The 144,179-nt window shown below is 37.9% G+C and overlaps 1 protein-coding gene across 5 annotated transcripts; it reads left to right on the top strand.

Moving 5' to 3' along the window:
- Positions 1 to 26,476: 26,476 nt before the first annotated feature.
- Positions 26,477 to 115,387, top strand: TMEM200A (transmembrane protein 200A). Of its 5 annotated transcripts, none has more exons than XR_013339720.1 (4): positions 26,477 to 26,732; positions 76,556 to 78,376; positions 110,422 to 110,486; positions 115,374 to 115,387. XR_013339720.1 is itself a non-coding variant. In XM_021540724.2 (4 exons), the coding sequence occupies exon 4, from the start codon at positions 76,572 to 76,574 to the stop codon at positions 78,045 to 78,047; it is 1,476 nt and encodes a 491-aa protein (XP_021396399.2). In that variant the 5' UTR covers positions 26,477 to 26,732; positions 36,696 to 36,816; positions 37,536 to 37,630; positions 76,556 to 76,571; the 3' UTR covers positions 78,048 to 79,731. The 5 variants fall into 5 exon arrangements, 4 of the variants coding, with proteins under 4 accessions (XP_021396399.2, XP_021396402.2, XP_021396398.2 ...); XM_021540724.2 differs by lacking the exons at positions 110,422 to 110,486; positions 115,374 to 115,387 and adding exons at positions 36,696 to 36,816; positions 37,536 to 37,630 and having other exon boundaries at positions 76,556 to 79,731; XM_021540725.2 differs by lacking the exons at positions 26,477 to 26,732; positions 110,422 to 110,486; positions 115,374 to 115,387 and adding exons at positions 32,226 to 32,247; positions 36,696 to 36,816; positions 37,536 to 37,630 and having other exon boundaries at positions 76,556 to 79,731.
- The last annotated feature ends 28,792 nt before the right edge of the window (positions 115,388 to 144,179 follow it).

The following is a 144,179-nucleotide window of genomic DNA, read 5'->3' as shown; positions in this document are numbered from 1 at the left end:
CTCTGCGGCCCACCTGCTACCAAAAACCAGGTCCTGCAAAACAAATAAGATTTAATAAAACTGTATCAAATAAAAATACAATGTTACAGTGAGAAAAGGGGGGAAAATGAAGTAAATGTTAAAAATTTATGAATCACAAAAATTAGATTTCATGTGTCAAAAAGAAAGCAATCAGACATGGACATGGTATGGTATGGCATGGACACTGCTCCAGAAGACTAGAGAAATAAATAATTTAATCTTGCTGATATTTCTTTTCTCCCCAGAGTACAATTTTCTCACCAGGTCCATGTGTTGTGTTGATCATGTCACTGCTTGCTGGCTTACCAGAGGACTGCAGCTCTTGTCACTGGCCCATACAGAGACCATGGGTGCTGTTGCCCTGGTCTGCAATTCCCCACTAGCCTGAACTGGCAGCCCTAATCCAGCCCTCTTCTTTGCAACCAGTCATGTGGTCATGCAATCAACAGTGCAGGCTAAACTGAAAACGTCGTGTTTTGGTGGGTTGGCCAATTGTGTGAAAATAGATGGTGGAGTCATATCTGTAGATTTATCATAGTGTACATTGATCCCTGTTTCAATGCATTGGAAATTGGAAAGATTTCTATCTTAATTGGTTTGTAAAGTTAGGCCAAAAACCCAAACTGTGAGTAACTAGTTTACCTCCAAAAAAAAAGAAAAAAAAAAAAAATTGAGACATGTACCTATCTCCTTTCCTTCAAATTGTTTTACTTGAATGATACTGGCTCTTCTGCTTGAAACTTTCTCTTTCAAGTGCCTCTTGAAATGTTACTCTTCAAGCTTTTCTAGTAAATAATACTAGTAAGATGCAGAATACTCAACCAACTGAGGCTGATCCTCTAATTGCTGAGAAAAATGGATACAATCTTCTATTATTTGCTTGCTTGACTCTTGGTGTAGAGCCACAAACCAGTTCAGAGAGCTGAACCAGCAGCCAGTGGTAGTGACCTTGCAAAAAATGTTTAATGCTAACTGAAAATAACAACTTACAATGTCTATTCTGATGGAAAATGCTTAGTGACATTTTATAAGTGGTTCAACTGGCAGATCCTCAAAGGTGCTAATGTTCAACAAAGATGCTTTCTGTTGTTCCCAAGGGATGGATACAGAAACCTTTCTGGCCCGGGCAACATCTAGAAAGTGATGCATATCCTTAACTGAGTCTGTATTACTGAACTATGACATAAGTTGGGGCTCCCATGTGTATACATGGCATTTACATGTTTTTCCCTTGAGTAAGTGATCTACACAGCTCTTACACCTTCAGTACACAAAAGAAGCTATAAAATATCACTTGAATTTTGTTCACACACTTTAATTGCTCTTATTATATATTGCAACTTGTACTCAAAGTTAGATTTTTCAGCCGTGTTTTGTCAATGTAAGATTTTGTCAAGCAGTGACTCAATCATGCCCAAAGTCAGGACTGTGCCTCTTGCTGAGAAGGGTCTTGGCTAGTCTCTGAGAAATATACCATCATCAGGTACAGCCAAATGTCTGAGACAGCCCAACCTCAAGAAGAGCTACAAGCCAAATCCAGAAATGTTTATTGGGCAGGAAAGAAACAAGAAACTCACCAGAATTTTTTAATTCTCCTGCCATTCAATTAGTAGGATGAATCAGCTAGGTAGAGGAGTGAGAGTTACTAGGAAGACGTACAAGTAAATCCTGAAATGAGCAAAGTGCCCTTCTTGGTAAACACAGATGCCTGTGTACAATCAGTTTTGGCCCAGAGGTCACTTCTCAGATGGCTGCAGCGAGATTGAGGAATGAGGAATGAGGTCTGACCTGCCCAAGCAAAGACATCTCTGGGTTTTGTTTGGCTTGTCCTAGAGACAAACAGTTGTGGGCTGACAGCTGGGGGCACAGCTGTCTCTTTTACACTCGCCTTCCCTCCTCCTGCAGCAAACTGGGCAAGACACTCCTGAGCAGGACGTGTACTGCAGCTCCTGGTAAGAGATACTGAATTCTTTTAGGAATCACTGAGTCGTTGAGTGGAGCACCACTGCTAAGCAGTGCCTCATGTTACCCAGCACTTCTGGATTGCTGGATTAGCAGACTGAGAATTGCTGAACAATATGTTACTAACCACTGAGAGTACTCCTCCAGTTTAATCACATAAATATGAATAGGATGATTAATAATTACGTTTTAACACATTTCACAATGCACATTTTTTGGTTTGTATGATTAATTAAATAATGACAACTCCAGTGACAGATTTTTTGTGTTAAGGCATTATGTTGGCATATGAAGCCAGGTGAGGTGAGTGTAATTGAGCTAGATGGTAAAACCAAAACAGGCTGTCTTATAGGTCTATTTTATACACTAGTTTAAATACTAGTTGTTGGATTTTATACAACAGTTTAACTAATTTGGCATCCATTGTTTCAGACTCTTTTTGTTTAAGGTGTTCTCAAGGATTAACTAAGTAATTTAGTATTAATTCAAAAAAGATGTCCTCACATGGTAAATGCATTTATTTAGTTCATTGATATTTAGGTTATGCACAAACTATTTCTCACAACATACCACATTAAACCAGTGATTTCTGCCCACTGCCTCAGACTCCTCATCATATCCAGATGAAGTCATGTCCACATCTGATACAGGATTTTATCTCTATGTTACTTAGTGCTTTTACTCACATGGTAAGAATTTGGCTTAAAATATCTACTGGACTAGTGACCAACTTAAATAATGACATAGACAAAGAGCCCTTTTGGAAAGAGCTGCCCTGATGTACCCAGTTTGGGTACTCCTGCAGACCAGTGTAGCTAAGCAGGAGGCAATCATGGGCACCGCAGGCAGGATACCTTCAATCACCATTGACTGTTTTTCACAATGAACCTGACTGAAACTTCAGATGCTGAGTGAGTGAATCTTTGTCATCATTAGAGATGTGCTGATCTCTGTTTGGCAAATCTCTGATTTGCAGCAGTTCTTACAAATCATATTGGTAGGAATGTCTGGTAAGGCCTGAATGAGGGAAAGTAGGTTTTCCTGTAGGTTATACTTGCCTTTGAGATTCTCCAGATATTTAATTTCATTAATGTCTTGTTGATCCCAGAGTCCTTGGCAATGGCTAAAACTATGGTTTCTCTGTCTTCTGAGGGTATTATTGCTGCTGTTCACTCATGCTTAGTCTTCTGAAAACTGGGTGTTCACTCTTCTGAAAACTGGCTGTTCATCAGATCCAAATTCAGTGCAGAAGAGATACAGTCTATAGGTTTGATATAAGTTTCATGGGGCTCCATGTACAGTGGAAATGGCTGGGGCAGTCACTTAGGCCATCAGTGCTTCAGCCACATCTTCCTGCTGCTTGGCAACTTGTTACTCCCTGGTCTCAAACAGTCAGTGGAAGAGAATGTATTAATGGACACTAAAATATAAAGTCATGGTTTAAATCCTCCTACAGCATTTACCTTGGACTCCAGCGAGCAGACAGGTTTCATTACCATTTTGATGTGGATGAGATAGTCTTCAGCAATAGGTAAGGGGTGAAGGAGGAAATCAGCATTACTAGGCAACTTGAATTATTTCAGTCTCTGGCATTTGGAATTTCTCACATTACTCTTGAAAATCTTGTCTTGCTTATAAGTGCAGCCAGAGGTTTCCTTTTCATATCTTCTTGCCTAAGTGTAGTTGGGAGTTTAGAATCTCTAATAACACACTCAGATGTCCCATCAGAGCCCATGCCGATTAACAGTTTTTCACCAATACCTTAATAATGCATGTCCCTGCTAGGATAGAGAATTAGGAAAGAAGCCACAGCTAATTCTGCAGTACTTTAAAATACTGAGCTATACACTGGGTTAGTTTAAGAACTATTTCACAACCACATCATCCTTCTTTGCTGTACAGACAGCAAATTTCAGAAAACAGACCTCCAGCTGCCTATGTTTGTGTGTATATGTGCAATGTTGCTATAGCGTCTTATTTACAGTAGGAGTTTTTGGAAATAACTGGCTATTGTTCCCCATTTGGAAGGATAAAGTAAAAATAATTATAGTCTTGGTTTTGATTAAATCAAAGAGTGACTAAACTTTATAGAATTTTGGCACAGTAAAAAGTATCATAGAACACTGTTGGAGCTAACAGCCTTATTTGACATAAGCAAGTGGTAACAAAACAGGGATTTTACTGCAGTTTTTATTGACAATGGATTCTTCCTAGTTATTTTCCTCCAGTTCTGATATTGTATGGTTGAAGAGTGCCCTTTTGTCTTTTGAAAGAGTCAACAATAATAAACTGTTGGGTTTCATGGACTTCCAGGTAAAAAAATAAACTATGTTCTTGTGCTTGTCTGTTGTATCCTCTCCCACAGAAAACCAGGCCTTATTTCATAAATATTGTTCAAAATACAATGCGTTATTGTTCTGCTGACATTTCCCACATCACTGACTCTGACAATTAGCAAAAATATTTCATATTCAGCTCTTGTTGAAGCAAGGGACCAAAGATCTGGAAGCATCTTGCTAGCCCCTGTACTGCATGTAATTGATGGTTTGTACTTAATGAAGTGCTACAATCAGAAGCCACTTTGGATTACAGCTGAGACTTTGGACTCTAGTGTTGCAACAGTGAATAAACCTGTGTAGTCTCCATGGTACAGATAAAAACTTTTTCCAAGTTGCTGTGTTCAGCAAATCCCTGTGACTGTCAGTTCAGTGTGTAACACCTTCAAGAGGTGGTGAATTGATTTGCCTTGGCGAAAAATCATGACAGTTGATAACAGCATTTCAGTGGGGATAGATTTTTCTCCCATACTTCTATTGAAAAGTTCAGCTCACACTAAAATAATCTGCATTGGGACAAATCAAATATTTCAGTGGCATAAACAGCATTTGATGCCCTGATAATTACAGTACTGGTAAAGTAAAGAAAGATCTAACTTCTCAAGTACAAATGCTTTAAATATTCCCAGAGTAGATCTTTCTTTTAAGTTATGCTTTTCCAATAAAAAGAACATGAGCTATTGCTTGAAAGAATGGATATGAGTTCTAAAGTTTTATCAGCAGTGATAGCTAAAGGCATTGTTTTACTTACACTTACTCTTAACATATATGGGGGTCATGGAAGGTGGTCCAGTAGACTGGTAGAACTAAATGTTAACTAAGCCCTGTGTTAACTGCTAAAGCTCTGATGCAGGACATTTGCCAGTTATTGTTGTGATGACTGGCATTTTCCTAATTACATGCAAAATGATGTATTAATTTGTTTCACTATAATCTCAGTGGGATCTCTTATTAATTAATTTATTTATATGCATACTAAGACATCAACTTCAGTCAAAACAATTTATTATTAGAACAGACTTCCTAATGCTCCTGGTGTTCAAGTTACTAGTTTTATTAAAAAACATGATTCAACTCTAGCCCAAGGATATAATGTTTAATTAACTTTGCACAAAAAATTTCCAGCAATTTTATGTCTGGAAAAAATGTACATGTATGATGTCTCTCTCCAAATATTCTGTATGTTAATGTCAGCTGTGGGATTATATTTATTTCAGGCTAAAAAGAAAAAAACAACATAACTTTATAGAAACCTGAAGTCTATTTCAGAAAATAGACTTGGATCTCAGAGTCACAGAGCATTCTGGATTGGAAGGGACACATGAGAGTCATCAAGTCCAAATACAGACTCCAAACAAAGCAACCTAAATGTTAAACCAATGCTGCACAAATGAGTTTTGGAGACCAAAATCTTGAGGCCAAAATAATTTCTCTAGAGGCTTGTTACAGTGCTTACAAAGAAGACATTAAAATAAGATGATCTTAAATTTGACAGGGTGGTAGTCTTGGTATTTAAGACAGCCTTTTCTGTCTCAATAACAAAATGCCTTAAAAGTTATAAACTGCCTAAACTGCTTCTTAAAAAAAAATAAAATTCATTTGGAACTAATTACTACATTTAAAGGAAAAATAACCAGATAATAAGTCTTGACACTTCAGTTTGCATGTAGTGTACTCTTTCAATTCAAATACAGCTGATTTTTACCTATTTCAAGGGTAGGCATATGAAAAGCACCTACCTTCTTTCCTTTATCTTTGTAAAAGCCTTTATTTTGCTGGTGGCAACAATAGCTATGGTTTTTTTTTTTCATCACTTGATTATAAAGAGTTTTCTGAATTTACCTCTAATCTTCTACTCTTTATGATCAAGTTTTTCTGTCCGCATTTATTACAAAACTCTTGTTCCAATTTTTAATAATTATTACAAAATATTAAGCAGTGCAGATATCCTCCAGTCTTTCATCATGGAAGAAATTTCTATAATTTCTATAGCTTTAATGTCTATTTTTGAAAAATAGATGAGGAAAGGTCATTAGAGTCTAAGGATTTGTTTGTTTTTCTTTTTAAAAATCAGTTTTCATGGTTTAAATGTGTTTTAACTTGTAAAGTTAAATTGGCAGAGCAGAAGTTAGTTAGTACTTTTGATTAGTTGGAAGTTAGTCAGTACTTACAAGTTAGTAATTCAAATCATAGAATAATTTGGGTTGAAAGAGACCTTAAAGATGATCTAGTTTCAAGCCCCTGACATTTGCAGGGACAACTTCCACTAGGCCAGACTGCTCACCTTCAAAATGTGTTTTACACAGAGCAATAAGCCACTTGCACCCTTGTCTTTTGAGAAGAGGTGACAATTTGTTCTTTTGAAAAATCTTCATAGCAATGGTCTTCACAAAGCTCTGGAAACAGTATTTGCCTTGCAAAGTCATGTCTGCCCTGAAATGTGGAACCACTGGAAAAAAATTTAGTACAGTGTCCCAAGAACAAAAAGAGACAAAGTAGCACCTAGTTCTTTGTTTATTATTATGTGGGGCTGGAAAAGGATTTATTTGTGTGACGCTCTGCCTGTGGTTTGCAGTGCGGAGATGATCCCAGGATCAGAATGAAGCCTGGTAACAGTCACCTAAAAACCAGTCTCCTTGTCATACAAAACTCTCTAAGAAGAATCTTCATCTGTCAGATTTATGGATGATACTTCTATTTTGGGATAGGAATCTGGTCAGATTTGGGTTTTGTTTTAAAAACTTTGTTTAACTTTCTCAATAGACATTGAGTTTTTTTCACTCTTATCTAGAATATTGCTTATGTCATGGAGGAATCATTAATGCCCATGCATTTAAAGATTTTCTGTACCTAACCAGGCCGCTAGACAGAATCCATTTCCTTCTTGTTCTGCACTATGTCTTGCTTATGGGAAGCTGGATATATGCTTGCTCTGCATTCACAAGAGTGGCCTCTTTTTCCTGTCTGCCCTGTGTACAGTGCAGACTTTAAATTATGATCATTATTATATTTAGAAAAATATAAAAACTTGATCCATGCTCTTTTAAAAGTGCATAGATATTTATATAATATCTTGTAAAGCTCTGTGGAGCAGTATGGTGAGGGGTCCTTTGGGCTTCATAGCACAAAAGTTTTGTGCTTCAGCTGGATGGCTTTCTGTATGTGTGTGGGGTGTCTCTCTCATACAAAACCCAGCCATTCCAGCTGGTGTTCTGCTTATTGAATGCCTAAGCATGCACAAATAACAAGGCACTGAAAAGGTGACAGGCTTAGGTCAGCACATCTTCTAATTTCAAGAGTTGGTGTAACTCTTCATGTTGATGTCAATGTTGTGCATGCCTGCAACTTTTGCACATGAAAGCACTCTGTTGTAGTTCCAGCATTAGAATCACTATGTTTCTCATTTCAGAATTGGTAGTTCTGGCCTTTCAAACATGAAGAATGCAAAATTGGGCGCATTCTAGTGAATGATGTCAGTATCTACCTTGCTCCATTTAGAACTTCCAAAATAGGCATTTTTCATCAGTGATGTCTCTTCTCACAAAAGGTATAAAACTGTGGCTGCCAAATGCTTCTCCCTCCCACCTTGCTGCCTGTCTTGTGGTGATAACCACTCTTACTGGGCATTCAGCATCTGGCAAATAACAGGAGCAGAGTTTAAAAAGAGGACTATTTAGTGAGCTATAAAACTTGCATAGCACAGAAGTATCTGTGGATTTACATGTTTGAGGAGAAGAGCATCAGGACCATGTTGCTGGCATTCCGCAGTGTTCAAGGAGACTGGACAGAAAAGTTCACAGCTAAGGAATGAAGAAGTTTGATGTTGTGGAAAGTGTGAATAGTCTGAGAAAATGCTGGAAAGCATATAATTCTCCCCCATCCTTTTCCTCTGAAACTGTTCCCCTGCCTCATGTGGCTTCATCTGATGTGGCACTGAACATCTCTTACTCATGTAAGTTTTGGTAACCACAAATCCTCCTACCCAGAATTTTTACTTATATAATGCCACATTGTGAGCTGATGCACCAACACTGATTTCTGCCATGTCTTTCCAGCTCTCAAGTGTAACCAGGAAAAAACTGGCAATAACACCTCCCTGAGCAGTATGGCACAAAGACCTTGTCCATCTTTTCCTCTCAGAATAGTAACACTGGGCATTACCAGTAGCATTACCAGGCAGTCCTGGAAAAGGCAGCTTTTAGGGGCCCTGGCAGAATTAGTAGTAATAGTAAAATGGCTTGGATTCACTAGCAAAGCAGTAGCCTTCTTTCTGCCTCAGTTTACCTTACTTTCAGCATCCTCTGTGCATGGCTCTGTGAGGTCTGACTGGTTCTATGTTCTCACATGATTGGCCATCCTATCTTTCCATTCCTTTAGAAGAATCTGCAGAAGTATCACCCAAATGCAACCATTTGGTAATTATAGGACTGGAATCTTCAGGGTGGCAAGCATATCACTGTATTGCACAAGAATCTACACCAAATCCTCACTGAAAATTTACCACTGCCAATCCAAACATCTCACCCAGGAAAGACTCAGACATCCCACTGACACAAGAATCACCTGCTCCTGCCAAATGTTGCCCAAATGTTGTTGATTCTGGAAGTGCTCCTGATCCTATATTTGGAAGGCTAGAAATGACACCAGCTGTAAGCAGCAGTGTTTATGGGTACTGTTAGAACAAAATCAATATATGTAACATTGTATTTCAGGGAAACACTAGTAATGTAGCCAAGTGCACACCATCCTTAGAAGATAAACACCTGCAGAACTGCCACTCAGGGATAATATCTGTGTAAGACATTATCGTTAATAAAATTACCATGGATGTATTATAAAGTAAATAATAGTCAGCTGAGATATTGGTGAATGTTGTGTATCTTGCTTGGCTACTGCTGCTAATTAGTAGCTTTTCAAAGGGGGGAAAAATAGTAGTTATAAAGTCTCTCTCTAAAGTGAGAAATTAATGTCATACTGTATTAAATTATTATAAACCATGTCTTTGGTTCACAGGATGTCACATAATCTTGCATTTAGTATTGCATCCTGCATTCTGTACTGATTTACCAGAAATAAAAGCAGATAATTGCCTATTGGAAAGTGGCAGGTCTAGAAGTGCTAAAACTAGAAGAGCATTATGTAATTGAAGGTTCCCAAGTGTTGGACAAACTGCACAAGAATTCTTCATTCTTCTATTTCTATTTTTAGCTATCTTGAATAGAAAAAAGCAGCCTTTGCTCACAAGATCTTTCTTCAATATTTCTTAATATCACAGTTTTTAATGTGGATCAGATAAAAAATAACTGTGTGTGTATGTCATGCTGTGTGTGCTGCAGGCTGTGGGGTGTTTGTTTAAGGGGATCCCAGGTGCCAGCAGCTGGGGAGACTGAGAATCCAAGGCTGTATACTCGGTGGAATGTGTTTGAGTCCAGCAACCTGAGGATTCCCACTGCATATATACATACACATTTCCCACTAGGAGAACTATTTAGAGTTGATCCAGAGAGGGGAACAGGATTCTGTGTTGCTCTGTGTATGTGCATCTGTGTTGTGTATGTGTGTGCTCACCTACTGGGTCACATGTGCTCCTGTCACTACTGCAGACGTGCTGCTGGCCAGCCCTGGGGACATGGACTTGGACTTGTAGCAGCCTTGCTGCTGTCAGGCTGCTGGGTTTGGGAACTGTGAACACATACTTTTGCAGCTGATGACACTTTTCACTGGGCTGCACAACTGCTAAGATCAGCCCAAAGCAAGGCTGAGCATATAGGTTAATTCCTTCTGTGACTGCTGCCAGCCAAATAATCCAGAGACTTCAACACTCAAAATTGTCTGTTTCCCTAAAATCTGTCCCTAGAGAAAGTGTTAAGCACTCACAGTTGGGTCCATTAGGATCCATATAAAGCAGCCCTAAGACTAAACAAACTTCTCTGGTTGAATAGAAGCATGTACATTAGCATGAAGATAACTCACTTAGGAAATAAAACACAAAGGTTGAAAAGTATGGGTAATCTAAATTTCACATGAACTCCAATCTTACTCAAGATTCATACTGTTAAATCTCATGCTGACTTGCACTCCCAGATTTCTAAATGCTAACTTACTGTAGACATGTTTAAAATCAGCCTTAAAATAATTATAGGTGATAAATTTATCTCCAATATGAAATGGTTTTATTGTGAGCCACAGATGTGTCTGATATACACTTTAATGAAACTTAAAGCTCTGGGGAGCTACAGAAGTATTATACATATTTATATCCTCCATAGAGAAGAGGATTATGAAATGAATTTATGATATCCAAATTTGGATTGACCTCCTAGCATTCTAAAATGTTAAAACTCCCAACATTCTAAATCTGTTCAGCCTACTCCTTAATTATTCTGATTGTCCTTTATTGAATGAAAACCACAGACTGACAGTGCACAATGACTCATCTAGGAAAGAAATTACTTGGATTTAGATCATCTTTAACTTGAGGGTGGTGGGACTACCCTCACATCAGGCAGAACAGACTGATGTGAGACTCAGGACACATCACCTCCAGCTTCAGCAGCCAGAGCAGATTTGATAAAATAGAACACAATTTTATGGAGACAAGGAACAAACAAGAGGCAGCCCTAACAGGCTGCAAACAAGAAAATTTGCCCTGAAAGAAATATGTATTACACAGTGCCATGACCAATCATCTTTATTTTTCTAGGCTTATTTTTATATATTATAGGTATAATAAATGTATAGGATGAGGATTTTCAGGAAATATTTCTAGGATCTGAATAGAGCACTAAGATTGCATAGACATTATATAACATTCACTTATATGAAAATACTCTAAATGTTAGATGACAGGGATTATGTCATGGTTGGTTGCTCTTACAGAATGCTAACTACTGTTAGCAAAATTTTAGTTAATTGTGGATCATCTATTGTTGTTTCCCAGAAATAATAATCTTACTCAAGATTTTCTTGCACTAAGATGTACAACAGACAAAAAAAAAAAATCAAGTCCACCGAGTTTGTGATTTTCTTAGATAAAATCCAAGCATTCCTTAAAACTGTTTTCAAACAGGGACTGATATACTTTTTGAGCAGGTGACTTCTAGATAAACAGTTTAGCAAACATATGGATTCACTCTTGCAGCTACAGCAGCACTCATATTGATTAAGAAAATGGCAAGTACCTTGATTTTATTTGAAAAGGAACAAACCCAGGATGTCTGGTAAAATGATGATGTTTTAACCACCAGAGAGAACACAAAGATTAGAAACAGATATTTACACATACAGTGGCTTTAGGATTATGTTTTTTTTTTCATTTCTGTAGGACAGTCCTATAGGAAAAAGGTATTTAATGATAATGATTAATTACAGTGCCCAAGCACAATGCACTAGCATTTTACAATAGTTGTACCTGGCTATTTCAAACAAAATTTTAAACAAAATTGTAATGCATTTTATACATTTCTAGACTGTTATTTTATTGAAAACATTCTTCAAAAATTAAGATTTTTCTGCCTTCAAGAAAAAGGAGCTAAATCTCTTCCTGAACAGAAGTATCTTCAGAGATGGTACGGATTCACTAGGTGGCAGCATAGCTAGCAATTTTCTGAAAAATCTCTCATAGTTTATGTATGTTTTAGATTATTTTTGGCCAAGTTGGATATAAAAACAGACAGAAAAAAAGCCTACTAGGAAGCCAATATTAATTTAATTAGCTTATTATAATAAGTCATTATTTCAGAACATGTATTAATTTAAGGCTATGCTGTGTATCTGATAAACAACATGCATATATTATGGTGTGGAAGAAATCTAGAATAAAACATGAAAAAAAGAAATTCCTAAAAAGGGTTCAACCATAGCTTATAGTCAAGTCTACAGCAGATTAACTATGAGTTGCAGCTTCAAAATGATAAAAAGAAAAGAAAATGTAATATGCAGCTGTTAAAAGGTATTAGAAGTAATTTGATTTAGTCCTAAGTAAGGGAAAAATATAATAAAAAATTGCAGAGGTATAACCATGGTATAAGCAGTGCCTGTGTTCTCCAGAACCAATTGGTATAGGGCAAACAGTGTGCTGCCAAATGGGACAACAAAGTAAGCAGAGAAAGAAAATTGCCTCTGAGTTTGACCATTTTCAAAACTTTAATGATGCTGTGGACTCAAAACCAAAGTCTCCTGGTTTTGTATGAGACTGAAAATTGATCTTACCAGTTTGCAAGATTATCTCCAATTTCATGGTTAGATTGTAAATGACAGCTTCCCCTGTTCTTTTTAGAGGGAAAAAAATGGCTTAAAACATTCTCAGAAGGGAAAATTAATATCAAAATGTATTTTCAATGGGACAGAAATAATTCAGTCCTGTCAACTTCAAAGATTCAGATGAACCAATTGATCCTTCTTACCTCTGTACACACCTTACAGGCAACATTTATAACATCAGAATGGATAATGATGATTTACTAAAATACTCTGTAAGGAAGCTCTTTCCTGATACAGATCACCATAACTGTCCAATAATCTCAGGTGTGCAATGCACTCTCAGACACCTAACATATGACTGTGGTACTGCTGCTGCTGTGAGCTCGTGGTCAAGCCAGCCGTGCAGTACTTAGGAAACCTTTTCTTTGTCTAATTTTCTTTGTCTAATTTTCTTTGTCTAAATTATGACTGTGAGATTAATTACTTTATATCCCAAACTTTAGGACTAATCCTTGCCCTGCTAAGTCAAACATCTTTTCTTACTCCCTTCTCCAAAGTACCTTTGCAGTGTAGTTTGAGGCTGTTTTATGTGCTTTGGCAATTTACTTTCTTCTAGGGAAGGGACAAGACTGGTGGATGACAGATAGTGACACAGTTCTGAGCTAAATCCCATTTCTGGTATTTAATCAAAAGGATTGGTTTCCATTCACAAACTGCTTGAGCTGTGCACTTGTTGTTTAGAGTCCCAGCATCATCCCCTGATGGAATTACAGTTGTGGTCAGTCTGGATTGAAGCTTGCTTTCAGACTCGCAAGCAGAAGACCTACATCTCTAAAATTACATATAATATGTTTGAGATATGCCGGAGATGTTGCTGTTCATGATTAAATGGAACAGATTTCGCATTTTTATAGTGCTTGCATATATTTTAGAAGAAAGGAATAACAGAAAAAAAAAAGTATATTTAGAAAAGCTCTGTAACTTTAATTAAAATTAAGCATAACACAGCCAACTAACTAAAATCATTATTTCTGAGGACCAGTAGAACAAAGATAAAATAAAACCCTTAAATATATTTATCTATTTTTAGAAACTGTACATACTGGTGTGTAAAACATAAACCTCTATTTATTTGTTCAAATCCATTTTCTTGAGGAAAATTGATACTATCATCAAACTTTCTTTTTCTGAGTTTGGGCTAGAGGACCAGCTGTAAAAATGTCAAGCCTTGATGATAATCTCACTGAAGAGCATGAGAATCTTGCCATGCTGCATGAAGCATGAAGTTTCTCCAGTTTCTTTGAGTTTCTTCAATGTCATCAGGACTTAGACACGGCCTTGCCTTCTGTATCTCACAAGCCATTAGCTGGATCTTTGGCTTTGGAGAATGGAAAGGCAAGGAAACAAGATTCCTCTACCAGCTGTTATGAAAGCAGATAAACCCCACCTTGCAAAAGGCTTGAAAAAAGGAACAGCTCTAAAGCTGTATAAACAATTTGGATTAAGCGACATTAAACACATTCACACCTGCTCTCAGGTTCTGAATATGTAGCTCTGAAAAATGTCATTCATTTGAAGAAAAGTAAATTTTTTTTCTTTCAGTAAACATCTGCTAGGAAATGATAAACTTATTGTTGTGCTCTTAATTTTCCTGTTGCCTTTGCCCATTTATCACCCTGTTATTTGAAATATACATAATCTATTACCACTGGAAAACAGCCACAAATAATATTAAATTCTTCCCTTCTTTGCCTTCTCTTTTTGGCCTATAAGCTTAGGGTTTTTCAAATAATTCTACATACAATCATTGAGCTTTAAAATACAAACTGGAAATCAGGAACAATCTGCTTCCAAGTATTGACAGCTGGAAAATGTATTATTTTGTTTTATTGTTAAATGCATGAAACCCTGAATTTAATTGGAAAGCAGTCAAACTTAAAATGTGAATGACAGACAAATCCTTGTTTAAATTACTTACATGATTTAGACACCAATGAAAAACAATCACTGAATAAGAGTATTTGAAGTGAGATTTGATTTTACAAGACACTAAATTGCAGGTAAAGTATTGCAGGCTTGATTTGAATCAATCTGTAATTTAAAAGTCCCAAAGATTAGGAAAAACAGAGTAATGAATTCAGAAATTCAGATGAGGAAACTATCAGGTGTATCTAGAAAACAATGAACAGGGTAGAAAATCAATGAGCCATTTAACTGTATAAACACATGTTAGTATTTGCTGTGTACTTCAAACGCAGTATTATGATCCTGGCAACATGACCCAATTCCAGTAATATTTCTGAAGTCAAGGGAATTACCTTCATAAATAAAGGTCCTTGATCATGGGTAAGGTTCTCTGTTGTTATATGCAAAGCCAATGGGATTGTGTGTTGTACTTACATCTTTGAAAGGGATATTTAAAGGTATATTTAAATGTAGAATTTTCCTGAAGAAGTTTCTGCAAAATTATCAGTGGTATGGAAGGCATTGAACACTATTTCAGTAAGCCTGGCTACCACACAGTGGTACCACCGTAGTGACAGTGGTGTTTGGGCTTTGAAAGAACTTGAGAAAACAATAAGGGCAGAGATAATAGGAGTATGATATTTAAGTTTACAACCCAATGAGAAGGCAAATAGGTGTATTAATAAGGTGGCTTCAGCTTTATTGTTGTAATTGCATTATATATTGATAAATTTCACTTAGGGAACATGGTGGATCCATGCTGAGCAAATGCAATTAACTTCAATTGGCATAAAAATGTGTGTTTGAGAACAGATCAAGATTAGATTCAATTTACCATTTTTTTTTTTTTTGGTAGTTATTGCAAAGGATAAACCCTGGCCTGGAATGAGTAAACTTAAATTTTCTAAAAGTCATAGCTGTAAAGTCACAGAATAGTTGAGGTTTGAAGTGACCTCCAGAGATAATTTGCTCCTTGCTTAAGCAGGGCTACCTGAAACCATTTGCCCAAGGCAATGGCTTTTGAGCTTCTCCAAGGATGGAGACTCCACAACCTCCCTGGGCAACCTGTGCCAGAACTCACAGCAAAACAGTTTCCTTATGTCCAGACGGACTCTACTGGGTTTCACTTTGTGCTCATTGCCTCTGTCCTGTCACAGAGCACCACTGAGCTCAATATATGGCACACTGTCAAGATGTGATAAAATCAGTAAGGGACACTGCTATAAATATATATTTTGCAGTAGCTCTGCATGTTGACACACTCCAGTAACGTCAGAACATCCTTCCTTTAGAAGAAGAGGACTAAGCTGAATGCTGTAGAGGACTTAAATTCAAGTGAATTATCTATGTGGAGACTGTACAAAACAGCAAATAAAGTTTAAATTTATGCCCTACCTTGCCTCACAACAACCTCTCTATGCACATGTGACCTGAGACTGGATTCTTGGTGACTTACATTCATGTTATGAAATAAGATTCCAGATTTCTCCACAGATCAACAAACTAGAACGATTTGAATGGAGTCCAGTATTTTAAAAGTATTTCTGAATGTTTTTCACTGCAAGGCTTTCCTATTTCCAGAATTCACATCTCTGTGGACTTCATAGGCATCATCACCAAACTAAAGATAGGTACTTTGCCAATATTTCTAACATTCCCTTTTGACTCACCATGACCTGATAAAGCCATCTGTAAAGAATAGTTCTGTTATTTTCTCTACTTTTTTTTTTGTCAGAAATGTCCTATAAGAGCAGGGTCAAATCAGAAAGGCACAGGTGTTAGGGAATAAGGGTTGTGGCACATCAAACTTCTATTGCCTGTGACAGTCATTATTTTTATTCCAGAAAGCTAATTTTCAACCCAAAGTCCTCTATTTAATAGTATGTGTGAAGAATTTATACTTGGATTAACAGCTCCCAGTCTTTGATAATGAAAGCTCATTACTCCACATGATCCTGAGCCAGCACTCTTGAACTCTTCCTCTGTCATGAGTCTGTGTCATGAGTCTGCATATGCTAAGGTAGGGAAACAAAGGCTCTGGCATTAAACATGAAAGAACACTCATGAAATTATACTCTATCATGTTCTTCCATCCATGACAATCTCTGACTCCAGAGGGAAAAACACTGTAGTAGGAAAAAATATGAGATCTTCCTGGCATTAATCTCAGCTTGTGAAGTGTTTTTAAAGGCATCAACATCCCAGATAAATCACAGGATTTTAGCTGAATTAAACTGGTTAGCAGCAAACTTCAAGTGTTACAAATCAGAAGTATTTTTTCCCCCTAAAGATATGGATTTAAGATTCCCTCTCTAGGAATATTAAGATGCTTCAAGTCCCATGGTAAATAAACAGTAGAGTTGAAACACAGCTGATGACTAAATTAAAAATGGAAGAGCTCATGTTTCAGTCAGTCAGTGTACAGACCTGCTATCTAATGGCCCTGGTGAGAACAGGAGTGCTGTGACAATTGAAAACTGTAGAGGGAAATTTACTTAAATTAAAAAAAAAAAGGTAAATATCCACGTTGGAATATCACCATGAGACCAAGGTTAACATCATTACCCTGCCATCTACGTGATGGGTTTCATTAACAGATAAAATGGTAGTAAGAATTAAGCAGTACCTTCCTCTGTCATATCCAGGTCACTAATTTCACATTAAAGTCAATGACATTTTGAGAGCAGATGGGTACATAAAAAACTGTCTGCTTATGTATAAATAACTGTACCAGAACTGCTCTCCTGAGGAAGACATGATCCAGCTTTGGTCAAGCTGTGAAGAAAAAAGATATTTTCAGACAAACTAGACTCTGACAAAATTTCATGTGCTTAATTTCAACACAAAGAATGAATTTTGGAAAACTTCATTAACAGAGGCTCCATCCAGCCTGCTATGTGCTCATCAGCAGATGTGCTGAAACAATTAGCAATATGCTCAGGTAGTCAAATATAGCTTTTTGTTCCAGAGTATCTCCTTTAATTTAAATACAGTTGGAAAATTGCTTCAAAACATCTTAAAAACTAAGATCTTCTGTTATCAGGTTAATATGTTTTGACATGATCCCTTTCCATCTTTTGCACTTCAGTAAAGGTATCACTATTTCTCTGAAGAAAATAGTGCTGTACTTAGGATTTTGATATAATAAATCCCGGGAGATGTATGGAAATAATGAATAACAGACTTTCCTTTCTCAAGATCCTTTGTTAATTGCCATTTAAACAGATCTCATTTTCACAAATAACTATTCAGTTATAACCCATTCATAAATGAGATTTGAGACAGTATTATGATAAAACAGGCTGAATGGTAGATTGATATGATTGTAGTAGAATTATTAATAATGGAAATTTAACACGATAATGAATGGGTGAATGGCTCCACTGTTAATTTTCTTGTTCTCCTAAGCATTTTATGTCAATAATTTACTGGAAATAGGCAGCAGATTACATGTTCATATCTAAATCATCCCTTACAGTAATTTAGAATCCTTTAAGCAGTACAGAGAACATTAAAAACATAAATAAAAGCCTTCAATGGTATCTTTGCACAGTGATTTTCCCTATCCCCCAATTTTCGCTTTTACATTTTAACATAGTAGCTACCTCCACATCTCTTCTAAAACAATTTCCTGACATAACCTATGCTGAGAATCTGTTGTATTCTGGGTTACTGGCTCATAAATAAAAATGTTGTTTACAGGTTTCTGACTCATGTCTACATAAATGACAGACAGCAGAATGCCCTTTTAAACTGGGTTGAAAATGTCAAAGATTTCTTTCTGGGTTTTTTTTTTTTTTGTTTGTTTTTTTAAATTTTTTGTAGCTGGGACATATCTTTCAGTTTGATTGCTTCAGTATACAATCCTCTAAAAGCAATGTACCTTCCTGTATAACTTGCTTGATTCTTGTGGGAACACTTAAATCCCTATGAAGTGCGATATTTCTGAGGAAGGAGGGAAATATGTATTTTTTTCAAGTAGCAATTATAATTTTTTTTGTATGTATGTATTAATAATCCACTATTTTTAAGCGGAAGTTCCGTGCCAGAAAAAAACACCCAAAATATTTTCTAAGGTGATAGGAAAAAATGTTAATTATTGCAATAGATTATGTTGATGGGGCATATGACTACAGAAATAGCTCTCATGCAGACCCAAACCAAAAAGGCATGGAGTCACTGTCTTCTTTCCCTCAGGGCTTAGAACATTTCTGCACTGTTTCTGAACACCTCCTGAGGAGGACAAGCAGAGTATCTGAAGACCTTACTGCTGGGCTAAACCACACTCTGAAAACTACAAAATGGTAAATTTTATTAAATAGTCATATTTTAGAAAAATTCTAATAAGAATTAAGACTCCAATCTTATTATTTTTATAGCACAAAGACCCCAAGTCATCTCTGATTCATTTTAGCAGAATACTCAGAACACTGTCCAAACCCACATGGTTTTCAGTTGTTTAAACATGTTTATTCATGTTTAAAGTTAATTGTGTCTTGAAATGTTTATTTTATGGTGTCTGCATCTTGAGTAGGCTCTAGCCACACTTCATCAAGCGAAATATTTTGGGTACTGAATTTAAAGGAATTCATGTTAGCAAAAATTGGATATTTCCCTTATTGATTCTACTGTATTTACATTTAGTTTTACTCTCTTCTGTCATTTTAAGTCAGACAACACTGCTCCCTGAGTCCATACTCTAGCATCTAACACCACTGAAATGTGAAAAAAACCAGAACCAGGGCAATCCTTCTCCAAAACTCTACCTGATAATTTAAGTAATAAACTGTCTGTCCCTGCTGAAATCTTCGCCAGATAAAAAAAAAAAAAAAAAAAAAAAAAAAAAAAAAAAAAAAAAAAAAAAAAAGTAGTGACTAAAACCAGATGTTGAGAGGGTTGGTGAGAAAAAAAAAATATCACAGGGACTAATCTTTTACACAGGGTAAAGTCCCTGAAATATCAAGTAGCATAGACTATAGATTTGTGTTTTGTTGGAACCAAAATGTTGGATTGGACATAAACACCATTTTCATAATTATCCTCATAGGAAATGTTAATTTCCTGGTGTCATTAAGTAGTCTGCTTTAATTGCCATATTTGGTTATCTTTGTTACAGAATTATTTAGCATTTGTCTCTTAGAAATAAGTATTAAAAGTATCAGAACAACAAACTACCATCTCTTTTTCATAAAGCTTGGAAATGATGACTGATATTTTACAGTACATTTCCAAGAAGACTTGATGTTTAGGCTTTGTGCACCTTCTCAAACTTTCAAAAAAAAAAGCCAACTTCTGTCTAGACTCTCAATGGAACTAATTTTTTGGGGGAGACTTGCATAATTGCATCACACAGGAAGACCCTCACGACAGAAAGGACCCTCATGCTTTCTTAACAAAGTAAGCTGTTGTTCAGTTCCAGTTTCTATTTTGTCTAGAAACAATAATATTTAGGAACTGCACAGGTAGCAATTGTAGATAATTATTTACACATTTTACATAAAAAGACCGAACTTATTACATAGATACAGCTTTTTCGCTATGGATGTATGTGACAGAGAAATAATGGATACTTCCCCTAAGGATGCATTTGGTAGGGATATGTTTTCAAATGAGTCATCTATTCACCTCTCCTAGTGCTTCATAGTATTCTCCACCCCAACAATAGTGAGAAAAATTTGGAATGGCATGGAATGGCATGAAAACCAAACTCACTATCACCACAACTGAAATGATCACAAATAATTACTATATGACATATAAAATACTTCAGTGACACCATTCAAAATTGTGAAGCAATTATACTTTCTCCATTACTTAGATTTTCATTCAGAAGAGCAACAATACTTTTCTCAAAGATGGTCCTGCTTCACTTGCTTCTAACTTCACTAAGTTCCCAGTGGAATTTTATCTGGAGATAGTATGACTGATGCTCATGACAGCACTTGCATGGGAAGTTTCTTATGAAATTAGTAAGTTAAGTCACACAGTATGTTGCTTTTTGCTATCTTCCCAGAAATAAATGATCAAAAGACAGCAATCCTGTAAGCCATCTTCTGTTTTGCTGGCACTATTTCTGGCATTTCAAATGCAGAGAAAATCCTTATGCCAACAAAGGAATATTCTACCGGCTGTCCCAGCATCCCACCGTCTTGCCTTGACTTGAAAGCTCCAACAGAAGAACTGTGTTTTTTGATTCAGTATCAGGAAAACTTACATGCAGGGAAGAAAAAGTGTCTGCGTATTTTTTCTTTAAAAACACTATTCCACTAGTACTTTATTTATCAAGTGTTTCTGGTGTGATGGACATGAAAGCTTCATGTTACTTTTCAACTTTCTTTCAAGATGGTGCTGCTGATTAAGGAAGCCAAGTAAAGAAAGTCTCCCAGACATAGGCCAATCTTACGCTACATGAACTTTAATAATAAACTGACAAGAAAGAAACAACTTTTGTGGAAAAAAAAAAAATCCTCACCATCCTATGCATCAGAGTTCCACTTCACAAGTATTTTACTTCCTTTATTCTGTGTATAGTTCAGAGCCTGTTCACTTACATGTGCGTAATAAATAATGGTTCTATTTTTGTGATTTTTGTTAGACACCAACACTGTGCCTTCTAACATATTCAGGTATTCATAAAATATAATAACGCATTCTTCAGATGAACATTTCAAATAAAGCCAAAATAAATTTTTGTTATGCCAGTGGAACATGTTTAAGAAAATCTGATTTCTTAAACCACTTCAAGACAGATTAAAACCCACTCAATTCAAGCACTTGTTTAATACTTCATCTGTTAATAAGAGAATAGATATACCAGAAAATTCCTTTTTATATACAAATAAGGCATATATACTCTCAATGCTAGCATGGACAAAACTTTGAGTTTCTACTTAAAGAAATTACCAACATGATTTCCAAAGCTTTATTTTTTATAGATATAGGCTTTCATCATACTTGGAGTGCTGAGTTTCTATCCTTTTTAAAGAAGTTAGACTGTTGGAAAGTATGAAAGGATTAAGTTAAATCAGTATTTTAAGTGCTGTTGACAGCTCACAAATCATTTGGAAGTAGACACTTCTGTCTGTATTCTCACTGGTTTCAGAAAATGGTTGAGGTAAAGCTCAAGCCAATAAATGGCAAATTGCATAGTATTGCATGCTGTGTAGCTATTGTTAAGATAAACAGTGACACATGCCAAGATTCTCTGTATGATTCTGACATTTTCTTGGCCCTGTGTTTCTTGGCTTTCTTTGCTGTTATCAAATATCTGCACCATAGTTCTGCTAAACAGGATCTCACTGATTTTCCTCGGTGGCATACAGCTGCAAATGGAGAAGATGCTATCTACCCAGAAAAGCTTCCAGCTGAGTAAAGACAGTGTGCCACAGACAAGAACAAGGAACTAAACTGGTCAGCTTGAGAAACAGTGGCATTGGCATTGCAGCAGCCAAGTCATGCTCAGGATTTTTCTAGGCAATACAAAATGAGTTTCACACTGGTGTTACATGGACACCACTGAAGTAGCTCTGCTGGTATTGATAATGAAGTCCTGGTATACCTAGTGGCACCAGAGGAAAAAAAAAAACCCAAACAAAACCTGTTAACCATCTTGTTGTTTGGTAATAGACACTGGCCCCAAGGGTAAGGAGCTAACCTGTCAGTACAGTGTACAACCCAATGTATAGCATGTATATGGCCAGTATAGCAGTAAGGACACATCTTCTAGACTTCTCATGGTGAGGAAAGGTGGGTTTTGTCTGAAGAGAGACAGTGGGATTATTCAGATAATTTACGACTGAATTTTGGTTACTAGCTTGTATGTCCTGAGTACATGGAACAGCCTTGATATTTTAATACTTAAGAAACTATTTCAGTCTTTGATTGGTAAGCATTTTCTCTCATACAGATTAAAGAATTTAGATTTTGTACTTTTAGAGGCAGAAATAAGTCATTAAGGCAGAGTTGTCTTTGCAGTTATTATTTATTGATTAACACATAATTATCACAAATAAATTCTTGACACTCATTCACTCCTTAGAAAGTCCATATTCTTGTCAATTACACTAAAAATTTGAGTATAAACAAATCTATTAGAAAAATGATGGTTTGAAGATTTGTTTTATGTCTTAAAAAATAAAGAGATAACAGATGATAACCGACTTTCTTTTCATATATAATATGGACAAAAAGGTATGTAAGATAACAGAATCACAGTACAATCCGCAGTAAGTCTCAGCAAAAATAAAATCTTATGGTCTGGACTATCATGGTCTGGATCTGACCACAGCTCTTTATTGCTAGTGGGGATCCTTTAAATGTTCAGTTTAATTCATGTTCCCAATTCAGGATATTTTACATTTAACTTATTATTACACAAGACAGTCAAGTGTCACAATTTCTTAAAAATTTGAAGTAGAAATGGATCTGGATCTTAAAAAATATCCTGTCCCAAGCTAAAAGAATGCCAGCTTTCTCTTTAATTGGATTAAATTTATGGAACACACAGTTTAATCCACCCACTGCCTTGCTTATTACAGTAAATAAATGGCTTTTCATAGCATAAACTGAAAGGTGTAGGCTGGAAGGGAAATTAGTATAATACTGTTGACATCCCAACTTTCAAATAAAAACATTCCATGCCTTTCAAAGGTAGAATTTCACTTATGAGGCTAAAATTACTGATTCTTGCTATAATCTCAGAAGTAACCACTTTCATAATTAATGTACTAAAATGTTTGTTTTACTGAGTGTTAGCAATATCAGTGTTGACATTTAATGCCTGAAATATTGGTCTTAACATTGTTTGACTCTCCAGAGATGTGCAGATGACTGAGAGCTGAAGAGCCTCGGGGCCTTATTCTTTTCTTTCCTTTTTACTGCAGATCGGGTGCAAATTCCTTAAATCAATAACTTTAAAGTCAGTATAAAACTATTGTATTTAGGATAAGGAGCAGATACTACCCATCTTTAAGAATGCATTGGTAGAATTTTAGAAAGTTCCAGGCAACAGAGGCAAGTAGCAAATCTGAACTTCATCCGCTTGCAAAAGACATCTTCCAAATGTCTGTCACTAGGGTGGGCAGCTCTTGCACTATAATCCACAGATATCTCCCACAAAATGTGTTGTTCACACTAATATAAATTATTACATATTATTACCATTATTACATTTTCTACATATAACTTATAGATCATGTAAAAACCCAAAAATTATGTGGTTCACCGTCAGTGAGTTTTGCACATACAGCAAATGCAAGGGGAAGTCTATCCTAGAGATGCTTCTCACCTAGTAACAGTACTGAAATTAGTCCTCCAACCTATTCACTCTGTCCCCAAAAAACACATTCTGTCACTTGACATGGGTTTTTTTTCAGGATGGGCACTGAGGATTTATGAGGATGATTTTTTCATTGCAGCTAGTATGGGGCTAGCTGTTGGGAATTGTGCTGTTGATAAAATGGGGATGGATTAATTACTGCCAAGCAGTACTTATCTAAGAGCCAAGGCCTTTTCTCCTTCTCACTCTAATCCACCAGTGGCGAGGTTAGGGGTGCACAAAGAGTTGGGAGGGGACTGGATAGCTGGGGTAGCTGACCCCAACTGATCACATGGACATTCCTTAGTGTACGGTATCATGCTCCGCATACAGAACTGGAGGAAAGAGGAAGAGGGGCATGTTTGGATACTATTTGTCTTCCCAAGTCACTGCTATGTGTGATGGAGCCCTGCTCCCCTGGAGATGGAACACCTGGCTGCCCATGGGAAGTGGTAAATGAATTCCTTGCTTTGCTTCACTTCTCTCTGCCATCCCACCAGGGGAGAGCTGTGTTGTGTTTAGTTGCCATCTGGGGTTAAATCACAACAAAGGTTTGGCAATACTCTACCAAGTGCACTGTTGGAGGGAAAAGAAAGGTCAGTAGCAAGAACTGAAGAATTGTTTTGCCTTTTAGATTTGAAAGCCCCAGCCGTCCAGAGACAGTACAAGAGCAGTGATGAAACCAGCAGTGGCTCTTGTTACATCCCTGGTCAACATTTCATCATCTACTGACAGCACAGGAGTCTGAAGTTTCCTTATCTATTCCATATTGACATTTTCCATAAATTCTAAATAAAATTTCTGGTTTTTTACTAGTAGAGGTATTACATCTACTTGGGATTTGGTGGGCATGTATCATCTGTTCATCCATTGCTTCTGTGATACACAGCTGGGTTTTCAAAATTTGACATCTCTGAAGCACACAACCGCCTGCACACCTGTCCTCTCAGCAGTTGACATGACATACATCTTACATCACACACAAACCAAATTACAGATCCATCCAGCAATAGTTGAATGAACAGACAGAAATCTGACACTTGAAAATGATTCTTCACTTGTTGAAACAAAACATGCCAAACAGCTGAAATGCAATGTTTCAAACTTCTGAGGAATAGTACTTGTCTCTGCTAGATTTGCTGGCATGTGTGTCTCCTTGCCACAATAAGGCGACAATGAAGGATGTATTTAATGCAGAAGCCACTGCAGCCACCAGGATTATAATCTTTATAAAGCACACACTGAGAATTGACAACACACTGTACAACCACATACCAATTGTAGTCACTTATGATTGGAAGAATTATTGCAGGATGGATGGCAGCTCCTAAGTAATTGTCTTGGGGGAAGTACTTCCCCAGAAAAATTTAGATATGATTATACCAAGTTCACTATTTTTCTTTTTTTTGGGAGATGTATTAGGTAGAATTGTGGCAAATTGAATAAAAGGGAACAGCAACATTTAAGTCCAATCAACTTTAAGAAATGAAATAAAACCTGCTATCAAATGCAAACCAAGAACAGAGTTGTTTTTATTTTCCCCCGAAAAGCCATGTTTGGCTTCTAAATGTGGAGTCCTCCCCGCTCCCAAGAGCATCTGCTGGATTACCTCACCCGACTGGAAGGTGCGAGCACCAGGTACATCACCTTTGCAGTCCCTGGCCGTACACGAGGGGTGGGCGGGCAGCCTCAGAAGAAACTCCCCAAAATAAGCGTAAAAATGAAAAGCTGAATCATAAAATGTAATTGCACCCGAGGTAAAGAGCCCCCACACTGCGGTGAATCACTGCGCTCCCACGGTTTCCGTCCTGCTCTCGCACCGGGTCAGGAAGGGCGAGTACCCGTCTCTACACCCGGAGGGGCCCCGCTCCCCTCCGCACCGTCAGGGAGGACCGACCCCCGCCGGGAAAGGCCGATTCCGACCGGCACCGCCGCGCTCCCCGCCGCGGCCGCCCCGCCGGTGACTCCTCCCTCGCGGCCGCGGCCGCGGCGCCCGGCGGGGCGGAACCGGGCGCGCTACAAATGCGCCGCTCCGGCGGGGCTGCCGGCACGGCGGCGCGGGGAGGTCCCGGCGGGAGCGGGGCGCGGCTGCCGCGCTCTCCCTCGGGGAGCCGGCGAGCTTCCCCGGGGACGGGAGGTAGAGAAGGAGCTGCGTCCCGGTCCCGCGGCTCAGGCCGCCCCTTTCCCCGGCTGCCGTCCCGTCCCGGACGCTGCCTGCGGCCAGACTTGCTTAGCCCGCTGCTAGGCGTGCTCCCATCGCCGCGACTGGCGTGCGAGCTGCCCGCCTCCGCCTCGTCCCGTGGGAGCGGAGGGAAACCAGGGGGTCGTTTCCATAGAGATGAGGCCGGAGTGAAACTTTGCTGCGGGCGGGCGGCGAGGGCCGAGCCCAGGCGGCGCCGAGCGGAGCGGTCGGGCCGGCTGTGAGAGCGGGGTCCGTCTCCTCCCACCTCCGCGGCAGCGCCGCCGGGGGCGAGCGCCGCCCGGGCACCCTGCTGCGGAGCGGGGAAAGTTTTGCTCCGCGGAGCCGCCAGCCACCCACGCCCCCCGGGCGGCTGCTTGGCGGCCGTTCCCCCGCGGCGGCTCCCGCGGAGCGCTGCTATGGCACCCGCCCGTCGCCGCGGGGCGAGCCGGGGGAGGCCGCCTCCGGCTGGCCGTGCGCTGGCGGCGGGGGGGCGCGCAGCCCCCGGGCGGCGGGCGTCCTCCTCCGGCCGGCAGTGACCGCCCCGGCCCCGCTCTTGCCGGCTCGCCATGCCTGCCCCCGCCCGCCTCTCGCCGAGCACGGTGCCGGGGAAGGGCGAGGGGAGCCACCGCCCTGTCACTCCCTGAGCCAGCCGCTGCCTCACCGGAGAAGCCCCGTGTCTGACGGGCACGGCGCAGCTCCGCTGCTCGCTGCGCCGGGAGGGCTGCGGGCACCTGGCACCTCCCCACAGGTAAGCGGCGAGGCGAGCGGGGGTGAGTCTGGCTGGGGACTACCCCTCGCTCCCGAACTTCATCGCGCCCGCAGCCGTCACCTCTCCTCGAGTGGAGGGGCTGCGCCCTGCGCGTCCCTGCGGCGGTGGCTCGGGCACAGGGAGATGCGCCCCTGCCCTCGGCGGCGAGGGGCAGAGAGGGGGCGGCTCGGGTGCGTGGGTGGCTTTTTCCCTGCCAGAAATGCACTTTCTGCCCCCCGAACGGAGCGGGCTGGCTTGCCGGCGGCTGCCGCGCTCCGCGCAGCTGCTACACACCCTCTTTTGTCTGCGCTCGGTCCGAAATACTTCAGTGCTGCCGTCCGCCTGCCCCGCCGCTCGGGACCCCGGCTCGGCCCTGCTCCCCCGGGGGCTGCCCCGGGCTGCGACCCCCGTGCCGCTCCCCACCCGGCGAGTTGTCCCATTGCCTTTATTTTCACGGGAGCTGGGCTTTCCTTAACCTTTGTTTGCGGGGAAAATGGTGGTGTGCTGGTTATCTGAAAGGATGAGAGATGAGGATGACAAGGGGGGCTTGCCTTATTCCCTTGCGTGCGAATGTAAGTCGGTGCTAAATAAATCGCTCACCGGGTAGACATAATCTTTCTGGTGAGGCAGACTTTGAAACAAAAGTACTGCGAACAGCTCGGGTGCGTGGCAGATACTCCTGATACCCTACTAACATAAACATTGTTAGTGTTTGCGCTTGAATTCAATACATGTGCAGCTGTTGTGCCGATCTGGAATTGCGGTAGCTCTGTCAACTTCACACTTAATAGTCTTTTGTATGCAGTAGTTATGAAAAATAATACGGGTTTTATTGTTCAAAGGCAAAAGTACCCAGACAAAAGTATTCTTTTAGTGCAGCGTTCTGTGTAACGTGAACTACAAAATAACTTGTAGTGATGTAGTGGACTTGCACTTCATAATGCTCTTAGGACGTTAAGGCAATACTGCTCAATAAAATTCTGTCAGCAAAGGTTTCTCTGGTTTATCTTGATGCTAGATCAATACACTAGCAACTATTCTGTTATTTTTGCTCTAAGTAGATGGTGTATACAATCCATGTGATAGAAACTAAGTGTCCAGATAGGAAGACGAAGTGCTTTTTTCTTCCCCCCTCCTTTTAGTGGTTTTGGTGCTGCTTTGTAGAAAGTGTGAAAAATACTCCAACACTTAAACCAGAAAATTATTTTTCCATTGTATGTAACTGAAGTTCCTTAATAATTAAGCTAAAGGGTCATTCAAGTTTGGAATGGCTTAGTGTACTTTTGTTGCCAGGAAATGTACTTCTAGCTAAATACTTGTTAGAAGATAATTGTAAGATAATTTTTAGTAATTCAAAACATGAGTTGCAATTAGGTGTTTTGTCCCGAAAATAGAAAACCCACTCATGGATAAAGATATGAGGTACTTAACTAGTAATTTGGGAAATAAAATCATATATAATTTATATTTTGTTGGCATAGAAACATTTTATTTGTTGCTCCTTGGTTGGATTACAACAGTGATCTAAATGAAAATTGGACTACTGATGCAGTCGTTCAGCACACTAGAATGATTTTATTCTATGTACAGAAATAATTTTGCTCAATATAACCTCATTGGAACTAATTTTTATTGAAGCTTTGTAAAGATTATAAAATGTGTGCTGTTGGAATCTAATCCTGTGAAGTATGGACTAAGCAAGCCCTGCTCTGACAAAGGGCTGAAAAGTTTGCTCACTCTCAAGCAGGTACACAATTTCAGCTTCATCCCTAATGATCACCCAAGGTCTGAGTTCATTGCACATGGCAGTAGGTCCTGGTAACTTCAGTGAAACTCATCATTGTCTTAACTGCACTGCTGGACCTTTCCTGGACCAAGCCCTCTCTCAGTGTGTTCTGCCTCTACTTCCCTCAATGCTGGATCTATGACACAAAATACCTGTGCTATGTGCAGGTGCTCACCTCAGCCATATCTCATGGCTTATATATTCTCTGTTTGTCATCACCTCTCAGGGGTGAAAGGGGAAAATGCAAAGTGAAAATTGGTTAAGGAGTGAAATACATAAATGCAGCAGCAGGAGGAGACTGCTGCTTGTTGTGTTTTGTTCAGTAGATTTTATGAGCCAGAAATCTGAAATGCTGAAAAATTAGTGAAAACTCCCACTAGAATTACTGAAACCAGACAAAGTTGTGATATAAACTATATTAAACCTATTGTCATGAACAGTAACCCATTGTTTTAAAATTAACAGTAGAATCATCAGTCTTGTCTGTAATAGTGGTAGAGGCTGTAGTAGAAGGGGAACTTCGTGTCCTAGCTAATGTTGATACCTCAATTTGATTTGGTGCCACTGTGTTTTATAAACAGATCAGTTACTTGTAGTCTACATGTTTGATCTCATGATACTGGATCAAAGGGGCAGTTGCAAATAATTTTCTAGTTGCTAGATAGGAGGGTAATGTAGGAAGACGTGAAACATAAAGACATAGGTGTCCTATGCCAGTTTAGACATCTTAAGATGTTTCAGACATCTGTATGAGGCTGGTAAACAGAGTCTAAGGGGAACACTTCTGGAAAGGCAGCTGAAAATGAGGTAGAATGCTATTGTTTGTATTACAGTTTTATGTAAAAGCATTTAAGAAAACCAATCTATTCTCTGAAACCTTGTTAAAAAATCTGATGCTGTGTTATGATGGATACGGGAAGAAATCCCTTACTGTCAGGATTTAGGGAGGTCCATTGTTGGATGCCCATTTATCAGCAGAATCCTTGTATTGCTTCCTGTGCTTCTAACTGCCTTTGGCAGTATTAGTAGTATAGTGCCTTTGCTCAAAGGCACTAATACATAGTTGAGGAGTAAAAAAATCTTTTTAGAGGAGTTGCATATCTTCTCCAAGCCTAGAAGTAAATGGAAATTGCAAGTAGTGCTTGAGTTTATGCTCTAGTTTTGGTTAGCACGTTATTTGTACAGCAAAAACACTAAGGAAAAGTTTCTGGTTTTCTTCTTCACTAGGTAAAACATAAGAACCTACTTACCCAGAAATTGTGTGGGTTAAGTGGACTGTTGATTGCATGAAGAATGAAATGCTGACAACACAACTGAATTAAACTACTGATGAGATGTTTTACACTGCTGTTGTTCTACCCACTAGTTTTACTAGCTCCTCAGTGTCCACTGTTTGTGGAGTGTGAGAATAAGCACTGTTCTAAACTTTCATGCCAAAGCTTCAGTCTAGCTCTAAAGCAAGGTGTTGTTACTCTATTCCATCATTAACTATTTCCACATCAGTCCGTTCAGTAAGTATATGTATATATATGTAACTGCTCTTCAAATAGGGGTATCTTGACAGAGGGAGCCCAAGTGACCTGATGACAGAATTTAGTCCTGAAATTCAGACATTATATTGATCTCTTTGTGTAAATTAAATTACATTTTCCTTCCCGAACTTTTTTACATGATCAGTGATTTTAAACTGTATGATTCATAGATGCCTTTTAAAAATCAAGTTTTTCTTTTTTTTGCATAGCTAGCCAAATTGGATGGATAAGCTGTAGTACAAAGCTACTCGAAGCCTTTTATCTGCAGCAGGATCAGAACATGCTTGTGATTGTTTTAAAATTATTCTATGTCCAGAAGACCTGAGAAAGAAGGATGTTTATCCTCAGTCATTTCCTTTATCCATCAGTGTTTCTAGTTGGGGAAAGTTATTATTCCTTTTTTCTGCATGTTTTAGTACCTAAAAAAATGTGACAGGGTGGTGCAAAGCCACCTAACCAAAACTAGGCATCTGAGGAGCATTGCAAATGAGATGTAATGATACAGCAGCCTTTCAGGAAAAACAGACTTGTGGAAAATAAGGCAATAAACTACCTTTTTGTATATAAAGATTCTGAAAGGTCTTTCACTTTATTCTCTTGTCTGTCTACATCAACATCTTATCATTTATATACCTCTGGAATTGTTCCTTCTGTTGGAAGTGTGACCATTTTTCTCCAACTGAAATAAGTAGAAATAAAGGAGATATTTGTCTCAATAGTATTTTAGTTTTTTCTCACTAAACTGAATGATGAAGCTCTTACTTCATCTCCTAATCAGGAGAAACAATATTTTGTGACTTTAATGAAGAATGCTTTAGATACACTCAATAATAATCTCAAGAGATGTAAAATATAGCATAGGTTACATTTCATAGGAACTAATTTAAAAACAAAGAAGCAAAGAGGAAAAATCCTTTTTTATATTAATTTGTTTTTTCTAGTTGCTGTTTCACAGATACAGTTGTGCTGTATCTGTTGCGCAGTGTTGTGGTTTTAAAACCCATTGATAAAAAGTGCTGAAATTTTAGTCAGTTGAAAACTACATTCATGCTGGCTGTGAAATGGGAAAGACATTTTCAACAAAGCAGTGATGCAGTTGGATGCTAATAGCCTACCACTTCTGACAATTGGTTAGTTTCACTAAATTCTTTAAGTAGTAGAGGTTTGTGCTTGATACCTATAAATCTGTAGCATTAGCTCAGAGAGTGAATGTGATATCAAACCAAGTTTTTTAAGAGCTTTTCAATAGTAGTCATACTTTTTTTTCTACTAAAGGGGAAATTCCAAAAGTAATTTTCTGTCAATTTAAACCACCATAAAAGCACATTAATTGGAAGCCTTTTATAAATGTCACTTAGTATGTTTAATTTGGTGTCATAGTGGTAACAGTAATATAGGGTTTTTTTCACATTCTCCATCTGAATGTGTCTGAATAAATCACTCTGCTTATCTGTAATCAGTTGCACATTGTTGAAGAATGTGTTTGTATCTAGTTAATTTTATCACTTCCATTTTGCTGTGTATTAAATGAGGAAAAAGTGCTATTATTTGTCCATCCATCTGGTTTAAAATTGTTGCTCAAAATACTGGTGTTTTCTTTCCTTTGGGTAATTCAAAATAACAAAGGCATAGCACATCCTATGTGATGTACATGTGGGCTGTGCAACTTTATTCCTTCATAAAGAGGGATGAAAGCAGCCTTGTTTGTTGGGGCATCATTTTACTACAGCAAACAAACTTTCCCAAGGGCTATTCCTTGGAGCACACAGGGTGTACATAATAGCTGCTTTAGCTGCTGTCTTTTGCATGATCTTCTGCTAGACAAACTTGGTGCATAAGTTCTGAGGCAGCCCTGTGCTTGGAAAAAGGGACATGCTCTGCAAATGTGCTTTCTTGACATGGATGTCATGATGGGGTCAACTGAATAAACCTGATACAGTTCAAGATTTGTCAGAGGTGTGCTTCTTGCTATAAATTATTGTGTATTTAACAGTTGGCTTGTTTCATCTGAAGTGTGACTATTATTTTTTTAGGAAGAAGTTAGATTACAGAAAATGGACCAAAAAAAAAAAAAAAAAAAACCAACCGAAGGAAGAAAGCAGGAGAGAGAGAAGGGAAGGAAGAAGAAAGAGCAAAACACAAAATGGAAATATTGACGATAGAAAAAATAATGAAGGCAGAAAAAGGATGAGATATAGTAAGTTGCATTTCTAAAGAGAAATTATGCCACATCCATTGTTATAAATGGAAAGAATCTTGAATAATGGAGATAAGAATAAAAGTAAGAATAAAAGATGTGGCAGTATTTCTTTTTTGAAGTATCTCATGGAAAATCAGACCAGAAAATTAAAAGATTAATTCCTGTCTCACTGAGATGCATCTTAAATTGTCTTTGTTGTGTAAGTAAAATGTTCTGCAAAAATGATGTTAAACACTTCCTCCAGAAGATACACTATAAGTAAATCAGTTCAGACAGACATTAGAAAGGAAAGGGAGCTAAGAAGGATAGTTTGCTTAGAGAGATAGAAACTGCATTTTGAAGTACTTGAAAGTTAGGTGAACTGTTGTTTTCATTTTCAAGCAGACTAATGCTCTAAATCCAGAAGTTATCATCATGTTGATCTATGAAATTTGTTATTGTCTCACAGAAGACCAATGAGCGCAATAAGCACAATGAGAACATCCTTCAAACACTGGATAATTAACTGGTATTTATTGTGAATACTTAGCTACCCTACTTGCACAGATTTTTCTTTGTGATATGTTTTTGCTATATCTGTGTAAAGAAACTAATTAAACCAAGACATGTTTTATGGCCATGAGGTCAGCCAGAGTGGTCTGGCTCTGTGTGGCCTTTCAGATGGTTATATCCAAATGGACTGTTTCGAAAGAGCTTCTGGATTGAACCAGCTAAGTGCCTGAGAGGGGGCTGGCTGACCTTGACCACAAATGTCCCTGGCATCCTTGTGATAGTGTGAAAGAGACACCACCAGAGCCCGTGCCTAAGGACATCATGAGCACGAGATCCATGACTTTTTAGAATGTTTTTCCATCTCAGCTGAAACTATCTTGCTACAGTGATCCAAATATACACAGATTTTAAATAGAAGTAGTGTATTGAAAGCTGTATTTAGAAGACAATGTCTGCTTTAATTATGTTGAAAGAAATCTGATGCCAGTTTGCTATCACACTAGTAACTTCAGTAATATGGAAAATGGAATTTTGAGCATTGTTTGATACACAGAATTTGTGGACATGGTGGAACAACATTCTGGGCCACCAAGAGAGTGGCCACCTTGTGGCAAAGAAGGCCGACAGAATCCTGAGGTGCATTAGGAAGAGCACTGCCAGTAGGACAAGGGAGGGGATCCTGCCCCTCTACTCAGCTGTGGTGGGGCCTCGTGGGGAGTTCTGGGCTCCTCAGGAGAGACATGGAGCCCCTGGAGCAGGTCCAGCGGAGGGCTGTGAGGATGACTGGGAGGGGACTTAGGAGAAAGGCTGAGGGGGCTGGGCCTGTTCAGCCTTGAGAAGAGATGACTGGGAGGGGACTTCATCAGTGTGTGTAAATATCTAAAGGGTGGTGCCAAGAGGATGGAACCAGGATCTGCTTGGTGGAGCAAACCGCTAGAATGAGAGGCAATGGACAGAAACTGACGTTCCAGCTGAATATGAGGAAGAATATCTTTACTGTGCTGTGACTGAGATGGAACAGATTGCCCAGAGGGGGTGTGGAGTCTCCCTCACTGGAGATACTGAAGAGCTGTCTGGACACAATCCTATGCCATGTTCTCCTGCTTGAGAAAGGAGATTGGACCAGATGTGGTCACTTCCAGCTTGACTGATACTGCGGTCATAGTCCCAAATGGATTACAAGAGATTTGCCAAACAAGCACAAAACTTACACATAAAATAAATGTCTAGCTGACAGCTTCTTAATGTCACATTTATTTGCCTGGTAATAATAGCCTGTACAAAAATGGCTAGCAGATATTAATAATAAACATCCAGAGGCCTAACAGACTCTTCTTGGGAAGCCCTGTCTTGCCTGTTAATACAGTTTATAGACTTTAGAGCAGTAGAGTCACTTTGTATTAATTCAGTGCCAAAGTGCTTTCCCCAAACCCCTCTATGAACCCTACAAAGTATTTGCTTTGCTCTTTGCCAGGAAGACATTTCTTCTCAAATTACTTTTCAGACGCCTCTTCTGAATTTATTGCCATTCTTTTTCTAATTCAATATTGTTCTCCTAGGACGTGGCCTCATTAACTGGTGCCCACGGTGGATTATCTGCATATATTGCTGGAACATAGTTCAGTAGACTATATTAGAAAGACACGGGTCCAGTCCAAGCCTGCAACCAGTATGTATGCCAATTAAATTACACACAGAAGCGTTTACTGATTAAGGACAAGTAATGCTGCATTTTGTAGAATGCCAGTTTGTAATTTTTTTGATTGTCATACTGGCTGTACAGTTGAAATGGTAATGAAAAGAGGTTATAGCTGAGGCCATAGTTCTTTTTTATTTATGTTTTTAATCTTGTGAACTTTTAAATTCAGTTAGATTAGTGTTTGGTTGGTTGATTTTTCCCTATGAAATTTGGAGGTTATGACTAGATGGTATTACATATATTATAAAATTCCTGCAAAAAATTTACAATTATCACAGAATCAAATTTAGACTATGAGGGGCTGGGCCCGGATGAAGTAGTATAACTTTCTGTTAATGTTTTGTTGTGCAGATTTTGTAGCATGCTGTGTGATTATAGGTTAGGAAAAAATTCTCCACTGAAAGGGTTGTCAAGCATTGTAACAGGCTGCCAGGGGAAGTGGTTGTTGAGTCACCATCCCTGGAGGTACTTAAAAAGCATGTTGATGTGGCATGTAGAGACATGGTCTAGTGGTGGACTTGGAAATCAGCACTAAGGTAATTGTTGGGCTCACAATCTCTGTGGTCTTCTCCAATCTAAATGATACTATGACTTCATGATATGTGACCATTGTGGGTTTTTCCTACTTTCTCCAAAGAATATTAAGAGTAGCTAATCTTTACTTTTACAACCATTTTTATCAGTGTGCATGTTGACAGGTATTTACCCTGTGTTAAGGAAGGCAAACTCCAAAGGAGAAATGTGGAGCTGAAAGTAGTCTGTGTTAGCTTTAGTTGCTGCAGTCCTTCCTTCCAGAGTTTAGACTTGGACTCAAGCAAAACTCTATCTCTTTTATAGAATATTCTAATTGTTACTGATATAACAATATAACCAATATGCTATTTGTTACTAGGCAAAATTTGATTCTGAGTAGGTTTGTTATCTTTGTTTTCAGGTTTGTGCTTAGGATGTAATTTTAAACTGAGACTGTTGAGTGCTTGGGAAATGGGCCTAACCCGTTGCTTAAAACTCATTAAAAAGCCAAGATCAGCATCATCCTCAGGTTAAATATGGCTTTGTTAAACCTTGTGACTGAAGAGATGGGCTTCAGAATTAAATTTGGAGCTTTTCCCCCCTAATCTGGCTGTTCTCACAGTTGAAGAAGCATTTCCTAGGGAAATGGGGAGGAAAAAAGAAATTACAAAAGGTCTGCTACAGCAGACTATGAATTCAGATGGGAATGGTGAGAATGTCTGGTTAAACTAGTCTGAAATTCAGAAGGCCCTTGTAGAGGGTGCTGATGTTATGGAAATTTGGATTGGAAGATTTTTCTGATGAGTCATGTGCTCTGAAATTAGTTGAAAATGTTGCCCTTCCAACAGTAAGACTGTGCTTGGGAATTCCCGTGTTTGCAAAATTATGTGTCTGAAAGTCTTCTAGGACTCAGAGGCTATGGCTTCTCAGGTTAGACCTGAAGTTTGGAGGTCTGGGTAATGTTTATTATGTGGGTTCTTTGATTAGCTTTATATTAGTAATCTCGTTGTTGTGCTTGATCACCTACATTTGATTCAGTTACAGGCATTCAGTAGCTGTATGCTGTAGCAGAAAACTCACACAAACTGACACAGTGTATTATACTTTAGCAAAAAATTGTAGGTTAACAACTGTAGGTAAATTTTCATTCCTTGACTATTGCAGACCTGTGAATATAATGGTATTAGGAAGGCAGAATGTAGATAAGTGGATAGGTCAGTAGTACAGCAGCAACCACAAACATCAATTATTCTATAGCAACAAGGCTATAATTTTTGCAAATAATATATTTAGTCAAGTAGTAGGGAGGCTCTTATCTGAGTGACTGGATGAAGTGGGTCTTATGTAGTGTGGCTAGATACGTGGCAGTAATATCATAACACTGCTTTCCTTCATATCTTTCAGTTAATCCACAAGGAATGATGAGGCCAGGTGTTTGCATTTGCCAAGGTTAGCAATTAAGAAGAGACAAAACATGGTTAGGAATAGTGCTTAGGTCATCAGCAGTGACAGCAGAGGCTGTGTCAGAGCAGTTAAAGTGCCTTAGAAAGGGGTCTGATCTGCTGTGCCTGCTGTTCTCCAGAAGTTAGTAGCTTTAGAACTCTTTGCAAACACTCAACTTAAAAGCTTCTCTTCAACAACTGCATTGCTCTGAAAGATTGTCCTTAGCATGGTCATGTGTGGTCATATGCATGTTTGTATTGCTTCTTGTCTTCCTTTTCACCTTGATTCTTCTTTTTAGACTGTGATTACTGGCTGATGTGCTGTGGGTAGTGCATCCTAGGAGGCTGTTCCAGCCAGGCTCCAGACTACATAAAGCTGATTCACAACATGGAAGGTAGACAGAGGCTCTGCACGATCAGGTATTCACCGAGCTTGCTAAGCAAAGCATGGGGTTTCAAGATTTTTTAATCTAGATCTTGAGGCAGTTAGTTTTTTCAAAAGCTGAGATTTTGGGCATTTAATCACATAGACCTTGAAGTTAAGGTACTGGGCAGGTTTCTACAATTCCTGTGCCTAAAATCTCATCTTGATAAGAAATTACCTTCTCAGGCAGCAACATCAATGAGAGGATGAGACAGAAAATGTCTACAGATCCTTACTGTATACATTTCTTACTGTTTTAGATACTGTGACTTTTTCCTTAAAAATTGAGGTTAAAACAATATAAATGATCGAAAAACTGTTTAAAATCACTTTCACGTGCATCACATGTAAAACCATGTGGCTGTGATTAACCAAGCTCATTGTGTGTAAAAGCTAGGGGATGACTGTTGCTGAGCATAACTTTCTTTAAACAGATTTTTCAGAAGGATTATCAGTCATCATGATCACTGTAAAAACAGAAAATATGAGCCGTGGCAGAGATCTGGAAAACAGACAGAGGAATGATCCTGGATTCCATCAAAACCCAAAAGAATATACAACTTCATGTTACAGCTTGGGAGAATGATAAAATTGAAGTTGAGGAATGGCTTCTGTTAATAATTTTGTATTTGGCTTGTGTTTTAGTTTTCAGGATACTTTATTGTAAAACTTTTTTATTGCTCATTCTTGGTATGGATTTTGTTTGTTTTTACAGAGACAGACTGCATATTTATAGTGCAGTAACTCTCCACATTCTGTCTGGATAGCTGTTGAAGAAGGAGCATGGAAAAAGCATGGCTATGTAGACAGGCTAGTATTGCATTATTTGAATGTTTGTCCGAATCTAATGTGGCTCCTCTGGCTGATATGACAGTAATTTCTGTTTTCCTCCAGCAAACCTGCCTTTTCCATATATGAGTGTGTATGTATGTTTGTATATGGGTGTCTGTATCTATCTATATCTATATATCTATATATCTATATCTGCATTTATATATAATCTATATCTATATATATCTATATTTATATATTGGGACAAGACTGGGGAATTTCTGCAACTATTGCTCCTCTCTTCATGAAAAAAAATAAAACCAGGTAGTGGATTTGCTTTATATGGAGCCCTGTAGGCCCTACTTTTTTTGTTGTGCATTTTTTTGTTTGCTTCAAAGAATAATTGCAGAAGCACCTTAATGCTGTAGCCATACTTTATAATGGGAATCCAAGCCACTCCTGTATTGTATAGATGTAGACAAGATACCAGAGTTTAGTAAAACATATAAAAAGCTCATGGACATTGTGTTATATATAAGGTGTGGTAATTGCTGACCTACTCTGTTCCTCTGTGAAACAGTCCTTTAAATCCTTCAGGTTTTTTGTGCCCATGCAATGCTCTCTTCTCTCTTTGTAGTTCAGGAGATGCATCCTATCCTCCTTTGCTTCACATCTCCTGTTTTGCTTTTTCCTACATCAGAGCACAGATGATTCAGGAATCAAATGTTAATTCAGCTTTGCTTGTATCTAGGGTGCATACAGCTAGGAGCTGCATACTGGACCACTGAATTACTCCTTCAAAGCTAATTTTTAGAGTTGTATAAATTAAACAGATCAGCAAAGATGTAAGAATTTGGTTTCTCTGCTATTGTTGTATTTTGCATCAGTATAAATCCTTGATTTTAATGAAGTTTTTAATATATGTCATAAAACTGGTGGAGGGTTAGATATTACAGACTGAGTATTGGAAGACGACAGTCAAAAATTGTCTTTTCCTGCTGTGAGCTCAGGAACACTGTAAAAAGATTGAATTATTCTTGTTTGGTTACTGTTGCTCTGGTAATGTCTTGAGATCCTGGCTGTGTGAAGTCACAGGCAGATTTCTTACATATTTCAACAAGGTTAGGATGTCATGCAGTATCTTAGGTAGTCTTGGGCCTAGTGCTCGTTCCTACATGGCCCAAAAATGTCAAAAATGTTTTCTATGAATTATGCCTTTATTATGAGCTGGCCAAAACAGCTCTCAGCAGCTAGAAGCGCTTTAGTTCAAAGCCATGACAATCAGTTTTTGCTAATAAGCTGCCATCCTGGGAAACCCCTAAGGCCTTCCAATATATGCTTTCTGCAAAGATGACACTCTTGTTTATCTAAGCCATGTTAAGGTGGTGTTTTTTTGTTGTCATTGTCTTAATGTCCCTGAATATATGCTTTTATCAGCTGTATTTTAAAATGTATGTGTTCTAAATTTCTAAATTATATGAGTAACATGCCTGAAGTAGAATGAACTTTGGAAGTTCAGATATGGAAGGAGAGATTTTTTTCCTTCTTATTTCTTTTATTATAATATAATATTATGAACCATATGATAGGTTAATTAAGTTAATCAAGATATTGAGAAGATGTGTAGTTTTCTTATTAGTGATATTCAAACTCTTAATGGCAACATAATGGGGAAGATGTCTCTTATAGTCCTGGAGAAACAATTTTTAGAGGACTTTTAGAAATGCCTTAACACAGGCATTGGCATGAATACTTTGTGGGGCCAGTAAATTTCAGGAGGTGACATGTTCATTCTGAAAAAAAAAAAAAAAAGACCATTCATGAAAGCCCATACACCTCATTTCAAAAATAGTAGTAAAATTTCAGTAACTTTACATCTCCATATGCTTGAGCTGTTAAAACTGGAGTTATAGAACGGGTTATGTAGATGTGTTGAGAACTTGCTTTCTTCCTTAGGGTTCTGCAACCCTGTTTCCTGGGGTTGGAAACACTAATTTTCTGTGATCTGACCTGCTGCTTTGTATGACATAAGGCTGTGAGAGTAAGAGGTCTATGCCTAGTAAAGCTCCTCTCAGAATACACTCTGATAGCTATTGGCTGCATTTTGAGGAAAACCTATTAAGTTCTTCCATCTACTCAGCAGTATTCATTGATCCAGAAAAAAAACCTTCCTCCCAGGTTCAGATGTGAAAAGAAGCAACTGAGTGTGCACGCTTCCATTGACACACAGTCACTGGGGACTGAACTGCCAGACTGAGGTCTTCATTTTCTCAGCCACAGGTCAGAGTTTCAGCAGCTGCCAAGGCAAATTTGGGCTTGCTGTGAATATTGGTGTTTGTGATTCATTAGGCTTAAAGTGTCTTTTATGGAAAGGCATAAGAGCAGCCAGTTGTTAAAGTGGTGTAAAAGCTGTTGCATTCCCGTGCTGGACAGTTTGTACCGTTGCTGCAACTGAAGTATTGATGTTAAATCTGTCGTGTATTTCTGAGCTGTTTCACACAGAGTTTTACACATGGAATTTATACAACAGTATCTACAAATGATGTATTCAGATTGCAATTGTACTGTTGTAGAAGCACAAGCATAAGAATCTTGTCAGTGAGGGGTTTGTTCCTGGTTTTGCTGGAGTTGGTCTGTGACTTTGGACAGCTTGTCTGACCCTGCCTTCCCAGAAATGCATAGAAACCTTGTTCCCATATTATTTTCATCCCTTTGGATGATTTTTAGTGCCTTCCACTTCAGTTTGCCTGGCTGCAAAATAGGGATATTTCTGTAGGAAGTATGCCATTCTTACACACCCATGAGGATTTTTTGTGACATTTGAATGACAAGTGCTATGCAAAATCAAATCAGTATTATATATCATGAGTGGAAAGGGCCCTGTGAATGTTGGTACTTGAGCAGAGCCATTAACCTAGAAGACATCATGCACCAAAATGTATTGCAAGTCAAAATATTGAAACTGCAAATAAAATAACAATTGAAATTGGAAACATTTCTAACAGTGAAAAGAATGAATTTAAGTATATTCTAAGAGCCAAGTAATCTCTGTTAAAATCAAGACTATCTTTCAGAAATAAGTAATTCATGGAGGAGTTTTAGACTTGATACAGAAATCAGAACTGAATTTCCTGCTTATGTATGCAGAAGAAAATGATCTTTTCTGGCCTAAAATATCCATGCATATACATATTTTTTTTGGCTGAACAGTCAGTGGTAAGTTTGTGGCTAAACAGTGCTGTTCTCTAGAGGGATTTAAATTCCATCAAACATATTATTATGAACTGTTTAGTGTAAGCTTGTTATATAGACAGACATAATGGCTCAGCTGTTTACTTTAGGCAGCTCCCTCCAACTGTACGGATAAACACATGGAGATACTGCAGTTCTCCAGCATGCACCTCCTTGGATAAAGTTTATTTTGTACATGGTCAATGTAGTGAATGAAACAAATGTGTTTAAGTAGAAGCAAAATTCTGCAGACACTTCATGCCTCTGATGCACTGTTTGTGTTTGGCAGAAGTAGGATTGGTGTTGGTAAGCCTGGTAAACATTCAGTACCTTTGGTGATGCCTGAGCTAATATGGCAGGGGACATAATGTCTATTGGATGTATGATTCAGATATTTCCATATAAGATGGGATAATTGACACAAACCCTGTAGGTACAGGGGCAGCTGTCATGCCACGACTTGTAAGGAGCAAGGCTTATTGTACAATGTGGCATACAAGCAGTTTGGTAATATTCTTCATCATTTGAACAAAGACTTGAATTGTGTGTCTTACATGACATACATGGCTAAATCATTCCATCATTTTCAAAACTGTTTCTTAGTTGAAATAACAGTCTTTATTTTGTCTTCCTTTGCAGTTTATAGGAAAACCAATGTGAATTGCATATGTGATCTAACTTTGGAGCTAGTGGTGGAGGGTTTTTCAGCCTACATTATTCCATAGTTCTGTGATTTAAGAATATGTGATTTTGGTTTATGTGCATGTAAGAACGTGTTTGAACACTTTGGGGGCAGGTAGTTGGACAGAGATAGATAGATAGATAGATAGATCGAGTTTGAGCCATTCTAGATGTGAAGCAGTCTGTAGACACCTTTACTGACTGTGGAGGTGAGGTTCACTGTCTGTTTTAACTCTTCTGTGAAGGTTGTGGCTTCTGTTGAATTCCCTTCCTGAATTCCTGGTTGTGCATTAGCTCAGCAGTTTGTCAGGAAAGCCTAAGCCTTACTTCTGGGAATTGAAGGAAAAATAGCTGAAAGTTTGACATTCCTTTTTTTTTTTTTTTTTTTGTCTTAAAACATCTTGTTTGTGGAATATAATTTTTTTCATTACCAGTATTGTCTAATATTGCAAGAAGTTCATCAGTGTTACCTTTCCAGTATATTTTTGACAGATGGAGCATTATGTGTGACTTTGGTATTAATTCTGTGCCCTGGCATGACTTCTGACTATCTGGAGACATCTGCCAGTAAGAGGCAATAATTAACTGCTTGTGTTGTTTAGAAAATGGTACTGGTCAGAAAAATAGTTGGTTGCTAGTGCTGGAGCCCTTGTATGACTAATTGCCAGGCTAACTTTGAACAAAATAAATCTGTGATTAAATATTCAAGGATATATTTTATCATCATGATATTTAGTGACAGAGCTTTTGGGTGGCAAGGTCCTGCATTTCCATGAGGTTCTGGGGACAAGTCTGACTGGAAGACAGGGAGACACCTTCTCTACTATGGGGCTAAATGTGAAGTTTGCCTGGAGGGGAGGGTGGCACATACAGGACAGTCAGCAAGGATGCTCTTTCTTTCCCTGGGAAAATTGCCCTTTTTGCTGGCTAGCACCTTTGATATCTCTGTTGCTGGAAGGAGACCCAAAAGGAGGAAGTGTCACTGTAAAACTGCCTTTTCTCTTTCTTTCAGGCAACTCCTGTTGGTTGAGTCTCAGTTACTCTTGTCCACTCTTAAGCTTAAGTGTCGGATTTGGAGATTCTAGCCAAGGAACTGATGAGGATAGATCATTATGACATTTGTGTTCTTGGTGAGGTGGTGGAAAGCCCCACTGGTAGACCTGAGAGAAGGAAGGTTAGACATGCCAGTTTTTCCCAAACAGAAATAAAATAGATGACAATGTGGTCTGGCTTACTGTGAATGAAATACGATTTTTAAACATACTTAATCTCTCTAGTATCTCATGCAAATGCTATCTCAAATAAACAGGATAAGGAGGGAATCCATATTTCATAAGCAGAATAATGCTTTGGCTATTTTAACAAAGTAAAAATTACCAAACACACTGTTGGTGAAGAAATTGGTTTGACTTGTTTATGGGATAACTAACAAATTGAAAAAGTTTGTACTAGCACCTACTGAGAATACTATGGTGAATTACTGTGTTGCTTGTGGATTTGCAAGGTTAGATCAAAATGTGGGTAAGATTTCTCACTTTGTTACATGTCAAAGCAACCCATGATGTGGTCTCAAAGAATCATCGAGAGTTTGACTGTTAATTTCAGTGGAACCAGAATTTCATTTACATAATTTAATAACATAAATATCTTGTTTGTTCTAAAATTCTCATTTGCTAGGCAAAATTCTTGGACTTCAACAAATCTCTTGTATTTGCAGAGTCTAGAACTGGGCTCAAAGTCTGATTTTCATGATTTAAGATGAGAAAACTTTGTTATTGCCCAGATTCATAACTTTATGTGATTGTGCAGTTCTTTCTTACTCTTTTTTAAAAGAAAAATAATTTCTATGAGAAGGATTGACAGAATATTATGCAAAACATTCAGAATTATCCCCATTCTTAAATATGGTGTCTTGGTTAATAATGGAGGACTGATGTGTTAGTCAGCAAAATCTATGTTACATAAAGAAAGGTTTTGTGATATATATATTTTTTTAAATGGTATTTTACAATTTTGCACAGAATAGATCATTATTTGTGTGTGTGTGAGATCCCCTGTGATGTGGCCTGGGGCTCGGGGGTCCGTCCGACCCCCGGCTGCCGCTGCCGTAGGTGTCCGGACAGCGCTGGGCTGTCAGGCTCAGCCTGTCTGGGTCCCTCAGCTGAGCTCCCAGCCACAGCCAAACTTAGCGAGCACCTCTGGAGTGATTTCAGCTCTGGTAGATTCAGCTCTTAGTGATTTCTGCTCGGTGCTTGCAAATGCTTCACAGACACATAGGGGTAGAGAGAGGAGAAGGCTGTATGCGGTCCACAACAGTGTCTTTTAATTTTAGCTCCTGTGAAGGGGGCAGTGACAGCTCTTTGCAGAACTGGGCAGAGAAGGGGGTTTATATAGGGTACAGGGGGTTGGAAGTTGTCCAATGGCCAGGGTTGAGGAGAATATGACCTACAGCTTTACACAGAGATAACAAGGGTCTGAATGCGAGAGAGGGGCTTCTTGCGTCCAGTCACCGTGACTAGGCATTTCTTATCTTAGGAGAGTGACTTGCAGGGCCTCTGCCTGCTACACTCCTGTTTTTTCATGTTACTGTAGAGCCTGAACAGATCACAGAACTCATGTCCTAGTTATACCAACAATCAGCCTAGAATTTATATGTATGCAAGAAGTTTCAGATTTTCAAATAAGCAGTTAAAAATACAAATGTCACTGTTGCTATATATTTCCCCCCAATCTCATTTAGCAGTCAAGCAACCAGTTTTTGGTGAAATTTTCACAAAAACATCAGATGCAATTTCATAAAAGATCTAAGCTATTGAATTCTGGCAAAATTACAAAGAAAAATTTACAAAAAAAATAACCAAGTAACTGGGTAACTTGGCATTTTAAATGGACTTTGGAAGAGGAAACTATTTCCTTGCAATGTTACAGAATACAGTGTATCACAGGAAAGAAGAGAGGCAGGGCCATTTTGAATAGTCCTTTTAACAATTCTTGCAGTAGGTGACAGAATCAGCTGGAACTGCTGGACCAGGTTCTGTCAAGCCATCATGATTCATTCTTGTATCCAGTTTTATGCATTATAAATCACAGACTCAGATAATCTTTTAGAGTAAAATATTTGGAAATAATTTAGATCTACAGCTATCTAGTTAGTTCTAAATTTCATCTTTCCTGCAGACCAAAAGTGTCAGTGCAGAGCGAGGCACAATCAAAATACTGAAGAAGCTCAGTATCTTTGGTGGATTATCTTGAAAAGTATTAGTAGGGAAAACACAAGAATTACCAAAGAATGACATATTTTCATAAACATTTCTTCATTATAATTCTTATAGAAAGAGAGGTGAGTCATACTCTGAATCAATTTTTTTTTTCAGTGAGCTATGGGAGGTTTCATTATGCTCAGTTTGATTTTAACTGCGAAAGCCCTTCATCTGGAGTATATCTGACTGTAGTGGTCATTAGCAGTGATTATATTTTAAATTGAGATGCTGCTGGCAGAGGAAGTGGGAGATTTTACAGAAAAGACATCCAGCAGCCTTAATAAAAGTTTTTAATAAAAGCAGACATAAAAGTTTTTAATAGTGATTAAAAATACGCATTCATGGTCTACTTCTATGCAGGTTTCCTGAAAATCTAAAGATTTATTTTATAGCATATTATTTAAATATTTTCACAGTTGTATACTCTAGTCCATCGTTTGTGTGTTAGCGAATGACAAGTCTTTGCAATCAGAAATATTTTGACTCAATATGCTTCCCCAAAATCTAATGGAAATTATTTATTGTCAAATCATTACAAAATAGTAAGTGGTCTGCAGTGGACCTTTCATAAAGATCTTCCCCTAGAACTGTGCATCTCATATTCCAGTTAATCATGTGTTCATTAGAAACTGGGCTCTGTCAGCTGCACATGTAGAGTTATGCTAAAAGACAACTCTGCTTGAATGAATGTGGAGAAAAAGAAGTGGCTCTCAAAATGTGAGGACAGACATGAGGACTAATTTTCTCTTGTACTTTCCCTAGGATTCAAGTTCCTCAGACAAACAGCAATCCTTGGTACTAGTGCCTGATGGGCAGGGCTATTAGTTTTCATGAGAGCCCTTCAGCTAATAATGAACTGTTCTACACAAAGCTGATTGTATCTGCACATTGCAGTGTCAGAGATTTTGTTAGCTGCTTAACCAGCACCATGCTATCTGGGGAATACAGCACCTCTGCAAAAAGAAACAGAAAAGTTTTTGCATCCAAGGCAGCAGGATGTGCTTCTCTGCTTTCACGGCCCAAGCACGCACCATTGCATGCTGCTTTGTTTTGGATTTTGTTGTCTGTAGCTCAGAGTTCAGTTTACTGCACTTGTTTGCCTGGTGTTAGTATGTCCAGTGGCTGCAATTCGGGCTGATTATAAAAAGGGGAGACACTCTTTATGGTCTGCACAGAAGTTCCTGAGTGTCTGTTCAAAGGCTCGACAGCAGAGAGTATCCAATGACTTGCAAAAGTGCTGTTAATGTTGTAAAATCAAATACTTAATGATACATGCTGGATTTATCTGTAAACTCCCTTGTTTTATCTGAAAGTAATAATTTGGTCACTTTTTATTTGCTGAAAGCTCCACATGCACTGAATATCAGTACATCTGTACTAATATACAGGTAGTCCATTAGTACACGTATTCATTACTTTACATTAGTACAGCTATCTATTAGTCCACATATACTGAACAAAAAATACATTTTATTTCTTTCTACTTCTGTAAAACCTATACACGGTGCACTTATACATTAATGAACTTAACAAGAAACAGCTTCTTGACCAAAAATCTGTCCAGTGCTGTACTGAGTAAAACTCCTAAGGCCTTGGAACAAATGAGTGACTTATGAAATAAAAGACAAAGAGAAGTATAGAGTGCTAAGGAAATCAGTGAGAATCTAAAGTGAGTTAGTATTCTCATACAATCCTTATTCTCCCTGTAATGTAGTCTTATTTTACTTGGTTGAATATTATTTTTCATGCGGTCTACTTTATGCTGAACACACGTAGTGGACTTCAGTCCTTGCTGTGTCAAAAGGTTTTGCTTTGGATAAAGCCTTTATTGTCACTCTGAAAGAGTTTTTGAAGGAAGATGAGGCATTATCTATAAATGTCTGAATATCGTTCTGATAGTCAACATCTTACAGTGACTTTGATAAAACATGAGTTTTCCTGGGTCGTCAGCAGAGCTGAGGAAGTAACCAACCCTGTTTCTTGGATGTGAACATGTATGGTAACATACAGACAAGTTATCTGCCACAGAGAGACCAGGCTTTATTTCAAGAGAACACTGGGAGCAAGCCAAAATAAGGCTTTTAGAGTTCAGAAGCATATGACAGGCCTAGATTAAAAAGATATTCAGAGAAAATATTTTTCTCTGGTCATACCATACTTAACCGCAGTCAGCTTGCTGAGCATGAAAATACACTGCTGAATGCACCTTTCAATTAATTTTAATATGAACAGCTCCTCAGGATAATTGATGCACTGTAATAGAAAATTAAAATCTAGGGGAAGTTCAGGGGAGTGAAGGTAGTATTACATTTGCTGGGAGCATGTACACAGATGTGCCTGCAGGAAAGAAGAGGCAACATCTGCGTTCTACAGTCACCAGTTAGGTGAGGCAAAGGCTATTTTTAAATTGCATTTACTAGGAAAATAGGAAGGATATACAGGCAAGGAAATTCAGTACATTAAAGGTATAACAGGGGAAGCACTGATCTCTTCTCTCTGGTGCCCAGAGACAAGTCCTGAGGGAATGGCCTGAAGTTGTGTCAGGGGAGGTTTAGGTTGGATATCAGGAAAAGGTTCTTCATCCAGAGGATGATTGGGGATGATTACAGGCTGCCTGGGGAAGTTATCACAACACCAGCTTGACAGAGTTCAATAAGTGTTTGGACAATGCTTGCAGGCACATGGTGTGACTGTTGGGGAGGGTGCTGCGCAGGGCTGGGAGTTGGACTCAATGATCCTTGTGGGTCACTTCCAGCTCAGAGCATTCTATGATTTTGTGGTTTTCTTTTGAGATGTGTTTTATTTTTATAGTCTGTGATACTGAAAGGAGCTCATAGGTGCTGATTTTACTGTGTATGTTACTGCTGCTAAAAGCTTAAGAGCTGAACTATTTTCATAAAGTAAAAATGGAAGAAATTTTACACAGCAGGACTACTTACAAAAATAATTTTCCCCCTTTTTGGCCATGTGTCTCCTATTAATTCCTTATGATTGGTCAAAGTATCAATTCTACAAAATAAACTAAAATACAAGCTTAGAAAATCATACAGCTTATGTGTTTCTTTGATAAGCAAAACTATATGAAATTACACATATGATTAGATCTGCCAGTTTCTGTGGAATGACAATTTTTCCCTAACTGCCAAGCAGCAAAATGAAAAGATATAGTATTCTGGCCTCAGCTCTGCAAATTTTTGCCAGTTTTAGCAGACATTTGTCACATGAAAAGTCATACTGATTTTAATGGAGGGAATTCCAAGATTTAGGTGCATTAAAGGCATTTTATTTATGAACAAATTCTTCATTTAGCTTGTAAGATTATAATGTTATTTTGCACACAAGATGCAATAACTCTGATGAATTTGCTGTAAAATTGTTGTGATTCTAAAATAAAGAAGAAAGTGCAGATAAGCAGACGTTCACAAATCAGGCTGTCTGTAGAAGTGTATGCTAAATTTATAAACATAAAACATACTTCTATCACTATAGAAAAAACAATTTAAGTTCCCATAATTCCTGTGGGTAAATTAAAATGGAACTTTTTACTTTTTAAGGTTATAAAAAGATCAGTGTTTTCAAGTTCCACAATAATGATGATCATATTGTTTAATAAGCCAATTTAATGCTGAAGCCTGAACGGTTAAGAATAAAAAACAAGATCTGACCTCTTAAGATTTAAGAGCACCTCCAAATACTCCTAAGCATATAAATAATAAATTGTAGCAGCAATCATCTTGAAAAGCAGCAAGGCACACATCAAGAATTACTGAGAATAAAAAAAAATAATTCTGAATTCCATATAACATTTTGATCCCATTTAAACTGACAGCAACCTCCTGTTGCTTGAACTTAAGATTTAACCTTTTGTCATTTTGTGTGCTTTCGAAGCACATACAGGCATTCAGATGTCTAGCTGATAAAACAAATTATTTGAAAATTATGCAGAGCATGGGGAAATGAAGGTGAAGCATCGGCAGAAATCCTGGAGAAGAAAGTTAACACTATAATTTGATGGCTTCCATACCTCTTCCTTTTCAACCTTTTTTCTCAACTAAAGATTAGTACATGAAACACTCCTGTAACTAGGTAACTAAACAAAGTATAGGCTTATCTAATTTTTAGGGCTCACTTTTACTTATAAAAACTTTACCACTATATTTACTTTACTACTCTCTTTCGCTGGGGGGGATAAGATGGATTGCTTTTGTGTTTTATTTCAAAATTCTCAGCTGTCTTCCAGGACCAGTGAGCTAAGACCATGAATGTGAAGTAATTTTTTTTTAAATGGGAAGCTGGTAGTATGGGTCATGTAAAGAAGGGCTGTTACTTAGGAAGTGTTCATTTGACTGTAGTATTGCAGGCCATCCACACATCAGCTTTAAGCAAATAGTTATGGGATGTTATGAGTAGCCATTCCATCCAGCAGCTCCAGAGCCTGACAGTTTTTCCTGGCTGCTGGAGCCCTGCCTGAGGTGCCCTAAAACCCAGAGGTCTCCTTCCCAGATGATGGACACAGCAGCTGCTTTCCTGTTTAGAGGTTCAACCAGTAGCAAGGCTAAACAGGTAGCCCATGGAGCTAAACAGCCCCATGGCTGCTCAGGCTGCCAGAGACAGGGTACTGTCTTCAACAGCATCCACACACAATGCTTTCAGGAGTGATGTTACAGCCAGGTTCCCTTCCTCCTCTTCGACTGGTAAGGGTTGACATTCAGTAGTGAAAGTACACGCGCTTTTGTGGATCTCCCAAGCGTTGGTGTGGCGTCTCTGCCCGTCCACCCTTCTGCCTGGATCCCCTTACCCACCCCATGGTTCTCTGCTCACCAGCAGGCCCTGCTAGGTGCTTGTTGCAAACAGTCCCACAGATACTCCACACTTGTGGATCCCCAAAAATACCAACATGAGCTGTGCTCACCTCATACTCCTGCGACTTCCCAGAGCTACTCACTGGCTAGTTCAGCTTGAGAATTGTGAGTGAATGCACAAGCATACCTCATGTACACCCCTCAGTTTCTTAATGGCCCATCAATTAGCATCTGGAGGTTTTTGGCATTGTCTCTGTTTATCCCTTGTCTAACAGTTTGTGTCCCTGTGCTTTTGTTTATCACTTCCCCTCTCAGATTACTATCCTTGTGAAGAGGTCCTTGATTGGATAAAGTTAATGAAGTTGATACTTTACACATGCCCTACACAAATAGGCTGTGGTGTTGGTGACAGCGACAGCTTGAGCTCTGTAACCTGTTCTCAACCTACCCAAAGGCTGGGCAGGCATCTGGCTAGTTAGACAGTGTTCCTGGTCTCTGACCCCAGTTCAGTGGCAGGTTTTGCAGTGATGGTGTAAGATGTTGGTCCTGCGGCTGTCCATCCCCATGCATCCCCAGGCTTCCCTCCATTTCAGAGCAGCAGGTGTGAGCACATGACAACTCCTCGGTTGCTACAGGTCATATTTTAGCATATAAACAAATGACTAATGAAGATTTACAAAGTGTTTGCATGTTCCATTGCAACTTGCAGTAACTTTGGCCCTGGCACATCTGATTCTGCTGTTCCACAAGGGCACTGCAAGACTGAACTGAGAAGTTTTGGTTGCAGCAGAGCAAAGTGCACTTCCCCTGGTGGTAGTACTCAACCCTGCTGAGCTGGAGCTGGAACGTCTTAATTGCTATGAGCTCCAGTCACTTGTTTTAATAGCTTTGTAAACGTAACTTATCTGTGTGTTTCTTAATCTTCATTAGCATTGTATCTTGCTAAATTTTGGTGTGTTTTTATAAATGTTTTTGTTCTGTTTCCTGGATTTTCAGTTGCCTATTGTACGGAGTTCAGTGTGAGAAACATTGCACTAGATTGAAGAGCTGGTTGGTGCCAGCTCCTAGAATTTTTGGCATAACAGATCTCTGTCTCAGATCTTACAGCCCTTCCAGTAAAACTGAAATCCAGAATTGTTTCCTAAATAGGGAAAAAAGTGAGAAAGATTGAGGAAAGTGTACGAAGAAAGCACGTAGTGCAGATAGGATGCAGAAGAGCTAGAGGCACAAAGACCCAAGTGCACAAAGAGTTAGTGGGACTTGCAGTAGTCTATGACTTCTCAAACCTCCTCAAGGATTTTATAATCTGCAGTGTACTATGTGTTGGAAATTGCATTTTTTTAAAGAGATGCTAAGACCCAATTCTTTCATGTGTACCAACAGTAAATAAAATCTTACTCAAATGAGTAGCTCTGGTCTATTCCACTTGAACTGTTTGTAATAGAAGTAATGCATCTTGGCATGTGTAAGTGCCCCAGAACACTTTCTGTGAGCTACTGTAATACTCCTACATTGAACAGACTGTAGTTCACAGCAAGATTTCTCCTGCAGTGTGGTGATATCCCTGATGAGTCACAGCAACAGCATCTAGTCCAGCCAGCAAAATACTGATTATGGCAAGAATGGCTGCAGCTCTAGGCAGCAAATCTCTGTTCAAGAACATGGCTGTATTTCAGCTCAAGGTTGATGCCATGTCTGTTTTAATTCCTTTATTACAGGGGGAAGATTTTTTAGCCTGTCTTCCTTTGTTGGGCTGGGGTTCTTTTTCCCCAGCTCAGCAGATATCCTGAGAGAATGTAGACCACAGGTCTGTAATGCAGCTGTGAATTTTTATGACAGCATGGCAACAGATGTTCTGTATTTGAATTCATTTTCGGATGCTACTGTTTTGATAAACAGCATTCAGGGACTTTTTACTTTGTTGCCTAAGTGTTTTCTAATTTGGCATTATGGAGTGGAATGTTGAATTCTGAGACTAGAGAAAATGATAAGTTATGAACTGTGTTATCACCAACACAGATGAACTGAATAAGTGAACAATATGAACATTTGTGGGAAAGTAACTGTATATTTCAAAAATGCAATGAGCACCAGGAAAACAAATGTTTTCAGAGGCAGACATCTCATTCATTTCTAGATTTTAGGGCTAATCCAAGGTTATTGTATGGATGCTTTCTTCCTGTGAGTAAAAGCTTCATACTGAGATTTTTGTTTCTTCTGATTACTTTTTATTTTTTTTTCTCATCAGGTATACTTACTGTTGCACTGCAGAGATCTTACTTAATTTCTCATAGCACTTCCCACAGTTACATGTGAATGAAACCATTTCTAGGTGAAGGAAATCAACTATCTTGGGAACTGCTAAAGGTTTCCTAGCAGGGAGTGTAGGGAGTGCAGGATTCAGACAGTCATCATGGAGGATCTGGACCCATCTGTGGAAGATCTGCTTCATAGCTTAAGTGTGCCTGTTTAAGACATCTGTCTGTTAAAGTAACAGTTAGACATGGAGATTTAAGGAATTACTTGATGGAGACATAATGGTGATGAGAGAGATATTTGATCTCCAGATCTGCCTTCTGGAGCTGACATGAGACTTGCCATTGACTTTCTGTGCCAATCCATTACAGCCGTATGGAGTTTGGAGATCTGATCTTACTGTGGGATGAGAACAATTGGATTTGGCCTTGAGAAGTTAAGAAGTTTGCTGCAATGTCTGGGCATCTCTATGAAATTGTTATGACATACAGTAAAGAAATTTCAATTATGTATTTTTTTATTTTGGTTTCTTTCCCCACTCCTGCCATAATTTTTCCTCACAACTTTGTCTTCTAAAATTAATTACTTTCAGCTTTAAAAGATGGTTCATTTGGCTGCTGAATTTCTAATTGTGGCTTTCGGCATGTGAACTTTGGAATTAATTGAAATTTAATGAGGCTGGGTATGTGAATGACTTCTAAGATGCTTATGGAAGATGAGGAAAAGGTTTGTATAAATTGGACAGGAGGTTGCATTGAAAATGTTTAGGTGTCTACAAACATCAGAAGTTGGAAAATCTGTGATCTGGGATATGAATATTGGACTAGGTAAACTATGGCTGCTAAGACTTGCTTTTAGTCTTTTTTAGACATTTTGACTGGAAACTGGAATTTGGCATTTGCCTTTTGGCAGGTGGCATCATGCAGTAATCATAAAGTCTTTTCCCAGGAGACAAACATTTTATTTTTCTTTGTCAGTTTTAAGGCTGGCTGTTAGGACAGTGCAAATAGTTCTGAAGTGCTTTTAACTTCAATATGTATTATTCATGTATTAAAGAGTAGTAGGGGAGATAATGGACAGTGGAAATCAGTGCTTAATGTGAATTTCAAATGCTAGACTTCTGAGTGCTCCCGAATATGTTAACACATTTATTTCTATTTTCTATATTGCTGTATAATAAATCTCTATTAAAAAACAGTCTAAATTACCACATTAAAAAGAGAACCTGCTGTACAAAAATATTGGCAGATACACAAAGTTAAGAAAAAATAAAATGTGTCCTTTGTCTCGTTGCTCTCATTTGTTCCTGCAGCAAGTAAAACAAGGAGTAGAAAAATACTTGAAAGTTTGTTTTATTTTAATTAGCTATATTTGAATTCTAAGCATGGTTTCAAAACTTCATCAAGGTGTTGGCCTTGCTGTGAGCTGGAAGATTCATGTGTAGGCCTGAGGATGCAGAGTAACCAACATCCTCTCTTGATGATGTATTTGAAACAATATGTGAGGTGGGGGGACTGAGGGAAACATGGGAGTTGTGGGATCACGAGTTTAGCCATGGCCTTTCACCTGTGATGAGCAATGGCATCTGTTGCCACCATCTGTTCTGTTTCTCTGCTTATCTTCCTATGTGTAATACCAGGCAGGGAGCCCTAAAAGGGGGGAATAGGGGTCACTTCAATGAAAGTAAAATGCTGTTCAGAAGTCCCCAGGCAACAGTTGGAAGGATATGTGTGGTCTATTGCCTGGCAGAGAGGAAGATGCTAAAAATGTGATTAATATCCTGTAAGGAAGTTTTCCTAACTGAGCTTCTATTCAGGAGAAGTACTATGTTGTCTGACAAAATACTGTAGTGAAAATAAAGTTCAGAAACTCCATCACCCATAGAGAATATCCATTTGGTGGAGCTTCCTGATTTAAAATAGCTTTGCGGCTACTGTTTAAAAATCCATTCTTCATAGAACCGGCAAGCAGGAATATGTAAAAGTTTTGGCAACCAAGAGTAGATTTCAGTGAGAGAAAATGGGATACATTAAGGGAAAATAACTGGTTGCGGCAATAAACATCTTAAACTTTTCTAATAAATATACTTGATTTGGGCAGCAGCTTTTTAGCTCTTGGCAGGCTTGTAGGATGTTGTGTAGCAAAGACAAGAATTTGGAAAACCTCAGGGGGCAAGCCTGGCTGCAGTCTGTGACAGCTGGTAATGTATGAATCTAAAAATGGTGTGAGTATTGTTTAAAAGTTTCTTACGAACAACATAATTTGTGAAGATCAGAATCACATTTTATAAATAGATTTTTTAAAAATCAGATGAATTTCAGTTCTAGATGAAGTGTATCTTTCTTTTGACAGAAGTGTGATTTATGACTCATTCTGTACCTGAAATATTTTGGTTAAAGAAATCACTTTTATATGTGAAACATTTCATTCCAACTCATATTATTGACAATAACATGAAAGAAGAGTTGTTGCAAAGTTTCTTTTCATCATGTTTTTATTTAATCATTATTGGAAATTAGAAATAGGATGGAGCCAAAATACAGGATATACTACATGTATATTAGAACAGCACTTTTACTAATTAAAACTGTTTGCGGAAGATGCAGTAGAGATTAAAAAACTCTCTTTCTGTGGGCATCCATGCCACATTCAGCTGACAGGTTTGGCTAAAGTAATAAAAATTGAAAACAAAAGTTGAAGCAACCAAAATATTTTTTGAGTGTTTGGAAAGTGAAACTTTTTTTTTCCCCTCACAAAAGTATATTTAATTAAAATTTGATCTGAAAATTAACTTTTTAAACTGGTAATGACACACAGAATAAAATGTTGTTTGACCCAGAACTAGCTTTGCTTGCTTAAGATTTTGCTGAGAAAGTGAAAAGCTATTTATATTCAAATCTAAACAATTCTCTGTATTGTTCCATTTTTTGCAATCACTCCTGGGGTACCAGGCCTGGGCAACTAAAAATTCAGGATGCTGAGTTGGTGCATAAGTTGCTGGATATCCTCTAGAAATAATAATATTTTATTTTAGAAAGCTAGCACTGTTCGAAAAATTTTCTTCTTGCATGCTACATTTTCTCATTTTCCATGTAGTGTTCGTTTATAGCTTGCAAAATATGGTAGTGTGTGTGAAAGGAGTGTGTCAGAATATCCACACAATAATCTTTTAATTGACAAGTGAAGGTCTCTCCTTGTATAAGTTAGTGCAAATTTTGCAATTCATGTCAGTAATTAGGATTTCATGCAGTGCTGTCACAGCCATCTTGATTTTTGTGACTCAGCCATCATACCTGATTTATTGTTTTTCAGTCATGTATCAGAATTTGAGATTACATTCCATAATTGTGGAATGAAAAAATGTTTTGGCATTAATGTGAGAAGTCTCGGAAAGATGAAACAATTAGAAATTGAATGAAAAGACCTATCTTTGCTGCATACTGAGAGGACACATCTGTAAATTTGTGTTCTCAAAATTTGAGATCTCCTCACTGTTATGGACAAATTCAACTAGGGAGGCTAATTATAGATAAATAAATTAACAAGAATTTTTTAAGCAAGAGGTATTAAGCAAAAGAACAGCGCTGGGCGGCCAGGGAGCCTCTGCTCTGCCACGGCGCACCTTCCCCCTTTGACCTTTTTGTTTTTATAGTCCCTTTTTTTTTCCAGTTGATGTATTTTCTCTCGATGCACTCTGCGCCAGTGCAACTGGTTGTTAGGGGGTCTTTTTTTCTGCCCTTGGTGGTCACAGGAATGAAGGCTCCTCATCTTCCTTGCACATTGTCCTTGGCCTAAAAGTTAACTTGTATATAATTAGTTACACAGTCTTCTATGCTAGTTGCATTCCCTACTCAGTTCAAATTCTTATCTCCTTTAACACTCATTTTGATGAACAAAGACCTTTTTATTTATTACACTCACCAGTCTAGTAATTTGGCATTCATAATACTATTTCTTGTGAGAGGAGCAACTTAATATCACAGATTCACAAAGTCACAGAATATTCTAAGTTGGAATGGACCGACAAGGATCATTGAGTCAAACTTTTTAAGTATATGGCCCTTATCCTTTAATATAATTTTGTATTCCTTGCACATCTAAAACTTATACAGAAGCCAATCATAGTTTCATATGCAGTTTAAAAAATTAAGACCTGAGCTATAAATGTAGGTGATTTTTTTCTAATTTAGTTTAAATAAATTACGCTAAATGTAATCCCAAAAGACATTTCCAGAACAAATTTTACTTGCCCTACAAATGCAAAGTTTTTGTTGAGAATTGGGCACCAATAAGAGTAGCATTTGCTTAGCCAAAATCTTTGAAAAAATCTTCTGATACACAGCAGGTAATTTCAGAGCTAAAGTAAAGAGAAAAGGAGAGAGAAAAATTGTTTCCAATTCTCTGCCTTCTATTTGGAGATAATTAAGTTCAGAGGTTCTGAAGGAACATTGACTGTGTTCCAGGATAGCCTCCACACCAGAAAATGAAATTAATCAGTCATTGCCATATTAAGTGAAAATGAATTAGTTGCAGACAAAACACTGTACTTTCATTAGTCATGTCAGATGCAAATGTGAAGATATATATCTTTGCATAAATGTTCACAGATAAACAACATAATTAAATTCACTATTGAAACAAACTAATTAAATTCATTGATGTTACGCAACAGATATTCTCTTAAGTATATGATATTTGGCTTACAAGAGTAAGCAGTGCGTTCTTTATCTGTGTTTTGTCTTTGATGATAGAATTTAATTTTTGTTAATTTGGGGTGCCTGGATGCAGGCAGTGACTCAGGAAGACATCTGTGTTTATGCTTAGCACACACAGATTATCTAAATCTCACTGGCTGAAAGTTTTTCTTTTGTTTTAATAATGTATCCCTGAGGAGTACAGTATGCTATCTGATCTCACAGTTTTAGAACTGTCCCTCAAGATGGTTCCAATAAAACCGCTTTTGTCCAATTACTGGAAGTAAAACAAAACTTACACTTTACATATTTTCAAGGAATTTTACTAATTAGTGTCAAAAAGCAACCTTCACTGAGCATTTGCTTTAATTTCTGAACTAGTAACTAGTAACAGAAAACACTTAAAAATCACCTGTTTACTAAAAATTTTTCAGAATTGAGAATAATTGAATTGAGAGAATGCAAAGTATGTGAGTGGTGGTGATGTACACAACCTGTTGGGCACCAGTTGTGCACTCCTGCACAGCTTGGAAAAGAACAGTGAATTACAGCATGTCTGCCCCACAGAGAGCACAGTCTAACATACACATCTTCAGATACCCTTCAGTCATAGAATTGTTTAGGTTAGAAAAGACCTTTAAGATCATCCAACCAAGAGTCCAGCTATCTGCCAAGTCCACTACTAAACCATGACCTTAACTGCTACGTCTTCACATCTTTTAAATACCTCCAGAGTTGGTGACTCAGCCACTTCCCTCAGTAGTCTTGTCTGACTACCCTCTTGGTGAAGATGTTTTTCCTAATATCTAGTGTAAAGCTTTCCTGGTGCAGCTTGAGGCCTTTTCCTCTCATTCTGCCCTTGTTAATGGGAGAAGAAACCGACCCCCAGCACAGTACAACCTCCTTTCAGAGGGTGATGAGGTCACCCCTGAGACTCCTGTTCTTCCAGCTAAAATCCCCAATTCTCTAAGCCGCTCCATGTAAGACTGACTTGTGCTCTTCAGGACTCCATCTATACTGTTTGACAGCAGCTGGGAGTAGAAGGCTCTGAGAAACAGGTAGAATGGCAGTAAGAGAATTTCATAAGAATGGGATTAATCCCTAGATTTTAGATTGGCTTTAAGAACAGCATTAAAGAGAGAGTATTTTTAAAATAATCAAAGAAACATTTTCACTCAATTGAGGAAACCTTACAAGGAGTGGCTGAGGTAATTTCGTTCAGCCTGGAGGAGACTGAAGGGAGACCTCATTGTAGGCTTCAAAATCCTTATATGAGGGGAGGCAGAGGGACAGGGACCAATCTCTTCACTCTCATGACCAGTGGCAGGACCCGAGAGAATGGGCTGGAGTTGTGCCAGAGGAGGTTTAGGTTGGGTATTAGGAAAAGATTCTTCACCCAGAGGGTGGCTGGGCACTGGAACAGGCTCCCCAAAGCAGTGGTCACAGCACCAGCCTGACAGAGTTCAAGGAGGGTTTGGACAATGCTCTCGGGCACAGCGTGTGACTCTTGGGGGTGTCCTGTGCAGGGCCAGGAGTTGGACTCAGTGATTCTTGTCAATGATTCTTGGGTCTATTCCAAATCAGAATGTGCTGTGATTCTCTGTTTGTAGAAGTTATTCTGAATGTTGACATGATACAAAGCATAGGTTTCTTTTAGATTTTGTATAGAGAAAGAACAAAATTATTTCTGAGCAGTTGAATATTAAATGTAATATGTGAAGTGATTCCTATGAAGAGGACTGTGTCGAGAGGCCAGCCTCAGTGTTCCAGTAAGGCAGACTGTTTAGGCAAATAAAAACTTATATAATTTGTTTACACTATTAATATGTTTATTTTCTGTTTGCATAAGCAAATCAGTCTTGAATGCATGGTCATATTCAGTAATGTAGCACTTGTGTAATCATTTGATGATCATTTGATGCTAAGTCCACAAATTACATATACTGCTGACAAGAGAGAGCTTTTGAATAAACTATTGCTGCTGCCTGTATATAATACCATACATTGTAATAAATATTCTTTTCTATGTACATGTATGATATATTATTATTTTACCCCCTCCACTATAATTTTCAATAGTAAACTTCTTCAGAAGTTCACAGGTGGGCTGTGAACTACAAGGAAGCATTTTTTCCAAGAGCAAAATTGAAAGTCTTCATAATTTGATCCTTTCAGCGAAAGACTGGTAAATCTTTGATAGCAATTTTACTGACATCTTATATATTAATAGGCTTGTTTTTTATACACACAAACATGCCTTCTTGATTTATAAAGCCTACTGTAATTTAAAGGAGGAACTACTGAATTTATGCAGAATTTAACATATTTTAAATATGCTTTTTATATACTACTCAAGATCCCAAGCAGACTGGACTGCTGAAATAAAGAGTGAAAAATGCAAAGATTTTGACAAAATCATGACAAGGTGATTCCTATAAACACATTAGGGAAGTGAACAGTATAACCTCTGTATTCTTGTTGGATATGCTTTTTCTCCTTTTTGCATTGACAAAGACTATTAGGCAGTAAAGCCCTATTGATCTACAGATAGCAAAGGCGGGAATTCATCAGTTAAAAGCTTGTCTGAAAATCTAAAATCCTGGTCTTTATAAGACTAACATATGGGGAGAATAAGGCAGAAATGAGGAAGGAACAGCTGCCCTAGGGAAACAGTTACAACTTAATTTCTTAGTGATTAGTAAATAGGAATTTGAAGACTGTGTTGTTGGGTCAGAGAAAAAGAGCCATGGCCCAGGTAACAGATTGAATCTGGGAAGATCTAATGCTCAGATTCTTAAAGAGGGACTTTTTGGTCATTGTAAGTTCAGACCCTAAGGGCCTACTCTCAAAACCTCATAAATAATTTGGGAACTCAGTTTCCATTTTGAATGAAGATTCCCAGGTAATTTCTGAAAAAGGTTCTGAATCACTTTTCAAAATTTTGGCCTCAGCTTTCTTATGCATTAATTGCTCCATAAAGAGGAAATAGATTGTTAAATTCTACTGGTGATAATCTGATGATGATGTCATTTTTATAGCTGTATTCCTGAACATGACTTCGTTGAGATATTGACAAAGAGTAGGTTTTGGTATGGAGGGATCTGGTTATGATTTTACAGTAAGAATCATGAGTCAGTACTTTTTAGCTCAGAATAGCATCTCTTTCTTACTGCTTCCACAAGCCAGTAGAGTTGGCACTGAATGGATTTAATCTACTTACTTTATCCATGAAATAAAGGTTCTTAACAATTGAGCTGTAATGCAACCATGTGCTGTCAAGAGAAAAGGATAAGAATAAAGATGTTGTGAAGAATATATTTTGCAGCCTATACAAATCTAAATCTTCCTCAAAACACAGGTCAAGTTCCTGTCTGCCCTCCCTTTGCCTTGTTCTTACTGCCCCTCTTCCTTTTACAGCAACAGGTTTCTGTGATAACAGTTTCATTGAAGTACACTAAGCTGATGTGGGCATATGGTTAATCAGTGGTAAATCAGGGATGCAAATTATGAACAGCTCTCATTGTGAAGGAATGGGAATAGATAAACATATCCTGTACTGCAGAAAATCAGAACAGGATTGGATTAATCAGCACAGCATGTATTAGGAGGAGGCCAGGCCAAGCTCTTTTCATTTGAATTTCAGCTTGTCACAGCTCTCCAAGCCAGAGTGTCTGTAATTAAATCAAAAAAATCAATGTTAATGCTTAGCTGGGTCACACAGCTCAAATCAAATGATAATCAGGAAGTGCTGGAAAATTGAAGGTTTCATACAAATATTCTGTGGGCTACACTGCACTTCACCAATGTTCTTCAGTACTGTTTTTTCAGAACAAGTGTTACTTGGTGGTGTGATGCAATTAGAGTGGTTTGACACTTACCAAGAACAGGTGTCACTATGCTTATTTGTGAGTGTATTTACAGTGGAATAGGATAGGATAGGATAGGATAGGATAGGATAGGATAGGATAGGATAGGATAGAATAGAATAGAATAGAATAGAATAGAATAGAATAGAATAGAATAGAATAGAATAGAATAGAATAGAATAGAATAGAATAGAATAGAATAGAATAGGAGTGTGGTGCTGTAGCATGCATGAATTGTTGCATCATGTATGGATTGCACATATTCAAGCTGGATGGCACATTGGTAACTCAATTTCTGGCCAACTCTCGGTGGTTGCAGGACTTGTGGCTTTTAGAGTGACATGGATGTCCCAGCAACTCTGAAAGCAGTTTATGTGATGCTTTAGGAGTAGTGCTTTAGGAGTTGCATGACCAATATCATACCTCAGATGAAAAGAAAATTAGAATCTACTTACAGATACTGATCCTCTGCGAGCAGGATCACATGGAGTATTTATGGCATCAAGGGATGATGATGATGATGATGCTATAACATTTGTTAATGATTAATGACTTGTTGGAATGAGTCCAGAGGAGGCTGCAAAGATGGTCAGAGGGTTGGAGCAGCCCTCCAGTAAATGCAGGCTGAGAGAATAGAAGGCTCTCAGGAGACCTTGTAGCACTCTTCAGTGCCTAAAGAGAGCCTACAGGAGAGCAGGAGAAGGACTTTTTACAAGGGTGTGTAGTGATAGGGCAAGGGGAAATTGCTTTAAACTGAAAGAGGATGGGTTTAGAATAGATATAAGGTAGAGATTACTTACTATGAGGATGGTGATTCTCTGGAACTGGTTGTTCAGAGAAGTTGTAGATTCACCATCCCTGGAAGTGTTCAAAACTGGGTTGGACGAGGCTTTGAGCACCCGAATCTACTGGGAAGTGTCCCTGTCCACAGCAGAGTGGTCGGAACTAGAAGATCTTGAAGGTTTCTTTAGCCTAAACTGTTCTGTCAATCTTTGATGATAACAAAAATGCTCTTTACTCACATTTCTATAATGATTTCAATATAAGTGAGAGTATTTTAAATCAAGAAAGGTTCTTCCATGCAAGGGAGTCTTCTTTGGGAAGACCTATGAGCTGGAGAAGCAGTAATTTCTTCCAGGCTAATTTAGAGATCTGTCTCACTAGTCCCAAAGCAGGCAGATGCATCTGGGTTTGTCTTCTAAGATCCTGGATCCATATAATGTGCATGCACAAATTTTCTGTAAAACGGGTACATTATTTTGCTACTCAGGTGGAGATTTTCCAGGCTAGATTTCTGGATCTGTATGTCGATAATGAACTGAAAAGTTAGGAAGAGTACACAGCAGTTGGGTTTGTGTTTGGATATTTAAGTCAGCTTAAATAAAGCAGTTCCTAGCATTGTCTCCCTCCTTTCAGCATGTCTGACAGTGATGAGCTGAATGTTGTGCTCCTGTTATGGCAAAGGCATGTAATAACAGCCTTTGGGAAACCATCAGCGTCAATTATTGTCACTGACTATGCCTAGGATAGCGAAGGCTCCTTCTGTCTGAGTGGCAGAAGACTGCCACATGTTATCAGTAAGCATGTAATAGAGGTCTACTATACAAGCATCTTTCCATAGCTTGGAAAATGTGACTTGGAACTATATGGAGGTGTCCATGTGAAAAATCTAGACACAGCTTTTAGCCAATCTTAAGTGCTCAGGATGTTTGTTCATGGTTGCAATTTGCAGCAGGATCCTTCAAAGATACTGAATAAAACATTGCAACAAATAGACATTTGCCAATATTAACAACAAAAATACCAAATGGTCTATGCTGTTGTCTGGCAGTCAAGAAATTATATTTCAAATTACGTAGTAGGCAACTTCTGAATTTAGCTACCACAGAAATGTTGAGTGCCCTCTGTTCTGACCCATTCTTTCACCCACTCATCAGCTCAACTGTGAAAAATTGCCAAAGGCTTGTGTTGAACCTTTTCTCAAATTCACAGTTATTTGAAAGGCAGAAGCATCAGAGTTTGCAGGAATCCTGAATGCTCTCAGTTGGGATGTGCCTCTCTTCCAACCACACCCTGGGATGGCAAGGCAGCCTGAGAACCCACATGCATGTGTTTCAGGGCAACCTGGTGGTGTAAGTGTCTGAGGCTGGGGCACTTATGACCCACTCTGTCTTACGGTGGCTGTGCTAGTTGGCTGTACTGAACAAGCATGGAGCAGTCCATGACTTCTGAGAGGACTGCAGTAAGCCTTCTTGCTTCTTGCTGGTGTCTTACTGATGCCCTAGGACAAGGAAAATGAAAGAGTAAAGGAGAAGTCTAAATGAGAAGTCTAAATAGAGCACCAGTGAAGTGATTATTTTGGCCTCTGGGCAAGTGATGGTAGATCCTTTCTATAGAGAAAGAATAGTGATGTGATGTGAAAGGAAAAGGAAAATCTTGTTCTGTAAAATCCTGTCCTCCAGCTGAACCTGGAGGATGTGATCAGCTGCCAAATCTGCCAGAAGCTGCAAGTGTATCTGACTAGTTAACTCCCACAGACCTTACATATTTCCTACAAATCAAACAGTTCTCATAACCAGATGCTTTTTTTACTTTCCCTTTTGATTTTATTATCATCTGTCATGTTTTTTTCATTGCTTGCATAGGTATCTTTGTTGGTTTTATTTTTTTCCTTGATTTCTAGCACGTTTGCATTTGTTATTTTAATTTTTTTGGCATTTACCTTGGTTAAATTACATTCTATCTTTGACATTCCAGGCTGTTTGCGCATAGTTGCATGATCTAGTTCATCTTTCTGCATGCTCCTCTACCTCTTTATTCACTTTGTGTGGTCCTCAATGTTTGCAGCTCTATCAGCCACTATTTCAAATGTCAAGCTCAGTTCATGAGAACCTTTTTCTTTTGATATTTGCTCTGCTAATTCTTGGTCACAGTTTTAGAAAAAAAAACAGTTGTCCTTTTACTTTATCAGGTATTTGGCTTACTGTAAGGTTACTGCACTTCTTTCGTTGTCATTAAAATAGTAATTACTCTTTTCACATTTTAGTCACATAATGAATTTGAACTCTTGTATAAATATATACATATGCACACTAATCTAGCTGTCTAACCCATTTACTTTACCCATGGTTTTCTAGGAAGTGCCTTTTCTGCAGAATCAAAGCCCTTGAGGTTTTTATAAGAAAGTGAAAGAGCTTAGTACCTGTGTTCAGAATCGGCACATTATGACAACATCTCACAAAACTGGAGACTGGTTGCACTTCAGGCATGCTCTGGTTGGACTAATCTGGACAGTCCTGACTGTTCCATAATGTCTGCTATATTTTAAAGCTGCCTCTTACTCCATACTTACATTAGCACTGCTGCCATATTTCCTCTAGGAGTAACATGTGTTAAATTGTGACTTTTGAACACAACTGTGGGGAAAGAGGAATCATAAATAAAGATTTGTTTAAAAGTGTTCTGTATATTTTCTGTGAATTTTAGTGAATGCCTTCAAATATGCATAGATAATTTTAGTGTTGCTTTTGCTTGTTGCTTTAACTGCCTAAATAAATCTATTTGAAGTAATTTGGCAATGTGTTGCTAGCCTTCTACTGACAGTAATTAACTGGTGTCAATGTATTTCACTCTTTCCCCTACACTCTGAACTGAAAACTTTATGGTGGGCTGCTGACAGCTTCCTGTAGCTACACTTTCAGCTTAATCTTCCTCTCCCAATTTCTTCTTCCTGTTTTGTTTTACACAGAGTTGGCAGTCTTGCAGTAGTTTCCTAAAAGAAAGAGTAACTCATACTGTATCTGTTGTCATTCAGTAGTCTACTAAGTTTTACTGACCTTTGCTTTCTTTTCTCCTCAGCAATGTGTTCAGAAATTTGGCTAAATGTTTAGACATGCCAGACTGACTGATAGCTACAAATGTTCTTTGATTATCTGAGAAGATTCTAAAACCAGAAATTTAAATTTCACAGTAACTGGAAAAACCTGACTATATTTTCTGTCGTTTGGACTTTTAAGTTCTTGTTGGAATCATCTCTTAATAGTTTATGCTCTCTATATTTGTATCACAGTTTTTAACAAGGTGCCTCAAACAATCATGGTTATGCATTCACTTTAGTTTAAATGTGCCTAATTTGTTAGTGCTTGATTCTGTACATTATACTACTGGCTAATATTCTGTACATTATACTACTATACTAAATCAGGAGAACATTCATTAATGTAAACTGATATTTATTTCTTTAATTAACAATGACTATATCCAGGCTAAAGCAAAGTAAGTAAAACATTAATGGCATGAGGTGATGTAACAATAAAGTAAATGAGGACCTCAATGAGCAAAAAAATGACAAGTCTTTGTGAAGCAATTGGAACCTATAATGCATGCTAATAATAGTTTGCATCTCCTAAACTAAAATGCTAGCTAGCATCAGTCAGTGTTGACATCTGTCATGATCACATGAGTCAACTGAGATAATGTTTTGAATTACATGGGCAATTACAGGGTAGGTCAAATATATTAAATCACAGATATATAGGCTTTACAAGGAGGGCACTGAAAATGCACAACACAGCAGACAAGCCAGCATATTATCAGCACTGCATCCATTAATAGATCCATAACTAGGGCACCACGCCTTAGCTAGCATTACTGTTGATCAGTCCTCATGTGCGAGAAATATTCTAATTTTTCTAAGTCCTGGCAGCTTACTGTTCCACAAGCTCTCTGTTAGGAACTCAGTCTAACTGGAAACACTGAAGGGAGGTGTTTTTCTGCAAAATAGCCGGTCAGGCATATGGTGATTCATAGAGGTAAAATGAACTAAGAGAAATTCAGCCATATTTCAGAGGACTCAGTCCCATGGATGAGCTGTGTATGTTTAAAATGTAGGGCAGCAGTATGGAGTGTAGCTGTCTGAGGTGAGGGAGGCAGACCTTTTAAGGGTCACAAGTTATGTGCTGTATGTGAAGTCCCATGTGTGAGCAACACTTGGACATTCTGGAAGCAAGTAGAAGTGAGGAGGTAGCAGTTATTCTATTCTGTTTAGCTGAACTTTCTTCATGTACTACCAAGGAATTGTTATGTGTTTTTTTACCTATAACAGAATTGTTTGGCTTTAACCCCCAATAATATTCACAGATTTTTGATGGTAAAAGAAAAAAGGGAGTTACTATGCAAGTTATGTATCCCATGTAAGTGAATTCTGCTACCAAAGCTTAAGATTCAGTTCCAAAAATTTGGCCCACAGTGTTTCAGCATGTCTTTCTCTTAGTATCTCACTGCTCGTAGATTACTTTGCTCCTAGTAGGTTCCTTCTGTTCACAGTACCCTTGATTTTGGATACTACAAAGAGAGTGCATTATTATAATGCAAGTAATAATGGAGCTGGTTACAATTATGGAAGAACTTGTTTGTGATGGATAATTTGTGTAACAGAAGTGGCTTCATATTTATATTTCTGCTGTTTTACACATGTGAAATAGTAATCTGTGTCTTGAAACTTCTGCTCTTGTGTGCACTTTCTAACTTGTGTTTACTCATCAATAGGCTGAGTAGCAACTGTGGATGCTTACAGGTTCTGATGATGCCCCCATGTGGATGTCTGGCAGGATCATTCTAGTCTGCAGTTGAAGACATAATTGAGGTTTATTGTTAATTGACTAATAGTTTGTTTCTGTGTCATCCATAAATGGTCAAAAAACTTGGACTATGTGGTATTCCAGAAGTATTTTTGAACTATGTTTTCCATTCTCTGTGAAATAGTGCTTGACTATCCCTTTTTTTATCTAGCATTTGAAACTATTGTTGACATACTAGAAATAGCATCATACTAACTAGTTTGCTTATTTTTGTGGGATTCTTGAGATCCAAGAAAATGTTCACTCCATTATTAGTATCCTAATAATAGCTGTGATATGATAGCCTAATTGATTTTGCTAACATAGGATAACCTAAACCTCATACAATGATTTTTCCACCCCTGTGAACGAATATAATGGTATTGTAATTGAGAGTCCACCTGTACCTCTGAATCACCAAAAATTAGTGTTAAGATGCTGGAACTGTCTTTAAATGTGACAGCTGCGGTACTGTGACCTTGCCAGCTATAACAACAGAGACCTTTGGAGGGGCTGATTTGTGTTGCTACCTGGCACAGTAGATTAATTTGCATGAAGGTCTTCAGTGCATGAAACATCCTAACGCTGACCCGTGTTTTCAGAAGAAAATTCAGAAGGAAATGACAGACAAGGTGAGGGTGATGGTAGCTTAGGACCACACTTGTGCCATGGCAAATGTTTCTCTTGGCCATATAAATTCTCACACCTTATGGCTGGGGTGCTCAGGGACCCCAGATTCCAGTTCTCCTTCTAAAGGCACCTTGCATGGACTTTACTAATGATATGGAAAGAAGTTTCCTACTGGTGGAGGGGCCTGGCACTCAGGACACCTCAATTCTCAGACAAGTATCTTGGCCACTAGTTTAAAATTAAATGGCCAGGCTTAATGAACAAGTAGCAGGACTGGGTCTGTGGCTTTCACTGTTACTTTTTGGTCCTAGGTCCTTAAGTTCTGTTGAGCACTTAACGTAATTTTTGTACCTCTATCATGCACTGAGATCTTCTAACACAATTACACATTATAGATAACTAAGTACTCTTCAGGGTACTCTTGCATTATTTAGACTCTTGCATTATTTATGTGTAAAAAATTGGTGCAAGGTCTTTTGACAGTACACACGGCATGCTAACTCCTGCTCCTTTGAGTTTGCATGTTTTATAGAACAGGAAGTATTTCCTAGGTCAGGGCAAAAGTGTTGCTCAGACATCTTAGTTGTGGAGCAAACAGATTTGATTTCATATCTAATGGATTTTATTTAAGCCTTCTGTGAAATACCTGCTCCATTTTGTTCCTGGTGCTACTTCATCTTACAGTCATTGGACTTGTTTGCAGTGGGAAATTACAGTTGTTAGAACCTGCAAATTAACTTGATTAACTGAGCATGTAGTGCAGATAAGGACATTTGTTTGGTGTTTGGTCTTTAGAGGTGCTTGCTTCTTACATTAGGTGTGTGTCCAGGCTGGAGAATTTGCCTTTTACTAAATCAAGTTACATATTGCTAGTTAAGCTGGATTATATGTGAGTGTGAAATGGTAGCCAGAGCACCCCAGCATTGCTGTTTTTTTACTTCTACACCAAGTGTCAGTCACTGTCTTATTCAAAATTTTGTGTGTAAGAATTGAAGAAGCAGCAATTATAGGGCTTGAAAATTAAAGTATTTCCTAACATTTCCAATCTTGTTTCATGTTTTATTAGGAAACTGAGCTTATCTGGAGTGCTGAACCCTGGAGTGTTTAGTCATGCTTTTCCTTTGCAGTGGATGACAGAGAGCAAATCCTTTACTCTGCCTTTACACATTCAGTCTTTCAGAAACATCTAGAGACCTTTATAAAATTTACTTAATGACTTGTGGTTGACAACTGGTCTCTGATCTGCATTGTGTGAACTTGCTTCACAATTTAGATTAGTTCTGTGTATTTTGGATTTCAGTTGTAGGGTTGATAGGCTACAGTATTACCTCAAAATTTTCAATTTCTTCTAAAAGAGGCTCCTATTTCTTCTTGGTGATGTCTAAAATATAAAAACTAAAATAAACCCCAAATTAAAACGAATGCATAAATATCTACCTGCTTCTTTTACACATTTTAAATTAGTTTGTGCTTTTAAAGTGATTATTTTCAATAAAATGCTTTACTTTCTGTTGATACTGAAAGCGACAGATTGCATGGCATAAAAGGTTTAAAATAGTCTACTTCTCTCACCTGTAGACATATATAAATCAGGATTTCCATGTACTGAATATGAACATTAATAATTTGAATGGATGAAAGTATCTAAAATAATTATGAATATTTGGCTAACTAACCAATATCTGCTTCCATTTGATTTTCACTATAAAATGGGTTTACACAAACTAAAGTGCTGAAATAGCTTGGAAACAGATTTTGTCACTTCAGTCATTAAGGGCAGTTGTCACCTTGCTCAGATAAGGCTAAAAAATCCTAGCTGTTTTTTAGAAGAAAAACTCTCACAAAGTGGATAATGAAAGAAAATAAAAGCAGCAGTAAAACCTTGTTATCCAGTTTTTATTTTTCTGTGTGCTTATTCTGAGGATTTTTTTTTTCTTCTAGGAAGAAAATTAAAAGACTTTAATTATCGTTTGCATTTTAAACAACTTTTCTTCAAATAGTATAAAGCTACTTATCATTTTTGTTTCCCTGGTATTTTTTTAGCTCCTTGCTTTTTGCTGTCAGTCTGTAATAGATTTTGGAACAAGATGTGATGTATATGTGCATCGGAAGTGGTAATTTTTATGCACAAGTAAAGAAGTTATAGGTGCACACTTCCAAAAACAAGCTACAGCTCTGAATTTCCTGATAATTTAATACAGTGGATACAGAGGTTATGTAAGCATTCCACAAATAAGTACATGCAGTGCCTGAGATCTTGTGTTTCTTTAGTCCATCGTCTAGGACTTTAATTAAAATGGTGCAGATAGAGAGAGATGGCTGGGAATTCAGGACATCACACATGGCAGTGGTGAGACTGGTGGGTTTACCCTGTGTGAGACAGGTGTTTTGTGACCTGAGAACATTCTTGGTTCACTCTAATGACTGGAAAACTGCTCTAGACGTAGGAAACCTGGCAGCAACCTCGTGTTTCGTGAGTTTTACATTGGTAAAATCCACGACTTCTCTAGAGTCACACCTGCTCTACTGCAGTGTGCCAGTAGACATAGTTGTGGATGGAAATTTAAAAGTGAGTTCAACTGGGCCAGGCAAAAGCTGGCAGACCAAATCTAGGCCAAGTCATAGAGCAGCATCTTGAAAATAAAATATAGAAACTCAGGTTCCTTCTCTCCCTCTTTGATGTGTGTTCTGTGCTTTTGTGAGTAGCTAACGAGCTCTGTGTAATGCTGCCAGTATTGAATGTTGCTGATTTTGCACAGAATTACAATAGGTGACCCACTGAAAGGATCAAGCTGAAGGAGAAATAATTGCAAAGAGGATAAGCAGCTCAGGCATTCATCTTTATGCAGTATTGCTGGGTGTTCACCTTACATTTGACCTTGGGAAAATAGTTGGAATAATTAACGCATATGGCAGATATGGTAAGTGGTGAAGTAATTCAAAAGGGATTTTTTTCGCTGTGATTTAAAGTATGGAGTCACAGCACTCCCCAAAGCTGAGTAACAGGCACATCACTTACCCTACAATTATATTTATCAGTATTTCTAAGTTCACAATTTTTAGTTCAAATTCCCTAGTTATTGCTTTATTACTATTTCACGTTTGTTTAGACCCAAATAAAAACCCAGGTGGTTTCAAAAACAGAAGTTCCACATTAATAAAGTGTGAAGAAAGATGTTTGCAGATTGCAGCAAGTTCAGCATGGTGCTTCAAGGAGGCCAGGACCTGAAGCTGTCTTCTGAGAACATACTGAGCTGAGAAGCTGAATCCTTCTTCAGGGATTCAGCCCTGAGGAAGAGGAGGCTCTGGGAGGACAAACCCCCAGAACAGAGGAGAGATCAAGAAGCCAGAACCTAGCAGGTGAACTTAGGACATGAGACAATGACACACACAAGAGGTGCAAACTGGATAAAGGAAGGAACTTTCTGAAGCAGAGAAAGATTTCCAAAGGACAGAGAGGGTTGTATTACTGCCAACAGAAACAGAATCCTTGTGATGACTTGGGTATTGATCAGTTGTATCTCTGTAAGAAAGGTCTGGTCCCTGTCCAGTTGAGAGAATTACTTACTAGTAATTACATACAGTTTTGTTAGACTAGTTTGGTGGTTTGGTATGGGATTCATTTCCCCCCCTCCAAATAATAGAGGTTCAAGGCTTTCTTATTGTAATTGCTGTGATTTGATGCAATTTTATAACTTCTCCACTGAGTTGTTATGCAGACAGTGTAAGAGCTTGAGGAAAGCTAGGTTAGGAAATTAGGTTACTCACAGGCATTCTTTTTGTTTTCCTTGCTGTGCTTTAGTACAAGGCAGTGGACTGTCATAATTATCATGATTGAGAATGCCATGGTCCACATTTACTAATGAAACAGAATGAATTTGAGTGCAAATAGGTATTTGATATATCCACTATGGATTCAATGTGTCTCCTTCAAATACTTGCTACAACTGAAATTTGCATCCAATTCACTTTGATGGAAAGGAGCTTTGACCCTTTATTCATACAATGCGAAAGTACCCTTTGTGTGTGCTTCAAAATGACACAGTATAGTTATAAAAATTCATATAAAAATGAGATCTTGTAACTCTCATTAAAGCCTGGACTTGATTTTAAAAATTCATTTTCCCTTCTTAGTTTGTTTGAGTTCCCAAATTTGTACGGTAGGACAATGAAAAAGTTCTGCTGTGCCATGCCTAGTTGTCTTTCACAGATTCTGCAGAGGTAACTGGGTAACTGCTGGGGCCCTGTAGTCTTGCTTCAACCAGTACAGTGCAGATTTGAAAACCATTGCCAGATCTAGATTTTTAAAATAACTGGATCACTGTCAGACCTCAGATTTCCCAACAGATGTGTCCTTAATAGCAAGCTTTTATTTTTCAGTTATGACTGCAAAGATTTGACTGTTTAACATGGTACTATTGTAAAGCAAATACAGACTGTTGGATACAGCTGCATGGTCTACCAACATCTAGGGAACGTTCACTTTTAATGTCTGCAGTGGACTTTCTACTTACTGCTGCCACTTGGACACCCTGGTGCTTTTGCCTTGCCTGACCTGTGGGCAGCTTCCCTTTCCTTTTTTGTGCACAATTTGGCCTGTTTCCACAATCTGATTGGTAGCCAGGAGTTTTAAAGGGCGTGATTAGTCCCTAAGCTTATCCCTTTACAACCTAAAAGAGACACCATTAAAGGGGATTTGAACCCAAATGGGTTGGATTCACCTGGAGATTTCAAAGCTTTAATGTCTTAAATGTCACATTATTGGCTTTTGCTAGCATGACTTTGAAATGCCAGCTGAATTTACGAAGATTTTTAGTGCCACATTCCACTTGCTTTCTTCTCAACTATTACCAATGAAATTGCACTTAAAATGCCCCATAATTATGAATGCAAAAGATGGTGTTTGCTTGCTTGCTTTGTTTTTTAACCTGTTCAGCCAGGTCATTTTTTGATGAGTGGATAGGAGAAGGGAGAATCATTTTAATGTGGTTTTGTTGGTGTGCTGGGCTGTTGGAAGGGGCTGCTTGTTAAACTCTGCTAAATAAAAAACTGCTGCTAAATAAAATTGTAATTTGAGATGGTTTTCCCTGCTTCTTCTGGAGCTACTCTCTGTTTGGCTATTGCTGTATTGTCTCTACCAGAATGATTAATCCCTTTGGGCCTATAAAATTGGATATTTCTACCTTTGGAATAGAACAGATTGTACCAGATGACAGCTTCTATGCAGAGATAACATATTGATATGTATATTGTTCATCAAGAGAAAGTATAGATGTGTTAAATACAGTTTAATATTCATTTGTTTACTCGGTTATTTCTTCTATTTTGATTTTCTCATTTGCATTCTTGATTATGAGAAAAATTTTATGAGTAAACAGTCTGTCACCTGCTTCATTTCTGGGACTCCAGGTTTATCAAATGTGAAAGAAACTTTCCCTGATATTAAAATTCGTGTTCTTGTTAAAATTCAAAATTTAGTAATTTAAATGATAACAAATCAAATACTGCTGGGAAATAAATTTCTTAATAAGCTGAAAAAATCAGATAGGAAATGTTGCAGTAATAGAAATCAGATTCTGATTCACACACTACTTATTACTGCAGTAATGTTTAATTTTTTGCTGATACACAAGAATTGAACTGTTCAGAAAGCTTTACATCAAGTTAAACTACAGGGAAATAACATGTAAAGTTCTGATTATTTCACATAATTCTCAGTCATTTTTCAAAGAATAAACGAGAAAAAAAAAGTTTGCTTCCTGTCTTTGCTGGGAATTTAAAATTAAGTGAAAGATCTCTGTATAATTCAAATTATTTTGCATTAATTCAAAAGACTAAGTTGTAGGTAGAAGTAAGAACTTATATAATACCAAAATAGTTGAACAAATTCGATAAGGCATTGGGTTTCAGGCATTGAAAGTAGAAGCTTCAAGCTTTAAAGCTTACTGCAAGTTGAGAGTTGATAATAGTTACTGAAAGATTAATTAGATTTTTAATAGTTAGGCCATCTCTGAAAAAAAAAGTTACTTGGCAGCAGTACAGGTCATCAGGCAGGGAAGATGGGTATTAAGGTGGTGGCCTCTTAGGTCAAAGAGAGAAATAAATATCAGTGGAATGAGTAGTTAGTTGGAGCTACTAGAACTTGCTGTGAAATCCATTCCTTCCAGTTGCTCTGTGCTCTGCAGCCACCAAAGGGACTGAGCAGAGCACTGCCTGTGCTCCTGCCCTATCAACCACTTGACACAGCGCCCTGAAGTCCCTTTTGATTGCCCTGACACTGCTCTTTTCAATCTCTCACTGCCAGCCTGGAGCATCAGCAGTGGGCAATAATCAGAGGGCTGAGTCAGCCCAGGGAGTCTCTCAGCAGTATCCTTACCTGGGCCCCAGGGAGGCAGCAGACCTCCCTGTGGGATGGCTCCAGGTGACATATGGGGCCCTCTGTCCCCCTCAGGAGGGAATCACCCACTATGACAGCACTTCTTTTCTTCTCAGTGTCAGGGGTGGTGATTTTCTGACAGGCAAAGTGTGATTGGGAGGCTCCCTGGGCAGATCATTTTCTTCTAGGTCCTCTGGCTGACCCACTAGATACAGGGCCTCCTACCTGTTCTGAAGTGGCACCTGGGTAGGTTATGGGGGTCTGGAGGAGTTTTTATTACCTCTGTGAATAAGGACCCCATTCTACTCCCCTTCATCCACCAGGTGTCCTCCTATTGCCTGACACTGGGAGGCATGGGACTCCTCTGACTCCTGGTGGGCTTCCCTCAAGGATGGAAAGGTGGAACTCCACCAATCTATTTATATTATAAACAGCATTTAATGAGCAGAACTTATATTATGCTTGGTATGTGACAAAACAGATTTGCAGAATAAATAATATGTATCTACAAGGTCTATTATAAATACAGCATTTTTTAAAATATGGTTTTCGTATTAATATGCACTTCATTGTAATTGGTTTGGTAAAGCTGTCAGCATGAAGTGAAACCATCTCATACCAATATGTATTTTAAAAATATTGATTTTATTAGATGCAGAAGAGATCAAAATTGTATTATTACAAATTATTATTTACAAACCTAATTGTGATTTTTTTTTTTCTGTAAAAGAAAGTACAGTAATATTGATGTGAACTCAAGAAATAGGAACAAGATTCTTCCTATGCACAAAATAAGCTTGTATGTTTTGGCAGCCAGACTTTTTTCTCCCCTGAGCCCAATTTCTGATGCAGTTAAAAGGAACAGAGGAATATGTTCCCCTGAAATCACAGAATCATAGAATGGTCTGGAACCCAGCTGTGTGCCTTGAGAGATCTTACTTTCTTTCTCACTTTCAGAAATATCCATTTCTGTCCTTCAAGTAATAGGTAATAATGAATTTGAGATATGCTTTCCCAATTTCTGCAAAATTTGCAAATAAGAACTCTCTACAGAAAGATACCCCAAGATGTAATTCTTAAGCATGTTTTTATTTGCTCTGATTTTTGGAGTTAGAGGGGAGGTTTTGCTAGAGGTATGTTTAAAATATTTAGCAAGTAGATGTAAGCTTTTTCTGTTTACCCTTTGGTGTAATTCAGGTGGCTGTGATAAGCACAGAACAGTGCACAACATAACAAATCCTGCCAACAGGCAGAGTGTAAATTTAGCACTAAACTGCTGCACCTGGGCACTTCCTTGGCAGCCCTGAGAAGGAGCAGAGTGGGTTCGTGTGTGCCTGTAAAATACCACATGAATGTGGAAACTCCTTGTTCACAACAAATTGTGAAAGATTATTGAATTGTAGAAGATTGTAAAAAAGATTGGCAATTGTAAAAGATTACTGAAACAAACTAGATTATAGTTAAATGATTTTACATTTCAGTGAAGATGTGCTGTAATTATCTTAATTTATTTAATAGAGAAAAATAATTATATTTAATTGAGTCATGACAAAATACATCATCTTTTGTAATGACTAAGTCCTGTTTATTTGTGCCCAGACATTCAAAACATTGTTTTACAGAATAATGAACTTTTGTTTATGCTGAAACCTATAATAAATATGTAAGAACATGAGAAATTTTGAAAAACTATCAATGTCAAATAATTTTCTTTGAGGTATTTAAAAAAATTTATCTTAAGAAATATTTTTATGAAGCATTTGAGACATTAATTTGTACTGAATTATGGAAATTGTCCAGGTAGCATCAAAAAGGAAATTAATTACAAAGTCTGAAATCTCCCAGAGAGATTATGAACATGAAACCTGAGAGTACAAGTGAAATTTCTGAGGATTTTTGGAATAATATTATGGTTTCTCTTGCAAAACTTCAGAAAATGCAGTATACGTATCAGCCTAGACCTTTTCAAGTCTTTCCTTTGTAAAGGAAAGATTTTCTAGGAAGAGAGGAAGCCTTCTATCCTTTAATAGTGAGGGTGCAAGGAGGGAGTTCAGGTTGTTAGTCTCTCTGTCTGTCATCTGAATTGCTGTTTCCAATTTCCTTCCACTTGGCCACCTATTTCAAATGCCTTATTAATTTCCTAATCCAGTTCATAAATGGTGGGTTGGGCCGATTGCTGTTTGTAGATGTGCTTATGTGACACCTACTTGCAGTGCTGGAAATCTGTGATAGTGTCATATCATAACAGAGTCTGTCTGTTTCTCCTAACACAAGAAATCTATTTTTTTTTTCCCAGAGGTGCACTGCTAAAATTTAAAACAAAATTACAAGTTTGAGAGACCTGATGAAAATTACTGCCTTTGAATGGCAAGCAGTCACCAATTTGCTTTACCTCTGCTTTGCAGCACTTCTATTTGTTCACTCAGTCCCACTTTGGTTTTGCTTCTTAAACCGCCCCCGGCTTTGACACAGAGCCTTTTCCTCTGCAACAGGCTGTCATCCTTTCTTTATCTCTGAGCATAATAACACTACCAAAGAGGACATAATTTTTTCATACCTAACTTAGAGTCTTAATTTTACTCTATAATGTCAGCTCTCATTAATTCTAATACTAGTTAATTAAGCGCAGAAATGATTTTTGAATAAAAAATGCCTTCTAGAATAGAATTATCCTGAACTATGTTGTTCCATTTGTTAAGTTTGCTCATAAAAAAACTATCAAATATGACTTTCTCTTTTAAACCCTTGCTGGTTAATGTTTCTCATGTAACAGGCAACCAGGTACCAAAGTAAGATAAAATGAAATGAAATTACCTCATAAAACTAAGAAAATTGAAAATTATTAATTTGAAATTTATGAAAATTTATTGTCTGATAAAACTTAAATGAGGTTTTTGACCTGTAGTCCAAGAGGAACAAACAAAGGAGGAAAAATATCTAGATATGTGAAGATCAGCATTATTAAGAAAGGCAAAACTGATTCTTTAGCTGAAACTCAGGAAATCTGAATAGACTTGATAAAAGCTTATTTAAATGCTGTAATAAATATGTATGAATATATGCTGAAATCTATCAGGTAAGATGTCTTGAAGGGGAAATGTAGAATGAACTGTAGTCACAGTCATTGTGTCTCAGAAGTTTTAAAAATAACTACTAGCTAAGGTGCTTAAATTATCAACAAGGTAATAATACATTCTTGACTTTGCTGCAGACCAGTCCAGAGATAAATTACCTGGTAAGACTTACGGATATTTTGTCTTTATTCCTGATATATCACTAAGAGCACTAGCTTTACTGTCTGTATCACTGATGGAAGCTTTATTCTCTATATTTACAGTGAAAAAGGACTTCTGGAAAATCTTTTTTTTTTAGCATACCATGGGAATCTTGAAACTGCGACTATGTCACAACTGGAGCTATAGTAGTAGCTTTTTTTATAGTCAGGAGTGTTTTAATTATCAAGAAATATTTGCGTATTAACAAAAAGCTATTTAGTTTTGTAGAGACAACGTTTGCTTTCCTCAACATTTCTGCTTCTTTCTTTCTCCAGGGCACAATATAGAACTATGATAGCAACCGGAGGAGTCATAACAGGACTGGCTGCCTTAAAAAGGCAAGACTCTGCCAGATCTCAGCAACATGTAAATCTTGCTGGAGTACCAGTTCCTGAGGAGAAGAAACCCGTTAGACGCCGGCCCAGGACAGATGTGGTAATTGTCAGGGGCAAAATCCGTCTCTATTCTCCATCGGGATTCTTTCTTGTTTTGGGAGTGCTTATCGCATTCTTTGGAATTGCAATGGCCATCCTTGGATACTGGCCCCAGAAGGAACAGCTGTTAGGATCTGAAGATAATCCATCTGTAAATGAAACCCGGACCCCGAGAAGCCAAGGAAGCATTCTGCTCCGCTTCTTTGAACAGCACGTGCACTCGGATAAGATGAAAATGCTGGGCCCTTTCACTATGGGCATTGGAATCTTCATTTTCATTTGTGCAAATGCCATTCTGCATGAAAACCGTGACAAGGAAACAAAAATAATACACATGAGAGACATATACTCCACTGTAATAGACATCCACACCCTGAGAATCAGGGAACAAAAGCAGCTGAGTGGTGCCTTCACTGGCTTGTTGGGGGAAGCAGAACTCCGGCACAGCGGGAGCTCCTGTGCATCACGGCTGGCTGCAAACACAGTTGCGCCTTTCTCTGGCTTCAAGAGTAATCTTAGAATGGATAGTTCTGCTGAAGAAGATGAGATTACCCTAAATGAAGATAGGACCACTAGTAGTCTCCTGCCACCTCTGCTGGCTGAGCAGTCTGGTTCAGTCTTTGGACTTTACCCTCACTCCAGCAAGGCTTCAGATGACAAAAACACTAACTCTATAAAGTGTGAAACAAAATCCATTGTATCTTCTTCCATTAGTGCTTTCACACTGCCAGTAATTAAACTGAATAACTGTGTTATCGATGAACCCAGTATAGACAACATAAGTGAGGATTCAGAGATCACCAGGAGTCAGTCTAGAAATCTGTCAATGGATTCTCTGGCCATTCCACTGACTGATACCAATGAATCCTACAGACCAGCTGCTTCCATGCTGCCACGACACAATTCCTTTGTGGACACTCCATCTGATCCCTTCAAATCTTCTATGACTCTTGGACCAAGCTCAGGAAAGCTTTTATCTCCTGGTGCTGCCAGGAAGCAGTTTGGTTCTAACACATCTTTGCATCTTCTGTCTTCACATTCTAAATCCCTGGACTTGGACAGGGGTCCGTCTACGCTCACTGTCCAAGCTGAACAAAGGAAACACCCCAGCTGGCCCAGACTGGATCGGAGCAACAGTAAAGGCTATATGAAACTAGAAAACAAGGAGGACCCAATGGATAGGTTACTTGTGCCACAAGCAGCAGCCAAGAAAGACTTTACTAATAAGGAAAAGCTTCTTATGATATCAAGATCTCATAATAATTTGAGTTTTGAACATGATGAGTTTTTGAGTAACAACCTGAAGCGAGGAACTTCTGAAACAAGATTTTAATATTTACATTGCAATTTAGAAGCTAGCATATGGTATTTTTTAAAAAAGCATTTTTCAGTGAGACAGTACAAGCCTGTTCTTAACCAAATGCTTAATAGCCCATTAAAAGTGGCTTGTGCGAACAGAGATCTTCATCATTGTAATACCAAGACTTTCTTGTCTTAGTAACATTCGGCTGCAATACTGTACATTGTCATTGCTTGGACCATTTTCTTACTACTGATTCCAATTATTCCCAAGTCACTATCTCTTTTGTTCTATATACGCATGTTATTTTTCACCAATTTGACTCTAGGAGACTACATTAGGAAAAAAAGCTTAATTTGCCTGTAAGTTCTCTTGATTTAAAGACTGCAAGAGACTGAAAGCAGTGGTTCTATGGTCTATCCTGTGGTCTAGAATGGGAAGTGAACAGGAGCACATACTGGAATTGTGAAATCCAGAGCTTTATTCCTAGGTGTTGTCTTTCACGTGCAGTACATCTCAGTAACTGCAGTCTTGCCATTGTCATAGTGAGAAACTTGTTTACATACTGGGGTGGGTGGATAGAAAAGAGTGGATATAATAAAACCATTTTTGTGAATTCACTGTAATTGATCAAGCTGAATACCAGTGTTGTGAATTAACTATGCTTTGTACAGTAATCTTTCTACAACCATTGTAATTTAATCCTGTATTTCTGGAAGAGCATATATTAAGTAAGCAATCTGAATTTTTTTCTGGGACTAAATCTCTAAACCACTTTGATTGGCAGCAGTTTTAAATTCAAAATAGAAAGATTCAATTAAAATCTTAGGAAGATGATGAATGCCAACAGGATTTTAGAAACATGATGTATAATAAGATGATATTGTAACTTTCATCAGAAGACAATAATGGGGAATGAATATATTGCCTCTCATTTCAATAACAAGATGCTAAATAACTAGATCTATATGTTCATAATACTGATACAAAGCATACAATTCAATAAGTATACTATAGTATGAAAACCCCTTGCCTAAATTTTGATTTATATATTTCACATAATTATTGGTGTGATGGTTTACCAAAGGCTTGGCTATGTCAATTTGCACTACAAGATTGTGCAAAAGGAATTGACATTTCAAACAATGTTTATCTCAGCAAAGCAAGCTTCACAGTTGACAGTTGTATTGTTAAAGAAAAGGAGAATTGGAATGTACATATCAGAAGGTTTTCATGTATTTCATTGGTGTTTAGGCCACAATCCTGCCATTACAGCCGCACTAGAGAATGTCCCTTCAAAGCTGCAAGGCTCACCCAAACAGGGTGTTGGTCTTCATTGGTCGGATTTGATATATTCACTTACCCTAATTACTCAGGAATTATTTTTAATGGCTTTTCCCAAAAAGAATCAAGCTTGTTAAAATGTTGTAATTTCTCAATTACTTAGACTATGAAAGATCAAGGATAAAATACCGTCTCTTTTTTTTTTTTTTTTTTTTTTTTTGAATATTCAGCTCTGTATTTCAGCTGCGCAGTGTTTATGTATCAGGAGCATTACTTGCTCGGTGAGTTGAGGCATAGTGTTAACTGTTAGAACCTCAAGCCTATATATTGTAACAGAGTTGGCTAAATATTTTGCTATGAAGCTTTTAATAACTCACTGGTTTGTGTTCTTAAGACATTTGCTATTTTTTGCAGTAAAATGTCTCTCTTCACATGTCTGTTGTAAGACCCTTTTTTTCCTCTGTGATCTCTAATTTTATGTACCAAAGTATAATTGGGTATCATGTAACTGTACATAGCATTGTGCCTAAATTACTAGCCCGCCACAAGATCCTTCTTCATGAGCAGTTGATTTCAGTGACATGTCTACACATGGAAAGGCTGAATGCTTTTTTTACTGATGAAATGTGAAATTTATTCAAAGTGGTTTTGCTACAAGAAATTTTGTGTAAAAAGAACATCATGCTCTTTTTAGTTTGGCAGTAAATATTTTTCTAAAAATGGAAAACACTATTAAAGACTTGAGTGATGTAAGCTTTTTATTTCCTTAATAGCTACATTAAATCACAGCTTAAAAGACTTTACACGTACTATCATATGTGGGAATGGTAGTTCTTTGTAAGTATAGCAGGGGATGAGCTTTTAATTTTACCACAGATAGTAAGTACTGAAAAATGTACTCACTTGGGAAGAGTTTACCAAGGTAAAGCTGTCAAAATAGAGCCATATAAAGAAACTTCATGGCTGACAGACCTACTACAAAAATGTTCCCATATTAACATAAAATGAAGTATTTCATTCAGATAATCACAGGACTGTTGAGGTTAAAAGGGACCTGTGGAGGTCATCTTGTCCAACCCCCCTTCCTGCTCAAGCAGGGCTGTCTCACCATGAGCTGGTTGCCCAGAACTGTGTCAAGATGTTTTTTGCATAACCCCAAGGAGAGTGACCTACGACCTCCCTTTGTGACCTGTGCCAGTGCTCGGTCACCCTCACAGTCAAAGAGGTTATCTAATGGTCATAGGCATCCTCCTGTGTTTCACTTTGTGCCCATTGTCCCTTGTCCTGACTCTTTCCAGAGCCTGGCTCCTTCTCTTTTGTGCCTCCTTTGGGTATTTATACAATTCCCTCCTGAGCCTTCTGTAGGCTGAACAGTCCCAGCTGGTTCAGCCATTCCTGATAGGTCCCTTCATCATCTTTGTGGCCCTTCACACAATCGGCTCCAGTATGTGTGTGTCATTCTTGTTCTGAGGAGACCAGAACTGGACCCAGCACTCCAGGTGTGGCCTCACCAGTGCTGTGTAGAGGGGAAGGATCACCTCACTTCAGAGTTCATGTAGGACATTGCATAGTTTCATATTCCTTAGGTGTTTCCAACTCAAGCTTAGGTTGGGAAAACATGTAGATGTTCAAGAGGCCTAAACATAGCCAGACATCAGAAACTGCAGTGGGGCAAAGATGTCTGGACCCTTTGCAATACACAGGGGTATAGAGGATCCTTACAGTGGCAAAAATAAGAGCCATATGCTATTGGCAAGTAAGGAACTGATAAAGACAAAAGCATGTCTTAAACTGTGTCTTTAGGCTATAAATAGCCTATTTCTGATAGGATATTTATATGCCTATTTAATGGCATTTTAAAATTTTGCTTGTCATTATTGATGTGCAGTCCCACAGTGAGTTTCTCAGATACACTGCAGGCTGAAAAAGAAGCCAAAGTCAGGACAATTTTGTCATCAGAGGAAACAATTATGGAGCTACACCAAAAACTTTATTCCTAGAATAAGAAGCTAAACCTTACATCTATTCAGAGGACCTATTATGGTTCTGCATCCTTTATATGTAGTAACTCAAAAATATAATTTAGATCATAAAACAGTGAGTTTTCTCCTTCCTCTGCCTAAGAGTATAAAAAATGTAGTTTCTACTTCTTAGGAAAGCTTCTTAATCACTGCCTATGGATCAGACTGATGGTTACCTCTACTCCTCCTGAGCAAAGCACACTTTTTGGGTAAATTTCATCCAGAAATAAAAAGCAGCACTCTGCAATGATAGGGTTACAATGCTGGGTTACCATCTCTTCCAGGATTGCTTCTGTATTTTACATGAAGCGGTTGCTGGATAAAATCCTTGAAACAGGGCTCGGGTTCTTGACAGGCTGATAGTTTAACTACTCCCTGGTGATTCCAATTTACTCTCCCTGGGAGGCAACGAACCAAACTCTTCTTGCAGAGCAGTGCCGAGTGCAGCAGGAGGGATTGACAAATGCTTTCAGCTGCTCAATTGTACACAGCTTAATGGATGGGAAGGCATGAGTTTTCTCAGCAGCAGAAGGATTTTGGCACTGTGTTACTCATCCTGATGGCTGCCCTAAGGCTTGAACTGTGTAAAAGATGGAAGAGTGATCTGGCACCCTCGTTACGATTTTGGAAGAAAGTGGAATTTTATGTTATTAACTGAGCAGAATTGTTGAGGTTGCCAGGTTTGGAGATAGACATCTACAACTGTCCTGCCTCTTATATTACCTAAATAAATTTTTTTCAACCATATTATATTTCTTTTCTCAGATCCTAAGTTGATTCTGCTCATTCTTAAAATGCAACATTGCTGGTCCTATAGTTCCTGCTGAGAGAAATTTGGGAAATAGGATTAACCTGCTTCGGCAGCTTCTCTCTGAGAAGAGTTTCATTCTGCTTATGGAGTTCCTGGATTGCTTTAGTTTTATAATTTAAAATTATTTCTTTATATGAGCTTTTTTCTAATCCTTTCCAGGAAATTCTGCCTTCATCTTCCCAGCACTCTTTTTTTTTTTTTTTTTTTTTTATTTTTTTTAAATTAATTTTCCTACCAAATATGGTATTGTGATGAGCAAGTATAAATCTTTTAGCAAGACTGTGCATGTATATATGAAAGTGCAAATGGAATAAATAGCCTATTACAATGTAGGAGTGCTTCAATTAGTATGATTTAGCTACTCAAGGGCAAATTCATGCCCTTTGTTTAAATCTTTTCAAATTAAACTCGGGAGCAAATTGATTGCAGTTATCACAGCTATTTTGTTTAACTTTCAAGTGACACTTATTAATTCATCCATGTTCTATGTATGGCCATATTGGTTTATATTTCAAGATTCAGTATCTGAAATAAACCTCAAGTATTTTACAAATTCAGTAAAGCCCATTTCTTAATAGTATTACTTTTTTGAGTAAAAGTTGGCAGAACTACAACTCTAAGTCTCATTAGGAATGGAAATGAGATAGAATAATTATATTTTAGAACAGCCAGCAGGTCAAGGGAGGGGATTCTACCCCTTTGCTCTGCTCTGGTGAAACCCCATCTGCAGTGCTGCTTCCAACTCTAGGGTCCCAAGGACATGGACCTCTTGGAGTGAGTCCAGAGGAGGCCACTAAGTTGATCAGAGGGCTGGAGCACCTTTCCTATGAGGAAAGGCTGAGAGATTTGGATTATTCAGCCTGGAGAAGAGAAGGCCTCAGGGTGACCTAATTGTGGCTTTCCAGTACCCAAACCTAGCATACTAGAAAGATGGGGCAAGACTATTTACAAGAGCACACAGTGGCAGGACAAGGGGACACATGTTCAAATTGAAAGTGAGTGGGTTAAAATTAAACATTAGGAAAAAATGTTTACTATGAGGGTGGTGAGGCACTGGCATAGATTGCCAGAAGTTGTAGATGCCTTATTCCTGGAGGTGTTCAAAGCCTGGTTGAATGGGGCTCTGAGTAACTTGGTGAGTTGAAGATATCCCTGCCCATGTCAGAGGGCTTGGAACTAGATGATCTTCAAGGTTCCCCTCTGTCGAGGCAGGACGGGAATGAAGAGGCTCTGATTCAGAAGGCTGTTGAGAGTAAAACTCCCTTTTATTCAAAATGCACCGCTCTTTTATACAGAGCTCCGCAAGGACCAAATCCATTGGTTCTGAAGTGAAAACAACCCACCACCATTGGTGCAGAGTGCTTGATGCACAGTGATAGAACTTAACTATAAACAATGTGAAAAACAAGAGAGATAAAGAATTATTTACATTCTTTCCCAGCTCTTTCCCAGGCTTTTGCCTGGATAGAAACTCTCAGTTTCTTTCTTTTACTGAATCTGAGACCCACACCCCTCTATGCCAAATTAAAAAAAAAAGTTCATTGAAATTGAAATAAAGCTTCTCACTGTATTACATAAAAATTTGTATGTTACATTGGTTCTAATTCAGGTAGATAATGCTTTAGTGGACAGTTGTCTACAACCACTGTGAATTGTCCATAGGAAAAAACATAAAGCCATTGTTTCCCCTTACCAGTTTTTATTCCATCTAGTGTAATTATTCAGGATAGCATTCACAAACAGCTAATCAATTTCTGAATCCCACTAAGCCTTTCAGTTCACTGGTGTAATTTTGAAAACTACTGCAGATTAATTATGAGTTGCCAGTAAATATATTTCCCTTATCAGTTGGCAATTCTTGTCATCACTGTAATTTCATTGCAACAGCCAACGACTTCAATATTAAAAAAAATTGTTCCAGGAATAATCTCATATACTGTGCAAATACATTGATGTTTCTAGGGGTTTGTTTTTCATATTTTTAAAGAAATTAATCACTTAATTGGTCAGAAGTATCCCTGTGATTCACCATCCAAGTTGTTTAGGATCTTTTTGTTCTCAGAGTAGGTTCCTACTTTGTAGGCAATACTGTATCTGCTTTTGGCCTCTAAATTACATGTTTTTTTCACTTTTATTATTATATTCCATTTCATTCCAGCCCATTGGACAACTCATGGCAACACTTACCTACTCAGTGCAGCCCAACAGGAGTGGGTCTATGCTTGTTGCCAAGGGCTCACTGTCCATCCTGGTTGCATTTTAGAGACTTTACTTGACTAGCTCATGCTTGGGCTGGTTGGACTGAACATCCTTTGATGATTGGAATATGTTATGGGCTTCTGGATGACAGCTTCTCATTTATTTGCCTCTGAAGGGAGTCCAGTGTGTGCTGTGAGATCGCTCTTTGGGATGAGCTGAAGCGTGGTACATGAGGCCAACTTGGAGATTTATTTCAAAGGAGCACTACCAACCTCAAAAAACCATTTTGCTCAGCCACACCCTCAGTGACTTCTGAGAATTGCATCAGCACAAATGTACATTTTCCATAGATCTGATAATAATACCATCTGGTAAGATCAGTTTCATGTCATCCTTTAAAAACCTCATTGATTATCTCCCTGAAGGCTTATACATACTGTACCAGCCCAATCTGCCACCTCCTCATTTGATACTCAGCATATTTTTCCTCCAAATTCTCTTTTCCCCCTTGGGTAATGATTTCACGTGTGCTTTGTTTAACTCAGAGCAGATGAGCTCTACTGCATGTTTTGTCCAGAAAATTATTATTTCAAAAAGAGATATCAGTTTAGTGTGGCACATCTACTCTGCATCTTACCCTGCTTCCTATTTTCATTCTAGTCTTTAGTTTCTTGATTTTTTATTTTTCTGAAGCCTTCCATATGACCTGTATCTGACAGGTCTGCAAGTGGATAGGTAACTTCTCCTTCTATCTGCAATTTCATAAATAAATAAATTTAAAGGATTCCTACTTTTATCATACAATTGCTTTACCTCTGTCAGGTCTGTTGACTTACTGAAATCCCTTGCTACAATGTGTTTCACATGCCAATTTCTTCTGTCTACTCTATTGGAGGTTATGTGCCCTCACACTGTGAGAGCATCCAGGCCTTGAATTTAGCTTTCTCATAGGTGAGGAGTTTCATAGCTTCCATTTCCACTGTTTCTTTCTTCCATTTTCCACACTTTCCTATCTCCCATTTCCAGGACTGTTTTTTGCTATTGGTGACCTCTTCTTTGCCATTTCTAATACAGTTACCTTAGTTTAAAAAATGAGGCAATCACTTAGCATATAGGCTTAATCTGGAACAAACCTGTCACTTTGAGTGGTTTTGAGGCATGAGTTGTTTAATTTTAGAAGGAGTTAAAGGGTGGCCAAACATGGCACTTCAGGCTTTGCTCTGTGTTCCCACACTCACTGCTCTGCAGTATATATTTTCTTATTGTGTTGCCTCACATGAGATGTGGATTTTTTTTTTTTTAATTTCATTTTGGTGACACTGTCATTAATCCATGTGGGTATGGAGTTATTTCCAGGAGCTTTGTAAAGTTGAGGTGTACATTTCTGTGCTGCTTGTTTAAAAAAGGTCTGTCTTAGCTGAGACCCAAATCACCAGCCTAGCTGACTTCAATAACTAGTTTTCTTCTGAAACTGTCAAAATTTGTTTGAAAGAGAGCAACAGTTAACTTGAAGTTCCAGTGTAATTTACCCTTTCTATTTGAAGTTAATTGGATGAGCAATTAACTCATGAGCACTTGAGTTTCTGGGGGCATCTTGTCTACAGTGCACGCAGTGTTTAACAAGAGCCAGTTAGTATTGGCTACAGTGATTGTTTGTTGTAGAGATCTTTTGGCTCTTGTACCTGGGGAAATCTCTGCTCATTTGTCACAACTACCATTTGCTCAGTCCTTTTTTTCTGGGAAATTAAGTTTTATACAAAGTAAAGGTAAAAATTCTAGTTAAAGACAATATTTAACTTTGTTAGCAATTATCTGCTTTTTAATTGAGTCACCACAGGAAAAAATATTCCTGTGCTTCTACCTATTTATCTGGATTGACTGAAAGTTTACAATATATTAATCCAATGTAATTCTGAAAACATTGAGCCAGAACTGTTATCCAAGATGAGAGTATAATTTTACTATGGAGACTCAATGGAATATAATATTTTCAGTAATAAGCTGTATAGTTTCCACAGTATAGTCACAGAAGTTCATTTCTGAGTCTATTAAACATGTATTTTCATTGATATGCTTTCATAAATGCTGTTTATCACCATACAGAAGCACTTCACCTAACTCTTTCCAGGGTGCAATTTTTTAGCATTTTTTGGAAATAATTATATTTAGTTTTATTCCACCTTAAAGGAATGTTGCTGCAATTATTGTTGTGGTTACTGTCTGACCGCAGTGGCTAGTATTTCAATTTTCTTCATTGATTTAAATAAAAATATGTGAATGAAATATATGAAGATCACCTTCTATCACACAGAGGGTACAATACAGTTAAACTCATCTGGCACCCGTGGAGAATTCATTATCAGTTTAACATCAGGAAGCACTCTCATATATGATGTGAGCATATTGTGTTACCTCCAGCAAACAAGTGTTCTTTATTATCTCTTTATGAGGACTAGGAAGAGAATTAGATTTATAATTTTATTACATGGCAGCAGTCTTTGATTATTGCATAGAGGAGTCAGATGAATACAACAGATTAGGAGGGGTTAAGAATTAATAAAATGGACATTAGATTCTCATTAAACTATACTTTGTAAATTCATATAACTAACACTGAAATGGAGGGCTCTTGCTTGTCACAGAAAACAGTCCTGATTATTCTAATAAAAAACCTCACTTGTTTATTTTCCATTGAGTTTTTGAATGAATGCTTTTATTCTTGTGGCATTGTTACCTATCTCACTGTTATCTAAGACTGACAGGTTTTTTGCAAGTTTTTTTTATGCTTTATCTTAATACCTGATTTTACTCTGCACTTTCCTTTTGCAGGTAGGACAAGTTAGGGCATTTCTGGAAGCCATTTACAAGTCCCTGATATTTGCAGTTTCACCTATATCCCAGACTGCCAGAGGACAGATGGGCCTCAACTGATTGTGCAACTCACCCTGTCTTTGTAATATCACAGTGAATCAGATGAATTATGATTTTGGACAGTATTAATAGACTAATGGTTTTTAGAAACATAACAGGCTGTAGCTTCTAATATCCGTTCTGGTAATGAAGCCCTGTGAATCTATGGAGTACCTCTCTGTGATTTTCTGCCTGTATGTACTCTTGTCATCTTTCAAGCATCCAGTGTCTTGATTTTCTGTGAATGAGCACACCATTTGCAGAAATCACAATCTCTTCCTGAAAAGAGAGCAGAAAGCTTTCTTGATATATATTATTGGTATGTCATTTATTCAGCTTCTATTCTGTTGCTAAAGGAAGGTTTGGATGCTTTTTAATGACTAAGTGTTTATAACAGTCAGTTACTCTCTCCTCAGAGATCTGCAGATCTTAATTAGTTCATGTTATAAGCAGCTTTCCAGACCTAAGGCAGATGGAAAAAAAAAAGGATCCCTTAGCCCTTTAATGTCTTACTGACTTCTGGAGCATATTGAAAGATTTATTTTTGTAAATTAAATTATTTAATTTGAATAATGTGCTAGATAATGTATGCATATGAATTTACAGACATAATCATGTATGTATATACACACAATGTTTGCTATTCGATCTGAAAGCTGATCTTCAGAATATTCTGCTTTTGTTGCTCATCAGAGGAAACAGCAGGGTGCAGAGGGAATGGGGAGAGGAAGATACGTGTGTCCAAAATGATGGGCTGCCTTTATTTGTTCCTGCCTCGATGGAAGTAAGCACAATATAAATCATTAAAGCAGAAACTCATAAAGTGTGAAATCTATTAATGAGATTAAAGAACCATAAAAGCAGTCTAACATCCTGAGTCTGGGACTTTGCAGCCTAAAATAATACCAAACAGTGTTACGAAGAATTCAGGCTACTATATTATTAAATTCTCTGACTTTTAAAAAACAAGGTGACATCTCTGATTTTATCATTTTTGGAGAACCCTAGAAAAATTAAATATTAGTGCACTGAATCAAAAAGAGATCTGTTGCTGGCAAGTTAATTGCAAACATATTTCTGTTCTTATCACACACTTGCAGATGGAGTGAACCCCTTTCCTCATCTAGGGGCATATGAAAGTAGAGGGAGTAGATAAGTAGCAATATGTTTATTGATATAAACCAGTGATTTAATAAAGTTTGATAGTAAAGGTGACCATGGTTTTAGAAAATTCAATGGTGAGGTATATTTGATTATTTACTACAGAGACAAGATCAGGCAAAACTGTCAGGGGGTCCATCCTGATGAGTTCAAGAAGAGCCCCTTTATGTTCTAAACTCCTTCTCAAAGGGAAGTTTAGGTACAGCTAGATCCAGAATTGGTCTTGCCTCCTCCTTCCTGCATACAGTTAATGTCTAAAGGATTATATGTACACAAGCAGTCCTTTTGTATCACCTTAGCAAATATTTCAAAGAGGATCTCTTACCAAGAATCTGTTACGGCAAAGAATGTCTCAACCTCAAGAAGTAGCCTGCAGAGACATCCCTGCTCACAGTGAGATCTTGGTGTGGAGCCATGCAGGAGAACTCAACGGGCCCTGGGATGTCCTCTATTTATGGATTGAGATGATTGACTTCTAGTCATATTTGCATGGCAGCAAGATATCTGGGTCACTATTCCAGAAATAGTCCCTGTCTTCCGTGTTGCCATCCATCCCTGAAGTCTGGAGTTAGCTGGATGAAGCCATCATAACCCTCACTGGTGATCATGGCATGAGCAGGGGAGGAGCAAACCGTCACACACATTATTGACAAAAAGCAAGAAAACCCTATAAAGACATGATCTCCTTAATATGTGGCATAAAACATCATTAATATACATGTTTCCAAATTCCCCATGCAACAAGTAATCACTCTTTCCTTTTGACATCCTGGAACTCATGCCTGTGTCATGGCTAAAAAGGGAATGGCCACTGGATTTTCCAACACAGTTTTGCAACCCCTTTGAGTCAGATCTCTGAGAAAATCAGTGGCTGAGACTCCTTACAGAGTGAATATTTATCAACATAAGCAGTAAATTCCATGCAATCACATAGTTTCCCTTCTTCCCTTCCTTGACGTCAGGAATGCATATCACAGCAAAGAAACACTGTAACTTTTCAGATGTGTTGATAGCAGTCTTTACAAGCATATGTAGGTGTTGTCAGCTTGAAAGGCATTTAAATGCATTGTAAGAAAACAATGCTTTGCAGAATAAAAACTAGAATTTATTTAAAAGATAACCACATAAGCTTCAGGCATAGCCCTTACTTTTCAAATGCAGATGCAAAGGATCTCATAGGGATAAGGTATAAGCTTCACCAGAGACAGGACAAGTATGAGGCTTGCAAAGCTTTGTGACAGGGGTACACAAACCTGGATCATGGCTGTAAACTTGGTTCAGAAAAAGAATGCTGCTTTTCACTGAACCAAACAAATAATTAGTTAGCCACAGATAGCCTTATTTGCAAGAATGTTTTTCACATTTGCTTTTGATGATATCAACACTTAAAAGTATTTTCATCCAGGTGCCAGGATAAGCAATGTGGGAGTACTCCTGGCAAACACATACAGGGATCATGTAGTCCAGCTAACATTAATTTTCCAGTTAGTACCTACAAAAAAGAAAATCTGCCTTGTATTCAGGCTAGATTTCTTTATGTTATCTAACTAGGAAAAGCTTTTGTATTTAATAAAATATAGATTCAGAATAAATAAACATGCAATGGGAGACAGAAAGAATTTTTGTTACTTAAAACCTGAGCACAGTGAGATGTGAAGAGAACACTGGCTTTCTTGAAGTGGAAAATTCTATTTGCTGAAGCTGACAGATCCTCTGTAGCTACTTATATTACCCAGGCTGTTGATATGGCAAGGAAGATGGAGAATTTCTAGGTGTTCAGAAAGCTAAGCCATAACCTGCAAAAATGTTTAACTGAATGTCCTCCTAAGGAGCCCAGTGCCTGGTTTAGTGAAGTGCTTTGCTTTTATTGCCTACAGATTAATTTCTTTATGAATGAGTGTCTGCTAGGATAAAGATGTAAGTTATAAGTCACTTTAAAGCTGCAGATATTTGGAGGACAAACATATTTGTGTTGTCATTACCTTTCCTCATTTTCCCCCTTAAGACAGTGTAGTCTTTTGTCTTACATTTTCAAGGTTGTAGAAGCAAATGATACTACAGAGGAGTAAAAGTTATTTAACTTTTAAAACTGTCTTCTCTGTGATGATATTCTGACACACAACTTGTAGAAATTGAATGAAAATGGTTTTGAAAGACTTATGCTTCTTGTCAAAAACCACATTCTTGAATGAATTCTGAATAAGTTTGGTATAGTGGAAAGACAAAAATATTGCCATCTGACAGAACTAACTGCATGCCATTTTGGAGAATGGATAAATTATATGGATAATGATTCTTCTCATTTTTCTATTTATAGAACAGAACCTGTTGCAGAAATGTGTTCTGGCCCCCTCCTTCCTGCATACAACTGCTTAAAACATGTTTCTTTTTAAATTTTTGGAGCTGGCCAGAAAAGTTAAAATGGCAGTATCTCCTCATAAAGGTGTTGGCTTCTCCATATCTGTTCATCATTAGCATCTGCTCTATTTAAAAGAACGTATTCCCAGAATACAAATCCAGCTGAAGCAGCCTATTTGTTTTAATGCCTCTCTAATATTAAGAACTAAAGTTAGTGGTAATGTCAGTGTGATAAGCGAGTCTAAAACAGATTGAAGACACTTTAGTTATTTTCATATATGCTACTAAGTTGTAACGGGTAATGTTTTATTATCCTAGGAACATCGGGTACATTGGGAACTTTACAAAGGTGATAGAAACTTCAGAATATGTGTTTTATGATAAAGTATTGGATACTGATGTAAATCTTTATATGGTAGTCAGCCATATCTCCTGCAAATCCAGTAGCTGATACTACAACTGATTCATCTATCTTAAAATGACATTTATTTTCCAGTAGAATTGCAGAAAATGTCAGTTTCTGGACTTTTGCTTAACATGGGAAAAGCTAAACAGTATCAGAAATGCCTACAGGACTAGCAGGATGCAGACCCTGAAATTATCATAAAGTTTCTACTTAATCTTGTCTGTCTGAACAACATAGTCCAATTTAAAATAAATTCCTTCAGGTTTCTTTTGTTACTCAAGGTTGTGGGTATCATTCTAAAGCTCAGAATGCAGTACATGCCTTTTTCAGTGTGAAGGAACCATCTGTTTTTTCTCCTACTCAAGTAATACTGACAAAGGACATATATAACTGCTGAAATGTTATCTCAAAGGAAAACAACATTTGCTTTCCCCAAGCAACATAAATAACATATTGAAAAGTATATGAACATCCACAGCATATATGTGGTTGGATATAGCAGAATTTAATTAATTAACAAAATTTCAATGTTTTATTGGTCAAAATTGAGGTTTATATTTCTTTTTCTCTTAGCTCTGTCACCTTTCTGTATTTCCCATCACAGTGAAAGGTTGGCTTTAACAGATAGAAAATGAGAGGGAAACATTTGCCCAGCAGATTGTCTAAAGCCTTCCTGTTTCAGACACTTGCCATTCCAATTTTTGTGCTTAAATTAACTGTCTTTTCCTTCTGACTCTGCCCATCATTTTCAAACTGTGAATGTTTTCAGTAGGAACATCAGTATCCTTCATTGCTCATGGGGAAGAAAGGATTTAACAGGTACTTAAGGCAATGCAACAATATCAGGGGCATGGCATAAAACTCAGAGCAGTGTGTCTGGCACATTCCTTCTTGCAGTAAAGCCTTTCCATTGCAAAAATGGCTGAGTTAATTTATTTTCCATGTCATTCTATCTCTGTTCCAGAATCTCAGCTTGTCCTTCATAGCCTGTGCCTTACAATAGTGATACCACAAGCCTCAGGCTACAGATACCTTGTAAAGGTGCCCCCAAATACAATGCATGCTTGAAAACATGCTAGTTCCTGTTAAAGATCTCTTTATAGAATCCCAGATATAACTTCTGTTTGCTATTCGAGGAATGAGCATAGGAAGAAATTTGGCTTTGTAGCACTTCCAGAAAGTGAAACTGTTTTATAGGGTCCATAGTATTGTATTTTTATGAGCACTCATAAACTTAAGAGCTGATGCTATTGGCAATATTTCAAAAGCAATGTCAAAAAAAAACCCCCAAAACGTCTTATGTTTAAACAACAGGGCATTGCTCACATCTCATATTAAAGGGACAGAAGTCCCTTCAGTAAAGTTTCTCCTTTTTTGCTTGGTTTAAATACTGTATGCGGGATGGAAAATTATCTGCTTAGTGTTTAGGCCTCTCACCAGATAGCTCCCTGGCACTGTCTGATTTCCTGAAAGAAAAACCTGACTCACAACTCAACAATAGTTATGGGGAAGGTGGCTGCAGAACAGTTTCTCTCCTCCAGGGAAAACCTTGGCAGTTCAGGGCAAGGTCTAGAATTCTGACTTCAATTTCATCATCAAGCCTCAATTATAAATATAAAAGACATTGAACTGTCAGAAAAAAAAAAATTACAGGATTGTTTGGAGTGTGACTACAGCTCTGGCTATATATCAGGATGAAGAAGAAGGTTGGCCCCTCCAGTAGTGGCTTTCCTATTTAGTGGAATCATCCTTGCTTCCTCCTAGTAAACATGCAATATATTTATTCTCCTTCACTCTTTTGATGAAAATAGGACAATAGTAAAATACTGAGTAAGAGTGAAAGTAAGAGAAGTAAGTGATAAAATATCAAAATAAAGTAACTGGAAAGTAGAAATTTTGGTGAAATGCTTATTTTGAAAGAGAAAAGGATGAAGGTGAATTTCTGGTTTTGGTTCCATGCAAAGCTATTAAATAAAGGGATAATTACAATTTTTTTGCTTTTCTTTCCATTTTTTTTTTTTGGCTGGGAACAGAAGCTGCCCAGAGAGAATCCTCTGGTCTCTCACATCCTCTTCATTCAGCCAGGTTCAATACACATTTTTCTACAAATGCCATAGCAGGTAACAAATAGAACTGGACATGAAGTTCTGCAGCAGCCAGCCAAGGAGTGAGATGCTTGTTGTGTGAGGAGACTGCCAGGGCAAATGGAGGGAAAATTGCCAGACAGGATCAGGATGATATGGAAAAATGAACAAACTGACCAATTGCAGAAAATGTCAATTTTTTTTTCCTTAAAGTTAAGCAGCATTCCTCAGGAGGGAAAGCAGGCAACTGAGACAAAAAGGGAGGTAGGATATTTCTCCTCCCAGTCCTTATAACCCAGAAAAAATTTGTGACAAACATCAGGGATAACTACTCTGTAACTACATCTCTCCCACCTATTAAGCCTGGAGAATCAGCAAAGATACCACAGACTACTGCAGAAGCTTAGCCTGAAAAAAATCAGGATCAGGAGATGATTTCAAGTCTAGAGACAGCAGAAGTGCCTGAGGTCTTGGCTGCCCTAGATTATGAACCAGGTGGGAGTCTGGTGACAAGAAACTGGGCAGGCTGCTGAGCAAGCAAGAAAGCTGCCACAGGAGTGAATCTCCACAGGAGGGGTACAAGCTGGCCCAGAACAGAGCTAAAGGGGCTCCGTCAAAGACAGCGACCCAGTAGAGAGTTGGAAATTGTGTATTTTGGGAAGTGGGGGGTTGAGGACTTCTGGAAAGAGTCCTGGAAAGCAGTAGGTGCCAAAGAACTGTCTGCTGTAAATATATTGCCAATTGTCATGGTTTGATTGTAAGTCTTGCACTATTTGGAGACTAATTTTCTTGCTCTTTGTCAGAAAGATGTTCTCACTGGAGGGGAAAACAAACCCTAGAAAATCCCTTTATTCTTTACCCTCTGACCTACCAAAACTCCTGTGATTGCTGTTTGAGCATATTCTGAATATTCACAAGAGAGAAAATGATGGAAAAAAGCTTAAATTTTTTAATTTAAGCAGTTATTTGTAAAGTATCTGAATTTTTTTGAAGGGTGGCTCTTGATTTTTTTGGACTTTATTTTGATGATCTGGGCCTGGAGATAATTGAAGTAGCTGTAAGAGCTCATGGGAGGTTAGCTCCTTGTGGAAACAGGGAAATTCTTGTAAACCCATGTGCACCCAAAGGAAGCATACATGTTCATCTAATGTGAACCAGGTTATAGGTATCCCAGCAGTGAGTCTGCATCTGTCTTGTGGCTGCATATGGAGCTGGCAAGTGGGTGAATGAATTTATACCACCTTAATTAGCCACATTATTGTAGATGTATCTAAATAGATTCCTACTATAATAATTTTTTTTTGCGCTGTTTTTCTTCAGTGTTATTACAAGAGAACATAAAGGACAGAGCAGAAAAGAAGAGAAATTTGGTTTCAGTGTAGTTTTTGTAGTTTTTGTGTAGAGATGGGAAGAAAAAAGAATTAAAAAAGAATAAAAAGAATTTCTTTCAGAATTGGATTTCAGAATGATCTGCTTCCTTCCTCAGAAGTGATTGATGGCAGGATTTGGCAGGAATGGAGACCTGTACTAAGAACCATTTAACTCAGTGACTGTCAAATCAAAACACAGAGCAGAAGAACAGAAGAGGGTGAAAGAAGAAAATTTCCTTTTTCTATATGAGACATCACATAGATTACATAAATAGTTGAGAGACCCTGGGGCAGAAAGGATAATGTACATACTGGCTCTTGGGACAGCCATCACTGAAAAGAATGGTTCTTATGGAAGAAGATAAAGGATAAGTAGACTTGGGTGAGGAACAATCAAATAGGTGACTTGACAGCATATTGATCAGCTGATCAGCTGTTCCCATGGCAAATTGCCTTTCTGTCTTTTAGGAATGGAGCCACTGGGTTCCTGTCTCAAAGACTCCCTCTCACTACTGGCTGTTCTTCAGTGTTTGCATGAACTGCTCAAGAGGTCACCTTATAGTTTAACTGGATGTACACACTGATCTACTATTTAATTGCTGGCCCTCTTGGCCAATTTTCCTAACTCTGACTAGACAGCATCTATAGCATTCCAACTGCTGATCTTAAGCAAAAAAAAATGTTTCATTCCTATATTATTCTGTGTTTTCTCAAACAAATTAATATTTTGTACCCCTTCTGCAATCTCTTTGAACATGAGCTTTTAAGTGACTCAGACACTAATATTTATGCTGATAAGACAAATGCTTGGGGCTATACTTTTCTTATTCACAGCAGAGGCCATAGAAAGGTGTTTGATGTGCAAGTGCAATAGCAGAACTGCAATGGCATATTTTCCATTTTATCAGCACTTTTTATCAGAAGCTTTTCTACATTACTGAGCCTCTGGGAACACAGCTGGAATTTAGAGACATACCACTGGAAATCTGATGTCGTATAAGCATAATTTCCTGTATGTGGGTGAAGCCAAATTTACTGGTTCACTCTAGTTTTTTAAGGCAGGAAGGAGAGATAGGAACCTAAATACCTTAAAAAATTAGGTCTCGGTTAAATTTACTGTTTAAGATGTACTCTGGAATTTAAACATAAGATCTGCAAGAGCAGGTGCAAAGATTTACTGTGAGTCTTTAGCCAGGGTACCTGTGAATAGTAAAGGCAGAATTATTGACATTTCTACTCTTGTGCAAATATTTTTTAGGGCCATTCTTGGCCAATATTACAGGCTGGTGCAGCCATCTAGGCAAGAATATGGTCTTATTTTTTTATGCTCACAGAAGAGGGAGCATGAGCTTCATGCAGTTCACATACATTCAAACATTGTTCATGAAGAACATAAAATTGTCACACACACACTGGTTGCTACAGAGCCTATTGTCTTGGGAAGATATGTTTCTTTCCTGGCCAACTCTGTGAAATTTCCCAAAGCCAGAAAACTCCTTTATTTTGTGCTGAGAAAAGTTTACTTTCTCTTTTTGTCTTTTATAGATACAAATTTTAAAAATCTTTTATGTCTGATTAAAGAAACATAGGAAGTGGAGAAAACACTGGTTATGATGCTGTTTGCCAATGTTTTTGTTTCTTTAGGTAATTAGAGGAGGCAAAATTCAATGTGGAGAAGAAAGCATCATGAGATACCTCCCCTGCTCTCCCTCCTGCCCATACAGCACAAGCTATTCCTTTTTTGGGGATCTTGTTTTTGTGTTCTGTGTATTTGTTTAATTTGGTTCCATTTTTCTTTCTTCTGGGTGAAAAATTTTACTTCGATGAGTAACACAGTATTTAACTGTGAACAGTATCAGCTGCCAATGGCATCTCAGGCTGTAAGATCCACAAATAGTAATGAAGTGATATAGAACTGAGAGAGTGAGATAAAAAGACTTTTTAATTGAATTTAATAGGGGGAAAAACATATAAAGAGGCAAGAAAGATTAATGCATTAAAGGTATTACAGAGGAAGCACTGATCTCTTCTCTCTGTGGATCAGTGAGAGGACCCAAGGAAACAGCATGAAGCTGAGCCAGGTATGGTTTAGGTTAGATATCAGGAAAAGGCTTTTCACCCAGAGGGTGGTCAAGCACTGTAACAGACTTCAGGACAGTGGTGACAGCATCAAGCCTGACCGAGTTCAAGAAGTGTTTAGATAATGCTCTCAGGTTTGACTCTTGGGGTGTCCTGTGTGGGGCCAGGAGTTGGACTTGATGAACCTGATGGGTCCCTTTCAACTCAGCGTATTCTATGGATCTATGGTTCTATGGTTCTATGACAAGATGAATTGGTTTCAAGCTGACCCAGGGGAAGTTTAGATTAAATATTAAAAAAAATTTCTTCACTGAGAAGCTTGTCAAGAATTGGAACAGGTTGCCCAGGGAACTGGTGGAGGAACTGGTGAAGGAATTTAAAAGGCACTTAGGAACTTGGGGTTTAGGGATGGAATTGGCAGTGCTGAGTTAATGGTTTTCTTTGATGACCTCAGAAGTCTTTTCTGTCCTAAATGATTCTATGAATCTATGTGGTGGTATAAAGAACATTGGAATTTGCTACCTTGCAGCTGAGGCTCCCTATTGCTTCTGATATTAGCTTATTCTTGATAACATACTTATTAAAAAATGAAAAGCACTATGCTGAGGCAGAATTTTAAAGGAAGCTGGGAGGATCGTAAAGTGCTGGATGGATTTTTGCCACTCAAGTTACATGTGGGTAACAGTAGACAGTGGGTAGTATGCAGCAATGGACTTTTCACATAAATGAATACTGTACCAGAATATTGACTGGTGGGAGCACTACTCCCATTAAGCAGTAGGAACAGCTTCTTGCTGGTTTTGGGCAAAAAGGTTTTATGTAATTAGAGTTCTAATTACAAATGCCAGGCCTAATGTTCTATTGCCTACTTTGGTTTGAGGGCTATAGGAAAATATTAACTTCTGACAGAAGTTTGCATCCACCAATTACTTGTGAAAAGATTTGGATGGAAAGCAGAGACTCAATCTTTCATTAAAATGAAAAGCAATTAAAAGAAAAAGCAAACCACGATGCTATTAATTTCTCTCAGTGATGTGTGCCATTACTGTATTGTTATCACTGACAACATTCCCTTATTAGGCATTCAGCCTGACATTTATGTATTCTATCATCCCTGAACATAGCTCTGTCATAAGAACGCTGAGATGTAAGAATAAGTCATATTATAATGATGAAAGCAAGACTTGGATCCCAACTGACCAATATTTCTGTCCCTCTTTTTACAGATGATCCAAAGTGGTTAGAAAAGACAGATTTGGATGTTACTTTTCTGGGCAAACATTCATAAATTTGCCATTTGCTCTTGAATCAGTAGCTCCTGCTGACAGTTACAGAAGTTAGTTAACACTCATTGTCATACAAAACTACTGTGACACAACTGTGCTATGGAGAGTGAAACCTTTCCCTTTCCCTTCCACATAAACACACAGACATATATTAGCTGTGCTTGAAACAAACTTGAAAGTGAGGTTAAGTTGCCCAATGCCTCTTTACATTTAATAATTCAAAGAAAAACTGAATCTCTATAGTAAGTGAACCAGCACAAATAAAACACCTCTAACCTTCTGGAGGAGCCTATTTCTCTCTGCTTATAAGGAAGGGAACCTTGGGAAATTACTCTCCATAATTAAGCAGTGTGGGAATTTAAAACTAATTACAAGTTACAGCTATATGTGATAATCTAATAACTGAGAATAGCACTGGGCAAGAGTTCTGTCTACCTAGCACATTTGGTTTATCCATCTGGGAGAGTAGTGAGAGAGTGGTGATATACTGTATTTAGGTCATGGCACTGCATTATTTACTAGAACTTAGAGTGACCTATACTGCTATGGTGACAGTGGAAGCACGTTTCTGTAGCTGTGACCTGCATCTTCCATTTCTACATCTAGTTGCGCCTCTACTGAAAGAAAAGTGCAGTATTAATTAGCTATATAAGTTTGATTATTAGGGTACAACCTTAAGCTATAAGCCAATATATATAAGGCAAAAATTTGCCTTAAACCTATACACAAAATTCAGCAGCATACTACTGTTCTAAAATTTAGTCCTGGAAGGTAAGCCTTGAACAAGTCTTTCTACAAGAAAATTTGACAAGCCCTTTTCTCCTCCTAAAAGGCAAGGATGTGGGACATAGATACGACCCCATGTTTTGCCATAGTTCAAGTAAATCTTTAAAATTGCTGATGTTGAAACATGACCTGTTCACCTGCTGAAGTACTTCACAGGTTGCAAATCTTTTGTAGCTTCCTATCATTGCAGAATGTAATGTGTATAATAATTAATTAATGCAAACATGGCTATCTAGGAGGTTGCAGGAAGACCTGGGGGTCTCTTAGGTACATCCTGGGGTGAGGACCTTGCCTCAGGTGAAGCAGGCAGTTGAATTCACCAGGTTGTCTTTAGTTTAATTTTTCTGTTTTATTAAATTGGCATTAATTGTAATGTAATGCTTGACTTTACTGAGAATAGTAAAAGATCCCTATGGAGGAAAGAAATCAGAACAAAAGCCTGATATCTGGGCTGTCTTATTGCATATACAGAAGATTTAATGTTTTCATTTTTATTACCACTATGGTTGCTTGTGGCGAGTTTAATTTTTCATCTAGTACTTTTTTGGCACAGTTCCACTTGCAGAACTGAAATGACATATCCATCTATCTTTTTAGTTCTTGGGTGATACAAGCACAATAAAAAAAGCAAATCTTAAGTTAGTTTTCTGTCATGAACAGAAATAAATCATAACTAACCCTTCTCCTCCCACCAAAAGTCCTATACTCAAAGAAACATTTCTTACAGGCTTCCTGCTAGTTAAAAAAAATATTCCACTTTATTTTCCCAGTTTTTCAGCTTTTGTCTTCAAAACCTTTTTACTGCAATGAGGCAAACTAGCTCTTTCATAATGTATGATTTTACTGTAAAATACTGATTTGGAAAAGAAATACCCAGACAAATACCCAAGCTTGTGGTAGGTAGATATTCACCTGGTTAGCCATTACTAATCTAAAACTAGGCTAATCCCAGTTAAATTCTCTTTGTACCTATGTGTTTAGGCCCAAAGCGGAGTTTGAAACCTGACTTTCCTTTTCATTGCTTGTTGTTGTGCAATAGTTTAGATATTTGAATGCTTCTCTGAGCTGGCATTCTCAAAAGAGTGCATGAGAGTTTGCAGATTCCCATGTCAGTCAAACTATTAACTGCTGAGATACCTTAGAAACCCCACATTTCATAATATTTCCTTTGTTGACTGCCCTGGTGACAGAACATTTTAAAGAGAGAAGCAGTGAAAAACAAATACTGAATAATCTTATTTATACACAAGTTTTTCTATATGCGGAGATACTGGCATTTATGAAGAAGCGTAACTCCCAAATGTTAATGCATCCATCCAAAGCTTTTTTTTACATTTGCCTTGTATTGCTATGTTAGCCTTGAGAGCAGATTCAATTATCTATACTGAATTTAATTGTTCTCACACACTGCTGTTGATGTGATACTGGAAATTGCTTTGTCCACTTTGTGAGTTGCACAAAGGCAAGCTGACAAGCTCTGCTGATGGCAGAGGAAAGAAAGTGTGGCTTCCTGGAGAGGCTGACTGCTCTGTTGTCTTTAAAGGTGCTTGTTATGAGATGCAAGGCACACTGCCAGGTCCTTATATGGGAGTTTGGGCATACCTATGAGGCTGGTAGACAGTTCTGAAGACCTTTTCATCTGATATACTTCACACAAAGTAAATTCATTATGAAAGGATTAAGCAGCTTAGGTATCATCCCCTTCACAACTGCTTCTTTCCCTGAAGATGTGCCAAGAAAAGGTTGTTTTTCATAAGGCTACCTTGTATGAAAGGTGTGCAGAGAGTGGTCACACCCTGTGGATAACATAAATTTTTAAACAGCTGTGACACCAGGATTATCTTTCTTCTGTAAGTCCCTTGAAACTAGACAGAGCTGGTACTTCTCTAAGGAACAAGAGTTATTCATGTAATAGGTTTTTTCATTTTTCATGAGGAAGGCTATCCTCTTAAATGAGTTTTCAAACTCTGTATTTTACTGAACACGTGCATAAAATATGGTAGGCTGAGCAGAGAATAATCCAAATTTCTAATTTGTATACTGTAGCATCCACTGAGAGAAACTTGAAAGCTAGTTTGTTTTTCTTTTCAACATTTGCTTTTATTCATGGCATGCTCTGTATCGCTAAGGATCACACAGAGTGCAGCTGAGTGGTGCTTACTTGCTGTCTGGGGTTAAAACACAGCAGATCTTAATTAATTCTAGCTTGATCATATCTGCATGTCTGGCTCACATACTGTACCTAAGTTTAGAGTAGCTATGATTGGACTGAAGTTCTGATGTTGAGAATACTTTGGTACAAACCTTTGGCATTTATTTGGTACATGCAGCTAAGGGCTAAGCTGTTGCTAGCACAAAGTTCTGTGAATTGTGCTTGTGAGGATGCTTTGCCTTTCCAAATTAAGAATGTCAAATTTTTTTACTTTTTACATCTAGGTGAAATGCATTATACCATAACATTAGACTTGTTATTGGACTAAGTCAGGATCCTTGGATTAAGTCCCAATAGGACTATTGTTTTTTTCATTTTTTGAAACTTCCAAGTAAAAGGGCAAATTAAATCAAACTTGTTTTGATTAAGTATTTTAGTAGAAAACAAAGCAAACAAAAAGAAGATTACAATTGTGAATTTGTTACAGTATAAAATAATCTTGCTAATGAATACTTGATAGGAGTAAAGAACAGCCCCCATAATATGTGGCAGACATCATTGGAGAAATGTAAATTATGTACTTATAAACTCTGTAATATTATATACTCTTGGTAATAAAACTGAGGTTTTGGTAATAATTTATGTCAGTTCTCTGTGATATGCAAAGGAACAATATTCTCAGAACTCTGTGTTTATTTATAGGGTTTTACAAATTATGTAAAAGCTTTGTGAGCAATGCTTTTATATGCTATTTCCCTTGTGTCTCTGAAATTTTAACTGATCACTTTTTTCTTCTGTGATGCTACAAAGTTGATGTAAACATTAGCAGTGATTCTCACTGAATGTCTGGAACTTGTGCTGTCTTGAAAGCTCCTGGTTAGTTGTTTTTTTTTTTAACAGCCCTGGAAACTTTTTTTTTTGCCTGAATAACAGCAAAATTGGGATAATACTTTTGTTCTCAAATTCTCAAAGAAAGTTTCCAGCCTGAAGTATGGCCAGGGTTAAACAGTGTTGTGACTAAAGCCCACTTTCTTGAGCCCTTATAGACACCAGTCCAAAATTACTCCTGGCCCACAGCAGGCTTGGACCCGCAACCTCCTCCTGAGTGGGGCCTCTCAGAGCCAGGGAACTCTGGAATTTTCTGTCCCTGGAGGATTGATGAACAATCACAATGGATCCTGGGCCAATATCTCCACTCCTTGAGGCTTGATCCTTCACCTATTGATTTGGGCCATTACTGCAAAAAGTCTTCATAGTGAGAAGACTTCTAAGCTTCTGTTCTTGGCTCAGACCAAAAGAAAGGCTTGAGCAAGCTTTAGGTATGAATGCTGAACCCAACCCTTTAACAAAAAAGAAAGAAATGACAATAAGAAGAGCAGGGGCAACTTCTTCATGGTAAGTGTTTCTTTGTAGGAAAAAGGTATAAGGACAACAGGTACTGTGATACCTCTGTACTTTGCCATGAAAATGAAGGTGTCTTTGAGAGTTTATATTGCTTCATAGTGAAGGGAGACCAGATTTTCTGCATTAATCAAGTGGAACTGATTTTATAAGGTCTGTCCACTTCCCTCCTATCAAAATAAAAAGGGAAGCAACTCATGGCATCCCCACATAGGAAAGTTATCAATTGAAGCAGGAAATTATTTATAAAAGTAATGGGAAAAAAACAAATGGTAAGGAGTTTAAACATTTTTGAAAGAGTTTAGAAAGTGAAAAAATGAGCATTCTTTGCTTGACAAAATTGAAAAGAGTTTAAACATCTTGGTTACAAAAGGGCAGGTTTAGCATAGGCAACCTTTCCCATCTGAATACAGAGCAGGATTTATTAATTAGTAATTACTTCTATAAAGGAGAGTGTCATGCTGACAGCAGTAATGAAAAATTCATGATGGAGACTTAACATTCTAATCTGCTGGATTACTATAAGGAGGCTGCAAAACTTGGGCGACCAGCCAGTGCTAGGAACACAAACAAATATCATAGTTCCCATAGAAACTGGGATCACCTTGGAGATGATTAATACCAGTCTGACTTAAAATGGGTGTTCCAGAGATATCACTCTCGACTGATTTAATTATGACCTGGTGTAATATAGTTGAGCATCTCTGAAGAAAAAATAACTCTTTATTTCTCAAATTCTTATTCCGAGTCCTTGATGGAAGTCTAAGAAGGAGATTATTTTATTTTGTTTCTTTGTTATTAAGAGAGAACAGAAAACCATATAGGACACTTCCTGGAGTCATGCATGTTACACTGGAACATAAACAGATATACTGACAACTGTTTGGAATATTTAGAACCTTTATTCTTTTTTTCGTGTCTGTTTGTTTGTAATCTTATAAAAGCATACATTACTTATATCTCTGGCACTCTGAGTAATACAAACTATCAACAGTTTTCATACTTAAGCAGAGTATATCAGCTGGTGCTGAGAGAATTTTTGCAATCCATTACAAAAATGGAGCTTTGTGAGTAGAATACTAGTCCAAGGTTTTACAGTGTAGGCAAAAATAAAATGTTAATTTCGCGAGAGACTGTGAAAAAAAAGATTGTAAAAAAACCCAAACAAACAAACAAACAAAACCCCAAAAGAATTGTCATCATAGAATCTATGTATTCTATGAATAAAATAAAAATACTCTGTGCTTGCATCACCACATGTAACACTTGTGGTGTCATTCAATTTCTGTCTCTCAATGAATAAAAAGTGAATATCCAATCTTGTATGTTAGCATGTTTTTATAAAAGACCTAATCCTTCAAAAGTGCCAGATCTGAAAGAACTTCTACCATTATCATTGAAGTAGCATAAAATTCAGTTATTTTGTGTGTTCTTGAGGATCAATTTTTCATGTACATTTCTGATACATGAAAAGTTTAAAATTTAACAGTGATTTGTGACAGATGACACATTTACCAAAATGAGCTCTTATCTCATAATTACATAAAGCATTAGTATTGACAACAATACTCAATTTGGTTGAAATACCATAAACTTTGCAGTGCTGAAACTTCAATAGTTCAGCACTGAAATATTTACAATGCAAATATTCACAATGTGATTTATTTCTTCTTTTAATGTTGAAAATTATTCCACACTTATCTGTTTTTCAAATACCGAAAAGAATTAAAATATTTCTCTCCATTCATGAATACAGTTAGGAGACATTTCCCCATCCAGAATCAGAAGTAAAATAGCCTTGGTTTTCCTACACTTCTGGGTGTGGTCTTATATATGTCAAGTGAGAAGAGGATGGAGACATTTTACAATACCAAAGTAACTATAATGACTTTCAGCTTGAATTCTTCATGAGTGAAGCTGCTGGACAGACCAGATTTTGGGAAATTGATTGTTCCAGAAAAGAGTAACACCAGAACTGCAAATGCTAAATGTCCCAATGAGAGTAGCAATGGAAAAGTAATAGAAAACTAATCTAACTGTACAAGAGCTATGCAATTGCCGCACAGGGAAAAAGAGAAATTACAAATTAATCAGAAGCAGCATCATATTTGAAAGCTGAATTTTAAAAGTAAGTGGTTGTAGTAAACAAAGGAAAAATGGAAGGATATGAAAGAGTATGCAAAGAGACGGGTTAAGAAAAGCTAAAAATAATTAATTTTAAGGTACCTGAAGTCTTAACAGAAAGACAAAATACTTTTTCTAGCTATTCAACAATGGATGGATGATATTAATGGGTGAAGGAAAGAAGTCTGACGTAGTTGATATCTTTTTGAAAGACTAATCATAGACAGTCAACTTATATAAATAGTGTGATAGTTAAAAGAGTATAAAGCCAGGCTAGCCTTTGGATAAAAAGTTCAGGTCCTTGGGTTAGTTTCTGTAAGATATTTTCAAATTGTTTAGCAATTTTCAAGATTTACAAGATTTACAAGATTTACAAGATCTGAGATTTACAAGATTTACAAGAGCCTGAGAACAGGTAGAGGTTATTTCAGGACAGAAAGTTGGTGACATGAACAACTGTGGCTCTTGGGTAGGTTTTTGAAAGGAGGGAAAAATCTAGACGTACTAACCTCTGAAGAAGTTGAAAAAGAAGAACCAGTGCTTTGTCTCTGGTCAACTAAATATCTTGAAAATTCTTTAATAAATAAGCAAAGCACATGTGAAAATCAGCAGATAATGAGGAAAAAAAAAAAAAGATTTTTTAAGAACAAATCACATTGGACTGCTAGGACAAGAAAATATTATTTTTGAGTGGGAGAAAAGTGGTAGATGTCTTACATGTACTGAAATTGTTTCCTTACATGCTCATACAAGGAAATACATGCTCACTGAAATTAATAGCTATACAAGAAAACAGGAGCAAACATACGCTGCATATCTGTGGTTGTGAAACATGAAGTCTAATTAAAATGAACCCAGCAGTGAGAACCCTCATCAGAAAAGACTGAAAGCATGGATGGAATAAAAAGCGACAGGTTAAACTGAAGCAAGTGTGATATGTATTACAATTAAGAGGAAAAGAATGCCTAGAAATCTGCATAGAAAATAGATATGCAAAACCAGTGCTCCTCCAAGTTTTTGGAAATTTGAGTTCTTTCTGGATCATTTGCTCTCATGAGATCCTTTGCATTGAAAATATTCAGGAAGAATTACCATCATGCTCTTAATCAACTCCTTTCTTTTCATTAGAGGTTGCAACCAAGGGTCACAACCTGTTCTCACTTTCAGGTGAAAAATTCTGCTGCTCAATTCTTTGTTGTCTACTTGATGCTTTTTCATGAATTCCCCACTTTCTTCCCTGGCACTGTATCCAAGGGACACTGCTCAAAGGTTTTCAGCAGGAGGTAATTTTAAGAAAAGGATACTTAATTTTTGTCATGAATGGTGTTGGTGTATCTTTTTGTACTACAGAGCAGAAGGACAGATGACTCTCGCCATTCCACTCCATTCCAGTCCATTTCACCTCTATTTTTCTGTAGTTACACGTGAAGAGGATGAACTGGCTGATATCATTCTTCATTAAACTGGAAATCTCACTCGTGAAAAAGCAAACACATAGGAAGGGCTGTAAGTCCATGCATTGTCTCTTTCTTCTACCTATCAAATTTTAAATTTAATTCCATCAAAGAAAGCTGAATTCTCTGGAGGAGAATACGACTAGTTTCTTCCTGTACTAAAAAACTTCCTAAGTTCTTAAATTTAGTTTTTATCAGGTACCCTTGCTTTTGGTAAGATTTCCAACTACCAAAATATTTTATGGCAAGAATGAAGACTGGATTTTTTCAAGAGAATAAAGTATCTATCCTGAATGTTTTTATGAATGTCTACATGTTATTATGAATCATAATAGATTACATCTACCTAGATGTTTTCCACTAATACAACCATTGATCTAATTTTGCATGTGGCCATGGCAGAACAGGGTGGTAGATCACTTCTGATGGCCTTTTTAGATGCACTGGTCTTATTGATTTATTTCAGTGGAGTTGCTCTGATGCAAACTACAATGATAAGCCAGCCATGTGTTCCATATCTGGATCTATATTCAAGTTTGATTTTGCTAATTTAAGGTCTCCAAGCATAATTTAAGGCTTGCAATTTATTCTTCATGTGCTCACATTTCCTTAGCTATGTAATTAATTAATAGATAGGATCCCACACTGAGGCATGCATGTGCTGCAGGAGTTTGTTGAAAATGTAGTCAGAGAACTTCTTCACAAGAGCCTGCTCTTCTTCCAGCTTCCACTAGGACAAGTCACAGATTTGCTGGCTTTATGAAGGCCAAAGCATCTTCTCCTCCCTCCAAAATCAGGGGAAGTCAATCTCCAGCACAGAGAATACTGTACAAATTCTTCCCTCTTGCACAATAGAAAGAAGAGTCCCTTCACTTTCCCCTCTGTGTTTTTAAAAATCATGTCATTTATCTTCATAACAGCCTTGCTAAATGTTGTACTTGAGGATATAGATACGACACAAAGGATGTTCTCATTGTTGCAAATACATCTCTGAGGTGAAATTCAGAAATGCAATTCCAAAACTATTTCTGCCTAGGGAATATGATACCTTTTGACACCTGTGTTCTAATCTCATCCCAAGCCCCCGTCAATTCCTGTCTAAGTGCAGCCTGGATCCCTGTTAACACTTATATTTTTGTGCATGTTTAACTTTGATGATGAGAATAGCTTCATTGGCCTCAGCAGGGCCACTTGTAGCAGAAAATTAGGCAAATGCATAAACATTTCTATGTTTGCTACAAATTATGCTCTTCTCAACAGTGCCTATACAGCAAACATTAGCTTATCTGAGAGTCTAATTGTGACATGATGCACCTTGTCAAAGCAAGAAATATCAAAATTTTGGTCATAATTTGCATGCAAATTGTTGAAATATAAACAATTTCATAGTTCAATCAAAAGATATTAAACCAGATCAAAACTGAAATTCTTCAAACATTATATCAACAATATTCCTATCATGACCCTCTGACATCAGTCTCACACAGAGATCAATTTCTGGGAAGCTAGTGCATATGCAGTGTTCATTTATCTGCACTTTAATGTATTACTAGAGAGGCATCTTCTCTATTTTCTCCCTGCCTTGAGTGACAGCAGACTATTTGCTTGTCTTCTATAGTATTTGTTTTTTGTATAATTATGATATATACTGGAAATGCCAAAGAAAAATTCAGCAATCCAGCAATCTGATCATATGTTCCTCATAGCTCACTTGCTGAGTAATGGAATAGTACTATCTTGATAGTAGCTCAAATCACATAAATAGTGGATACATAGGATATTAAAGAGAAATCAAATCTTTGTGCAATGTTCTGTGTTTCCTAATGCCATCCTAGAACTCATATCAATGACAAATATATAACAAAAAGCAATTTGTAGGATTCTGTGTATTATTTTGAAAAATAGCAGGGAAACTGCTGAGAGGAATACAACCATATGTCAGTATGAGAATGTGTTCTAAAGGCTGATAAACATTTTCCATGTAATTATGATTTATAAGTTGAAAGTTGAATTAATCTTCTCTCTTTGAAGAATGCCATCAGCAGATGATTCAAATGCTCCAAAGAGCAGTCTGCTGCTACTTTCAAGGGGGTTTAAATAGGTTTTGTGGTCCACCCATGAGAAACCTTAGTGACTTTAATAAAAATAAACTGTACTGAGGCTGATGTCAGTGCTCAAACCATGGTTTCTACATGATTATATTTTATCAACAGATCACTTGGGTGCAGAAATAATTTGTTCATATTTTCTTGATGAAAATTATTTTCTTGCAGTACTTTCCATTCTTTTGTGTCCTGATACTGTCTTACAGAATACTTTTTATTTACTGATAAAGCTGATAAGGGCTAGAAGTAATTATCTGAGCATGTCTAAATGTGCACATTCAACTGGCTGAAATTTAAACACTATTTGATTTTCCTAGGGTAACTTTTATTCATGCCAGCATTGAACTTCAACAAATCTTCATGAAGCTACAGTCAATTAAAAAAATATCATGTCTACAATACCTAGCCAGGTGTAAAATAATAAACATATGTGTGAGGGGTAAAGACTTGTTTTGGAGAAGAAATGGCTGTATAGCCATTTCTATATAATGGTTTCAAGCATATTTGGTGGTATTCCACTGTGAATCAGTGCTCCAGCAGAAAGCAGAACCCATTACTCCTCTCTCTGGCTTCTTAATTTTCTCAATTTAACTAATTTGACTTCTAGTTTAAGACAGAAAATATAAATACACTGGGTATCTTATTGATCCATTTCTATGTACATACAATCTAGCTTCAGGCCAGCATTTTAGTCACATATGCCTTCTTCTGGAGACACATAATGATAACTTCTGCTGCTTAAAACCCAACAATGCATTCTCAGCACTAGGTTTGCAATAATAATTGTACAGACTAAGAAATTAATTTATGAGTGAAAGCACATTTAGAAGGGAGAAGATGAAAAATTGTGATTTTTTTGCAGTTACAGAGCTCCTAACACAGGCATTCTCTTAAGCTGGCAGGAAGATTCTTTTCCTTCTATATATACAGGCTTCACTTGCACAAATTTGAGTGATTATCAATTTTAGCAGGTAGTTATGTGTTTCACACTGCATTGTTACTTTCATCACATATAAAACCCATGGAAACGTTGGTGCTGATAACAAGAAGGACCTTTATAGGAAGGCTAATAAGATTTTGGAGAGGTTTAGGCTATATGCATAATTCATACACTATGAATGCAATGTGCTGAAGTTCTCAGCTGACTGTGGAAGCCTTGGAGGCTCTAATAGATGGTTAAATATTTTACATAGCAGTCATAGGGTTAGCAGTGTCAAGTGAAGTCCATATATTTTCACAAAGTTGTAACACTAATATTATAAGAAGTGTGTACTACAGCAGGTTTCTTAACAATTACTACTTTAGTAGTTAGATTTCTACTCCCTCTACCTGGCTGCCTAGATCAGCAGTGGCAGTTCTGCCTATATTTGTTTCTCTCTTCACCCATCTCCTGCTGCTCACTGACCTTAATGGTCCTTAGATGTGGGAACTCAAAATGTCTCTCAGACATTTTTAGAGGTTCCAGACCTTGGTCAAAAGCATTCTAGACCCTGGCAGACAACTGAAAAACAGCTGTGATTTTGAGTTTGAGCCATGGAATGAATTACCAACTTTGGAGGTGGAACAAGCAATCACAAAAGGTTAGATAGTATAGTAAAAGTAGTTACAAAGTAGAGGGGAAATTTTTTTAGTATTGTACAGGGGGGTTTTAACACTTGTACAGGGGGGTTTTCACTTTGTACATGGGGGCCAGAAGTTCTAAGATGGAGGAAAGTGGACTGATCCTGTTCTTCCTCCTTCTTTTTCCTTACCTCCATGTTCTTGGTGATGTTGGCACTCACAGATTGGTTTAGAGTAGAAAAACACTTGGCAACGTAGGTAGTAGGTATTGGGGAATAATTGTAAATATGTTATACGTAATATATCTTATAAAAGATAGCAGCAGCCCTGGGCGGAGAGAGAGACGAAGAAGACAGCAGATAGAGAGGATGTCAGGGTGTGTGTGTGCCTCTACCCAGGCCACTGATCAAACAGCTGCAGTCCAAGAACATAATCTGTTAGATAACTAGCAATAAACTGCCTTGAGACCGAACAGCTAAGCCTGCGGAGTTTTTCTTTGGAAGCACGGGTTGGAGGAGGAATTTCACCACCACATGAGGCCCCAAAGCAAGGCCGGGGTTCTCACACTTAGAGAGGGAAGTGTCCTGAATTTCTCTACTGGTACAAATAATTGATGACCATGAAAACTAACAGTGCTTAGTACTTCACAGGAGACACTTAAAAACTTAAAGAATAGTATCCTTTAAAAACTGTTTAAGAAAAATACCTGATGAGAATCTGGTTGGCTTTGCATTTAAAGTGCTTTCTAGACAAAATTTTCTTGACACATCCTTAAAGTCCCACCTCAGAACTGCAATGGGTAAAGTCAAAATTCATCTAAACTCACCCCATTTATAACTGTTGTTTTTATTTGCAGGTCTTTGACTAAGAAGTGATGACTCCAAGAGTAATGGAGGACCCTACACTTCTGCTAAAGGAAGGGTACTGGAATTTATTTCACTCTTTCCAGGGAGAAATGTGCTTTTTGCTATGATAGTAATCCAGGGAGTAATAATACCACACACAGACCCATGAGTTAGTCTATTCTGCTTTCAAGCTATGTAACAGATTTCCAGAACACACTTGAATACCTTTTACCTACTCTTTTAAAACAACATATATTCTGATCCTGATTCTGATAAAAGGGCACATTTTAAACCTTCAAATATCAATTTAAATTATTTGATAATGGTTAATCAGCTATATTTTTCATAATTAGTGGCATAAGACCTTTGGCTGATGACTAAGCTGGAATGTCTTCAGGAGTAGCATTTTATTTGATACACTGTGACTAGTTTAGGCTACTATTGCAGAGATACCTGGGGCTTTAAGCTCCTTGAATGAGCATAAAATTTAGGAAGTCATCAAGTCCTTCTCACTGCTGGCCAGACTGGCAAAACCAAGGGTGTCTGGTGACCAGGTCAGGTGTGCAGGAAGTGGTGGGTTGGTCCCTGGCTGAGCCCTGCCTGGCTGCCCTCAATAGGGAGAGGGGCAGCTGGGGGCAGCTTCAGTCTCAGCCATCTTTGGTTAGTAGTAGTCTGCTGTTTTTCTGCTATGTTTGTGTCACTTCTTTTATGCCCTTCTTTTTCTGTTTCTATCTCTCTTGCTGCATGGAATCTTGTAGCTTTCCTCAAAGAGAAAGTTGTCAGAGTACCTGTCTTTCCCCTTGTCTAATCCTTTTGCTGATTTCCCCTCCTTCAGCTCTCTTCTCTCACTTTCTGCCATACACAGGGATGGAGATTTCTGGGCTGCTTTCCTTGGCAGCCCTCATCTGCACTTGAATAAGTAATTTTCAGCTTCTCTTTACTACTCGCAGTTATTTCTTTGGACACTTCTTACTCCCAAGTCAAACCTAACTAAAATTGACCAGTGAGTGTCAACTCCCTTCAGACTCTTCTGCTTTTCTCCATTTCATGTATCAGCTCCTTGACTGTGCTGTGCACTGCTGTTCTGGCCCTCACACATGTCCATGTGGCTTCCATGTCTTGCTGCTTTCATTAACCATTATAATTTTTTTTTTGAACAGAGTGGGACACCGCAGTTCTCATTCAGTACTCTGGTGTTTTCAAACCAGTGGTTTGATTCTTGTGTACTGAAACCACTCTCTTCTGTGGAAAATATTTGCTCATATGATCTGTATATTCCATACTTGGAGCCTGATTGTCAGAGCTCAAGAATGATCCTTTTCGTGCAATTGCAAAGCATTTGACTCAATGGGATCATCTTCAGCTCTTCACAGCCTATGATCAGAATTAACTGATACGTGTTAGCATTTTGCTTAGCATGGCCTGGGGAGTCAGATTTCATCCTTGAGATTTTCACTTATGGTTTTAGGAAGTTGCTGCTGCAATGTTTCCCAAAATCTGGAACTGAGCAAATATTTTTGTAATTGAAATCTTTAAACCACCATTAGCCACACTACATCCTCAGTAGTCATAGATACTTTCTTCTAACTCCTCCAGATTAAACCAAACCTAATTTACAAGAAACTTTTCAGGTTGTGCTCATTACTGCAGAATTAGTTCCTTTTGAAATTTTGACAATGAGAATTCAAAGTACATAAATACTGCTGTGATTTTTGAAACAGCGCTGGTGCTTGTATTGTTCATACAATAGAACAAAGTGTGTCTAAGCCTTAGCTCATTATGAAAGTCTCTGAAACTCTGGAATTTATTAATCCCATGTTGGCTAATTAGCTTGTATGTAAAATTTTAGCTTTCATTACTGTCTTCTTAGACACCAAAGTTTGCCTTACCACAACAACCATATTAAGTGGGTTTTGTAATGCTTGACTACAAACAGAGCATTTCCTGATTTTAAGCTTCTGTGTTTAAACATTTGCTCAGCATTGAGTATTATTTTACCAGCATTTTTAGAACTCCAGCCAACCCCAGGCCATTATTTGAAACCATTTACTTTTTCAGCTGAGTGTACTGCAAGTACACAAAGGAAAGAGAAGCAGGGTTCCAGTAAGAGCTGTTTCTGAATGGTTTGCAAGGCTTTGAAGGGAGCTGCCTTCTGTGGACTGCTGTTTGAAGGGCATCTGGGAGGGTGGCAGATACATACAGCCTTCCTGCCTCATTTCCATCTCTACCTCTTCTCTTGACTCCTTCTCCTGTTTACTTATCTTACTGGATCCATAAAACTTAGAAAACAGTTCTGGCAGACCTGAGTGCTTGCAGTTTCCTCCCAGCTCTAGTAGTTATTACAACAGGCCTTCCAAAATACTTCAGCCACCTGAAGGCCACTTTCTGTAGCATTTGCATTTTCAACACACCGTACCTGATTCCTCCCATTTTCACAATTATTGGTACTACAGCCAGTAGTAAATTTTAAAATTTTAAAAGTAAAAAGTTTTGATCTGAGATTTTTAATTATGCTGGGACTCAGCAACAGGTGTCATAATCTAATCTACTCCATTTTCTCATGGCTATATGAAGAAAGCTATTGTTCTGGCAGCAACATCTTTAGGCATGTAGATATTCCAGCTGCCAGTAGCAGCTTCTCCATGCCAGCACTCACCATTGTGGGCGAATGAGGATATTCACACTTGTTGGAACAAAATGGAAAGAAGTATACATTTTTCTTTTTGGTTTGAAAGAAAATAAAACCTAGCTCATATTCTCTATTAATTCTATTAATAAGACAGAACATTTACTTTATCAGCAACAATTATGCTTTGGTCTTGTATTTAAACAAACCTAATCAAAACTGTAGTTGTAATTTTCTAGCATTCAATAGTTTATTCTTATAGACAGAGTGAAACTGGGAAAAGAATGATGAAAACTAATTATGGAGTTTGGTTAAAAACTTACCTCATGAAACAGCTAAGAGGTATAGTTAGCAAAAAATGTTAGGTATAAGCCAGTCTTAAGCAATTTCTGGCATTAACCCAGTCTGAAGTAAAGATTCCCATTAGTGGTCTCTATGGTGTGCTAGATCAGGTCTTAATTAGATATTAATCAGAATTAATGTGTATAATTTACTGACACATCTTCAGATAAGAGTTCAACTCTGATATCCTAAAAATAAAATTATTTCTGTCTTGAGGAACTCGCTGACTTACAAGAAAAATAATATAAGTAACAGGTTAAAGAAGACTAATTTGAGCTGAGGGACCACTATCACTGTATCTGTGTGTGTTTGTAGCATATGATGTAACAAAGCACTAGTCCTAGACAGAAATCTGCAAACTATTAATATTAATTCTATTAGTAACAGGAAAACTAACACCATCCTAAGAAAGAAGCTCTAATCCTATCACTATCAGTGTGTATAATTTAGAGATTAAAACATTAATTCTTTGCAATTCAAATGATCTGTTGCACTCCTTGTGTCAAACCATGTCCTGTTTCTCATGACATGACTTTAGTGACATTTTCCCTTTCCTGCCTGATGAACTGCAAGGTCTTGTGATAGAATTGTGTCCTACTTTGATTTTTATTTTTTTTTAAATCAGATGAAATCTTTCAGTTTTGACATCATGTTCAGGGATGAAACTATGCAATTTCTGGTCAAATATGTTCTTCATGTAGTTAAGTTGGTAACCAAGCCTTCAAAAACAGAATAACACTAAGAACAATTTCTGTTCAGAATTCTTCAGAATTTTACCCAGGATGTTTTCTTCTGCAAACCAATATGTGTACATTTTATTTACATTAGTTGTAATTAGAAAGTGTGATTTTTCTAATTAGTAGAAATGTTTCACCAGCACCAAGTTAGAAATGCTGCATACTGTGTTATCCTGTATACTAAATTAACTGTATTTCTTAATTTACACTGAGTAGACAAATCTGTTCTAAGGCTTTCTCTTTCCTGATTTGTCTTGCTGTTATAAACTGACCATAAATACATGGCTAACTTCTCAACAAAAAGCCTCTCAGAGGTAACCAAGTGCCTTGAAACATTTATTTTCTACTCCCACAGACAACAGATGCAATGCATGTAAAATTTAAAAGGTGCCTATATAGTCATCTAGCAAAACCTGAAACCTTATGAAGCAAGACTGTGATCCAAGTTGCTTGCTGCAAGCGTGTTTCACTTCAGGCCAAATTTATTCTGAGTTAATATTTAATTTTGTGGTTTAGGTACTATCATGATAACAAGCTACAGGTTATGTGTTTTCAGGGTGATGATGGATGCAAGTGGCTTACAAATTTTTTTTGTTTCTTGATAAAACTGTCAAGATTTCCCTGAAACATTCTAGTTGCATTAGGCAATTCTCTTTGATATCAAGCAAAGTATGGGTTTAATAAGTGCTACAAACTGTCATTCTGTTCAACTCATGAAATTAGCTGGACACAGGCAAAAGATAGAAGTGAGCTTGATTTTTAGTTTGTTTTCACTGGAATCATTGTTGATGCAATCAAATATGTCTAGCTGGCTTTTCTATAAATGTGTCATGCTAATATATCTTCTCATGTGTGGGTGTGCATTTATGTCAAGATGAAGAAAAAAATACATGTTAATTTAGTGGTGTTTTCAAAGTTAAATAACCCTAAAATTCCTCTTTGAACAGTTGCAATTTCCTTGAACTGACCACATGGCAGGGCTTAACCAGCAAAAAGAAATTTATCACAACAAAATATACTTCCACTGCCTTTATTTAATGTGGTAACTAGAATTCCCTAAAAGCCTATTTTGATGGAGTGACAACTATCTGTGTAGGGAACATACTAGAGATATTACATAAACCTGACATGAAATGTTGCTTTGTTTTGGAAGGAATTTTTTCAGACCTATGTGCTAGCAAAATTAACCATTGCAACTTCAGGTGAAATGGTTCTGAGGTGTTGTCTTAGGACTTTTCTGAATATTACTGCTTTGCAGATATCCCTCCTTCAAGAGAGAGCTTGAGGAAAACACAGCTGTCATACAGAGGCATGTTCAATGGATTTCCCCCTACATTTCCAGAGGTAGTAAAGGCAGAGTTTTTAATTATTTATATTCTATTCCTCCTCTCTTGGTAGAGAAGATGAGCTAGATCAAGATGTGAAAATGAAACACTGCTTTGATTGAGGAAGGAATGATATTGCAACTGTGTTCTTGTTTGCTCTACAAGTCGACATACCTCAAGATTTCTCTACACTGCAGCCTTCTTTATAACCTTCCTGGCATCTCAGCACATGTGAAACCCATTTCAAATTCTGAAAATGTCTTTTATGTTATGCAGTAGACTGTCTGGTTGTAGAAAAGGGGAAATTCATTCCAAGGATACCCTCTATGACTTTATTTTAAAAGGAAAAACTCCAAAAAGTCTTAAAAGGGAAAAACTCCTTGGCACTGGGCACAGTTAAAACACATGACCTGTTGTTTTGATGTTTGCTATCCTGAAAGAGCATGATCCAAAGGCCTCCAAAGTTCATGAACATTTTTTCTTTATCTTCAGTGCACTCCGACTAGGTTCTAAGTATAGAAAATAGCTACAATATTTGTCCTTAAAATAGTTTGTTACTGTGTATTAAGAATTTGAAACACATGCTCAGCACATCCATTGTCCTAAACATAGCAAAATGCCATGTGTTCTTGTCTCCTCCAGAGTGTGAATCCTTTTCAGTCTTAGAGCTCCAGCCTCTTTTCTTGCAGGCTGCTTGTTTCAGATTCTGTGATCAAGGTACCGACAGCCTCCCTTTTCCAGGGATCTGCCTTTATGACAGGAAGATAAAACTGCATCTTCTGTCTCAACACTGAGAATGCTAAAGTACATCAGCATCTAGACAGAATTCTAGTCAGATATTTGTTGGTCAGATTGTTTAAGGGAGAGATATCTGTGAGTTACATCTTCAAAAACTCTGTAGGCAAGATTTGCCATTGTGGAAATTTCTGGTGTGTTGGTAGAGCCAAACTTCAGTGTATAATTTTCTTCTTGAGCAGGTTGTGATTTTCACCTTGTCTGGGTTCAGGCTGTTGCACACCATAGATTACAAGTAAATGTAGAGTACTAATAGAAGTAACCAATGGGAAATGCCTCGAGATGAGTAAAAAAACACAGCAGAATTTACCTTCATGAAACGCTCTCCCAGCCTTTCATACTTTGCAGGTCAGTCAGAGATTATGTCTTTATGCCTAATAGATGTCAATGATTTCAATTCCATGTATTTGTTCAGTCACACACAAAACCCAGTTTAGCTCCTTGCAAACCCAGATGGGAAAAAACAGTACAATCTGCAGAAGGATGCTCAGGACACCTCATAAAGCTCCTCTATTTACAGATCAGTAGAAGGACACTAGGCCTAAACTTAGCATGAATGCATATTCCCAGCTTTTTCTTAACATCCTGAACTTTACTCCACCCCATCAAAATCCACATCAGAGAATAAACAGCAGCTCTGGCTTCTCACGCTTATCTGAAGACAGAGATCTTCAAGCATTAGATCAGTGAAAGGATCTGGTGGGGAAAAGAGCATAAACAACCAGATGGGTTACTATGAGATGAGACGGGAAGAGATCTCTTTCTGGTTAGGAATAATAGCTTGAGCATTTCTCTTTCAGAACATCTAGTGTAAGAAGTCCAGCAGTGATGATATGTTACAGAGTTTTCCCACTGTGATGGCTGTAGCTGGAAGAAAAACAAAGTGACAAAAATCTACTTAGTAGTTTGATCCAAAGTGGTTGGTATAATATAGCAAAATGACTGAACCTGTATTTTGCTGCCCAAAAGATCAAATTTATGTTTTGCTTAGGTACAGATCAAGCTGTAGAGCTGTTTCTGTGTGAAGAACTGGCCATCCTAGTAGAGTCTAAGTTTGTATGCAATGAGTTAAAACAGAACTTCCAATTTCTCTACTAACAGAGCATAAATCCACTTACTTGACCAGTTCATATAATGGGTATGTGGAAACATCAATTTTCTTTTTCTCTGATTGATTTTATATTTTCTAAAGCAAAGCACATCACACAACTTTTTTCAGAACAACCTGTAAGGAAAAAATCAAAACAAACCATTAATCCAACAGAAGGATGCTGAATGGAAATGTTTCAAAAGCTGAAAATATCTGGTATCCCTCAATACTCTAAAAAAAAATATTATAGGGGGCTTTGAATCATCCTCCCACAATACAGCTATTGCAGAACAAATGTTTGTTCATCTTTCCTTTTCAGCTGTTACTATTTTGACTAGTTGCGTAGAAAATCTGAACAATCACCTGAGCCAAATTTAGTTTAAATGCAGAGGGAGTATGTGATGTGAATGTGCAAAGGCCCAAATTCATTAAACTACCTTTTTTTCAGAGCTATTTCTCTTTCAAAAAGAGAAGAATACAAGAGAACAAGGGAACAAGATAAGTCCAACATTTCTCCCTGAATGTTGACAAAGGTTCCACCTTCCTCTTGCTATCACTGATATTCCTACTTACTCAATAAATAGGACATCCTATTTTCAAGCTGAAGTGGAAAATAGAGAGGTCTTTTGCCTTTGGCCTTGAGACCCAAATGCTGACTACTTGTACTCACTCACAGCAGTTGCAACTAGGATGAAATTTGTGTTTTACAAGAATAACTTTGCTATGAAGGTCCTGGATTGAGAGGGCAGAGGAGTTCCAGGGATGAATAAGTTTGTTCTGAGAATCATCTTTCAAGCAAATTGTACTTGCATAGCTAAGCCTCTCTTTTGCCTTTCTCAGGATGTCTGCCCAGATGCTGATTAATAATGTTTGACTAATGATTTTGCCCTAATAAGAAAAAAATATCCCTTCTTGCCTGCCAGGAATACTACCTCCCAGTCCACACTTAGAGGTCTGAAACTTCAAGGGAGAAACATCAAAACCACCAAAATTTGGTAGCAGGAGTAAACTTACATCAGTTTGGTCTCACTCACACACTGGGGATTGCTTATGGGCCACTCAGACTCTGAGCTCTGTCTCCAGTGTTGCCACTCCTGATTTCTGCAACTCACAATAGCATGCATGTATGCAGGAGTTTTCTTTCAGTCTGTTTCTGTGTTTTCCTTCTATTCAATTTCTATGAATAAGAATTTGCTAATGATGCCAAGCCATCTGAAGGTTCCCAGTCTTCCCTCATTCTTACGTTTCCCAACATGTATAATGGAGAAAAAATTGCATTGACCCCAATTTATTCTGTCTCTATGAAAAAGCTCATCATTTACATGTGTTAATTTCAGAAGTAACCCAAGTAATGCTGCTCAAAGCCTCTTTGAAATGCAAAAAGTTCTTTCAACAATATCGTTGGAGGATTGATTTATTTTAATAATAACAGATATTGATACCAATATGCACTAAGAGCCAATTATGGCTAGTCAAAATGGCTTTTAGAACACAGACAAGTAATTTAAGTAATAATTTGTGATAGGAGTGTCTTTGCGTAAAATTCTCGTATTTGCAGCTTGTCACTAGTATTAACTGCTCCCTATAACTGCTCTCCTCTGTTTTCTGAAAAGTAATCTTAAAGACCAGAATATATTTAGGTATTATTCTTTATCATTGTTTTCCTCATTATAAATTTTTTATAAGTTTGATATCTGAAGGATTTTAATACAAAGTAAATATATAATTTGAACAGAACTCAGAAATTCTATTCTTGGGACTCCTCTCAAACCTGGAGTGGAACCTCATTTCCTGGAGGAAAAGCACTCACATGGTCAAAAGTATCACCACAATTGGCACTAACTGGGAGACCTTGTGGAAGTTTGAGCAAATCCTAAGTTTTTAATAAGCAAGTAGTATGAAACACCCACTCAATACCTTGTGCTGGGCTTCTCCATGGCAGTGTTAGACACATTGTCAGGGCAACTGGCTGCACTGTAGTGCCTTTGATAATGAGAAGGCTTGTTTCCCTGGAATTGCTACTCTGCAACCTTGCACTAAAATCTAGTATTCCTTAACTCTGTTCCTAAGAGCTAAGAAAGAAAGACAATGTTATTTTGTCAGGAATAACTCCATTACAAAATTCAGCAGCTGTAGTTCATTGGAGACGGCTAATTAAATAATCTATATCACCACTCAGTATTAATTAGCGAGTTTCAAAATCTATAGACTAAAGAGCCTAATCAAACTTTCAGTCAGTTCCTGCTGTGATTCTCTTGTGTCCTGAAAACTGCTCAGTGTTTTCCTACCTATGAATTTATTACTTTTTCAATTACTCCCCAGTAAAGGATTTTAAAAATCAAAGTGCAGCAGATGTTTCAGGAGCCCAGGAGACCCCACAAAGATGCTCTTCAGCACAAAGCACTCTGCAGGATACAGCCACAGAGAGCTCTACTGCACTGGATGTGTGAGTGGATTTATATGGGAAATTATTGTACCTGAAACTTTCTTTCCTTACCCCATCACTGAGCATGGCTTCATGTTGCATGAAAGAGAAATGCCATTGTCTCTGTGGAAAGATCACCCCAGTGACAAGATGGAGCATAACATTTCTAATATTGCCTGAACAGAGCAGAAAACAGAGTGCAGAGGCAAGGAGCTTCCACCAGCAATGCTCTGCTGTGGGGAGGGAGGGGTGTCTGGGGAGAGTAGGGGAGAATTTAGGCTGTATTTTACAAGAAATAGTGAGTGCGACTGACTGGCTGGGAGATATTGTTGGCTTTGATTGACTGTATAAATATGCTTTTTAAAGAAGCAATTCAAGCACAAGGTTTTTAAAAGCATGGGTAACTATTCCTGGTTTGTTTGTGCATGTGTGGCTAATAGCTCTTGGCAGACAGAAAATGAAGTAGGAGAGACATAAGATTAAGTCTTGGAGTTCCCAGCCACCACGCAACCTGCTGTTCTCCTCTCAAGGATGTGGCATCCTCATCTTCTGGAGAAGAAAGGGGCTTGTCTCTCTTCAACAACAGTGTCTCCAAGCTCCCAGATTTCCCCCATATCCTATTACACTGATTTTTGCCTGCAGAGACAGCCTGACTCTTAGTTATTTGTGTACTCACATAGCATAGATAAAGGCTCTGCTTCCAAAAGAATCTGATCCTAAAAATGCTCCTACACATGAGTAAACACAGCTTGGAACAGAAATTACTAAATTGGTAATAAAGCCTGATCATATAAGTAGAGCTTTATTTAGGCTATTTCAAAAGTATTAATAAATTAGGCATTTTTTTATTACCGTGATTCTGTCATTGTACCCTCTCTAATCACTGTTTCCATTCTTCTAGGGGTGTGTCTGTGTACTTTAAAAAATGTATTACATCAAAATTCATAATAGAACTTTTCCCCTTAATGATATAAAGAACAATGCATGGAATAAAATCTGATGATTTTTCTCCCTGCACCTGCATTCACACCTCCTACACGAGTTGGCTAAAGTGGGTGCAGGAGATTTAACTACCTAAATTATCATCTGGTACATTGAACTCTGCCACTGTGCTCAGGGTGAGCTACATTGATTCACCACATTAGCCTTGCCTAGGCTAGTCTGTGAGGGAGATCTGGGGAGGGAAGCAAAGGTGCTGGCTTTGCATGGAAGAACTATTTATTTTTGCCAGTTTTCCCAGGTTTTAATTTTTTTTTCTTTAATTTTATTGGCAATGGTGCTGGATCTTAATATAGAATGAAGACAACACCAGCACTTTGCATCAAATCCAATCATGCTTGCATTCATAACAAGGGTCATAAAGATCAGCAGGAAAGTTTTGAAAGGTGGGTATAGAGGAAGTGATTTAAGAAGAAGAAGTTGAGTTCAGACTGGATATAAGGAAGATATTTTTTATAATGGGGCATTGGATTGAGTTGCCTAGAGAAGCTGTGGATGCCCCATTCCTGGAAGTGTTCACAGTCAGCTTCTATGGGGCCCTGAGCAACCTGATCTAGTTGAAGATGTCCCTGCTCATTGCAGAGGGGCTGCTGTAGGTAGCCTATAAAGGTCCCTTCTAACCCAAACTATTCTGTGATTCTATGATTTTAATTTTTGCAGCTTTCTGTAGTTTTGTCTTAGTTACCTGTAGCAACTATACTGGGGGTAAGTCTTTGTTTTGTCTTTAACAACAACAATCATGCATAAAATGCTGTGGTCCTTTTATAGCAGTGTAACAATCAACTCAATTAAGTGTAAAATCAATGTTATAAAGCCAGATACTGTTTCAAATTAAATTAATTGCAAAAGTGCTTTCTGCTGATTAAATATAATGTTATTAACTCCTGGGCCATAGACATACACAAAGATAATGACTCTTTACCAATAACAAAGCTGAAGAGGTTTACTTCAAAAGTATTTTTTCTATTCCTAAACAGATTCTTGATTATATCATGTGACTTTGTGTTATGAAATCAGATGGAGAAAACTAGAACTTCTTGAAATCATCCCCTCCTATTGTGACAGAGATCAGCTTAGAGGCAGAAAGATGAATCAGTGGAACTTGCTTCTCTGGCTACATCAGCAGGGTCCTAGAGAGCCCAGCCTTATGTCTCCTGAATGTTGCTGTGTGCAGTTGCCAGGCAGCTGATACAAATTAGAGTGGGCCTGATTCTGCCCTAAGCACTTGCCAAAGATACCTTTTCAGAGCATTCTCAAGATGTCCAGGATTATACACGTGCCCTATAATCATTTCTGTTCTGCCCAGCTCCTCCAGCTCTCTTTATTGTTAGGCTCTGCAGCAATCCAATGGTTAGGAATTGTCTTAGCATTGTTTCTCTTGGCCAGTCATCTTCAGTGACATTTTCAGCCTCTTGATGCTGGCATATCCAAGAGGACAGCTCAGTCCTGTCAGAGCTCTCCAGGCTGCTCTCTCTGCTGGCTGTGCATATACTGCTGCTCCCATGCATCTCAGGAGCATTGAGTTTGTTACTAAAAGGTCTGTCTTGGCTTTTTTCCCAGACAGTGCCACTGTCTTTCTTCTTTTTCTGAAAGAAAGTTATTGAAGTCCAAAAAAATAGGAAATGCTGAACAGAAGGGATTTAATGAAATAGACACCATGCAAACTTTTAGGAAACACAGGAGAACAGATGTTTTTAAGTGAAAGGTGCTCAATCCAAAATTCATTGTACTGTGACCATTGTTTATAGACATGTGAATTACCTCTGGTACTGAACATAATCATAAATCTAAATTTTGGAAATCAGGCAAACAGCAGGAATACAGTACAATACACTTTGTTTTGCACAATATGAAAAGCAGGAAACCTGGGTTGTTCTGTAGCCCTATGTTCTTCATAGAAAAAATGAACTGGATATTATGATTTCAATAACTATGTTTTAAATAACAAAGTAACCAAATAACAAAAAGGAACTATATATTACTGGTAGTTATGAATTCATGCTACTCAGGCAGTGTATGGTAATAGCAAAATCATCAGCTGTTCTGGCCACCTCCTGCTCTGTGCTCATGGTTGGTGTAAACTCCATCATCCTTCTTGTCCTGTTGGGATGACTGTTGCAGTTTTCCAATAAATATTTACAATCCCAAGTGAAATTGCAAAACAAGAACTGGTTTATTGATCATGACAGTAAGATTGCAAATAAGAAGTGGTCTGTTTCCTATTGTTTTGTGCACAGGCAGTTTCTTACCCCTATATTAGGAATTGAGGCAGCAGGCAAGAGCTGCGTAGCTGTGGTCTTCAAAACAACAGCCTGTGGAGTATTGAAACGTCTGCTTGGCAGACATGGCCAAAGTTAGATGTGCAGCATAACACTTCAAGTGGTTGCTCCTTCTGGGGAGCTTTGTATTTCCCTGCAGTGCTGGTAACTTTTAACTTTAGATCATATTCCTGACCCAGAAAAATGGTAGAGCTTGTGACAGTGCTCGCTGCTGAGCTGCTGCAGAGCTGGTAACAGACCATACACCGTGACCTGCAGCCCCTTCAAACTTCACTTCCTGCGTGTAGACTTCCTAGGGCTTCTTGGTCTGAAATGTTTGGGAGTACTTAAGATTTAGCTGTTCCAAGTAAGAACAAGATGATCTGGCTCTAACTCTCTGTGCTGCCAGGAGGGGTGGTTGTAAGGGGTACTTTTGATTCATTAAATGCTTATTAAGGTAATGATAACTTGGTAACTATTTTCCTCCCCCAGTTATCTTTACTTGTATCCCTGCAGCAGCAGAGCTACAATACAAATATTAACAAGTATGAAGAAACAGTCTTTCAAGAACAAAACTAAATTAATTTATTGAGGTTGTGTCAGTGAAATTGCTTTCCAAAGCAGGTTAGCAGCCTTGAAAATTCCCAGAGATGCAATGACTGACTTAAATCAGAACTGAAAATAACATCCTATGAGACCCATTCAGCATTAGGATTCATTTCCCTCCAGTTCTTCCCTTCAGTTTTTAAAATTTTCCAAGAATAAACTCATTGTGTTTCTTGTCTTTTGAAGCAGGAAGTGAAGAAAGGGCTTGAGGATTTAGGATTCCTCTTATATTAGGTTTAGAATTATGACTACTTGTTAATCTGTTAGAAACTTCTTTATTCTTTGAAAGGAAAAGAGAATGTTCCCAAGTCAAATTAGACATTCCAACATTCTGCTACTGTTGTAGCTACTGTGTAAAGATAGCTTGGAAATATATGGCTACTGAAGGTGTTATAAGCACATAAATAAAATATTATTCTGCTTGGTGACAGATCTTGCACTTAGCTTTGCAGCCATGTTTGGCTGTGGGAATTCCAGGATGATTGGAACAGAAGGAAACATTGATGACTTTTTATAGTTCTCCACTGAGTACCAAATAAGAGAAATATAAACACTAAACAGTAAATCAAATGTTGAAAAAATAAATAAATATGGAACAGATGGGAAAAAGATGTGTCCAGCTGGCTCATGACACTAATTTTTTTTCTTTTTTGAGCAGTGGCATGTGAGCAACCCACATGCAAAGTGGGTTGGGTATTGGGCTGAAACTGTATTTTCCAACGTCACACTGCATCCACTTTCACCCACAGACTTTTAGACAAATCAGAGGAAAATTTTCTTTAAAAGAATTTTATGCAGGTGGTCAAATAGACAGGGTGTTTCCTGCATCTCACTTGCTTATGAGAAAGTTATGTGTCAGGGCCCATTGCACCACTGATGACTTGTACATGTGATCAAAATCATCATAATTCTGTGGCTGCACAACTCTGTCCTGTATCATAAGCCTATTGACAGTCCCTGTGTTCTCAAAATCTGTGCTTGCCCTCAGCTTTTGGTGAAGTATTCACATGGAGGCCTCTTCCTACAGGAGCAGGCAAACACCCCAACTGGGGGGTCACTGGGGTTTTTCTTTGAGAACAAGCCTCTGTTTGTCTCTGCTACAGCTGTTGGTGGTATGGGTGTTTAGAGGGCTAGAGAGTTATTAGGGAAACATCTTCAGAAGAACACCATGGCTTTGGTGAAGCCTTGGACTAAAATTATGATTTCAAATTCTGAAGCACAAATACTGTGAATCAAAGTATTTACTTCTGCTGCAGATTTCACAGCATAAATGTAGGAGGGCAAAGAACTACTTTAGCAAGACCAGGTATTTAGTGTAGAACTTCACTTTATTAACCAGTCTTGAGAAAGTGAAGTGGTACAAAAGCTAGATTATAGTTCCAAATGAAGTCAAGTTATGTAGTGCAACTGATACTAATGTTTGGCTTAGTTGTGCAAGAAATTAATGGGATGGTCCTGGTAAGCATGTGATGTGATTTACAGACCTCAATTACAATCACAAAGAAAAGTTTGTTGTGATGAAACCTTTTTCTGTGCATAGAGGAAGGAAAAACAAACACTCTTATTATGCTCATGACATTTGAGAATGTCACTGTATTTTTTTTTTTCTCAAGGAGGATGTAATATGATATACCTGCAATGATAATTGCCAATGTAAATTATTCTATGATTTTATGATTTATACATTAAAAAAGATTTCTGGGCAATGAATTTAGAAAAACCTAAGGTGTACAGAAAGAAAGCAAGACAACAAATCTACAACTACAGTGCAAGAATTGCCCACTGCAGTGCTCACTCTTGGAGTGTTCAATTCTGTCTCTTTAATATAAAGTGTGATTTGTATTTGGCTTCATTAACAACTGAAATATTTATTATTTATAAAAAATGTTAATTAAACTGTGTTCTATTAAATTTAGACTTGAAGGCCAGATATATTGATTGATAAACAATTTCAGATAAATCTTTGGAAACAGATATGGCAAATATTAGTTCAGAGCAGGTATAGCAAAGGCAGTGAAAATACAGACATAAACAGACCCTCAGGGATGTGCCCAGCTTGGCTTGAAGCCTCTCTACACTAGTGAGGAAGCACTACCAAAATCACTTTGCCCTTGCCATCTCCACCAATCAGGTGACTCATGGAAAAACACCAATGCTTTTGAGTTCATAAATATCCATTTTGTCCTCTTTCTTTTAAGCTAAAACTAATCCAGCCTTCAGTGGCCTGTGGTGAAATCAAACCATCACTACAAGATGAGGAACACTCAGCCCACAGTCTATGATTCAATGCAGCCCTTTGGAAAATGACTCATCTGGCCCATTGGCCCCCTTTCCAGCTGCCTCCTTTAGAAACAGAGCTTCAGGCAGCATGAATTCCTGTGGCAGCTGTAGCACCCTGCTCCTGACTGCCATCTTTTCTCAGTAGCCTTTCCTGTATCTCACTGGGGGCTGTATGTGGGGCACAGGCTACACAGCGTGTGTGAAGCTATGCTCTCCTCTGCGAAACCCCCAGAGAATCTCCACCTCATCTTCTGTTCCAGCATCTTGAATTTTCACTGGGAATCGTGTCAATACCTGTCACTAGCTGACTAGCTAACAAGCCTATCTCAGTCTGTGCTAAGCACAAAGCTTTATCCTTCCTCTAAACATTTGGTGGCATTTAGAGAACAGAAATAGGTAGAGACAATGCTCTTACCTTCTGATAAGAATATATGTAGGGGAGGAAAGAAACAATACAGAAGAACCAAGATGATGTACTAATACACAAAGTCAAAATTAGTTCTCACTTATTTGTTTTGCTAATAAAGATAGTGCTTCTAAGATTTATGATTGCACATAGAAATTGATTTCATGCTTATGGGGATCTGCCAGCTCTACAATATGTACTTAGTAATAAATTCACAACTTCAGATACTCTGCAGAACAGGTAGGAAATAGCAACACAGAATTACTTTGAAAAAATTTATTTCAAAAAATCTCTAGTTCAGAAGGATACACAAAAAATACCTTTCTATTGTGTTTATGCACAAAATCATGGATCTGTATGTTTACTTCCAAACCTACAATAATAAATTCTACTTCATGAAGTGAATTTTATTTCTTTAATTGAGGTATCAATTTTTACACTTCTATTTTGCTTTGAAACATTTGCATCTGTTTGTTTTATATTTTGTCAGGCTGTTTCAACTGCATTTTTCAAAACGTTGGCTGCCATAATATCTGGAAATAGATTCTTATACTGACATAATCTTCTTTGTCTTCACAGTCTCATCCTCATCAGATACCGGCAAGTCAAGGCAAGTGATCCTCTGCTGCATTTCTTCATAACAGGGTAAATTCAGCTCTATCTGTAGCATAAGTCTCTGCTACCTTTCTTAGTTCTTGCAATGGGGAAGACCACGTTCTTCCAGGTTCACTGTGTTAACTGTACTTTACTGTGTGTTCTGTATCAGAAATTCGTGTTACATGGTCTCATATTTCCCCAGTGGTGTTTTTTTGGCAAATATTGATGACTCCTAAAGGAGTGGTCCCTGTGAGGGGCTTGTCAGACAGCTGGGACACTTACAGGGAGGAGCTACAGGCCTCCCAAGTAATTGGAGATGGGGAAATTCCTGATGAGTCTCTTCAGAGACTCATCAAAATGGATGGTGTAACTTTGTTGAGAACAGTAATATTTGTGTAAGCATGGGATCCAGAGCAGTTTTTGGCACAGAGACAGGTCAGCCTTCTGAAAAACAGCAGATGATAAAGAGAGAAAAGAGTGTGAAGAGCTGGGCAGCTTTTCTATGTGGGTGGTCATTTATATTCATTGGCAGGCATCTAATGTGAGACTGAGTTATTGCATATCATGGATAGTCTTTTCCATGGATTTCCCAGTCCTTTGAATGATGAGATGCTAGCAGCGCTGCAAGCATGTCCTTCGTATCCTTACAGGAAAGCCAACTGGCTGAAAGGCAGCAAAAGCTCTTAGGCTCAGATTATGTTTTGCCCAGTCCCATTGCCATACCCAAGCATTGGGAGTACTTGGGGGTGGAAGAGGTTGCCATCTGAACAGCCACTTGTGCTGCTCACCTGTGGAGCAGGTACACTGCACTGGATCCTGTCAGTAAGTACCTAGAGACACAGACTGCTCATTGGTGGGGTTGACTCATGACAAAAATAAATCACAGATCGCTTGCTGGGGTCTCTCGTTCCTGCAGAAGAGCCCACCTAGCATGGCACTGATGCAGTAGGATGTCATGGCATCAGGCTTCAAAGGAGATTCGTAGCTATTTCACGTAATGCTCGAAGTGCTTTGGTGTCATGTAATGGTCAATGTTCAGTTCAGTGCTGTAATTCCAGTCATTTAGGAAAGTGAATTACTTTTGTAATAAATGGACAAGATATACAAACACATTGCTAACACAACCATTTCATGAGATTGCTGTTCACTCCTTCAGTTTAGGCAAGCCTGATCATTCCATGGGCTGCAAACAGACAAATCCTTACTGCTATTCCTGTAGATACCATCTGTACTGCCACTGAGCAAAATGTGGGCCCTCCCTAAAAGTCCAGGCTAACTGGTGGTGCTACTCACTTCCAATGATTTAAAACCAGGGTAATTCCCCAGCATCTTCATGTGGGTGGGACTCGCCTTCCTCTTCAAAATACAGAGAAAACTTGTATACATGCTGTGTAGCAAGCAGAGGTTTTTGTGGTCACCTGATCTTTCCAGTGGGCACAGATATGTGTGCATTATATTATAACAGAGCTGCCTGTTGAACGGAACTGTTCAATGAGAGCTGGTAGCAGAGTCTGTCAGTAGTGATGGCTCTCAGCTTAAGCACTTCAGGTCTTCTTCTCTTCCCAGATATTACAAAAAAATTCTTTACTGTGAGGGTGGTGAGGCACTGAAATAAATTGCCCAGAGAAGCTGTGAGTGCCCCACTCCTAAAACTGTTCAAAGTTGGGTCAGGTCAAACCTTGAGCAACCTGGTCTGGTCAATGGCACTCCTGCCCAAGGCAGAGGGATTGAAACTAGATGATCTTTAAGGTCCATTCCTACCCAAACCACTCTATGATTCTATGATCTTGTGATTTTACTGTGGTCAGCTAAAAAAAAATTAATTAATTAACAGGGCACAACTTCATAAGGCGCATACAGAATTATTACTTTTTTCCTCATTTTGTGAAACAGGTGATTAAAAAATCCAAACTCAATCTGTCCCGATTTGAACTACTACAACTGCATTTTTGTGCATAACATGCTTAATACTGGAAGAATTCCTTAAACTTATTTCCGTATTAGTAGTCCTCATCAGAACACTTGCTTAGAAGAATTTAGGTCACTAACTGAAGATTTCTAAATTTTAACTGACATTAGGATCAAGATAATAAAGGAACTATTATGTGGGTGGCATATGTTTTCTACTTATAGTGCCATTCCTACTGTGGTTAAAGGCAGAAAAAAAGAATGTTGGAAGAATAAAATATTCATTGGTATGCATATGCTGGAAAAAAACATTACTTGGAATGATGCCAAGAGATTTCACATTATTTTACTCTTGCAAAATGAAGGAGATACAAAACCCCACAATATTATTGTTCTTCTGATAAGGTTTTACAGCTCTTCAACATGAAAAGTACTGAAGGAAAATTATGTTTTTTATATTAGCCATGATATAAAGCATCACAAAAATGGTAACATTTTTGTAAAAAGCAGTGATTTGTTCACTGTATTAAACCAACATATCTGGCTGCATGTTTTAAATCACAAAGTAATTTTGAGTATTTAAATGAATGGGATATGATTAAATATACAAAACCTAAAAATCAAACATAATGACTGAAAAGTAATCAGCAACTCATTTCCCCATGTTCAAATATTAGAGCGATGCACTCTAAGAAACTCAATCATGCACATAGTGTATTTCATCTTGCAGAACTGAACCTGAGACATGCAATTACCATAAACACTCAAAATAACTGAACATTTAAAGAATACATAGATGCCTCCATAGGATCATCTATTGCAATATGCCTTCAGCTAAATAGTGTGCAGTAGATGTATACAATTTCCTTCAGCTGATAGAAAACATGACCCCCACAGATTGCTATGCTATTAACTGCATAAAACAGCAAAGCCTCCCTTGTTTTCATTCATCTCCTACACAGCTCGGTCTTTTCACAGCTTATTTGAAGGAAAAATATATTTTCAATTTTGTTATTTACACAATTGTCTCACACAAGCTCCAAGTGTATGCCAAACAGAGTTGCTGCTCCTGTGGTAAAGAGAAAGGGGCTATTATGAGGCAAGGTGGTGAAGGAGTGGCTCTGTGCTGGAGCCCTGCAGAATGTGCTGGGCTGTGCTGGCACTGTGGGACTGGCACCGGGAGCATTTCAGAACTTGTGTTGTATTGCAGTTTGATGTGCTTTGGATTTACATCTTTTACCTTTAATCAGCCACTTCCTCACCAGCTGCCATCGCCTCAGTCAGAGTATTTCTGTATTTTCTGTTGGTTGTACCGAGCAGACTCTTTTGTAACCTCTTGCCAGCCCTCCTTATTCCCTTCCCTAAAACAAACCAGCATAAATATGGAGTCATGAGGACACAAAGAGAAAAATCTGGCCAAATCTTCTGTTCAGCTCTATTATTCTTGTTGCTGATAGATTGCAATGTACTAATCTAGTGTGTTTTTATTCTACCTCATTCTTAACATTTTCACATCTTATGCCCTGATGTTCTCAAACACTCTTGCACTGTCTTGCTGAATTACAAATTCTGGAAGCAATTATGAGGGTGGAATGGACGCAAAGCCAATGGTGGTAAATCCAAGTTTAAGAAAGCATCTGGAGTGCTGAAGGGTTAGAAAGCAAATGTCTGTAGTCAAAGATTTAGCCATTACCTTTCTGACAGTTCAGCCACATCAAACAGGGAAAATGTTTACAGAAAATATTTAAGCCATCTCAAACAAGAAATATTTAAGTTATCTCAAGTAAGAAAATTTGAGAACAGAGAAAGAGATTACAGGACAGAGGAAAGAACCAATATGAACTTGGCGGCACCAGGCCAAAGGCTGGAAGAATGAGGGGAATGGGAATGACCCAGCCTGAGGTGGAAACAAATCGAAAAATTTTTAATCAGGGAACCCATCAAGTCTGCAGCCTACTGGGTAATGAAAGCAGATACCCAGTTGCAAAGGCTATCACTTTATTAGAGTAAGAAGTTCTGAGATTTTAGCACAAGAACCATTTTGGGAGATTATCTTAATGCACAAAATATCTAAGTGCATCTAGCTTTGGGATGGCACTAGAACAGTTGTTAAAAGAGTGTGTGTGATGTGACTGCCTGACACTGCTGACAAGGTAGAGGATGATCTCAATGAATCAGGAGGTCTGTTCCAGCTTTGTATTCCCATGGGAAATCTACTCTAAAATAAGTCTACAGTTTTGAATTTATGCATTTATAGCTGCAACATCAAAATCCTCCCTGTTAAAGGCACATTTTCTGCAGTTCTTTTGGAATGGCAAAAGGAGAAGCAGAGCCAATTCTGTAAAGTAGTATTTTCTGTACATCAAGGAGAATGCCTGGGATTTCACTTTTCCCTGGGTTTTACCAGTCTCTGGTACTAGTATATGAGTAGTCTATCTTTAAAAGCAGAGACCCTGCTAGTTTATAATTTAACAAGCATAGTCTTAATCCCTTACTGCAATTTCTAGTCTCTGGCAAGACTGTGATATGTGACAATAAAAATTTCTTATTTTACAATATTCTTTTGCATAAGTTGAGAATGGAAGATTGATGCAATTATGCTCATGAAATAATAATAGAATAATAATTCTCTAGCAGGGACACAACAGAGATCTGGTTGCTAACATCAGTGAAACATCTTAAAAGAAACTAGAATGGCTTGTTTCAGTCTCTCCTTAAGAAGCTGTTCAGACGGAATTGGCATTCCAGAGTAATTGTGCTTTTAGGAGTATTTGTACACATCAGTAGAATAATAAAATATATTTTAAAATCTTGTCAGTATGAAAACAAAGATTTGAAAGAGTTAAGTTAGACAAAACAGAGGACAAATATGATGAGTGAATATTTGAATATGTAGTAAAAGTGCATTATCTACAGTTTGTTGCTTGTGAATTTAGATTACAGACTTTCTTTCACAAGAAAATGTCAGCAGTTGAACTTCAATACAAAAAAATTCTACACCTCCTTACACAAATACCTACAGTTATGTTTTGGTATCATTCTTGGTTTCCATTCTGCCTGCCCTGGAAGCTGGGATGCAGAGGATGGAAGCTTAAAGTGTCAGAGACTGTGATAAGGTTTAGTACATGCACACACACATGCTCCAGTGTGCATGAGGTATAAAGTTGCCCCTTATATTTTGGGGTCCATTGTTCATCACATTTTAATGCTGCAAGTAATAAAAAGACCCTTTTTCCTTATCTTCTTTGGTAAACATGGATACAGAAACATCCTTTTTCTTGATGAACTATGTTTTGGAACCACATTTGATCACTGAGGATTCCAGTTTCTAAAGTCTCATTACAGTTTCTCGGCTATGCCACAGCTTATGGATGGGACAAACATCTGTTACTACAATTACTACTGCAAAAATAAATAAATAAAAAGCAAGTCTGAGGATAACCAAACACAATCATATCATATCATATCATATCATATCATATCATATCATATCATATCAATCATATAATATCATATCATATCATAGAAACTACAGATACTTAAAAAATAAAGAGGATCTTAAATATGAAAGTAAATCCTTGCACTACTTGCCAATAAATAAGCAGCACTGATTTTAGTTACAGAAGAAGGACTGAGGAACTCAAATGGACAGACCTGACGGGTTTCAGCATGAATTTATATTTAAGAGATGCATCTTGCTGGTTTACTTTAAATAGAAATTCAACATAATCATAGAATCTCTTAGCATTAAAAGCAATGACTTTGTGAAACTTCAAGTAGTTTTGAATGTATATCAGAGCCCACATAACAGCCTTTCTAATTTTTTAAAGATCAACAAACTGGAAAAAATAATTTAACAACCACAGTCTACATTAATTTTCCATGACATTTCTAAAACCATATTTCTTTGTTTGAGAAAAGTTCATTCTGAGACTTACATTCTTCATCAGCTGGAGCCAAATATATTACTCTGACTGTTGCTGATGAAAGAAAAGTATTTTAATTGTACTTTCTGCTTCAGCATCCAGTCCTTTTTAAACATATGTTGAGAGGAAAGAGCAAGAAGAGAGTGCTCTTTGACATCCTGGGTACCAGCAGAGAAACTGTCAGTCCACTAACATTTGGAAACAACATTTAGACAGTTGTAGCTGTGTTAGAAAAGTCAAAAAAATTTCTCATCATTCTATGGCAAAAAAAGCTGGGGAAAAAAGAGATAAGAGAGCAGGGCAGATCAAAAGAGGTATTTGATGGTCTGCATTCCACAGTACAGAATTACATACAAATGCCTAAGTGAATACAGCAAATACTTTTATTTTTTATTCTATTTTATTCAATCAGAAACTGAAAACAGAGAGGCCTAAAGACCCTATTATTAAAAAGTTATTATAGACAAAAATTTCTTCTAGAAGTATCTTGGATTATATGGAATAGGGAGTTAAAATAGCTATGAGGAATTGAGTAAAAAAGTTGTTATATCTCTAACCATTTAATCAGTTTCAGCTATAATAGAGACTAGTCTCACATATCTTTAAAAGCTGATACTAAGAAAGTCCTTTACAAACTGAAGACCCAGAGAAATAGTGTGGAACAAGGAAAAGGAAAAAATGGTTCACCTCAAAAGAAAATTACTGTGTGTCTTGTACAAAACCTTTTCAACTCCAGTGAAAATATTCCCTTTAAATGGCAGTGCACCATATTGATTGATAGAGAATTGGAAACTACAGTAATAAGAAATAAAGTACAATTTAACACAATAGGGGCAGACAGAAAATTGCAGATCTTCACAAATTGACTAAAGAGCTGTATTATTTAACTAATAGACAAGGAATTCCATTGCAGTAATGAATTACAAAGAATAACTGAGTACTGGAAAAACAGACATATCAAGAGTTTCCTAGCACTGTAAAACTTCTATTTCCCCCAAAGGAAAGACATAGACATCTAGTTTGCTACCAGCCATGTTTATATTGCAAATCATGAGAGTTAATTTATAGATTTACAAATTCTTAATTTGAACTTTGGAAGTCTCTACAGCATCTGAATTTTTTTTCTCTCTTCCCAATCTGTATTCACCACAATTCTTTTTTTAGAGTTTAATATGCAAATTACCCTTTTATACTTGGCTCATGAGCATTGAAGAAGGCCCCAGACAACAGGAGCATCTTGCTGAGTGAAAAATGTAGGGTCAAATCTCTTGCATTTATCAGGAAGTCATATTCACATGCCATATGAAGTGGTGTATAAAATATGCCTTTCCTTAAAGCTCAAAACCAATTTTATTTTAATATTTTTAACTTGATTATCCTGGAATGTTTTGATTTCTTCCACGACACCAGTTTTCTCTCTTAATGACCTACTGCAAAGGTGAGGCAGTGCTTCACTGGGTGTTTGAGACTGCTGCAACTGCTGAGGTGGGGCTATGTTCATGCCATTTTTAAAGAAAACAGCTTTTTGTTATATAATCTGAAAAAAACAGATGCAAGCCAGAGTTCCATTCTTTTCTTCCCAAACACAATCTGCTTTTAAGCTGCAAATCAATCCAACATGTCTCAGATGTCTGCCTCCAGCTGACTTCTCTCTTTAAACTTAAACAGTGCAGATTCCCAAGGCCTGTTACTCTTGACAACCCTATAATGCCATCCTTTAGACTCCCCAAGCTCTGTAAATCTTCGTTCCATCACAGCTTGAAGTGGACCAGTCTATTTTCACTGCTCAAGATATGGAAAGCTATAAAACCAGCTTCCACAGTAAACTCATCAGCTTATAAAATTGTTTCAGTATGACCTAAGCACCTATCAATGAAGCAGATAAGTTGCAGCTTTCTTATTTTAAACATTTTAGTTTGTTTGCAATCTAATTATTCAGTGCTGTTTTACATCTACAGCTGGGGAGGAAAACTCCATTAATTTCTGTAGTGACTCAGACTGAAAACTGCTGGCCCAGTAGAAGAAGAGGTGACTACATGCACTTGTATGAGGCACACCAGGGGTCTGACAGATGGCCTTTTAGCATCTTTAAGTATCTAGTGATATGAAGAGTAAGCACTTCCAAAATGCATTGGTGAAAATCACCAAACTCCAACGTATGGAAAATCATGCAGGGGAGTATGCACTTAACAGAGCCAGCCAGTTACCATCTTTAGGAGATTAACATTTGTTCTTAGCCACAATTCCAAAATTTCCAATGCCCTGCCATAACGCAGAGAGATATCCATTCTTCATAGCAATGGTAACCTACAGAAAGGCCACTACTTGTTGCAATTATTAGCAGCTACAGGCTATACATCTAATGTCTTTTTTTTTTTTTTTTTTTTAATTAGAGGGGAAGGAAAGGCATTAATAATTTGGTGTGTTGGAAGCTGAGTGCTTTTTTCAGCCTTAAAAACAGTGCAAAGAGAACACGGTTTATTTTAAAAGGGGCTAAACGCATGCCTTGCTAGCAGCAAACACGATGTACTGTTTCCATAGAAACAGAGGCTAGGATTATTAAAGGAAGAGAGGCTTTCTGTGGCTGGTTCTCCTGAGGGACCCTCATTTACAGATAGTATTGGGTAAACTGTGTAAGTGAGTTTTACCACCTGTTGTTAAAGATCGTTAGATATGCCTCTTTAAAGCTTTATTAACTCTCTGCTAATTCATGACAGAAGTGTGAGGAAAATAATTATCCTCTACCTATAGGTTCTTCTGGAAGAAGATTTACATTAAAAATGAAAACCAAAGTCATATCCTCCTTTAAACTGAGTTGGCTTTGAAGGATGCTACTTGCCATTATCCTGGTAGAAGAATAGAGACATAATTTTGTCTCTGTGTCATAACCAAAACTCTTCCCTCCTATTGAAGACTTCAAAATCTATATGCTTGAATAAAGAGACCAAGAGGAAACTTCTGAAACTGGAAAACTGAGTAGAAGAAAAATGATAAGGTATTATTTCAGAAAGTTACTGAAGATTTAAAACTAAAGGTACGCATCTGACTATTTATTGACTCACATGTCCTGTGGTTAATCTAACTTTTTAATGCCATAAGGTACTTTCAGATGTGATAACATTCAAGTCTATTTTTGTTGGTGCTTACTGATTTCTATACACTGATGTTGTTAAAGTCATTGCTGCTCTTGGCCTTTTCAGCTTTCAGGACTGGCAGAGTAAATGGCACATTGGGAAAGGTATGGGAAAGCATTCCCCATCTCCATGCTCTAAATGCAGTATGCTAGGTGCTAAAAAAACAGCTGATCATGTTATAGCATCCTGTTGTCCTACATAAAAAATACAAGGCTGGTTTAGTGTAATGGGGCTGGAGCTAAACATTTTTTTATTAACACTTTTCTTTCCATTTTAAAGCATAATTTCTTCATATCTTCTGCAAATCCTAAACTGAACTACCCATGTTTTTCTGGTTACATTCGAGGCCATAGGAAACAGTGGGCTCGGAAAACAACATTTTACTAATTATGGACCATTCCACACAAGGAAGACAAGCAACTTTTGCTAAACACAGGAACCACACAGCCATCATGCTCTGGCTATTGTTTCAGGATTTGTATGTAATCCAGACATAAATGGTTTGAAAGACTTCATATAAAACACAGGTCTGGACTTAGCAAAATTAAAAAAAAATCTTAGAGCCAGTGTAGGATACTTCACAAACTACAAATCTCCTTTGATCCCCATTATTTTTTTGTTTGTTCATCTAAATTGATACATTTTAATAATTCCACTAGGACAGGAGGATCTGGCATCACTCTGTCAGCACACTAATTATGGTGCACGAACTTCAAATCTTGATGTTGCTTCTGGAAGCTTTGTTTTCATGTGTTTCAAAAAAGAAGAAAAAAAAGAAAAAAAAAGAGAAAAATCTGCTTTGAAGTATCTGCTACAGAAGCCAGATTATCACTTGTTTTCTGTTTGGTGCCACATTTGAAAATGAGATTCATAGAAAGACAAGTTAATAATATGTTTCCAAGCTTCTAATCTTCCGTGGAAAACAAAAAGTCAATGTGTACACAAAAAGGACATATAAAATTTTTTGTCTCCTTCTTTTGCTCTCAAATAGCTTCTCTTTTCACTCAGTTTGCCAGGGCAGTTAGCCAGCACTGTTCCTAAAGCTGCCTGTTGCAGCAGGAGTCATCTCTTTAGTCCTCCTACCTCAGCATGACGACCTCAAAGAGAACCCCACTAAGCTCTTCAAAATGCAAATTAAAGTTGACAAAGGCCAAATCCTGGAAAAGCTGATGCAAAATGGTAATGCAAAAGAACTTGGGTAAATAATAACTACAGAAAGAAACTGAGACTTGTACAGGCTCTGCATTATAAAATCTTCCCAGGCTGGAAAGACTTGGTAAATTTTGCATGGCACTTCACTGTACCTGCTGGTTTCTGCTCTGAGGCTGCCAGTTATGGGTCAGAGGGATCAGCAACAGAATGAGGGTCCTTTGGGAGCAAGAGAACTACTTATCAGAAAACCCTTAATTGCTTTCTGTGAGGTATGCAAGCTGAGGTTAAATCTCTGTTCATAAAAATGCTATCATGAAAAGGCAATATAATAAGTCAACAAAAAAGAGAAAGAAAGTGAGCAAGCTGCAGTAATTTTGGTATGTTTATGCATACATGTATGTATAAACCCCAAATATATGTGTAGCGTCTTCAGCAGGAATGGAGAGTGAACTGAGACTTAGCTGTGTGTGCTTGAGACAGCTGGACATCCATCCCAGCTCTAAGAAAGGTGGGCAGAATGCAGATGAGCAAACGTGTGTGTTTAACACTTTTCTGCCTGCTCAGTGTCTGTGGGTAAGTGAGCAGCACTTCCCCCCAGCAAAAGCTGCTCCAGTCTGTGTCAAGCAGCTGCTGCTGCAGACGTGCAGAGGAAGCATCAACACCCACCAAGGACAGCTGGGCTCTGCACTGCCCTGCAGGGGACAATGCAGAAGCCACCCCACAGGACCACGGGGGTGTGCCCAGACTGCTGGCTGCACATCAGACTAATTATGGGAGGGTATCAGGTGTAGGGGGTAGAGTGATCCTGGTGACCCAAGTGAGCACAGTGTGAACCACAGAATTCCAGTGGGGACCTGTCCAAGCCGGTCTGCCCCAGAGAAAGGTGACGCACAAAGGGGAAAAGAGAATGAAATAAATCTGCCTATCCCTTCAAAATAACACCCTTCATGTTTAATTTTACATGAGAAAGTTTTCTCAGGACAAAGTGAGGAAAAACTCTCTTGGGAAATACATGATTTCATTTTCAAAGAAAACACCGTACATAGCAGAACAAAATTTAGAATTTGAAAAAGCAAGCATTTGACATTTAGAGGAAGCCTGTACAGCCTTAATTATTTTACTGTATGCCTACAAACTATGACACACTTTTATGATGTACCTTTTTTTCCTAACCGTCCTCTCATTCAGCACAAGATTCTAATGCAGATAGCAGCTATTTAACGTTTGCTTTCTTCTTGTTTTTCAGTGTGCAGCTCACCAAATGTCATTTACTGCACTCTATAGCCTCATCTGAAGGTGGAATTATCCTCTGTAGGCTGTGTTTCTCTTTGCTATGATACCTGAGTGCATCTTAGACCTGAATGTATTTCTCTAATATCCATTCAAGGTGAGAGGGGGTAGTTATGTCATCTTCCAAGATGAGAACCTGAACATGGGAATCAGTTTCCTAGGAGGATTTAGAATGTAATTTGTAGCATCTGCTTTTAAAATACTCTGCCATTTAGTGCCTGCCCCATCACAAGCAGAGGAAAGAACATCATTCACTAACCAGGGAAAAGTATTGGCAAGAGGGGAACAGATTCAACACTCTTTTTCCAAGAGTGGGAGATTTCCATTCCCCTCAAGATTCACTGTCAGGGACCTATATCTGGGATAAAATGAGAAAACACTAAGTGATGGATTCAGTGCCATTCTTCCTGTGTTCTGTAGTCTGTAGGTAATAGCTTTTATCTACACTAGATAAAATAAATTTGAATCCTTCTTCTGCATAACTAGATTTAATTTGGATCAAACCTAATTGGATATGACAGTAATGAAATTGAAAACAAATCTATCATGCCATAACATCACCAGGTATTGCAGTACTTGTAGGTTTATGGGAGTCATGGTTTAGAGGCTGTTGTTTACTTCTCAATCCCCTCTGTTCTCCCACTGCTACATTCTTGCTGTGGAGCTGGGATAAGATTCTGTGGATTTTTCGCTAAAAACTCTTCCCTCTTCCTGCCCTCAAAGGCAAGGGATTTTCAAACTGAACGATGTTTTCTGGACTCCTGACACGTGGGTGCAAGAAGAGAGCTTTCTACTCCGTGCAACAGCACTACCTGGAAAAGCAAGAGGGCTGAAGTCAGGAGCCAGCAGGTTTGGGCAGTGCAGGACTGGGCTGGGCCCCCAGCACAGGGCTTCCAGCTGGCATTGCTGACACTTCAGTGGCACATCATAACAGAATACATTTATTATCAGAAGACATTTCATTCTATGGTATTTATATACTGTCCAAAACTAGTTTTTCAGCTGCCAGTCTTGCCCTGTGAAGTTCATTTTACGTAGCTACTCTTCACCAGATCAGAAACTACAACCTACCATTCCTGTCTCCCTGATGCTGGCCTCAGTATCCAGAATCTCTCCCTTTTTATTAGAAATTTTGAATCAGACATGAGCCTGTTTTGTGAACCCAGCTGAAGCTAACCTCTGGAGCAGGATGTATGCAGCTCAGAATTTTCAAGTTGTAAGTTCAAGTTGTGGTTCTCTACACAAATGTAGCAAAAAGGTCTAGCTATGAACATCCTCTGGTTACTACACCTCTGAATATTTTCCTGCTCATTTCCCTTAGCATGTAGGCAGATATTTTAAAGAGCATTTAGTAACCTTGATTTGCCATACTATAATACCTACCATCTTTTTTTCAGCATGTTTGGCTTTATACATGGAAGGACAGCTCCTGTTTAATTCACTTGAGCCTGATGTGTAAACCTGGAGCACCTTGGTGAAACAAGTAGAGCTACAGCCAGAACTGAAAAGCAGAACAAGCAATTGGGAGTCTCATGCCAATTTTCACAAATTATTCCATCTGATGACTTTGGAGACAAAAATAGATGTCTGAAAATTTGCCTTTAATGTAAACGGAAGATTTGAACTCCACAGCATTACTTGTTGTAGAGCAAAGATCTTGTTTGGGTAGTCTGTCTTGAATTTTAGTAGTTGCAATATAAAGACTCTTGAAGAAGATACTTGAATAGGAATGAAGAAAAATTAAAAGGAAGATAGTAAACCATAAGTCTGACATGAGGGATAAGGCATCATAAGATATGTCAAGAAACTGAGAAAATTCTGGTTTTTAAATATAGTAGTTAAAAAATACTTTTTGCAGAATATTAACTGACACTGAGACAGGCTCTACACCAAAACAGACCCTCCTTAGCATCATGGGATGATGGAAGAAACCAACAGACATTTTAAGAAAGGGCTCAGTGAGGGAAATGCCACTTGCCCTGTATATTTCCTATTGCCCTATTGCATCAGTGCTTTTGGAATAGAACAAAAATGATTTCACTAGTAGAAAAGTGCCAGAACAGGGGGAGGCAGCTTCACAGAAGAAAAAAAAAAGTGGTGAAACACTGTGTTTGGAAAGTGATATTTTCATTCCAACCTTATACTGCAAAGAGTGAAATGCAACTAAAAGCTCTGTTCCATGGAAAGGCCAAACAAAACTCTTGATCAGAAGTAATAGTGTCTTGTTAAAGTGCAATAAAAGAGATATACCTTCATCTGAAAACAGCATCTTCTCTCTCTCTCAAACTGTTGTACATGTAGTTTCTGCTGATTTCAGTGACATTTTGGAAAAAAATTTGTTTGTTTCTTTTTTTTTTCAGCGTATACCAGCAGGATGAACATAAAATTCTCCCTCCCAAAAATAGTCAGTTGCTGATGCAGACAGGAGAATATCACAGCCAAAGGGAAGATTTTCTATCACCCCTTTTTGCCACACCGGGCTGATCCTGACCCCAGGAATTGCTCAGGTCTCCCCAGACCTGAGTTTCTTGTGTTAACTGCACAAAGAAGAACCAGGTCAGTAAAGTTTACTCTGCAGTGTTTAAGTGAATTCATTTTGATTGGAGCAAGTAAAGGTGCGGTTTACATTGCACCTAAAAGAAACAGTTCACACTGCAAGAAGAAAACAAGTAATCCAGCCACTAAGTCTGATGGGCAGTAATTTCCCACAGAGAAGCAATGCTAAGTGAACTAGGGACAAGTGTCCCTTCCACTTTTCCCACCACCACAGCTGGGTTCAGACCAGAGCAGCCACTGGCAATCAGATCACCCACTGTCTCTTGCAGAAAAGTCTGCCCTTTAAGAGCAGAGTTAGAGGTTTAAAACTACCCAATTAGGCAATTTGGGGAAATTATTTTTTTTAATGCCATGATTATACTTCAGACACTGAATAACAGAAAATCCATATCTTCCTATGTCATTTTTATTCCACAAATCTGTGTTTTGCTGCCATCAGAAATGTTCAGAGAGTTAATGTGGTGTAACAGCAGTCCAAATGAAATTAATCTGCAAATTGTCATAGCGGTTTGAGGTTGACAAGAATTTCTTCTCAGCTGGAAACCACAGAGGGAGAGTTTCACAGATCACTTGGTCAGCTACATGCCCCATTAAGCATCACTGACTGATATCAGTGAAGGCTTATCAATCACCAGAGTCCCAGATACTGTGAAGAGATTAGGAGTGGCACAGTTTAGTATGGAAAATAAAATCCCTGATGGGTTTTCTACATCCTCCAGTCTGCTTTGCTTTGTAGTGAAATTTTAATAGGAGTTCAAGAAAAATAGATGGAGAAGGAAGGTGCATTTCTGTCTTTTCTCACCTAATCCTTTCTCTAATGCTTTAGGAAACTGCTGGCACAACTATATTATCAGGGTAACTTCTCTGTAATTGCAACTTGTCTGGTAGTGAAGGCATTACACTTTGGTATGAAACACACTCTTTCCTTCGGTTACCACAGGTGTATGTGGCTGTAACTTTGCCCTGATTTCATAAGATGAAGACAGAAGATGCTGCTGTGTTGCTCTATTTCACTTGGTCATAATGGCGAAAATTAATGTAAAACCCTTCCATCCAATGACTGAAAACAATGAAGCTTTTCTTTCTGATGCTCACATAGATAAGCTGTCAATTGCCTTGATTTAGCATCAGCAGCAAGTTAGGACCATTTTGTTTCCTAAATAAGCAATTTTCATGCTTGAGCACATACTTTAATATTGATCTTTTTACTGTTTGCAAACTATATTCAGATAGAAAAGTAAAATAAAAATAAATCAAAACTTGAATATCTCACAAATAAAAGCCAAAATCCCTTCTTCCATATTTTTTTTTAGCCTTTCTTTCAGCTGGAAGATGAAATCTCAAAAAAAGCTTAAATAAGAGATTCTAAATATGCACCAATGAGACAATAATTGCATGTTTAGGAAAGGTCAAAAGTCTTAAAATTCCTAAGATATCTATCAGTTTTCTACTTGATAAGTAGTCTGAACCTGGGACTATCCATTTGCATCCCTGAAATTTTAATTTCAGGACATGAATAAGAACATGAACTCCTAAGGTGCAGATGCCAGGTGAATGCCATTCTGAATCAGTGACAACAACTTTTTGGGAAAATACAGCCGTGCTCCATGTCAGCAAGCAGAATGACCACTGGTCCATTACCAAGTTAGTTTGCATTATGGAGCAAACCTAGCCAGGATTTCCAGGAAGAATCATTCTGGGAATGAGGGAAAACATACTGACTTAAAGTGAGTGAGTTTTAATGCCAGTAACTGATTCTGCATATTATAAATACCTTCCCAATCACTGCTTAGGCAACATTTTCTTATCTACAAAGCATTTGATCTGTGTACAGGCACCGCTGCATATCTTTGAAACTCAACAACACATCATTTTACCATTCCAAAACCAAAATAAGTAGAATTTATTAAAAAAAATCCCAAACTTGCAAAATAAGTGTCTAATCAAAATGGATAGAACTGAAGTGATATATTTTTTTTATAGAGAGTAAATTTCTAATGCTATTCCTAGTATTGGTTTGAACTGCAGCTTTTGGAGTCTTTTTATCAGTATCAGTGCACTCAAAATTGAAAAGATTTTCAATTTAAGACAGTAGAAGGAAAGAAGTCTTAACAAATGTCAGATCTCTCAAGGTGAAGATGAAGCATGTTTTAAAGATCAGTCTAGGAAACCTGAATAATGAGCCCACTGAAGCACCTACCTATTCTTATTAGCATTACTTCTAAATGTACCCTCTTTCCGTGGAGGAGGAAGGCTGTGTGAGCATCAATGCACATAGCATAAGGAGATAGAGGTAGGTGATATCATTCTTTTATTTCCATGAAAAATGTAGAAGCCCATCATGAACTGACACACAGTCTCACCATTTGAAGTGTGTAACATCTATGCTTGATATCTCACAGTGGCAGCATCTGACCCATTGGTTTTGGTTGTAAGGCAGTGAGATTTCTCTCCTTCACATACAGAGAATGGAAGAGGAACTGAACTGATTACCTTCAAGTTTTCACAGCAATAGTCATTTCAGAAAGTTTTGACCAGACTTTTCAAAGCAATTTGATGTGATTGTGCTTCTAACCTCAACTCCAAATGAGCTCACTTCAGAAAACTGTGAACAAGTGAACAATGGAAGTTAAAATTCATATGACTGCCTGATAAAGTAATGCATGATTGCCTTGAAGAAAGCAGGCAGTTGAGCATTTATTTGATGTAATTTAGATATGCTGTAAAAGCCTCTTCTAAAGGTTCCTTTTTTCCCCCAAAAAATGTATAACAAAAAGGCTGAAACATGTAGCTTCAAGCATGACATTAATTTTGTTCCAACTATACTGACTACATAGCAAAAGCTCTTGAGAGTTCTAAAATGTGCACATGAACTCTTTGGTATGGATTGCAGAAGCATGCTTGATGTTGAAAAAGTCTTTCCAGACAGAGAAACTTTGAGAAAATACATATTTAAAGGACAATTAAATTTAAAATATTCTTAGGAGATATTTCTCCATTTTTCAAATTCTTCTCCTTAGGCAGTAAAATGTCATTTTACTCTTCATAATAAAGGCAATATAGCATTTCTGTGTATAACAGTACTTCTCAGTTTTTCAGGACAAAATTTCTTGTCATACTGAAGGAATTATGCATCATAACAGAAACACAATGAAAATCTCACCCATTTTTTATTGCTTAGAACTGATTTAGAAAAAAAAAAACCTAAATGGGAAGCTAAAGGAAGCTTTTCCTTTAGAAAAATGTGGCAAACATCTAATTAATGCATGAGTGTTTGGAAAAAGGCCTGGAATCAGCAGGACTTAGTACCAGGTCAG

Source organism: Lonchura striata, chromosome 3 (genome assembly GCF_046129695.1).
Source record: "Lonchura striata isolate bLonStr1 chromosome 3, bLonStr1.mat, whole genome shotgun sequence".
NCBI classification, from domain to species: Eukaryota; Metazoa; Chordata; class Aves; order Passeriformes; family Estrildidae; genus Lonchura; species Lonchura striata.
Note: the sequence above shows the minus strand (reverse complement) of the source record. Positions and strands in the feature narration are given on the sequence as shown.

Excerpts from the sequence above, each read along its gene's own strand:
- TMEM200A (XM_021540723.2), top strand. The coding sequence starts at position 76,572 with ATGATAGCAACCGGAGGAGTCATAACAGGACTGGCTGCCTTAAAAAGG.